We start from the raw sequence: 144,179 nt of genomic DNA on the forward strand, positions 1-144,179 counted from the left end.
CAGGGCAAGTCCGCTATTTCTTTTCTGAAAATAATTGGTTCTTTATGTTAAAAGGCAGAGGATATAACCCTTAAAAAATGTTGATTCTGGGGTTCTTTAACTTTCTCAATAAATGCAAGTTGACTAGGCAGATAAGTTAATGTTTACTTTGGGAAGCTCACAGACTGTGGTACCAGGGAGATATATTTTAGACATATTCAGAATGGCTGTAAAAATTAATGCCTGCAAGATGAATGGGGAAGGAATCTGCTGCGGCACGGGCTTAGCTTTGCTGTCATGCAGTACCACCTGATTCTCTCTCTTAGATCTTGGTTGGTATAACTGACAGAGACTCAATACAGGGCTCCATAGGACACGACTGAATGACTTCACTTTCACTATTCACTTTCATGCATTGGAGAAGGAAATGGCAACCCACTCCAGTGTTCTTGCCCGGAGAATCCCAGGGACGGGGGAGCCTGGTGGGCTGCCGTCTATAGGGTCGCACAGAGTCGGACACAACTGAAGCGACTTAGCAGCAGCAGCAGCAGCACCATAGAGATACAGAATAGCAAACTTTCCAGTTCTGAAAGGCCCAAGGCCTTAAAAGAGATGTTCTGTCTCCATACGTTTTCCACAACTAACTTTGAATGGAGTTTATCACGAAGTGTTAGAAATTATTTTAAAAGATTTTAACTGACTGGTAGAGATTAGAGAGGGTTTCCCTGGTGGCTCAGTAGTAAAGAACCCACCTGCCAATGCAGGAGCTGTGGGTTCTATCCCTGGGTCAGGAGGATTCCCTGGAGAAGGAATGGCAACCCACTCCAGTATTCTTGCCTGGGGAATCCTATGGACAGAGTTCATGGGATTGCAAAAGAGTCAGATACAACTGAATGACTAAAACAAAAATAAACATGGATGATAAAGCAAAGTTTTATTGAAGCCATTTTCTAATCATGAAAATAAATACTGCTTTAGAAAGACATAGAATAAACAATAAATAAGGACATACGAATAAGTTACATGATGTCTATCTGCTGCTGTTGCTGCCAAGTTGCTTCAGTTGTGTCCGACTCTGTGCAACCCCATAGACTGCAGCCCACCAGGCTCCCCCGTCCCTGGGATTCTCCAGGCAAGAACACTGGAGTGGGTTGCCACTGCCTTCTCCGATGATATCTATCATGTAACCAAAATTACTGAAAGTATAAGCTTTTTTTTGACTTGCCCTTATATAGAATATTTCTTTAGACAATTTAAAGATATATTTTTTTATGAGAATAGAAGTTCCCCATCACTTCCACAGTTCTAGAAATCTCTCTTTGTTCCTCCAATCATTCTTTGTTACAATTTGACCCACAGATCAGCATTTTTTTAAAGAAGCCTATAATGCATAATAAAACAGAATTAAGTTGAAAATTACATGTATTAAGCTTATAAAAAATGAAAAAAATGTACATATTTTAAAAATGGGATATGACACTAAGTAGAGTGTATAGTTAAACCTGAAAGCAGGAAGCAGATGTTTGCAAGAAAATAGGAGATGATAAGAAAGGAAAAAGGAAAGAGCCAAGAGAAGGTGAAGATGTGGTAGTGTGCCTGTTTTTGTCATATGGACTCTGCATGATCTTCATTCTGTTTGCCCTCAGGCTTAGTGTTTTTACAGAGAGTCAGAGTCCATAGGAAATAGGAATTAAACAAAATAATGGCCACAGTTTTAAAGTAGATACACAGAAAATTAAGCCTCTCTCATCACTAGGTATGTTTGCATTGTGATTGCCTATTAGCAGCTGTTTGGGGATAAAAGAGATGCAGCAAGACAGACTGGGTTTACGTGTTTCTTGAATTCCGAGATTTTCCCAAATGGCCAGGCTGCCTTTATGTACTTCAAAGTTTTCCCCGACCAAGTCTTAAAACTGCACTATGAGAGTCTGAGTAGACACAGTGACTCAGGGCATGATCTTTGATTCAGAATCAATTCCCAGTTTTGTCAATTTCCCTCTGTGAGCTTGCATGTTTGACTCCCCAACGTTCTACTACTCTGCCTTCCACAGGGAAAATGATATTATCTATCTCCAGGATTTTTATGAGGATTACATGAGATCAGTCTTGTTAACTTAGCATTGTGCCCGAAATTACACTTTAGAAACTCAAGTAGAAACCATAATAATCACTATTATTATTAATATTATGGAGTGCAGGATCAAATTAGGCCCAAAGAGTTTTTATGTACCTTCAGACTCTCTGAATTCCTCAGAGCTCTAAAATAGATAGTCACATTTCTTAGGAACTCAGCAGAGCTCAAACATCTAATTTGCAAAGTCAGTGATAGTTTCACTCATATGATACCCCACTGTGATATATTCAGATATTTGAGACAATTAGCAAGGGAGTGTTGGAATGTACAGCCACCATATTTCTCCCCATGATTAAACTTATTCCCATTCTTTTATAGTCTATATTATATCATCTACAAGGAGAAATGATATAAAACTGTACCATTCATAACTGATTAAAATTCCACAGTTCATGGTTAATAATCACCAGGCTAAGCTAGCATCCTTCATAAGTTATTTTTTTTTAATCTCCCAATAAAATAATATGGACCCAACTGGTTGAAGAATCATGAACATTAAAAAAAAAATTAACAACTGAGTATACTGATACACTTTGTCTACTGAAATAATGAGGGAATTATAATAACATACTTCAGGGTGGCTGGAACTTCCTTACTACAGATGTGCTATTCAACATTCTATAAACTAAAGCTAATGAGCAGAATTTCATGTGAATCTGGATGGGAACTTGGAAAATGGATTTATGAGAAATATGCATTCATCCTTCAAGAGAAGTAGCAAATGCTTTCATCATTTACTTTATCCAGCCATTCAGTCAATAATATTAAGTGTTAAATGCTGGTAGATCCTTAAAAAGTAGAGAAAGAGACTCAACGATTTTTTTGAATAATTTCAAGCTCCAAAAATGCAATTCAAGTATGTATACAATGACTGACTTAACATATTTTAAGTTATGGGATGTCATTTGTGTGCAGAGATGTGAGAAACTCAACAATCATTATATAAAGAGTGTTGTAGGCAATAGATAAAACAAAGAAACAACAAACATGGATATATCCCCACATACTAGAGCAACGCATTTTCTTTCCAAAAGTCTGACAAAATGTTACTTGACGGTCAGTTTACATGACTTTATTAAGCAAAGGATTGTGACACAAATTCTTAAAAATTTTTCATACAACTGCGTATTTTTGCTTAATTTCTAGTACTTTTTTTAACGAAGAATTTACAAATGCATTATCCAAAAAGTAGCTTGCAACTGCTTGAAGGATTACTTAAAGCTTGACAGTTGAGACAGGGGAGCTTTTAAAGTAAATGCTTAAATTCTCTTATGTCAGATTGTTATCCCTATTTACATTTTAGGTTTTTCTAATGAAATTAAATGGAAAATGATTATAGAGGTCAGTGATCTCCTTTGGTCAGGTACAAAGACTGAAAAAATATCCCCTGTGTTTCTAATCTGCAAAGAAGGTAAACACATTCTTTTTTGAAATCCACGTTTAGACGTCTATCAATGACTCTGGTACTTAAACATAGAAACATAAATAAAATGCTAATAGCAATGTATGTTAGTTTGTTTTTTTCCCCCCGCCTTTTAATGTTAAGTAATACTATGCACAATAAAACATAATTTCCGTTTTCTTTTCTAAGGGCACAAAATCCCAACCTATTTCTTAAATTCGGTTTGGAACAAGCACAGAACGGTTTGACTTGGCATTTTTTAAAATTCCCGTGTTTGGTGTTTAAACGTATAACGTTTATGTGCAGCGGCGGCATCTTAGCTTCTGCAGCTTACACCCCACATGATTTTTAGCTTTTCTGAAAGCTATGTCGTATATATACACATTGAATACATAGCCAATCATGTTCAGAGGAAAAGCGAACAACTATTAGACTTTCCTGGTTCCCGGGAGGACAGCACTCTAAGATCAGACTCTTAAAGTTACTTGGGCTCTGACTGGGGACGAGGGGAGGGAAGGTGAGGTACCACAGCAGTTCTGGGTATGCAAAACTGCTTCCTGGCTTTCTTGCCTGGACGCCAACTTGGCGAAGATCTGCTGCTGGCAAACACAGATCAGTCAGGATAAAGTCACCACAGACTCAACCAAGCAAAGCATAAATGGCTCTTTTCAGCACGAGTCTGTGAGGAAGGATGTTCCTGAGCCCAGCAACTCCATTTCCTTCCTCCAAGATTCCCAACTCGCCTTTTCTAAACCCTTTCTGACTTACAAGGCAGGTGGCTGATCACCTAAGCACCGCCCCCCCCCCCCCCCCCCCCGCCTTTCCTTCACTTATCTCCTTCATCTCCTAGCCAAAGTTCAACTTTTTCTTGGGTTCGGAAAGAAGGAGGCAGACTAGCAGGCTGGGAAGTTAGGGCAGGCGCGCTCCCACCACACCACCAGATTCGAGCGGCGCTGGTGCGACGGAAAAAGGCGGGCAGGGGAACAGTCGGGAGGTGGCAACGAGGGCACAGGGCACGCCTCGCAGGGGAACGGGGGCGGAGCCACGTGCCAGTCCCAGGGTTCCCAGCTCCAGCATCGGAGGGCTCGCGCGCCCCAGCCCGCCCGCCGCGCCGCCCGCCCGCGAGGATACCGGTCCTAGGACTCTGCGCTTCGCTCAGCCGGCGAGCGCGCGGCACGAAAGCGCGTCGACATCCATGCCCCGGCCGCGGGAGCAGGAGGCGCTCGCAGCTCCAGGCGTGTAATGCGAGGCTGAGCGCGTGGCGGCCCGCGTCGTGCCCTGCGGAGCCAGGCGCGGGAGGTGAGGGGCGCACTTCAGCTCAGCTCGCAGCGCGCGGGGCGGGGCGCGGCTGCTGGTGGGGCCCGGCCGCTTGCGGGGAGCCGCGGAGGAGCAGGCGCTCTGCGAACCCGAGGCAGGTCACGGTTAAAGCTTTGCCATCAATTCCGAGGCCAGAAAGTCCGTCCTAAGCTAACACGCTAACTCTGCAGCCTCCCTCACGACCCCAAGCCACCGAAGGCGGCGACACCTGATCCAGCACACAAACACGGGTCCCTTCTGTCCCCGGATACAATTACGCGGCGGAGACACACTCAAACTCACGCGCAGCAGCCAAGAGCCGAGGTAAGCGGAGGGACCACGCGGTTCCAGCGGGTGGAAGGGGGGAGGGTAGGCAAGAGGAGAGGGGCGTTGTTTGATCCCGGAGGTGAGTGCTGGGCGAATAACTGCGATCCTGGGGTGGGGGTTAGGGATCCGAAAGTGCAGTTGCGGTTGGGCTGAGGGAGTTAAGGGTTGGGGGTGGGTGGGAAGGAAGACCGTGAGCTGGGGCGGAGGGGTGTGAAGCAGATCTTTCCAAGCTGCCCCAGTCGCGCCTGTGCGCCCTTCCCTCCCATATGGCTCTCGATTGAGGGTCCTCTCGCGTTCGCGCGTGCAGCCTGAGAGGGCATAAGGCGGCGCGGATCTGGCCAAGGACTTTGCACTTGACCCTGGAGGGATGGGCACCGCGGAACCCCAAGGCCATAGCCCGCTGCCAGCCAGGGATGGGGGCCCCGGGAGGTGCTTCTTCGGAAACTCTCTAACTCTCCTCCACTTCGTCCTCTCCTTGAGGGGGAACTAGACCTGGGTGAGTTGAGGAAGGGCGTGGCTGGGGGCACCGACACAGGGACCTTTCAGTGCCCGCAAGCCCGTGCAACCCTGGGGAATGCACAGTAGTGGCAGGGTCTCCGCGCGGATGCGGGGACCATATGGCGTGCCCTTGCTCTAGGGAAGCATGTGCGGATGAGAGAGGAGTCGAGAGAAAGGACGCGCTGCAGAAAGTAGGGCGCCTTCCATGGACCGGAGGAGCGGAGAGGGGGCCTGGGATATGCGGTTCGTAGTTGTACCGGGCAAACCGCGTAGGGGCGCAAGATTAAGCCGTGCGACCCGGCAGAAGGACAGTCACGGGTGGCGAGGGGTTTATTCAGTCTGTATATGTAAATTCACTGCTTTAATAAAGGGTTTATGAAGTTGAGTACCGGAACGTGCCACTCTGCAGCACTTCCTTAAGAAAGGACCACCTCTGTACCTGTACCGCTGGTTCCCATCACCTCAAAGCAACTCTGGGAGCCAGGAGGGAAGAAAGTGAAAGAACTTCTGAAAGTCTGCAGACTAACTCAGTCGACTGGATTGTGTTAACTAGTCATCCTCAAGGGGAAGAGGGCGTATGACAAGAGTGAGGAGTGGGAAGCATTTTCAACTAGGCATGACCCAAGAGTCACCTCTATTATGAATCGGTGATAGAGGCAGCCTTTTGTTTCAGGTGGCTTCTATCCAGAAAAGGTAGAAAAAACGCTACTCTAAACCTTCAGGCTGTCATCTTGTATAATGAGTTTTTCAAGATTAATGACATGAAGATGTGCTAGTTTGGCTAGATGCAAGAGTGCTGTTGTTTCTATATCTGATAATTTCGTGTTCAAAGAAAAATGCCTCCACTCAGAATTGGTGTAATTGGTGTGCTTTATTTCCACTTATTCCCAGAAAAAAAAAAAGCCACTTGAAGAAAGGAGGGAAAGTGCTTTTTAAATGGTATTTTAATAGTATTAGAAGTAATCGCATTTTATTCCCTGGAGATTTTTAAATTAATTGTAGAGTCATGCACATCAATATTGTATAGTGAGGGAATCGGCACTTTGCATTCATTGAATCCGATCATAAATCAGTCTATGTTTTTTTCTGTCTCAGAGAAACAGTGGACTAGTTTTCTCCTATAGAAACTTATCTCCAGGCAGTTTGAGGTTTGCTTTTGGAATGTCTCTGTTCAACTATTCTAGATAATTCCAGAAAAAAACACTGGAGTATTATTTGTTTTGCCTGCCACCCACAAGGTAAAATTGTGTTTTGTGGTTTACTGCTAGAGGAGTGTTTAAAAACTACAATAAAGCATAATGCCCTGACATTTAGTAATAGCCTGATAGTATATTAGTAGCTTGGGTGTAATTGAGTGAAAACTGTACTTGTGACTTTCTCTTGATGATACTGCTATAGATAATACTACTATAGAGATCAAACTCTTATATCTAAACTTTCCAGAGCGCTATGCTTATGGTGTTAATGCCTGGAGCACATATTAGAATAAGTAAACCAATGCAGTAAATAAAAATACTTATAACAGACTTTATCTTTTGTAAAGTCTTTTGTTGTATGTAAAGAGTTTGATAGTTCACATTTGATTTAAATTACTTAAAACATTTCATGGTATCTTATAAATAACCATCAGCTTAATTACTATGTAAATAGAGATGGCCAAGGAACAAAATAACCACACTCTCAATTCTTAGACTCCTTTTCAAGGTTATTATGTACCTGTTTATCAGATAATATTGACTTGATGCTGTTTAATTCACATTAAGTTTCCAGAGTACACCAAGAGTAAGACACTTTGGATTGTTTTTGCAATATATAATGAAACCGCATTTATTTGACACTATCTGGGTTGTTGCTTATTTCAGTCAATTCAGTTTAGTCGCTCAGTCGTGTCCGACTCTTTGCGACCCCATGAATTGCAGCATGCCAGGCCTCCCTGTCCATCACCAACTCCCAGAGTTCACTCAGACTTACGTCCATCGAGTCGGTGATGCCATCCAGCCATCTCATCCTCTGTCGTCCCCTTCTCCTCCTGCCCCCAATCCCTCCTAGCATCAGAGTCTTTTCCAATGAGTCAACTCTTCGCATGAGGTGGCCAAAGTACTGGAGTTTCAGCTTTAGCATCAGTCCTTCCAAAGAACACCCAGGACTGATCTCCTTTAGAATGGACTGGTTGGATCTCCTTTACATAAGCACATTTTCTAAATAGCTGACCCCTCACACCATTCATTACTGAAACTTTAAAAATTTAGCTATTAAAGCAAGCAATGTCTAAATGTTTCCCTCTTAGTTGGTCCCCAGGATGTAAGCTAAATTTTTTTGTTGGATTGTCTTTATGAACATGAATTCATAAAGAATTGAATAGTGTTATATTTCTTGAGGTGTATAGAGCTGGTTTTGTTTATGGTAAATGGTCTCAGCCTGCCCAGTTGAAATACTAGAATGGAGACATAAGTACTATTCTCTTTCTCTCTCTCTTTTTTTTTTTTTTTTGTGGTTTTTCTGGGTCCTCTTTCTGTTATCAGCTATCACTTTCTACTGCTGTCAGACTGTAAGCGGGTCCTGCTGCTGTATCTGTTGTCTTTTTTTGGCTTCTGAAATGATGTGGGCTATTGCTCTAGTATAAAGCCTGTGTAATTTGTGACAGATACATGCTGTTCTCACATGCTGGGCTATATAGTGAGCTCAGTTGCTGAGGTTCCTAGATGTGTAGCTTCTATATAAGTGGTTTTAAAGTGTTTTTTTAAATAGAAAATTTGTATATGAGATCTTTAGAAGGGTGTCTTAATTTCAGACATTCAGTCTTCTGGAAGATCTTTGCTTTTCTGAGAAATCAAAGCAACCCTTTAATAAAAGAGTTTACTTTCCTGATGGTAGCCCCAGGTTATCTTTGTGTAAGGATACATATATGATGATATTTTACATTCTACTTCCTGCCACTGAAATTGACTAGCTGTTCACAATGTTGACAATATTTCTCTTCTCTGAAAGCCATGAATAGTGTGATTTGGTAATCCTGGTTCCCATACTTGATGCTAGGTGAATCATTTCAATACTGTTTTGCATACCCATATACAGAGGGGCTACATAATCAAATGAATTTGAATAAAGTTGTTTTAGTTAGTCTTGAAAACAGTGGTAATCATATCTTCCTAAAGTATTTTACAAACATCCTTCTTTTTTCAATAAATACTTATTACTTTCAATAAATGCTTATTAAAATACATACTATGCATTGGGCACTGTGGTCTTGTACACTGGGGATATGCAGACATAAAGACCACGGGAGGACTCTGGGTTTAAGAGGATTAGATAGACAGAAAACAAGTTAGTTTCAATATAGTTTTAATATAGTACTGTTTGTTCTGAGAGTGCTGTGATAGACATACTCAGAGCGCCCTAAATAGGCATTTGGACGTGGCCAGTTCTACATGGGGACAGACACTAGAGAGGCTTCATAGGGAAGGTAACAGCAGAGATTAACCAGACACGGTAATCAGAAGGTAACCAGTTAAGGGCATGATCATGGAAGACTGTTTGTCATCCTAAGATGCATAGACCATTTTCTCTTCAGTGTTGTTTTAAACTAAAGAGTGATGAGAAGACAGCTCTCGCAGCTGTCTAGCAGGATTGATCTGAGTTGGGAGACAGGAATAACAAGTCAGAAGGCATTGAGGTGATCTTGTTAAGAGAAGTTGAGGACCTTACACCAATATGGTGGCAGTGAGATGAAGAAAGGGGCTTGGTCACACAGATGTTAAGGTGGTAGAATCTCTTGGATTAGATGGTTAGCTGGTGGGTGGTATGGGAGGACAGGATAGGGACTTTAACGGAGAAGCAGGTTCGAGGACCAAGGATGGTAGAGTTCAGTTTTGGAAATGTAGAATAAGAAGTGCTTATAGAAAATCCAGCTGGAAATGAGTGTCCAATGGATCATTGCACAGAAGTTCTGAGCTGGAGGTCTGGGCTGCATTTGTTGTTGTTCAGTCATTCAGCCATGTCTGACTCTTTGCGAACCCATGGACTGCAGCACACCAGGCTTCCCTGTCCTTCTCCATCTCCTGGAGTTTGCTCAAACTCATGTCCATTGACTCAGTGATGCCATGCAACCATCTCGTCCTCTGTCGTCCCCTTCTCCTCCAGCCTTCAATCTTTCCCAGCATCAGGGTCTTTTCTAATAAGTCAGCTCTTCATATCAGGTGGCCAAAGTATTGGAGCTTCAGCTTCAGCATAAGTCCTTCTAGTGAATATTCAGGATTGATTTCCTTTAGGATTGACTGGTTTGATCTCCTTGCAGTCCAAGGGACTCTCAAGAGTCTTCTGGCTGGATAGGTAGGTACGTAAATGGGTGGATGAGTGGGTGGACTTCTTTAGCCATTTTCAACATACAGGTTGTTGCCAAAAAAAGGAAGTGAGTGGATCTTCTAGGGCAGGTTCAGAGAGTAAGAGGGAATTAGAGGCCTGGGGAGATCCTAAAATTTAAGAGTTGGTAGAAATACAGGGAGTAGTAAAGAAAGAGAAGGTAAAATGCAAGTTGGGAGGACAATTACTGGAGAGTTGTTTTTAGCAACTGAAGGAAGGAAGAATTTCAAGATATGAGAAGCTGAATACTAAGATGGGGGGTATTAGACAGTCCTGGTTCTGCCCCTGACTATCTCTGTGACCTTGAATTCAGAGCTTAGTTCCCTTTCCTCATTTACATAATGAAGATCAAAGTGTGACTTCCCAGGGCTACTGTGAGGATCAAATGAGGTAAATAAAGCTCAGTGACTGGAAGGTTACTGGTTTGTGTTCAATAAGTGCTAGCTGATTTTATGGAAACTTCAGTCACTTCGGACTCTTTGTGATCCCATGGACTGTGGCCCGCCAGGTTCCTTTGTCCATGAAATTTTCCTGGCAAGAATACTGGAGTGGGCTGCCGTTCCCTTCTCTAGGGAATCTTCCCGACCCGGGAATCGCACCCAGGTCTCCCGCGTTGCAGGCGGGTTGTTTACCGTCTAAGCCAGCAGGGAAGCCCTTTGTGGAAGCAGAACTTGGATTCTGTAGATACTGTTGCTTATAGCAGTCCTCCTTTTCAGGGTTTAGGGAGGTTAAGAGGGGCTTCCCTGGTGGCTCAGATGGTAAAAAATCTGCCTGCAGTGCCGGAAACCAGGGTTCAGTCCCTGGGTTGGGAGATCCACTGGAGAAGGGCATGGCAACCCAGTCCAGTATTCTTGCCTGGAGAGTCCCATGGACAGAGGAGCCTGGGGGGCCACAGTCCTGGCCTCACAGAGTCAGACACAGCTGAGTGAATACTCTTTCACTTTAAGATGGAAACTTTATTATATTTATAGCCTTTGAGGAAGAAGCCAGTACAATAGCGGCAATTGAAAATTTTGAAGGGAGAAGAGAGAACTTCGGAACCTGTTCCTGAAGGGGCATGGGTGGGATTGGGTCAGGAGCTCTGGAGAGGATTTAGTGTCCTCAGGGAAGGGCATGCTCCCACCAGCCTGGAGGGTCCAGAGCAACTTGGCTGCTTTTTAAAAGCCTCTGGTAATCAAATCATAAACATTTTTAACATTTTATTTAAAGTTTCTTGATATTTAAGTGAGTTCTAATTTCTCAGGTAATCCAATAAGGCCAAAGATTATTCATTTTAAAAGACTCTGAAAACAAAAACAAACAAAAAAGATAGGTGATATTAAAGCAACAAAATATAATTTAATGTTTGATTCAGATGGCACTTCCATGTCAAATGGTGTCTTAAAATCAACATTGTGGAAAGCAGGTATTAACCTGTGTAGTAGAGGAGGGACTGATTCATAGATTTCTTAAAAAATTGAGCTGACCATAGTAATATTTTAAAATATCTCCTTTTTTCCTTAGGATTTTCTCTATTTGGTTGAAATAGTGCTCTATATTAGAAACATCTGAAATTAGGTTTCTACTTTAATATGTATATGGATTTTTTTGCCATGCATTTAGTGGGTATTTTGAAAAAATATTTATATATATGAACTGGTTTGGGAGCCAATCAACAATAACATAGTACATACTGTTTACCAAGTGGTAGTTAGGCATATTGGTGGTTAATTAATTAATTATTATTCTTTTTTAGTTCAAATTAAGAAGTCTGTTTCAAAACATACTTATCAACATTTACTCCTTATCATTTTTTTATATAGCATGAAGAATAGTACATAGTTTTGGGACACCCAATAAATGTTTTTTGAGTAAAATGAAATTAAATATTCAGTATTTTTAAGATGAACTGAAGTCCATTATGTATGTAGTTTTTAACCTGTGATGACCTTCTTTCCCTGAAGTTCTTTACCTACATTTTTGTTATCAGGACCTCTGTGTTTTGGAGTTGAGTTTTGGTCTGTTGTGCTAACTCCCTCTCAGTGTATGGTCCCACTCTTGCAAACCATAGTGGCCTATGTAGGTGATTTTCAAAGACTTCTGAAAGTTCCATATTGTATATTCACAAACTCAGCTTTGGACTCTATATTGTCCTGTTCAGGACTCCCTTACAGAGATGACAGATGCCACAGTGAAATTGACTTAGACATGAGGTCAGCATTTAGGGGTTCAGAGCCCAGATGAAAACGAAACTTTTGGGTTTGTCAATGGCAGGGTGTATAGGACAGCCAGGTAAGTTCTCAGTCTCTGGCTATAAGTAGTAAAACATTTGGATTAGGTAGAAAAAACATGTAGTTAGGAACGTTTCAGAGATACTGTGTATTTTGCTAATAACTCTCTTCTGTTTGTCTGAATTTTTAATAATGGAAACAATCCTATATTGGAGGTATAATTTCCCTTGACTTGATTGAGATAACAGAAATGTACCTAGAGGTATTGCCTTTCACTAAATAAATTTATATTGTAACTGCTTTGGTAAGTATTTGCCTCATTTGAGAATATTATGAATACAGACATATGTGTAAAATCACTTCACACTTTTCAGTTAGGTTTTAAAGAAATTTAATACTTGAAACATTTTCAAGACACCAAGTTATACTTTTTTAGCTGTATATTGGCCATAACTTGCTTTAATAATAACCATGGGGCTGATTTTACTCCATGTGAGATATTGTAGCTTAAACAAAATGTTCTCATGGATTAAGAAAAATTTTAAGCAATAGAATCATGTGCAGATATGCCTTGATTTTTATAATATGTTCCTGAAAAGTTATATAAAATTTCGTTTTTATAAATTGAATCATATTTGTAGAATTTAAAAGTTTCAAAACACTTCAAAGTAAGGCAGAATTTAAACTTTAAAATATAGGTGATGGGTATACAGATTTTTTTATATTAATCTTTATACCTTTCCATATGTTTGAAATAGTTGACAGTCCAGAAAAATATGGACAATGATTTTAAAGCATATCATATTTAAAATGTACCCATTTAAAACAATCTCAGATTCCGTGATGGTTCAGTGGTAAAGAATCTGCCTGCCAATGAGGGAGATGCAGGATTTATGGGTTTGATCCCTGGGTCGGGAAGATCCCCTGAAATAGGAAATACAATCCACTCCAGTGTTCTTGCTGTGAAAATCCCATGGAGAGAGGAGCCTGGTAGGTTACAGCCTGTGGGGTCGCAAAGAGTCGGATACAACCGAGCGACTAACACACACACACACACACCAAGCAATATCAAAGTACATCTGTCTCTAAAAAAAAAAAATCTCATTCTGATTAATCTGTTTTGCAAACTCAGACTTTCCTAATGGACTTAAGCAAACACACACAACAGCAACAAACTGCAAGGACACCTCTGTACCACACAGTAAATAATATAGTCACATCCAGCATCTTAAACTTGTAAGATAAAGGCTTAATCTGATTCTCAATCGTAACCACATTGTAATATCCCTTGTTCAGAAGAGAATGCATAGACAGGGATTTTTTTTTTTAAACTAGCACTAGAGTGAGCCCTTCAGTGATGTTGCCTTCCTACATTGAGACAGCTGCCCTGAGACTGGGTGGATGGCGTAGATCCCTAGCTGTGGCTGCTGCTTCTGAAGGCCATGTGCTTTTCATAGCCTTTGCATTTGTGCTGTGAACCTGTGGTTCATTTGTACTGTCATCCAATTGGGAGAGCTGGACTTAGAAGAAAACTAGTCAGACAGGTTTGCCTGTCTATTTAGAAAGGGGCGGGGGGAGCTGGAGGTGGCAGCAAAATTTGTGCGTAAAGTCAAGGGTGAAGCTATTTTAAGGAATATTAATGCTAATCACTGTTTTTTCCTGGTTTTGAAAACACTTCAGTGGCATTTTTGAGAATATATTAATACCTTAATGGAGCTAGAGTGATCAGAAGACAAACTGGAAGGAGAAGTAGATAAGAAACAGGGAATTAGAGCAAGATGGAGAGTGGGAAAGGAGACTATATGGGAGGGGAAGGAAAGAAAGAAAAAAAGCAGAAGAGAATGAGTGCTTCAGTGGCCTATGTGGGCTTTGTGTGGACCTGGAGCACCGTAGCAGGAGACTATAGTATTGATCTGAGCATGAGTTTAATAAAAACCAGTGCCTGTGATCCTCCACATTCAGAAGAAGGAACACTACTGGCTCAGGGCTGAGGTGTACCAGGAACATTGGTGGCCAAATGTAGCCACCATCTCGGACACTACCTTTATGTTGCAAATACTCAGTTCCTTTGAGCAGCAGTAAAATCTTAAGCATTGCCTGTCCAGTAGTGTTAGTCACACAGTCATGTCCGACTCTTTGCGACCCCATGGACTGTAGCCCACCAGGCTCATCTGTCCATGGAATTTTCCAGGCAACAATACTGGAGTGGATTGCCATTCCCTTCTCCGGGGTATCCCTACACAGGGATTGAACCTGGGTCTCTGGCATTGCAGGCAGGTTCTTTACCACTGTGCCGTGTGGGGAAGCCTGTCCAGTAGGTCATCACACCTTTCAAACCATGGAGACACAGCACTCTGGGGTCACCAGGACAGGTGTAATGTTTGGACCCGGGCTCCTGGCCCTTCGTTTTCACCTGGCAGTGCTGGCTCTCAGAGCTCCCTGTTATCGGGCTCCCCTCTGACCCCCCTCTCTACTTCCTCCTGTCCCCCCGGCATGGTTCTGTTCACTGGGTTCCCTTTGTCTCTCTAGGTGTTTGCTTCAGGATATCCCCTATCTGAACAGCTCTGCTTTTTTCCCTCTGGGCTTGCAAACTGTCATCCTTCATGGTTTCGATACTCTAGTCCCAACTCAGACTATTGTGTCCTAGTTTCTATTACTTTCCTTTGCCTTTCATTTCTGTATTTGGCTGTGATAGTTAAACACTTGGTTATGTTAATTCTCCCTCTGAGAAGAGTATGTGCAGTTCGAGGGTGGACTTTCACTCTGGGTTTCCCCATAAGGCCTTGGACAAACATACTAATCAGAGATAAGATATTTAAACATGGTTGAATGATACCTTCTGTGACTCAGAACAGGAAAGGAGGTAAATCCCCTAAAACGCTGTGTGTATATTAATACTTTTTTCCTGTTTTTTTTTTTTTTTTAAAAAAAAACACATCATTCAAACTAGAAACATTCTCTTTCTTTGTAAATGAATCGTTCTGCATAGACTGCTGTATCATTTAGTTATGACAGCAAAAAAAAAAAAAAGGTTTGGTCTGTAGAAAGATCATATTATAGGTCTTTGAATTCTTTATTATAAAATATGTAATGATTTGGTATATTGTTTAAAAATTTTTAAAAATAGTTTTATTGAGATATGGTTCATACATCATCCAATTCACCCACTTAAAGTATACAGTTGGATGGTTTTTTATATATATATATATTTTTATTTTTTATTTTATTATAAATTTATTTATTTTAATTGGAGGCTAATTGCCCTACAATATTGTATTGGTTTTGCCATAATCAACATGAATCCGCCACGAGTGTGCGCGTGTTCCCCATCCTGAACCCCCCTCCCACCTCCCTTCCCGTACCATCCCTCTGGGTCATCCCAGTGCACCAGCCCCAAGCATCCTGTATCATGCATCGAAGCTGGACTGGCGATTTGTTTCATATATGATATTATACATGTTTTAATGCCATTCTCCCAAATCATCCCACCCTTGCCCTCTCCCACAGAGTCCAAAAGATTGTTCTATACATCATGGAGATTTTTCTTTTAAAATTTACCCAGAGCTTCTAATGGATGGAAGTACATTCACAGCTAATTTTAGGAAAGACTAATAAGAGCAAATGACACAGATAATTAAGTGCATTTAGTTTTTAATTTGTATTTATATTTGAATATGGACTTCCCTGGTGGCTCAGATGGTAAAGAATCTTCCTGTAATGCAGGAGACCCAGATTCGATCCTTGGGTCAGGAAGATCCTCTGGAGGTGGAAATGGCAACCTATTCCAGTCTTCTTTCCTGGGAAATCCCATAGACAGAGGAGCCTGGTGGGTTATGGCCCATGGGTCACAGAGTTAGACATGACCGAGTCAGACATGTCTGATGTCAAGAAACAGTAGTTGGAGAAAATGATTACACATATTAGGAAGCTCTGACTTGAAGCAATCAAATCATCCTCTCTCCCTGACCCCCTGGTAAGACCTTCAGTTAACCAGAAGCACAGGATGAGTTCTTTTCCCTCATACCAAAGTTTTCTGGTTCATAGTGTCTCCTCTTCCATGTCATTATGGGCAGGGCTGTAGGAGTAGCAATAGGAATAAGACTAGATCTTAAGAAATCTCAGTAACAACAAAAAAGGAAATTGACCGGTTAAGTAAGACTGTTAATAAGAACTGATGCCTGACTCTGTTATTTGCCAGTTTTAAATAATTCATGTGAGCTTTAAGAAGTAATTTTGTTTTGATCAGTTAGACTTTATCTGAACATATGGGCTTCCTTTGTGGTTTAGCTGGTAAAGAATCTGCCTGCAATGTGGGAGACCTGGGTTCAATCCCTGGGTTGGGAAGATTCCCTGGAGAAGGGGAAGGCTACCCACTCCAGTGTTCTGGCCTGGAGAATTCCATGGATTGTGGTTGCAAAGAGTTGGAGACTGAGTGACTTTCACTTTCACTGAGCATATGCCTGAGAATAGAATGTACTTTTTGTTCAAATTTCTAAATAATGAAAGCCATTCAGAAACAAGGTCCTCTGGCTGTCCTGCATCTTCTTTTTGCTGTCCCACTCTTTCTTTCAGTCCACTTACATCGTCTTCCTTTGTGAAGATGATGTCCCTGCCTTTGTGGTGAGCTCAGAAGAGTGATCCTAGTGATCGGCTTACACATTGTCAGGTAAGGATGTGGATAGAGGTGTGTGTGGAGAGGGGAGGGCGGTGGAGTCTGCCCATTTCTAGAGTAGGATCTGGTCATTTTACTCAAATCATCCTGTGTAGCAGTTGCCCAGCCTCTGTATAAGCCCAGATGCTTTATGCTTTCTCATCAGTATTTTTACCAGTAAAGATCACTCAGCTTGCCATTTTTATACTAAGCAAATGCAGCCCTATTCCTATATCCCTACTCTGCTCACAAGGGCATGGAAGGGGAGAGACATTTTGAACCAGACATATTGAATTCCAGGAGGTTTGTGAGATGAGCGTCTGTAACAGAGAAGAATTGATCCAACCATTCATTCACAAGCAGCCTATTATGTGTTAGATGTCTTCTGCCTCAGAGCCAAAATATACAGTGGGTTTTAAAAATCTAGTATAACATTGAAAGGCTTTTTGAATATTGCTAATTTGCTTCGTGTACCCCAGAATTTTATTAAAAAAGCCTATTATCTGACATGTGGCAGTGGCAACTTTAGAGAGTCTTTTTATGGTACAGGTAAGAGATACTGAATTAGGACCCAGGAAACCTGAGTGTTAGTTCCGACTCTGCCAATGAGTAACTAGGAACTAGCCAAGTGATGCTTGGCAACCACTGCCTGAAACCTTGTTCCTTTCTCTACAAATGAAAGGGTTTAGACTCAGTTATCTTTAGTTTTGAAATTAGGACTTTGATTTATTTTATAAAATATGAAATACATATTTAAAAAACATATTTGGCATCATTTCATAACAAATGTATTAAGTACCAATGTTTAAGCATATTTATATTATGTTTTCAAGACTGTTAACAATGGCAGTGATATACAAAAGCCTTCTCTGGCCTTGCTTCATTCTGTTGAACATCAGGTTTAATCCTAGATGCTTAGAAGCCACAAAACTACATTTTCACTTGTTAACAAGGGAGTCTCAGAGAATGCATTCTGTCTTTCTGTAGAACCTACCAAAATCTTCCTCTTCTGGGGACTAATACAACTTTGCAGTTTTATCTGATACTCCATAACAAACTTCTCTTTCTGACTTCACTAGCATTTTATGAGACTACAGTTGGGAAATGTGTTATTTGCTCATTCTCCAGGACTTTCAAGGAATTAAATAGGGAAATATCCAGAGTTATTTTAAATTTGTTTTTGGTTATATTTGTTCAGACATTTTTTATTTGAAAACATGTTAAAAATATCACAAAAGGATTTATCTTTTGACTCTTAATAATGTTAATGTAGATAATGTTTACAATTTAAACTAGTGATATAAAGGAAGGATATTATTAATAAGTAGGAGAAAAAAAATCTCATGATCTTTTGTGAACCTAGTACATTTCTGAAACTTTAAGATTCTCTAGGTGATGGTGTATTGAAAAGCTCTCTTCCCCCACGTATGATTTTGTCCCATTGTGGCAGGATATGAAAACTTGATCTGAATTTCCTCCGCATTGACTGTGGTATTCTGCTAATTAAAATCCCAATGAATGAGAGCTAATAAAAGCCCTAATGAAACATTTTAAAACATGAATAAAATGTCAGTTTTTTTTAAGAAAGCAAATGCCTACCGGAACTTAAAGCCTCACACAGAACCAGTTGTATGATGTATGAAACTTTTCTCATTTGTTTAAGGATGAGATCAGCATCAGAACAAAGAGTTTCCTTATTGTTGGCTGAATGTTGAGCGCATGGTACAGGAACATGGAGATACCTGTGCCAGCCTAGCAGCGAAAGAAACCCACGCTGCATCTGTGTGTGTGTGTAAAATCGCAAACTTTTCCCTCTATTAATGATTCTCAAAATGATCTTTGGACCAGTAGAAACATCACCTGAAAATTTGTTAGGTGTGCGTCCCAGATCTCTGGGAACAAACAGTGGACAGGCCTGTAAGTCTGTCCATTTACAGCAAGCTTGTCAAATGATTCTGCTGCTTGCTGAAGTGTGAGATCCGCTGATCTGTGATAATAAATGTAATCATTTCCAGTTTTCTCATGTAATGAAAAATTTCTAGTCATTTTAGGGACAAAAGAAAAATCCAATATGAATTTCAAAATGTTTTCCTGCTTAATACTTCCTGGCTAGTTTTTATAACCTAAATTCATGATACTGTATTTTATATACTAACTGGTTATTTAGGAATATTCAAGTATTCTTGGTTCTGCCAGCACACACATATAAATACACATACACACACACACAAGCCCCTCAGTTTATTAAAAGACACCACCAGAAAGTGGGTTGGTGGGAATGTAAATTGATACAGCCGCTATGGAGAACAGTATGGAAATTCCTTAAAAAAACTAGGAATAAATCGACCATATGACACACCAATCCCTCTACTAGGCTTATACCCTAATTGAAACCATAATTGAAAAAGACACATGTACCCCAATGTTCATTGCAGCACTATTTACAATAGCTAGGACATGGAAGCAACCTAGATGTCCATTGACAGATGAATGGATAAAGAAGTTGTGGAACATATACACAATGGAATATTACTCAGCTATAAACAGGGGTGCATTTGAGTCAGTTCTGATGAGGTAGATAAATCTAGAGCCTATTATACAGAGTGAAGTAAGTCAGAAAGAGAAAAGTATCTTATATTAATGCGTATATATGGAATCTGGAAAGATGATGCTGATGAACCTATTTGCAAGGCACCGATGGCAATGCAGACATAGAGCACACGCCTGTGGCCACAATAGGTGAAGGAGAGGGTGGGACGAATTGACAGAGTATCACTGAAACATATGTACTACCATATTTAAAATAGATAGCTAGTGGGAATTTGCTATATGACACAGGGAGCTCAAAGCTGGTGCTCTGTGACAGTCTAGAGGGGTGGGATGGGGTGTGAGATTGGAGGGAGGTTCAGGAGGGAGGGGACATGTGTATATCCATGATTGATTCCTCCTGATACATGGCAGAAACCTACACAATATTATAAAGCAATTATTTTCCAATTAAAAGTTAATTAAAAAAAAGAAAGTGGGTTGGATTAGTTTACTTTTGTGTATTTTACTGTGATTTTGTGTAAATGTAACCCAGTGGCTTTCAGTAGCATAATCCCCTGGGGAGCATTAAAAAGAAAACAAAAAATGCTAAGACCTAGGTAGGCCCTAGGTCTACATCAGAAATTCTAACTGATGTAGGATGGGGGTGGCAGGTTTTCGGGTGTCTCTGGTTTTCCTGGGCTCCCCTGTGACTATAATGTGCGTTCACAGTTGAGAGACCCTGGAGGGTTGCCCTGTGCTGGAAGATTGGCTCCCTGCCACACATATCAGTTCCTTAAAAAAAAATGTATATTAGGTTGCTGCTGCTGCTGCTGCTGCATCGCTTCAGTCGTGTCCGACTCTGTGCGACCCCAGAGACGGCAGCCTACCAGGCTCTCCCTTCCCTGGGATTCTCGAGGCAAGAACACTGGAGTGGGTTGCCATTTCCTTCTCCAGTGCTTGAAAGTGAAGTCACTCAGTCGTGTCTGACTCTTTGCCACCCCATGGACTGCAGCCTACCAGGCTCCTCTGGTCCTTTAATTGTTTTAAGCAAATTGTCTTTTGTGTGTGATTAACAAATAATTTGCTTTCCAGTACGTTATTGGTGGTGTTGACTCCCTGACCGCTTTATTGATCGTGTTTTATGACTCTCCATTCTGCCTCTTGGCTTCACTCTGCATCCTCGCTTTGCTCACAGTGTACTGCGCATACCTGTAGCATCTTGTGTCACCAGAGAGCTTGTCAGAGATAAATCATCTGGGGCCCCACACCAGACGTGCTGAATCATAATTGCATTTTAACAGTATCCCTGTGAAATTTGTCTTCACAGTAAAGATTCTCTAGAACATAAGGTTTAAACTCAGGGTAAATTGCATTTTTCTTTGTTTTTTCCTCAGCATCCATTGATCTGGCCTTAACTATTTTTATCATTTCAATCTCATTAAACCTATTCTTAACCTATTCTTAAATTAAACCTATTAAGAATTAAACCTATTCTTAAAGCTTATTTTTCAATAAGCTTTAGACTATAAGTGGTTTTCCAGACCATCTAATTTAATATCCTCACTGGCAGGTGAAGAAAATTAGGTGCAGAGAAATTAAATGACATGGCCTAAATTACCAAGACTATGGATTTGGGCATCCATAGTTGCTTGCCGTCGGAGAAGGCAATGGCACCCCACTCCAGTACTCTTGCCTGGAAAATCCCATGGACAGAGGAGTCTGGTGGGCTGCAGTCCATGGGATTGCTAGAGTCGGACACGACTGAGCGACTTCACTTTCACTTTTCACTTTCATGCATTGGAGAAGGAAATGGCAACCCACTCCAGTGTTCTTGCCTGGAGAATCCCAAGGACAGGGGAGCCTGGTGGGCTGCCGTCTATGGGATCGCACAGAATGGGACACGACTGAAGCGACTTAGCAGCAGCAGCAGCAGCAGTTGCTTGCCGTGTGTGTGTGTATGTGTTTTCCTTTAATTGTAGGGACATCATGATAGGGTCACTTACAACAATTTTACTATCATAATATAAACAACTTGAAATATGAACTACCTGAAAAGACAATCAGGTTACTCAAATATGACACATATTCAAAACACCAAAATTTTAAATACACGTTGACATTTATTTAAATTATATATCTAAAGTGACATTGAAACACTTTACTAATAAACTAATATTTCAGATTATAATTTGTGTAATTTAGTGGTGATGGGAAAGTAGAATATGTGGTATTAAACTTAATGAAAATCGAAAGGTAATGCATGTCCTTATAAATTACTAAAACTGTGTCCATGCGTTCCTGAGATATTGCAGGCACTTTATCACAAGACATTTAAAATATTTGGGGAGTGTTTATTTGTTTATTCTGGGTTCTTCAGGAACAGGGGATGGGCCTTTTTCTTTTTCACATCCACAGGAGAGTTGAGCTTTATCAGATCTTTAGATTTCAGATCGACACATCCACTGCATCACTTGTGTATCTCTTATTGCAGATAAGAATTAAGTGTGAGATCCTTGTCTCTCAATCTGATGGTTGAATTCATCAAAAACCCCAGCTGCTTCTTACAAGTGCAGATTTGGGGATTTCCCCCAGACTTCATAATAGCCTGTGTGTTGAAAAGACTGGAATCTGCATTTTTAGTTAGCACTGTAGGTGTTTCATTTGGATGCACACATTTGAGAATCATTTCATTAGGGGATTACATTTTGTTTAATATAGTTAAATTTAATTGCCACCATTGAGCATTGAATACATATATTGTACTAGGTACTGACTGCCATGTCTGTTGGTATCCGTATTATCCTGTTTTTCTTTTCTCTCTATTTTCTTGTTTTTTTAATATTAGTTTCTCACCTGATGATTTCAGACAAGGATCCCAGGTGCCTCTGGGCCAGCTATCACTGATAAGCGAACAGCATTGGGCTTCTCATTACAGCTTCACCACCTGTACTCTAGATGTCTGGAAAGAGATAACTGCAGGTGCTGGCAGTGTAGAAAAGTGGTAAGTGCAGCTAGCTTGGAGCACTGTAACAGCAACGAGAACCATAAAGGACCACAAAAACATTCCTTATAACTTCTCCTTCAAGAGGAGGTTTTTCCTGTACCCCTTGTGGTGCTCATCAGAGTCCCAAGGGCAGAATTCATTTGTTTGAATGGTATTTCTAATGTTTTATTTCCTTGAGTAGTTTGCATTTCTGTAGTTGAGCTGTGCATATCCAGACAAATCAGTTCAGTTCAGTCGCTCAATCTTGCCCGACTCTTTGCGACGCCATGAACCGCAGCATGCCAGGCCTCCCTGTCCATCACCAACTCCCGAGTCCACCCAAACCCATGTCCATCAAGTCGGTGATGCCATCCAACCATTTTATCCTCTGTTGTCCCCTTGTTCTCCTGCCTTCAATCTTTCCCAACATCAGGGTCTTTTCAAATGAGTCAGCTCTTCACATCAGGTGACCAAAATATTGGAGTCTCAGCTTCAACCTCAGTCCTTCCAATAAACACCCAGGACTGATATCCTTTAGGATGGACTGGTTGGATCTCCTTGCAGTCCAAGGAAATCTCAAGTCTTCTCCAATACCACAGTTCAAAAGCATCAATTCTTCTGCGCTCAGCTTTCTTTATAGTCCAACTCTCACATCCATACATTACTACTGGAAAAACTATAGCCTTGACTAGACGAACCTTTGTTGACAAAGTAATGTCTCTGCTTTTAAATATGGTATCTAGGTTGGTCATAACTTTCCTTCCAAGGAGTAATCGTCTTTTAGTTTCATGGCTGCAGTCACCATCTGCAATGATTTTGGAGCCCAGAAAAATAAAGTCAGCCACTGTTTCCACTGTTTCCACATCTATTTGCCATAAAGTGATGGGACCGGATGCCATGATCTTCGTTTTCTGAATGTTGAGCCTTAAGCCAGCTTTTTTACTCTCCTCTTTCACGTTCATCAAGAGGCTCTTTAGTTCGTCTTTGCTTTCTCTGCCATAAGGGTGGTATCTGCATATCTGAGATTACTGATATTTCTCCCGGCAATCTTGATTCCAGCTTGTGCTTCTTCCAGTCCAGTGTTTCTCGTGATGTACTCTGCATATAAGTTAAATAAGCAGGGTGACGTTATACAGTCTTGACGTACTCCTTTTCCTATTTGGAACCAGTCTGTAATATATGGTCATAATTGGCTTCAGAGCACAAGATATTGTTTACATATGAGAGTGAAATGTTTAAACCTGGGCTCTTTAACAACTCTATAGCAATAAAGCTGAGTATTCCCCCAGTTTGTCCACAGTCACAATATGTTTTTTCAGCTTCGCTTTCTTCCTGTCTTCGAATGGTGGGGTGAAAGTGGATTAAAAATGGATATGAAGCTCTGCAATATACTAGGTAATTTCTTGTCTCAGTCTTATTCTCCTCATCTGTAAATGGGAACAACTATTTTTGTCCTTATCTCAGTATAAAATGAGATAACGCTCATAAAGCCTGTGATGTAGAGAAGGTACATAGTACACAGTGCAACTCTCTTTACGAGCTGCTGTTTACTGAGAGTTTTATGTTAAGGTGTAGATTTCAAGCTGTGGCATGACCAGCTCCTTCTGGTTTGCCCAGGACATTCCCAGTTTTAGCGCTGAAAGCCCTGCATCCTGGAAATGCCCTCGGTTCTGGGGTGGTTGGTCACCCTACTGCTGGAAACAGTCTGCGAATGACAATTTCAGAAAAGTATCAGGAGTTTGCTCGTGGGTGATGGTTACAGTGGCAGAGCAGACAGGGCTGATACTCTGGGGGCACAGTGCTAAGTGTCTTTGTTCTGACACGTTTCCTGGTTTGTGCTTCTGTCCTGTGGTCCAGGATGTTAATCATTACCAAGTCCTCATTCCATTGGGCAGAAAGACCAAAAGTGAAAGCTCTAAGGGTGTAAATGAGAAATTGCACATACACCCTGCTTCTATCCCATCCTGTGTACTAGAACTAACTTTTGTGACTAAACTAGCTCCTAGAGAGGCTGGGAAATGGCTTTAGTCTTTTTTGGCTGAGCCAAGATAAAGTAGAGGATTCCATTACTAGAAAAAAGAAGAAAAATATATGCCACGACTGTCTCTTATATGTCTGTTTATGGCATCCAGTTTCCTTTCATATTGATTATTTAATAAATGGTCATTTGCTTGGCCATTTACAGCATTGCTGTGAATGTATAGGAAGTTAACAAACAACATGAAAAAAGACCCCTAGAATTAAGGAACGGAGAAGGTAATGGCACCCTACTCCAGTACTCTTGCCTGGAAAATCCCATGGATGGAGGAGCCTGGTGGGCTGCAGTCCATGGGGTCGCTAAGAGTTGGACACGACTGAGCGACTTCCCTTTCACTTTTCACTTTCATGCATTGGAGAAGGAAATGGCAACCCACTCCAGTGTTCTTGCTTGGAGAATCCCAGGGACGGTGGTGCCTGGTGGGCTGCCGTCTATGGGGTCGCACAGAGTTGGACACGACTGAAGCAACGTAGCAGCAGCAGTAGCAGCAGAGTTAAGGAAAAGCTGTAATGAAATCTATTCTTTGACTTGATAACTTTTTCCAATTGCAGTACCCATTAGCCCAGAAATTCTCTCCATAATTGAAGTGGGTAGCTAACTACAGTGCCTCGGGCAAAGCTTTTGATTTAGAATTTTGTTCAGAAATAAGGCAATAAATATAATTACAAGTTCATTCATTTCAGATTAAAGGACAAAAAAGAGTGCATTGCTGGAGGTGTATGTGGTCCAACTATGTGTCCTGGTTCAGAATCACAGTCACAGTCCTTCATTTAATAAATCTTGATTGAGCGCCATGTGGCCATAGGAATAAAACAGTTATCAACCTCTACTACAATTTCTACCCTTTTGGAACTAAAATTATGCTACAGGAAAATAGATTTTTAAAATAAATGTTCATTTATTTAAAAGCCCTATTAATGATCCCCAATTAATTTTTACTTTGCTGGATTTATTTTTCTTATTTTTGTTTTACTGGATGGCATTTTCCAAGGCTTAACTTGTAGAAGGTGCTTAGAAAAGAATGAATTTACTCGACAGTATTTCATGTAGTACCAAGGTCAACCTGTGGTGGCAGTCATGATTGATACATTTTCTCTTCTTATTGCCATCCACATAATCCTCAATGCCAAGGAAACTTAAAAGCACGAAGAAATTCTGGTATGCAGCTTGCTAGACTATATGATCTGCGTTGAGGACTAAATCACTCTGTTTTTCTAAATAGCTCAGTTCACTGCGTACAGACATGATCGTAAATTTCCCCTTAGCCCTTGTTTTTCCGTTATCATGAAAACATTTTTATTAATTCTAGTTTAGAATGTTAGACTATGAATTGTTGAGCTGCTGGGATGGTAGGCTGTCAAAACCTGAGTTCTAATTTTGTTTTGTGTTTTTCATATTTTTTTCCTGTATAGTTCATCCTCAAGTATGTTTAGTTCAGAGTTATTAATGATCTAACTTCAAATAGAAAAAAACCCAGAAATGATTCCTTCAAGTGGTGGTCAAAAGTGAGGCACCCTCCTTTTTTCTCTTTAAATAATTAGATGGAAATAGAAAGGTTGCTGGAGGTCTAGCATGGTGTTATGCTCTGATATTTGAGAAAATGGGAGCAATATGGATTCATAAAGTCTATTGTTTATCTTTTAAAATCTTAGTGGCATGATGGGATGTTCTTGTGTTAAGTTTCTGCCTTTGTTAACCATTGTTGCTTAGGAGCAGGAACAAAAGAGCTATTAATAATTAATTTTTTCTGGTGCTCTTAAGGGGTTTACAAACATGGGGTCTTGCAGGGATCACTTTTGCAAATGAGTATTTTGTAGAGGCAACATATAGGAGAATTCCATGGGCAGAGGAGCCTGATGGGCTACAGTCCATGGGGTCACAAAGAGTTGGACACAACTGAGCAACTAACACACACACATACGCACACACAAATAGGTACACCCAGATATTCTTGTTTTGCCCAAATTAATTCATAATTAAATGTTGAATGGTTTTCATATGGTGAGGGGTGGGCACACTTATTAAGACTAGCATTGTTTCTTATCTTGAATACAGCCCTGGAAATAATTTTTTATATACAAAATTTTATATAAAGAAGGAAGGGTGGACTGATAGGCAACAAGAAATTTGTTTTGTTGTGTTCAGTCACTAAGTCGTGTCCAACTCTTTGTGACCCCATGGACTGCAGCACACCAGACTCCTCTTCACTCTCTCCAAGAGTTTGCTTAAACTCATGTCCATCGGGGTTTCCCTCATGGCTCAGATGGTAAAGAATTTGCCTGCAGTGCGGGAGACCTGGGTTGCATCCCTGGGTTGGGGATTGAGAATTTGTTTAAAGACTTTGAATTTGGGATTTTTGTCAGTATTCTGGCGGTGCGGTATAGTCAAGTAATAGTTGCATCTCAGAAGCCAAGAGAGAATTTGGTGCAGGTAGCGGCTCAGTAGTATCTCAAGTGAAAGAAAAGCCCAGTCAGGTAAGTACTGGGCAAGAAAGGTATTTCAGTGAATATTAGGAGATATTTTGGCTTCCCTGGTGGTGCAGTGATAAAGAATCCGCCTGCCAATCCAGGAGACACGGGAGATGAGGTTTCTATCCCTGGTTTGGGAGGATTCCCTGGAGGAGGAAATGGCAACCCACTCCAGTATTCTTGTTTGAAAAATTTCAGACAGAGAAGCCTGGCAGACTACAGTCCATGGAGTCGCAAAGAATTGGACACAGCTGAGCAACTGAGTACACATATAGGAAATATTTAGTGCTCTTGACAATGAGTGTTCAGGCAGAGTTGTGGTGGAGTCAGTGGCAGACTGTAATCATTTGGGAAATAAGTGGGGTCCAATAAATAGAGACTGATGTTTTAAGACACTTGACTCCAAGGGGAAAATGAGAGTAAGACATGCTCAAGTGGCATGTATGTTGAATGAGTGTGTTATAAATATTATGTATTTTTGGCAGAAACCTTCGGAAGTCCGGAAATATATAACTAGGAAAGTAAGAGAAAAGCACTCAATCTGATAATCCAAACTTACTACTGATAAGGGTTTTGATATTTACTTGGTTGCTACTATAATCATTTTGAAAGTGAAAGTAAAAGTGGTTGTTGCTCAGTTGTGTCTGATTCTTTCTGATCCCGTGGACCTCATTGGCCACTGAGCTCCTCTGTCCATGGAATTCTCCAGACAAGAATACTGGAGTAGGTTACCATTCTCTTCCCTAGGGGATCTTCCCAACCTAGGAATCAAACCCAGGTCTCCTGCACTGCAGGCAGATCCTTTACCTTCTGAGTCACCAGGGAAGCCCTATAATCATTTTATGTATACATATATATGTGTATGTGTGTATGCGCTCAGTCGTGTCCAACTCCTTGTGACCCCATGGACTGCAGCATGCCTGGTTCCTCTGTCCATGGTACTTTCTAGGCAAGAATACTCAAGTGGGTTCCCATTTCCTATTCCGGGGGATCTTCCCAACCCAGGGATAGAACCTCTGTCTCTTGCATCTCCTGCATTGGCAGACAGATTCTTTACCACTGTAACACCTGGAAAGTCCATATATACATATATCAGATCAGTCGCTCAGTCATGTCCGACTCTTTGCGACCCCATGAGTTGCAGCACGCCAGGCCTCCCTGTCCATCACCAACTCCCAGAGTTCACTGAGACTCACGTCCATCACGTCAGTGATGCCATCCAGCCATCTCATCCTCTGTCGTCCCCTTCTCCTCCTGCCCCCAATCCCTCCCAGCATCAGAGTCTTTTCCAGTGAGTCAACTCTTCGCATGAGGTGGCCAAAGTACTGGAGTTTCAGCTTTAGCATCATTCCTTCCAAAGAAATCCCAGGGCTGATCTCCTTCAGAATGGACTGGTTGGATCTCCTTGCAGTCCAAGGGACTCTTAAGAATCTTCTCCAACACCACAGTTCAAAAGCACCAATTCTTCGGCGCTCAGCCTTCTTCACAGTCCAACTCTCACATCCATACATGACCACAGGAAAAACCATAGCCTTGACTAGACGAACCTTTGTGGGCAAAGTAATGTCTCTGCTTTTGAATATGCTATCTAGGTTGGTCATAACTTTCCTTCCAGGGAGTAAGCATCTTTTAATTTCATGGCTGCAGTCACCATCTGCAGTGATTTTGGAGCCCAGAAAAATAAAGTCTGACACTGTTTCCACTGTTTCCCCATCTATTTCCCATGAAGTGGTGGGACCGGATGCCATGATCTTCGTTTTCTGAATGTTGAGCTTTAAGCCAACTTTTTCACTCTCCACTTTCACTTTCATCAAGAGGCTTTTGAGTTCCATAAGGGTGGTGTCATCTGCATATCTGAGGTTATTGGTATTCTGCCATAAGGGTGGTGTCATCTGCATATCTGAGGTTATTGATATTTCTCCCAGCAATCTTTATTCCAGCTTGTGTTTCTTCCAGTCCAGCGTTTCTCATGATGTACTCTGCATATAAGTTAAATATATATACATAACATTCTGTTTCTTGCTTTCTTATGTTATAAGCATTTTCTCAAATTAAAAATGTTTTTAAAAGCATGGTTTTTGATGGTGCTAGAGTTTTCCATAGTAAAATATGCTATACTTTTTCAAATTAATTGATTTTTAACTGAAGGATACTTGCTTTACAAAATTGTGATGGTTTCTGCCATAAATCAACATGAATCAGCCATAGATATGCATATGTCTCCTCCCTCTTGAACCTCCCTCCTACCTCCCACCCCATACCATCCCTCTATAAAATGCACTATACTTTGATCAATCCTTTACTGCTGGCTTCTTAGTGGTTTCTGGCTGTTAGCTGTCAGAAGTGAATGCAGAGAATATCTTTGTATATACATGTTGGCAATTCTGATTTCGGATCATTTCATAAATGTAAAATAATGTGCCAGTTGTTTTTCAGAACATTTGTGCCTATTTAAATTTTTACATGGTGCTAGTATTACAGGACTGGAAAAGGTCAGTTTTCATTCCAACCCCAAAGAAAGGCAGTGCCAAAGAATGCTCAAACTACTGCACAATTGCACTCATTTCACATGCTAGTAAAGTAATGCTCAACATTCTCCAAGCCAGTCTTCAATAGTACGTGAACCCTGAACTTCCAGATGTTCAAGCTGGTTTTGGAAAAGGCAGAGGAACCAGAGATTAAATTGCTTACATTTGTTGGATCGTCGAAAAAGCAAGAGAGCTCCAGAAAAATATCTCAGTTTAGTTGCTCAGTCGTGTCCGACTCTTTGCGACCCCATGAATCACAGCACGCCAGGCCTCCCTGTCCATCACCAAATTCCAGAGTTCACTCAAACTCACGTCCATCGAGTCGGTGATGCCATCCAGCTATCTCATACTTGGTCGTCCCCTTCTCCTCCTGCCCCCTCCCAGCCTCAGGGTCTTTTCCAATGAGTCAACTCTTTGCATGAGGTGGCCAAAGTATTGGAGTTTCAGCTTCAGCATCAGTCCTTCCAATGAACACCCAGGACTGATCTCCTTTAGAATGGACTGGTGGGATCTCCTTGCAGTCCAAGGGACTCTCAAGAGTCTTCTCCAACACCACAGTTCAAAAGCATCAATTCTTCATCACTCAGCTTTATAGTCCAGCTCTCACATTCATACATGACCACTGGAAAACCAGAGCATTGACGAGACAGACCTTTGTTGGCAAATTAATGTCTCTGCTTTCCAATATGCTGTCTAGATTGGTAGTTATTGATATTTTACTTCTGCTTTATTGACTATGCCAAAGCTTTTGACTATGTGGATCACAATAAACTGTGGAAAATTCTGAAAGAGATGGGAATACCAGATCACCTGACCTGCCTCTTGGGAAATCTGTATGCAGGTCAGGAAGCAACAGTTAGAACTGGACATGGAATAACTGACTGGTTCCAAATAGGAAAAGGAGTTCATCAAGGCTGTATATTGTCACCCTGTTTATTTAACTTATATGCAGAGTATATCATGAAAAATGCTGGGCTGGAAAAAGCACAAGCTGGAATCAAGATTGCCGGCAGAAATATCAGTAACCTCAGATATGCAGATGACACCACCCTTATGGCAGAAAGTGAAGAGGGACTAAAGAGCCTCTTGATGAAAATGAAAGAGGAGAGTGAAAAAGTTGGCTTAAAACTCAACATTCAGAAAACAAAGATCATGGCATCTGTTCTCATCACTTCATGGGAAATAGATGGAGAAACAGTGGAAACAGTGGCAGACTTTATTTTTGGGGGGCTCCAAAATCACTACAGATGGTGACTGCAGCCATGAAATTAAAAGATGCTTACTCCTTGGAAGGAAGTTATGACCAACCTAGACAGCATATTAAAAAGCAGAGACATTACTTTGCCAACAAAGGTACGTCTCGTCAACGCTCTGGTTTTCCCAGTGGTCATGTATGGATGTGAGAGTTGGACTATAAAGCTAAGTGCCGAAGAATTGATGCTTTTGAATTGTGGTGTTGGAGAAGACTCTTGAGAGTCCCTTGGACTGCAAGGAGATCCAATCAGTCCATCCTATCGGAAATCAGTCCTGAATATTCATTGGAAGGACTGGTGCTGAAGCTGAAACTCCAATACATTGGCCACCTCATGCGAAGAAGTGACTCATTTGAAAAGACCCTGATGCTGGGAAAGATTGAAGGCAGGAGGAGAAGGGGACAACAGAGGATGAGATGGTTGGATGGCATCACCGACTCAATGGACATGAGTTTGAGTAGACTCTGGAAGTTGGCTATGGACAGGGAGGCCTGGCATGCTGCAGTCCACGGGGTTGCAAAGAGTAGGACACAACTGAGCGTCTGAACTGAACTGAGTAGTAAAGGATCTGCCTGACAATGCAGGAGACATGGGTTCAGTCCTGGGTTGAGAAGATCCCCTGCAGAAGGATTGGCAACCCACTCCAGTATTCTTTCCTGGGAAATTCCATGGACAGAGGAGCCTGGCATGCTACAGTTCATAAGGTCACAAAGAATTGGACACGACTGAAGCGACTGAGCATGAAACACATTTGTGCCACCTTCATTAAACTGCTTTGTACCTTTGCAGAGACTGAGCCTTATCATTAAAAATGACATCCTTGCTAATTTCATGAAGGAAAAAGTCTCATTTTTTTCAGTCATTCAGCAAGTTTTGAGCTCCTTAAGACTAACTGGGAGGTTGAGTCCAGACTGCACGTGGCAGGGTGGCGTGTCTAATGCCTGAGGCTGCCTCTGGGGTCCACGGGTGAGGAGCCCTCTGCCACCACCACACGCCAGCGTCAGGAGGGCTTTACTCTTAGTCATCAGTTCTAACTCCTCTTTAGGCAGATGATCCAGTTTTCCTGGAGAGCTGGACTTCATCTTTACTGTGGGGGGTAAATGCAACAGCCCCTGCTTTTCCCTGGGAGCGCATCCCCTTCATCTCATGCTCCTGGAGTGTCCTCTGAAGCTCTCAGCCATCTGGAAGCAATTTTCATCTCTACTGCAGCTTCCTCTGTGTGTTTTGGGCCGCGATTTCTTTCATTCTTTTGTATCCCTCAATAAGCATTTGTCAGATTACTGACACAGTGTCCAAACTCCATTCCACTGTTGACTGGTGTCTTGCCCACACCTCACTTCTTCATGTCGGTTCTCAGAGATTTGTGTTATTTGTTCCCTTTAATAGACTTTACTGTAATTCCAAAGGAGCTTTAGGAAGAAAGGACTAGAGACCCCTGTGTTCAGTTAGCCATCCTGGACTGGAAACTTCTGCTCCAGATATTCTAAACATTCCAAAAATAGTTAATGATTATGTAATAAAATCTAATAATAGTGATTTTTTTTTCTTTGCTTTATACTCAAAATTCTCTTTTTCCTTCCAGAGATCATTTAAGGCTCAACACTCTTAATGACTTTATTAGAAAAAAAATTTCTTTTGACAATCATCAGTCTGATTTACTTTAGGGAAAGTCTAAGGTAAAATTTTTAGTGATTTTCTTTCTCCAACATTATATAATATTATATATATATTATATATATAATAATATATATAATATCCATTTTATAATACTTCACATTGAGTGAGTTCTTTCCTAATTTACTTGTGGTACTTCCTTCATCTCATGTTATATTCAAGAAATTCTTACAGGCTACCATTGATTTGAATTAAGATTCTTGGACAAGTTCCATAGTGTGTTGTTTTTTTTTTTTAATTGAAGTATAGTTGATATACAACGTTGTATTAATTTCTGCTGTACAGAAAGATTCAGTATATATATATATATATATATATATATGCATACACACACACATTCTTTTTCATATTCTTTTCCACTGTGGTTTATCTCAGGATATTAAATATAATTTCCTGTGCTATACAGTAGAACCTTTTTATCATTCAGTATATAATAGCTTACATCTGCTAACCCCAGCCTCCCACTCCATCCCTCTCCCACTGCCCCTCCCCTTGGGGACCACAGATCTGTTCTCTATGTCTGTGAGTCTGTTTCTGCTTTGTAGGTAGGTTCCTTGGTATCATAGTTTAAATTCTACATACAAATGAAATCATATGGTATTTGTCTTTCTGATTTACTTCATTTAGTATGATAATGTCTAGTTATATCCATGTTGCTGCAAATGTCATTATTTTGTGTTTCTCTTATGGCTGAGTACTATTGCATTGTGTATATATGTACTACATATATATATATATATATATATATATATATATATATAGTTTTTTTTTTTTTTTAACAGCTCGGTTACAGCTCAGAATGTTATTTGGTCAGCAAAAGATGGTACACCCCTGAGGCATGAGGGTGGACTGACCCTGAAGGAGAGGCCCAGATAGTGTTTTAATTACAAAATTTTTACCTTTCTGTCCCAAGTCATCACTGTTTCATTTTCAAAAGTAAAATCTCCCTTCTAGCCTGTTGTAACAAATAAACATGGATATAATTCGGTCAAATTCCAGACAAAACCATCCACTGGAATTTTGAGATGAATTTATTCAGTCTATTTATCATATGGAAAGGATTGACTTTTTTAGAATATTGTATTCCATTAAAATAATGTGGTATTGCTGTACACTTAGTATTCTTTTCATGTATATCTTCAGGGAAAGACTTGCCTTACTTAGAATAGCCAACACATATGTTTTTTAGTTAATTTTAAAGGTACTTTATGTACTTTGTTGTTACTGTGAATGCGATCTTTCTTATCACCTTATTTAAAAATAACACTCATTTTTATTAAGAGAAGAGTAATGTGACCAATGTAGAAAAAGTTAAGTTAAAATCTCTTATAATTCGTACTCTCCAGAAAAAAAACCTGCCCTTTGGTGTGTACCATTCCTGTGTATAATATTTATACGTATGTGTCTTATATAAAATGACACTTCACATGGTGGGCTTCCCCGATGGTCAGCACTAAATAATTTGCCTGCAATGCAAGAGACTCGGGTTTGATCCTGAGTCAGGAAGATCCCCTGGAGGAGGAATGGCAACCCACTCCAGCATTCTTGCCTAGAAAATCCCATGGAGAGAGGAGCCTGGTGGGCTACAGTCCATGGGGTTGCAGAGTAGGACACGGCTGAGCAACTGAGCATGAGCACATTACATCGTAATGCTTAGTAACCTAACTTTTCAGTTCACTTCAGTCACTCAGTCGTGTCCATCTCTTTTCGTCCCCATGGACTGCAGCACACCAGGCCTCCCTGTCCATCACCAACTCCCAGAGTTTACTCAAACTCATGTCCATTGAGTCAGTGATGCCATCCAACCATCTCATCCTCTGTCATCTCCTTCTCCTCCTGCCCCCAATCTCTCCCAGCATCAGGGTCTTTTCTAATGAGTCAGCTCTTCACATCAGGTGGCCAAAGTATTGGAGTTTCAGCTTCAACATCAGTCCTTCCAATGAACACCCAGGACTGATCTCCTTTAGGATGGACTGGTTGGATCTCCTTGCAGTCCAAGGGATTCTCAAGAGTCTTCTCCAACACCACAGTTCAAAAGCATCAATTCTTTAGCACTCAGCTTTCTTTATAGTCCAACTCTCACATCCATACATGACCACTGGAAAAACCATAGCCTTGACTAGATGGACCTTTGTTGACAAAGTAATGTGTCTGTTTTTAATATGCTGTCTAGGTTGGTCATAACTTTCCTTTCAAGGAGTAAGCGTCTTTTAATTTCATGGCTGCAATCACCATCTTCAGTGATTTTGGAGCTCAGAAAAATAAAGTCAGCCACTGTTTCCACTGTTTCCCCATCTACTTGCTGTGAATTGATGGGACCAAATGCTATAATCTTAGTTTTCTGAATGTTGAGCTTTAAGCCAACTTTTTCACTCTCCTCTTCCCCTTTCATCAAGAGGCTCTTTAGTTCTTCTTCGCTTTCTGCCATAAGGGTGGTGCCATCTGCATATCTGAGGTTATTGATATTTCTCCTGGCAATCTTGATTCCAGCTTGTGCTTCCTCCAGCCCAGCATTTCTCATGATTTTTAATCAATAGTAAAACCTAATTTTTAATTAATTAAAACCTAATCTTTAATAGTAAAATCCTAGTTTTTAGTGAGTAGTAAATCTTGAATGTGTTTTCATGCCATTAAATATTCTTTTACAAGATTATTTTAGGGGTTATTGTATGAATGAATCACAGTTTATTTTAACCAGTTTCCAACTGTTGGGGCTTTAAGGTATCTCCAAATGTCTGCGGTTAGTAACAGTCTTCTGCCTTAAACAATGGCTTCATGAAAATGCTTATAGAGGTTAAATGTCTATTATGCATGTTGCAGGTTGTTTTTCTATGGTATAATTTTCCATTTAATTATGTTTGTATCACATTTGATGCTTCCACATCCCTTTTTAAAAATTGTCTGGTTTATTTTCATTTTTTCAGGTTGCTTTAAGTTGTTCCCTAAAGTAATAAACTTTACTTTTTAGAGCAGTTTTAGATTCACAGCAGGAAGTACACAGAGTCCCCGTATCCTCCCCCCACACTGGTGCACACCTTCCTCCACTATCAACGTCTTGCACCACAGTGGTCCGTTGTTAATGATCAGTGAACCAGAGTGACACATCAGCATCTCTTCAAGTCCATACTTTACAGCAGTGGTCCCCAACCTTTTTGGCACCAAGGACTGGTTTCATGGAAGACATTTTTTTCAAGGACTGAGGGTGGGGAGAAATGGTTCAGGTGGTTGTGTGAACGATGGGGAGCAGCAGGTGAGGCTTCACCGGCTCACCAGTCCGTCACTCACCTCCTGGTGTGGCCCCATCCCTAACAGGCCTTGGGCTGGCACCAGTCCTCGCCCAGGGGTTGGGGAGCCCTGCTTTACGGGGCTCATTCTTGCTGTTTGGATAGTCTCTGGGTTGGGGTAAATGTATAATGACATTTATACACCATTGTAGAGTCTTACAGAATAATTTCACTGCCCTAAAGATCCTGAGTGCTCCACCTGTTCATCCTTCCTTCTCTTGCAACCATTGTCAATGACCAGTATCTTGACTGTCTCCACAGATTAGCCTTTTACAGAAGGTTATACAATTGGAATCATACCATATGTAGCCTTTTCAAATAGGTTTATTTCATTTAGTAAATATACATTTTAATTTCCTCCTTCTCTTTTCATGGCTTGATAGTTCATTTCTTTTTAGTGCTGAATAATATTCCACCATAGCGATGTACCACAGTTTTTTAATTTATTCAACTGACTTTAGGTGGTGTGCTTGGTTACTCCCAAGTTTTGGCAATTATAAATAAAGCTGTTAACCCTGTTAAATCTGTACATGAATTTAAACATTCATGTGCAGATTTTTGTGCAGGCATCTGTTTTCATCTTTTTTCAATAAATGCCAAGGAGCACAAATTCTGGGTCACATGGTAAGAGTATGTTTATAGAAACCATCGATTTGTCTTCCAAAGTGTCTGTATGATTTTGCACCTCCGCCAGCAATGTATGCAAGTTCCTGTTGCTCCATACCCTCTCCAGCATTTGGTGTTGTCAGTGTTCTGGATATTGACCACTTTAGTAGATGTGTAGTGGTATCATTATTTTTTTTTTTATTTCAGTATAGTTGCTTTTTTAAATATAATTTTAGTTATTTATTTTTGGCAGTGCTGGGTGTTCGTTGCTGCATGGACTTTGCTCTAGTTGTGGTGAGCGGCGCTGCTCTCTGGCTGTGGTGTGTGGGCTTCTTATCGGGATCGCTGCTCTTGTTGGGGAGCACGGGCTGTTAGGGTTTCAGTCATTGTGGCTCCTGGGCTCCGGAGCACGGGCTCAATAGTTGTGACACATCATAGTTGTCCTGATCTTCTCGGACCAGGGTTGACCCCACGTCTCCTGCATTGGCAGGCAGATTCTTTACTACTGAGTCACCAAGGAAGTCCTGATTATTGCTTTAGTTTGGATTGCCCTCATGACATGTGATGTGGAGTATCTTCTCATCTGTTTACTTCATACCTTTATTTTCTTTGGTGAGACGTCCATTAAGATCTTTAGCCCCTTTTAAATCAGGTTGTTTATTTTTTTTTTATTGAGATTTGAGTTCCTTCCTTACCTATCTTGGTAGCAATCCTTTTATATATATATATATATTTTGCAAATGTTTCCTCCAGTCTGTTGCTTATCTTTTCATTCTCTTGACATTATCTCTCTCAGAGAAGAAGATTTTAATATTAATGAAGTCCAACTATTCAATTGATGCATTGTGGTATTTCTGGACTGGCAAGGATCATACCATTTATTGGTAGTTGTGTTAGTCATTCTGTTATCCATAACGGTGATATTTATGAGATTAAAGTGCTGTTGTAATCCTTCATAATTACCTTTGTATTTTAATAGTAAATAACGCACTTGTGCAAATGATGCTTCTTTGTTGGTAATCAGTTCTTTTTCCTGAAGACATATGATGACCTAGTAGACATTATTTTTAGAAGATATTTTATCATATGAATATTGGCATTTCTGAATAGTTTTATACTTATGTACCTTTTCTTACCTCATTTTGTTATACGACAGCCACTGGTGGCTGAGATGGTCAAGTATCTGCCTGCAATGCAGGAGACCTAGGTTCAATTTCTGGGACAGAAAGATCCCCTGGAGAAGGGAATGGCTACCCACTTGAGTATTCTTGCCTGGAAAATCCCATGGACAGAGGAGCCTGCTGGGCTACAATCCATGAGGCTGCAGAATCGGATATGACTAAGTGACTAACACACATACACATGCAGTACAATACTAGTTTAGAAGTTCCTCAGTCACACTAATCACATTGGAATTGCTCACTGCTGCTGCTGCTGCTGCTAAGTCGCTTCAGTTGTGTCCAATTCTGTGCGACCCCATAGATGGCAGCCCACTAGGCTTCGTTGTCCCTGGGATTCTCCAGGCAAGAACACTGGAGTGGGTTGGCATTTCCTTCTCCAATGCATGAAAGTGAAAAGTGAAAGTGAAGTCGCTCAGTCGTGTCCGACTCCTAGCGACCCCATGGACTGCAGCCTACTAGGCTCCTCCATCCATGGGATTTTCCAGGCAAGAGTACTGGAGTGGGGTGCCATTGCCTTCTCCGGGAATTGCTCACTAGAGGCTCCCATATTGGATGGTAAGGAGATAGACCATTTTCATCATCACAGGTCGTTCTGTTGGACAGTGTGGTTCTAGAACATAAGCAGTTGTGATTAAACAGTCATTTTGTGTGATTTCTTTTTACTTTGCAGTAGTTACTAAAATATTAAAAGAAAAAATTAAGAAATGCAGTGAAAGCATTTGTTTCCCTACTGTTATCTTTTGTTTCTTAGTGATTTATGTTCAAGTAACAGTTATAACTACAGCTGAAAGAGTTGAGTATGCTCACCATCTGCTCAGCTAAATGCGAAATACAATTGGTAGAGCAGTTGTCTAACATTGGTTCATCATGATGTTGGTCTTCTTGGACATGCCAGTAGTAATAGGCTCTATTAGTCACAGCAGTGGGCAGTTCAGCCGAAATAACTTTTCTGCATAGATCTCATTCTTATAACTTGTCTATTTAAAATTCCTAATTTTTATTCTCTTTTGGCAAGGGCAGAAGGCTGGGCTTCACTGGTGGCTCAGAAGGTAAAGAATCTTCCTGCAATACAGGAGAACCGGGTTTGATCCCTGGGTTGGGAAAAGAAGCTGGAGAAGGAAATGGCAACCCACTCCAGTATTCTTGCCTGGCAAGGACCATGGACAGAGGAGCCTGACAGCCTACAGTCCATGGGTCACAAGAGTTGGACATGACTTAGCAACTAAACCCCCACAACCATTGGTAGAAGGCTACCCCAGAGAGACACATTTGGGGAGACAACACAGGAGAATAAAGGCCTGGAAGGTTTGCTCCAAGGTTGGCTATTTAATTTTCTTCTTTCACTGACATTATAATTATAGATTAAACTTCATTGCTATAGAAACAGTGTTTGCTCCAAATTATTTTTTTAAAGGCTCACATTAACTCAGGCAACATTTAACATAGGCTTTCATATGTTTATAACACATATTACTTCAGTTTACTGTTATAGTAATGATAACTTAATGATATAGTATCATTTGGAATTGGTTTGAAAAACATCTGGAAATATATTTTATAGTTTAATCTTTGTATTGGAAAAATCTATCGTTTGCCTGCTATTAACGTCTTTTTTTTAGGTTTCTTGCAGTGTTTGAATGTTGAGAAGGTATAGTTTTTTAAACTGTGTTTAGATGGCAGGAATTTGTACAAACAGGATGGTTAATATATGATGGGTAAACACAAATATTGGTTTGGTGATTGCATGGAAATCTATTTTGAGTTGTTCTTTGAAGTAGAAAAGTCCAGTTCTCATGGGTAGTTATTTTTTAGGTCTTTCCCTATTTGGAGGCTAATTTAGAATCTAAATGTAAATTATATTGGGAAGATAGGGTGAGTTTCCATATTCAGTGGCCCACATAGGTATTTCTAAAAAAATGGTAGAAGGTGATTCTAACTATTGTATATACTTAAGTAAAGCAGAAGAGTAGAAGAAACATGCGCCATTCTGTGCACTTGGCCTTTGCACCTGAGTTACAAGTACAACACAGGGAGTATAGTCAAGGACACAGTCACTCATCAGCCATCTCTTTCACAAGTATTTACTGAGATTCAGTTAACCCTCTTGAACTTTTGTATTAAAGGTTTCTCTTTTAGATAATGCCCTGAAATGAGTCAGCAAATTGATATAAATTACATAAACAAAGTTGGCCAGGATACTTAAGGGTATTTAGATAAAGGAGAAAGTCACATTAAAAGTCATTTTTTTCTCTTGTGGAAAAACTTATTTTCTATAGAATTACTACTTGAAAGGATGATTTTCTGATACATAATCTTTCTTCGGTATGCTTTTGTTGTAACTGGGGAATGTTGCTGCTGTGATAAAATGATTTTAAAAGAGACATACATGCTGATATACGCCAAAATAAGAAGTCTTGGCTCTTCTTCCTGGGATTAACATTGATGTTCAATTAAAAGATATACAAAGGTTCCATAGATGGCTTATAGCTCTTATTCAATGAAGAGAGTTTTTTTTTTCAAATTCAATCTTAGAGGTTTCATTTCAAATTAGAAAAAAAAAAAATGAGCTCTCTATTGTTGTTCCAAAGCTGATACATTTTAAATCTATTTCAGTTTATGGCAGTCTTACTGTCAATTCTATATTTTAAGAGACACCTTTCAGAAATGAGGAGACAGAACATATACTGGGATAATTTTTTAAAGCCATCCTTAGGCAAAGTACTGGATCATCAGATCCTGTGAGAAAGCATCTTTGTGATGGTTTTGGATGGTGAGGATTGCTGTCTGTTTTAAGCAGTTTTCTGGTTGTCATTTCAGCTATGAAGTCTTACACTCCGTATTTCATGCTCCTGTGGAGTGCTGTTGGGATAGCCAAGGCTGCCAAAATCATCATCGTGCCGCCAATTATGTTCGAAAGCCATATGTACATTTTCAAGACACTAGCCTCGGCCTTACACGAGAGAGGCCACCACACAGTGTTCCTCCTCTCTGAAGGCAGAGACATCGCACCATCTAATCACTACAGCCTCCAGCGCTACCCAGGGATCTTCAACAGTACCACCTCGGATGCTTTCCTGCAGTCCAAAATGCGGAATATTTTCTCTGGGAGATTGACAGCAATCGAACTGCTTGACATACTGGATCACTATACCAAGAACTGTGACATGATAGTTGGCAACCACGCCCTGATTCAGAGTCTAAAAAAGGAGAACTTTGACCTGCTGCTGGTGGACCCTAATGACATGTGTGGATTTTTGATAGCTCATCTCTTGGGGGTTAAATATGCTGTATTTTCAACCGGCCTTTGGTATCCTGCTGAAGTGGGCGCTCCTGCACCCTTGGCTTACGTCCCAGAGTTTAACTCACTCCTCACAGACCACATGAACCTGCTGCAAAGGATGAAAAACACCGGCATTTACCTCATTTCCAGAATAGGGATCAGCTTTCTGGTTCTTCCCAAATATGAAAGGATCATGCAGAAATACAACCTGCTGCCGGAGAAGTCCATGTATGACTTGGTCTACGGGTCCAGCTTGTGGATGCTGTGTACAGACGTAGCCCTGGAGTTCCCGAGACCCACCCTGCCTAATGTTGTTTATGTAGGAGGAATCCTAACCAAACCGGCCAGCCCACTACCAGAAGTAAGGTTTGCTGAACTCCTTGGTAATCTTTTCTTAATATAAATGTCGATTTGCCAGTTTGGATTTTTAGAAGACAGAGGATTGGGTATTGTTGGATAATAGATGCTATTCTAAAAAGTGGTTAAGAAACAACCTGCCAAGGCCCTTTTATTTGTGGGTATCCCACTCCTCTGGAACGCATTCCTGCTTTGAATGAGCATTTCCATAACACCAGGAGACCACTGTGCCATATGGTCTGTAGACTCTCTGAGAAGTAGATTTTTGATTAAGTTATAACTCTGAGAGGAATGGAGTTAGAGAGTTCATTTTAATGAGTGTAAGTGATTTCACTTTTAAGTAAACACAGAGTTCCTTCTGATCTCCCCCAGAAAGCACAAACACAAGTCTCTACGTCCAGGTTAGGTCCTGGGAACTCAAATAAGAGCAATGTTAGTAGTGGCTCTTCTTTCAGCAGTCATGACCGCTAAACAGTGTATGTCCAGCAATGAAAATGAGGTAGTAACTTCCATCAGACTAGGATGCTGATTTTAAGTTAGTAAAACTATTTAAAGAAATCATGTCTCACTGTGATTTCATGTCAGGATGGAATTAATTACCTTTTAACAAAACCTGTTTACTCTCTGAGTCAAACCTGATTTCTTCTTTCTGGCTGAGCTGTCAGCAAATACACTTGTGTTCTATACTTCATCCTAGTTTGGCCTTTTTTTTTTTTTTCAATTAGGTATCTCAAAACCTGTAGGAGCCATATTGCATAGCTGTTGTTGTGGGGGAATTCCCAGCCTCAGGTTGACTCTGGATTTAAACTCAACCTCTGATGGCATTTATCAGAAGTGTAGGGCCTGTTCTGTGGTTTTCTCTACCGCAACTGTTTCTACTCTTAAAATTCTTGAAGCAGCCACTCACAACAACAGTCAAAGTGTTCGTTTCCAACTCTGGTCACTACATTAAAGAAATCTGCCAGAGTCTTGAGGAAGAGTCAGTCTAGATTTTCTCCTATAGGTGTCACATAAGCTCAATCTCTGGCAGAATTTTCTCTTGGGGAAATAAGGTGATTGGGATATAGCCTGTAGATTTCTCTCATGCCTGCATTAGAAGCACATTTAATAAATAACACTTTGATATATTTTATGGAACATGAAGAGATAGAACTTGCCAGATCTTTGACCTATTAACCCTAGATTGCTGCTTTTGAAGACAGTGAGAGAGAGCAGTTGTTCTTTCTGACACCAGCTGTAAAGGATAAAGGTTAATCTCAGGCTGTCTCAGCCATTATCAAGCCCACTTGGAAAATTTAATTAGTCTCTCTCAGAGTCACTGTGTGATGTATTACCCCTTTCCTGAAAGTATCTAAAATCAAACTTCAGAAATAGCTTATAAAAGTCCCAGAACCAAGTTTATCTCTACCTGAACTGAGCCATTCCTAATGTCGGGCATATCAGCCCTGCTCCCTTCAAGTCTTCATCTTTTCCCAACCAGAGCACTGCCATTTTGCCTGTTCCTTTGAATTTTTGTTTGAAAACTGTCTCCCCTCTTGATACGGAAGAAGGAATCATTTTTCCTGTTTTGTAGCAGCTTGAACTGTGAGTACAGAACACTATTGTATGCTTAGTAAAATAGCGTGGGTCTTTATGGCTTCATTACAGTAGTCCCTCCTTATCTGTAGCTCAGTTATCCTTGATCAACCATGATATGAAAATATTAATTGGAAAATTCCATAAATCAACAATGTGTAAGTTTTAAATTGTACATTGTTTTGAGTAGTGAAGTATGATATCTTATATGGTCCAGCTCAGTCCTGCTCCATGCTGCCCTGAATCCCCATCCACGTGGTCTGCTTATGACCTCCAGCCAACGGCATCATCATGGCTCTGTGATCCAGCATCACCTGAAGCAGATGATCCTCCTGCTGTCGCCTAACTCTGTATTGTAACGCCTGTGTCATTGACCTTACTCTGTCTGATCATGTCTTATCTCATGTCATCACACGAAGGGAGAGTAGAGCCCAATAAGATATTGAGAGAAACCACATTCACATAATGTCTATTGCAGTGTATTGTGATCTATTTTATTTTTAGTTATTATTGTTGATACCCTAATGTGCCTGATTTGTAAATTAAGCTTCATCACAGGTATGTATGTGTAGGAAAGAGCATGGTATATATAGGGTTCAGTATTATTTAAGATTTTGAGCATCCCCCGGGGGTCTTGGAACATATGTCACGTGGATAAACGGGGTTACTGTATACTTTGTTTTACTTTTAAAGCATCTTTTGCGTGGTTTTTGGAACTTCCTATAATGTTATTATCCAGTATGTTTTCTGACTTGCCATGATTTCTAGTTTGGCACCAGTTTGACCCAATGTGTGGGCTTCCCTGTTCTTTTTTTCCTCTCTGGGCATTTTGTAATTATTCTTTTGAATATGTGCTCCTTATCTACAATTATTGCTTTGGCTCTGACAGGTGTCACACTCAGAAATATACACATCTGGCATGAGTATGTGTTAGGTATGTGAACCTAGATAAGTATATTGTGTGTGTGTGTGCTCAGTCATGTCTGACTTTTTGCATCCTGTTGGACTATGGCCGACCAGACTCCTCTATTGCTGGGATTCTCCAGGCAAGAATATTGGAATGGGTTGCCATTTCCTCCTCCAGGAGATCTTTCCAACCCAGGGGTCGAACCCACATCTCTTGTGTCTCCTGCATTCAGGCAGGTTCTTTACCCACTGAACCATCAGGGATAAGTATATTATTATCATTGAAAATCTGTGAGGTTATAAAGTGTGAAGGGCCGTTTTCACTTCAGTGTTCCATTTACAAAGTTCTTCAATAGGGAGAATTTTGAAGAATGGTGGGTCTTATTTGTTCATATTTTCCCTACCCTTCTGAGGTTTTATATGCTTTGGAACACATGCATTTCTATTGAGATTTTTCTAGTAGATTTGTTTGATACAATAAACTGTACCTCAGCATTCTAAAAGTTAATGAGTTTCTCAAATGCCTGTATTATTTACAGGTCACAGTTGTGACAGTAAGATAATAGAGCCCACAAGTGGCCTCTTAGAACACATGATTCACTAATAACACCTTAATTGTTAACTGCCTTGGTGTCTTACGCTGGCAGTGGCTTAAGTTTTCCAGATGTCTACAAATGATTTGGCAGTGAGACTTCTTTTCATAGCCTGGGATAAAAAGGTAGAGAAAATGTCTAAAAGACATGTTTTCAGAAGCTTTCACAATGTTTGAGCCTAAAGAAACTCTAGAGAGCGTCCAGTTCAGCTCCACTTTTCCACCTCAAAATACCGGAAGTGACCCATTCACTTGTCACATATGAGATTAAAAGGATTTGAGTGTCTCATCCAGGCCACACAGTTTGTGGCACAGCCAGGTGAAACATGGATTGTGTTCCTATGAATTAGATATTTTGTCAAGATGCCTGCACTCTCGTTACTCATTTTACTCATTTACACATTTATAGCATATTCAAGGAACTTCCCTGTAGCTTATACCAGTAAGAATCTGCTTGCAATGCAGGAGACCTGGGTTCAATCTGTGGGTCGGGAAGTTCCTCTGGAGAAGGGAATGGCAACCCCCTCCAGTATTCTTGCCTGGAGAAGCCCATGGACAGAGGAGCCTGGTGGGCTACAGCCCTCGGGCTCGCAGAGAGTTGGACACGACTGAGCAACTAAGCACAGCATATTCAAAACTATGCAGAGACAATTTCACTAATCTTTATTTGATAGCTCAAAGATTGTGAGGACTTAATATGATAGTCAAGTCACATCATTTGTACCCCTCCTTGGAGGAAGAAATGGCAACCCACTCCAGTATTCTTGCCTAGGAAAACCAATGGACAGAGAAGCCTGGCAGGCTACAGTCCGTGGATTGCAGAGTCGCACCTGACTGAGAGACTAACACTTGTGCTTCAGAGATTTAATGATAGAAATCAGCCAGAATCCAAATCCTTTTGATCACAAAATGTTGTCTTGGTGTAGAGTGAAGAAATGGTCTACACTGATAATCAAATGATTTCTAAATGCATGTGCCTGACTCATCATACTATTTACTACCGACTGCCTACAATAGGAGTAATGACTTTTAGAGGAAGAGGTTTAGATTGGACTGTATCCATATTGTGGCTTATCTGTATCATTACAGTGTGGTAGAGAACATAGGAACAATTTTTTTTTAAAGGTTTACTTCCACCAGGAAGGAAGTCTGTAAATAGTCCCCCATTTGACTAGATCCTTCAAGTATTAAATGTGGATGAAATAAATAATAACATCTAATAGGGGGTGACTATAGCTTTTAGTAGTTTGACTAGGAAGTAATAATAATAATACTCCCAAAGAATAGTACATTTACTTAGGGAGTCTTTTGATTATTAAAATTCACATGTTTGAGGTGATAAATTTTAGATGATTTCCCATTGGCAGAAAGTGGTCTAGCCCTGCTACGCTGCTGATCTCTGCCACTTTTCAGCTTCTACAGCCCTGAACTATCATTGCACCTAACAGATTGTATCTTAATTATTGGTTTTTCACATGGTTTTCTCCCCTACTAGGGTGTGGATGCCTTAAAGGGTAGACAACAAGGTGGATAACCTTTGTACCCTGAGTGCCTGGAAAATGGTAGTCATTCAATAACTGTTTAAAATTAAAAGCATCAAATAGAAATCGTTGCCAAAAAATAGGTGATTCAGTGAGTATAACAATATTGTTAATATTATAACCATAATTTGTTTATTCCAAATTTATGTTCAGATGCCATTGCAGCCATTAAGTAACCTGACATTCCAAGTTCTTGTAGTGAATTAGGATAGCTACTTAATGATATGATATTGAGAAAAGGCGATCATCTCACTGCTCATTACCCAGTTGGTGAGCTAAATGGTCCCTAGTGTGTTCCAGATATGAAATAGGACCAGCAGTGCTCAGGCACTATTGCTGTGTTAAGATGGCTTGGGAGGGTATGACCCTCATCTGGTTGGACTGCTGCTGCTGCTGCTGTTGCTAAGTCGCTTCAGTTGTGTCCGACTCTGTGCGACCCCATAGACGGCAGCCCACCAGGCTTCCCCATCCCTGGGATTCTTCAGGCAAGAACACTGGAGTGGGTTGCCATTTCCTTCTCCAATGCATGAAAGTGAAAAGTGAAAGTGAAGTCACTTAGTCGTGTCCGACTCTAGCGACCCCATGGACTTCAGCCCACCAGGCTCCTCCGTCCATGGGATTTTCCAAGCAAAAGTACTGGAGTGGGGTGCCATTGCCTTCTCCAGGGGCTTTATTGCCAGGCTAGGGGTGTGAAAGGCATTTTCATTGCAACATTTGTACAGACATTTCTTTATTTTTTTTAATTAATTTTATTTTATTTTTAAACTTTACATAATTGTATTAGTTTTGCCAAACATCAAAATGAATCCACCACAGGTATACATGTGTTCCCCATCCTGAACCCTCCTCCCCCCTCCCTCCCCATACCATCCCTCTGGGCCGTCCCAGTGCACTAGCCCCAAGCATCCAGTATCGTGCATTGAACCTGGACTGGCAACTCGTTTCATATATGATATTTTACATGTTTCAATGCCATTCTCCCAAATCCTCCCACCCTCTCCCTCTCCCACAGAGTCCATAAGACTGTTCTATACATCAGTGTCTCTTTTGCTGTCTCGTACACAGGGTTATTGTTACCATCTTTCTAAATTCCATATATATGCATTAGTGAAAAGGGAACCCTCTTACACTGTTGGTGGGAATGCAAACTAGTACAGCCACTATGGAGAACAGTGTGGAGATTCCTTAAAAAACTGGAAATAGACCTGCCTTATGATCCAGCAATCCCACTGCTGTGCATACACACTGAGGAAACCAGAAGGGAAAGAGACACGTGTACCCCAATGTTCATCGCAGCACTGTTTATAATAGCCAGGACATGGAAGCAACCTAGGTGTCCATCAGCAGATGAATGGATAAGAAAGCTGTGGTCCATATACACAATGGAGTATTACTCAGCCATTAAAAAGAATACATTTGAATCAGTTCTGATGAGGTGGATGAAACTGGAGCCTATTATACAGAATGAAGTAAGCCAGAAAGAAAAACACCAATACAGACATTTCTTTAAATTAGAGAAACAGTCCTGGGGAGAGATACAGATAAGATAAAAAGATGAACAGAGATAAGAAAGAGCCAGAGCCCAAGGACAGGGTCATGAGATCCTCACTGTTGTTCATTTTGTCATTTGCCAGAACTCCCTCACAGAGAAAGGTTTGGTAGGGGGGAGCGGGGCGGGGGAAGAGACACTGTGCAAGAGATTCATTAGATTAACCCACTTGTGAACCGATCAGGCTATGAGAAGAAGAATAAAACTGAGGAGCAAAACAGTGGCTTTTTACATGTAGTTTTCATTGAGTCATCTAGAAGCCTTTCCTTATTATTACATATGGAAGTGGAAAGCTGACTTCCCCTAGAGTGAATGAATGTCTAGGCTGAGTTATGGGACCACAGTTATTGGGGCTAACAGACTGATCCAGGGTTGCAGCAAATATGGGAAATTATGGTGATGGACAGGGAAGCCTGGCATGCTGAAGTCCATGGGCCACAAAGAGTCAGACACGACTGAGCGACTGAACTGAACTGAAGGCTATTTAAATAGTTGCTTATAAATTATTTCTTGAAATATAAAGCTAGAGATAGGATTATAACTATTGTATTATATTGATTAAATTGTCTCCTTTTAAGTAAGTATAATTTAATCTATATGTTTTATAGTTGGTTCTTAATTTTGGATACCATCACCTACAAATAATTTTTTAGGGTGTCTTTATTCATGTGCTGTATTGGTAGCTATGCAGGGATCAGAAGATTGAGAACTATAACATTTGCAAGAGATGAATGATTTAATTTCAACTACTAATTCTTAGCTGAAAGATTCACCACAACATGATAGTTGGGCATAAATAATAGATTCCCTGTGGGAATTTATAGGCTTCCTAGATGGCTCAGTGGTAAAGAATTTACCTGCCAAATACTGGAGATGCAGAAAACACAGGTTCAGTCCCTGGGTTGGGAAGATCCCCTGGAGGAGAAAATGGCAACCCGCTCTAGTATCCTTGCCTGGAAAAATCCCATGAACAGAGGAGCCTGGTGGATTATATAGTCCATAGGTTCGCAAAAGAGTCAGACAGGACTGAGTGAAAGAGCCATGGTAATTCATTAATGTAAAATGTTGCAGATATTTCTTGCAGAAGTTTTGTAGGTGGATCATATATTTTGTCTTTATTTTGTAGTGAGAAACCAGATTACCTAAGTGAATCTATCCAGGAAGGAAATTGGGCAGTGTTGCAACTATCAACAAGTTACTGTTTAGTTCACTGATAGGGAGGTTTTCTAAGCAGCACTGTAGTTTTGAATAGCTTATCAGTTGCTTCTGTAAGCATTATAGGCTTGGAAGAGTTTTCTGATACTTTTAGAGAGTATATAATTTAAAGTGCAGTCTGACATAATTTTTAAACACCGTTCTTCCTCTGCTATTGAGTATTTAAGCTTTAAGATGCCCAGCAGAGTTGTTCATTTAGATGTTAGACAGTGGCAATGTCAAGGAAAATGTATTTTAACTGATCATATTTACAAATAGTAATTCTCACAATTAAATAGTTGTTCCAGTTTTTTTAGAAAAATATTTTTCACAAATACTCTCACTCCAAGCCAAACAGTTCTAGTTTGGAAATGCAAATCGCTACTGTCCATGAGTTTGTCAATTTTGTCAGTTTGTCCATGAGTTTGAGTGCAGATTTTGACATAAAGGACCGAGTGAGCCTGAGCTTCTGAGGAAGTGGTGGCTCTGGAGACAAGCCACCAATTTATTTTATAGTTTTGTTTACGGAATTTTTTTCTACCAAAATGTCCAGGGGCTGTGGCAAAGTAGCCAGATGGAAAAACATGGGCTTTTTCAGCCGAATGGCCCTGGGCTTTAATCTTGGCCTTAATAAGACTTGGAGAGGGAGGGTGTCAGCCTCCTTAAAGTGAGGATGGCAGTGCTTACTTCAGAGGGTTTTGGGGGATGAGAGCCGTGGCAATGCCTGGTGGAGATAGTTCTTGTTCTTATTATTGTTCCGATAACTCTCGTTACTGAAGATGAGCTCTGGTTACTAAGTCACTCACCTGCTGTCTTCTACCTGGCAAACAGAAGAATGGTTTCAGAGGGGGAGGAAGTGTCTGTGGCATCACCCCTACTCATTTCAGGGGTTGGTCCTTGGTCCTTCTCCTTCCACCTTGGGGATGCTTATTTTTCTTTCCTTCATCCTCTTTCTCACTGAAGTAGAGGGAAAACAGCAAGTGAACTATGTGGGGATTAGACATCTGAGCCTTAAGAAATGAGCAGAAGCTGACAGGTATGTCCTGTTCAGGGAGTGCCCTCCTGGTGCTTCCAGATGCTGGTTTCTTTAAGCTCAGTGATGTTATCTGTGGATTTTCAGTCCTTTAAATGGAGGAGCAGTGACTCCAGCCCTGTTCTGCGGGCTCCATCCTTGTTCCTTTTCCTCCTCTGTGCTTCTCATTCCTGTCAGACGTAAGGAGACGCTCCAAACAAAGAAATACCTGCCTCCTAGCCAAAGATTCTACCCAGATTCTCCTCCACACTCTGACCCTGGTGCACTAGATTATTAGATAACCCTGTACTGGTGGCTCAGATGGTAAAGAATCTGCCTGCAATTCAGGAGACCCAGGTATGATCCCTGGTTTGGGAAGATCCCCTGGAGAAGGGAATGGCTACCCACTCCTGTATTCTTGCCCGGGAAATTCCATGGAGGAACCTTGCAGGCTACAGTCCATGGGGTCACAAAAAGTCAGACATGACCTTCAAAAAAAAAAAAAAATGTTTGAAATTTTCTTCTAAGATCTGAGGTGCAGACTCTGCAGTCAACTTCAGTGTTTATCCTTACTTCTGCCTAGATCTCTTTAAGCTGCGCAAGTTGTTGCTTCTGTCTGATTCTTTCACTCTCCACAGTATAGTTCATATCAGAATCCCATTACATTCTTGTTAAAACATGTATTGGAGGGCTAAGTAGGAGGCCTGAGATGGGCCTCACTCATTTGTAACAAGTTCCTAGGTCATGATGAGGCTGCTGTTGCTGGTCTAAGGACTAACCACAGTAGGGGAACCACTGACCTAGATTCAGACGATCTGCACGAATTATACATTTTAATTACAGCCTGTAATATATTTTATCTGAGAATAATTTTTTCCTCATCATTATAGGGTTTTTTCTCTTCTAGAAAATTACTTTCAGTATAAATTGTACCACCATAAATGTATATATGTATGTAGATTTCAAGGACTAGGAGAGCCATGGGTTCCATTGTATATCTGGAGAACTCATTACAGTATAATTTTGTTTTGTGAAATTATGATGATGCTGTTGATGTATCAGCCCTTTCTGTAGGAAGCAGGTCTAAATAGAACATCCATGTGCAGCCATGTTAATAATAGGTAAGGTCTTCAGAACTAATATCCTTTAACTCTACTCCCTATTTTCCTTCATCTCCACCACTTTTTTTTTAATAACACTCTAAAAATATTTATCTCAGGTTAATATACAGCATTGGATCAAAGCAGGCTGTGATTTTAAAGTCATATTACATAAATGCCCTTTTCTAAAATTCTAAGAAGTCATGTGCTAGCTTTTATGTCCAATCCTTTGTCCAAAATCTAGTAACAAGCAGAGTGTTAGCATTCTGTAAATGCTCACTATCCATCAAACATTTTTTGTATTTATAAGATGTCAATATATCTCTTATAAATAAAACAAAGTGAGAGTTTGGTTTTTAGAGTCAGTCTTTGTATTAGCTTGCTTATTCAGAAAATGCAGCTGACCATTGACAACACAGGGGTTGGGATGTTGACCCTCTGTGCCCTCAAAATCCACGTGTAATTTATAGTAATACCTGTGTACACAGTTCATCTTTATTCAAAGTTCCTCATTTGTGGATTCAACTGACCATGGATCATGTACTATGGTACTATTTAGTATTGAAAAAAATCAGTGTATAAGTGGATCCATGTAGTTCAAACCTGTGTTGTTCAAGACAAACCTGTATTTTTTACACTGTGACAACCACTTTTATGTTTTTACTTTGAAGGCATCTCTCCTATAAACTCAGCAAACCCTGAGCATGCACATAAGCCAAAACTGGTCCCTGCCTGATAAACCCAGTATTGTCCTGGGCCGAGAGTGGCTTTATAATGGGTATTTTTGTAGCAGGAAAACAGGACAGATAGCCAAAGAGAGATAGGCATTGAAGTAGTGGGGTGGACTTTTTCAGGTACTTCTTAACCCAGAATATATTCTTATTCCCCTGAAATCAGAGTCTAGAAAACTGCTCCTCACACCGTGCGGATGAAGCGTCATTTCACCAAGCACAGGGAAAGGTGTGGCAAGGGCTCTCACAGTGCCTGTACTCAGTGGTAGGAACCGGGCACCCAGGGAGAAATGATAAAACTGTACAGACCAGGACCCTGCGTGTTGGTGCTGGAAGGTCTGTTCTTTAGACCCTGATAATGAAGCAGTTGCAGCCCAAGAGACCTTCTGCACAATTAAAACCCAGCTGTGCTGCCAGCCGCACACTGCCTGGACCAGCCCGGGATACACATTCCTCCACCGTTGTCTTTCGGCTTTCTGTCAAGGTATATTTTTGTAAAGCAGCATTTATCGCTGTTGTAGGAATCATGGTTAGTGGGAGAGTCAAGATTTCTGATTCTATCAATATAAATGCAGTTAGTTAATTAGGCTTTTAACAGAGCATTTGTTTTAGAAAGTGCTGTGAGAGAGAGAGAGAGAGAGAGGCATGAGACAGAGAAAGCATGTCTGCTTTTTCCCTTAAAATGTTTGTCCACCTGAAAGAGCAGAGTGCCTATTAAAATGGTCATTTTCTTGATTATTTCATATGGATGACTTTTTGTCAGAGTGGCGTTTGGAAGAGTTATGGTGTTCAAACACAAGAGGGGGAAAACTTAATGTCATGAATATTTTCCCTCTATGTGCTTCTCTCTTTTTCCCCCTAGATGTATGATACAGTAAGAATAAACCTGACAAAGTAAGCTGACCTGATTTTATACTTCTTTGAATATAGTAACTACTTAATAATTGTCTGTTGCTTTGAATTGCTTTATGCTCAATTAGATCTAGAGATAAGTCCTTTTGATAGTATCTGAAAAGATTTCAGCTGCATAGATCTCTAAGAAAATCACTAGGTTCTGAAAAACTGAAGACCTTTCAGAAAGAGTAGTGGAAGAAACTCTCTGAGAACAGGGTTCCCAGTTTAGTCATCATTTATATCCCACCCGCTTTCATACCTAGTTCTGCAGTGCTTTGCAAAGCATAGGCCCTTATACATATATTTTGAATTAATATAATTTCAAGTTGTAAAAGCTGGTGCATTTGCCCAGGTTATTTAGCAAAACTGGGATAAAATGTTTTTAAATGGTAAATTCCCAGAGCTTTTATCAGTAAAAAGCAGCTCACATGGCTTGATAAATATTATTAAAATCCTGAGGCTAATACTTAATTTCCTTGCCTAGAATTGTTAGCCCAGTGTGAGGAACAGTTAAACCAACTTAAGGTTTTCTTTTTTAGTGGAAAGTCCATTGAGAACTTCTCCTTGTGTGTGGCAGGGCAAACGTTTTGCAAAACACAAAGGGATGGCCACTCATAGAAAGGATAGATAGCTCTCTAGTTATATATTCAGGGCATGTTTTTTGAGTGCCCAGTATGTGCCTGGCACCAGGTTATCAATGTTAAGTGCAAATCATACTTTCTTCATTTGTGCTTGTTGTTCAGTCGCTAAGTCGTGTCCACCTCTTTGCAGCCCCATGGACTGCTGAAACACGCCAGGCTTCTCGGTCCTTCACTGTCTCCCTGAGTTGGCTCAAACTCATACCCATTGAATGAGTGATGCCATCCAACCATCTCGTCCTCTGTCACCCCCTTCTCCTCCTGCCCTCCATTTTTCCCAGCATCAGAGTCTTTTCCAATGAGATGGCCCCTTGCATCAGGTGGCCAACATGTTGAAGCTTCATTTTAAGCCTCAGTCCTCCCAATGAATATTTCAGGGTTGATTTCCTTTAGGATTGACTGGTTTGATCTTGCTAGCCAAGAGACTCTCAAGAGTCTTCTCCAACACCACAGTTCAAAGGCATCTAGTCTCTGGCGCTCAGCCTTCTTTACGGTCCAGTTCTCATGTCTGTACATGACTATGGGAAAACTATAGCTTTGACTATATGGATTTTTGTCGGCAAAGTGATGTCTCTGCTTTTTAATACACTGTCTAGGTTTGTCGTACTTTTCTTCCAAGGAGCAAGCGTCTTTTAATTTCATGCCTGCAGTCACTGTCCATAGTGGTTTTGGAGGCCAAAAAAAATAAAATCTGCCACTGTTTCCATTTTATTCCCCATCTATTTGGCATGAAGTGATGGTACTGAATACCATGAATGTAGTTTTTTGAATGTTGAGTTTTAAGCCAACTTTTTCCACTCTCCTCTTTTACCTTCATCAAGCGCTGCTTATAATCTAAGGGGAGAAATGACTAGAAAAGAGGTAGATGGATAATAAGATGCACAATTTTGATGCTGAACTACCAGCAAGGAAACCAGTGGGGCGCAATGATAAGAGAACAGGAGTCTTCTCGGTGACTGGGTAGGATCTCAGGAGAAGGTGAAGCCACAGGGTGGAAAGCTTTCCCAGCAGGGGACCCACCTGTCCCCAGGTAGGGGGATGCTTGCACTTTGAAAGATCAGTGAAGCTGAAGCGCTGAAGGCCTGAGGCTTGGGCAGGTGGTTCAGCTGGGTTTGGAGAGGTGAGCAAAGAGCCTGTCACTACAAGGGGTATAGATTTCACTGAATAGTCAAAGTTTTAGTCGCTCAGTTGTTTCTGACTCTTTGTGACCCCATGAACTGTAGCCCACCAGGGTCCTCCGTCCATGGCATGCTCCAGGCAAGAATACTGGAGTGGGTTGCCATGCTCTCCTCCAGGGGATCTTCTCAACCTAGGGATCAAACCTGGGTCTCCTGCATTGGCAGGCGGATTCTTTACCATCTGAGCCAGTGGATTTCACCAAATGAGTTAAAACCTGATGGGGTTTGCATTTAGAAAGACTCCCTCTGGTTGCTTTGTGAAGATAGTATTACAGAAGAGAAAGCGAGAAGCTGGGAGGACCAGTTGAGTGCATGTTGCTGTAGCTCAGGAAGGAGATGGGTTGATGAATGTGGATGTGGTGAGAGAGAGATGATTCCAAATGCACTGGGAGGTAGAATTAACTAAGGTCCAATCTGGGGAGTGGGGACACTTTCAAACAGCCAGGTTTCCTGCTTAAATAACCAGTAGGGGGCATTTGCTGGATGGAAAGACTAGGGAAATGAACAGATTTTTGAGGGAAAACACATTGTTCGGTTTGGGACATACTGAATTTGAGAAACCTGTGGATCTCTGAAGATGGATTTGAAAAGAAAGGCCAGACTTGCTATTCAAATGTGAGGATGATCTTCAAGAAGACTGTACCGAAGTGGTGGGAAAAAATGAGGTTATGAACAGAGAGGTGTAGAAAGAGAAGAGGACTTAGGTTTGAGTGCCTGGGCCTCGACCATGTAGAGGTTGGTTAAAGGCAGAGGAACCTCCAGGAACTCTGAGAAGTGTCAGCACCTGAGATGTGAAGCATAACCAGGAAAAAGGCATGTTTTAGGATCCAAGGAATGGGTGTTTCTGGAAGTGAAGTCCCTAAGTTATCATTGCTACCAAATCAGGTGTTCCCATGTGTTAGTTGGAGGCATGTACACGTGGTCGTATATATCACTGGACAGCTTTAGTTGTTGCTAAGTAGTTAATTGCTTAATCAATATAAAAGAACCTATGATCTCTTTGGGGCTTCCCCAGTGGCTCAGTAGTAAAGAATCCGCCTGCCAATGCAGGAGATGTGGGTTCAGTCCCTGGGTCGGAAAGATCCTCTGGAGAAGGAAATGGCAACCCACTCCAGTATCCTTGCCTGGGAAATGCCATGGACAGAGGAGTCTGGAGGGTTACAGTCCATGGGGTCGCAAAGAGTCAGACAAAACTTAGTGACTAAACAACAACAATAACAAATAGATAATAGCAGCAAATCTTTACTGCTATTTTTAACAATCAGCCTCGCATCTGCTACTTCAGCCCACTGGTACAGTTGAAAGGGCACTCCTCGGAATCAGACAAATATATACAGTTGACCCTTGAACAACAGGAGTTTGAACTGGGTGGCTCCTCTTATGGCCTGATGTGGAGGAATCAGAATTACAGAGAGCTAACTATAAATTATACTGGTCTTATCGACAGCGGGGATGTTTGGCACCCCTAGCCTCTGGCTCAGAGGTCAGCTGAATATTCAGCATCCAGCTAGGCCCTGGGGAGATCACGTTCTCATTGTGGGCTCCCCTTCCTTTATCACCAAGCTGTGGGTGGGTGAGTGGGTGAGGGCTAAACTGGTCTTTAAAGTCTTCTTCCACCTCAGTGATGGTGGGAAATAGAACATTTTCAGCACCATACATACATTAAAATCCAGACTTATATTCTCAACTTAAAAATTTTTATTTTTGATGCAATTAATGTTGACAGAATCAAAGTCAAGCAGACCTCTCTGTAGGTGTATTTTAAGTCGTAGTTCATTAAAGTGGAGGCTTGCACAGAATGGACGAGGCATAGCTACAGAAGAGGATTGAATTTACAGTTTACATATGGTGAACCTTTGATTTTTTGGTAAATCATAAAGAATAGTTATTAAGAGAAATAATTTTTGTGTTTTTCAACACTGATTAAATTTTTAAAATTAAAAAACTGATAAAATTCAAATCATCATTTGGTTTTATTTTGTATAATACACAAGGTGCATTTTTCCCTTGGGAATATAATTGAATTACCACTTTTATTGAAGAATACTTTCCCAAACTAGAATCTTAAGGAGAATTTTAGAACTCCTCAAACCATGCACATAATTTTTTTCCTTGCTTCAAAGATTATATCTTTTAGCTTTTTCATGATAATTTGTGAATGCATTTTGTAAAATATTCTTCTCAAAGGCAAAAACTGAAATGATAGGAAAATGCTGAAGGCCTTTGCAACTTGATTTCATTTTGGTAAAGTTCATACTTAGTTGAATATTATGTAGAGTAGTAAAATGAGGGAATTTGGCCATTTTGCTGCCAAAACTTAGACGCATGAAAACTTGGGTTAGTTATATGTAGACATACATATAAGATTAATAATCAGTCATCTGAGGCACAAAGCACAAACTTATTTTCTGTTAAAAATGCCTCACCAAATAAGTTTTTATTTCTTTTACAACCTATTTCAGTTGATTTTTTTTAAAGTAACTTACTTCACGACTGAAACTTCAAATGAAGCTTATTTAATGGATCTTTACAGATTAAAAGGGTGGAAATTTATGCTGAAATGCAGTTTGGATCACTTTTCTCTTATAGAAAAGTCTCCATTGTTGTAAACTCTTTTAGAAAAGTGTTAGCTGTTATGAGGACTAAAGTTGGGTAAAGATAAAAAATGAAGTTATTTATCTATTAGTTTATTATGTGCAACTCATTTTTAGTTGAATGCTGAAAAGTTCATTTTTTTTTCAAAAAATATATGGGCTTCCTATGATAATTTTTGAATATAGATAGTTTATCCCTCTAGGCTTGCTTAGGAATAAAATATTTTTTAAACTATGAAGATTTAATGGAAATCATATATAGTATGTTATTTATGGATTAAATCAAGCCAGCTACCTAGCCTAGGCTTGTTTTTTTTTTCTAGTCCAAATAGCTTTTTAACAGAGATGAAAAATATTACATAGCTATTTATGCACATCTTGTACATAATCAGTGCCTTTATTGATAACTTTACTTCTTTAAGCTGAATAAGGCCTCAAAAGTTTTATATTCAGTATTTGAGTACTTTTGTTTTTCTCTTTAAAAATCAGTATTAGGCACTACTGGTTACTACCAGCTGAAGCCTCACACAGCTGTGCGTTTAGCATTTAATCACGCTAAGAATTGCTAATTAGAACATCACACTGGACAAAGCGAACCCAGTGGAGTTGAGACAATACCATTTTTGTTTGAGAAACATAAATAAATGATCTTTACGCAGTAGTTTCATTAATAAGCATTTGTGCCGAGTGTGGAAAGTAGGTGATCTTTAGCAAAATGTTTTAACCCACTGGGAATGCTGTATCAATATCACCCTTTCTCAGTAGGATATGGCCAGCCTTAGTCAGGACTGTCAAGCTTACATATGGCTTTTCGATTCCTCTTTCAGTTCTTCACTTTGCTTACTCTGTTCCCTTTCAGCAGCAGCCCCAACCTGACACCCACCCCACACTAAAGACACAGACCTTCTCCTGTGCTCCCCTTTGCCCTTTTGCCTTAATTTGAATCTCACTGCAGCCCCTTCGGTCAGCCTTACTCAGGCTCAGGTTGCCCAGTGCTCCCAAATCCCCTTCTCCGTTTCTTTGTAAAAGCCACCTTGTTTGCAGACCTTAGGTGCAGTTAGTTAGCTGTAGTGTAGAGGGAGAAGGCAATGGCACCCCACTCCAGTACTCTGGCCTGGAAAATCCCATGGATGGAGGAGCCTGGTGGGCTGCAGTCCATGGGATCACTAAGAGTCGAACACGACTGAGCGACTTCACTTTCACTTTTCACTTTTATGCATTGGAGAAGGAAATGGCAACCCACTCCAGTGTTCTTGCCTGGAGAATCCCAGGGATGGGGGAGCCTGGTGGGCTGCTGTCTATGGGGTCGCACAGAGTAGGACACGACTGAAGCGACTTAACGGCAGCAGCAGCAGAGGAGGACTAATTTATTCAGTGCTGTGTTAATGGCTGATAGCAATTTAACGTATTACCTTTCTAGGAGTAGTGAATATTTTATATTGAAATCAAAGGTCTAGTGGCAGTAAGGCATACGTCAGAAGAATCAATATCAGCGGCATAATTAGTTTGGTTAGGAAAAGGGGAAGATAATGGTTCCAGAAAAATGAGAGAGTACACTCTGGGTGTCCCTAATACCAGTTCTTATTACCCACTCCCATGAATGCTTATACTCTCAAAGGGTCTAACTTACCCTGGCAGTGCAGCAACTTTAGCTTTTTATGGCATCAGATCTCACAGTCCTTATGAATTAAGAGGTAATAGGAATGTTGTGGGGTCTGATATGGTGCTTGTATAATGGGTGCTTAACACTCTTGTAGATTCCACAGATTAAATAAGCCAGACAAATAATATGTGGAGAAGCTAAGATGTGCAGAAAATATTTAAATGCATTGAAAATGTCTATATGGCACAGATTTTGTGGAAAACACTTCCTGGTTTACAGTTATGCATTTGGGAAAGTACTGAAGTAGTGATTTTCTGAAGTTCAACAAATACCAGCTTCTTAGTTTTTTGTGGTTGTTTGCTTTGAGCTGGTGTAGACTAGTGCTACTCCAGTAATTCACATTATTAAACCTATGTCCTTGTAGTAACAGAAGACTTCTGGGATTCAAGAGACTAAAGTGTCCCATGTCTGCCACTTACTAACTTTGTCATCTTGGGGCTTGTCACCCAAACTTACCAGTTGCACTTATCTTGTTTGTAAAAGGAGGGGGATAATAATGTTTTTGTCTGTATCAAAAAATGTTCATTGAAGCTCTGTTGAAATGGTATTTGTTTTCTACAAATGACAGAGTACTATATAAAAGATAATTGAGATATTACGTAGGAACTATACATTATGAATTAAAAAAAGCATATATTAAGATGAGCTGCATTTTTCAGAGGACATTTATTGGAGACCCAAAGATCAGAGTTTTAGTGTCATATCTCCTACCAACTTCAGTAACAAACAGGCTTTTTTCTGGCAGTATTGCTTATCTGGATGAGAACCAGGAGCTAAAATCTCAGCCAAAAAGACATTTGGGAAGCCACAATAAATGCCAAAATGTCCAGGAACTAAAATTCATGTATTCGACTCACAGTAGATGCCCTTAGACTTTCTTCCTTCACAATGAATTCATTCTAATTATATACCTTTGAAACAGCTTAGTTATTTTATTTCTAAGACTCTGGAAGATTAAAAAGGCAAGTAAGTTTTTCATGTTGGCATGCCAAAAATCATGAAAAGTAACAATTAAATAATCTGATAGAAAAAGGATACCCTTCCAGAATAACTAGAAGAAGAATATAAATAACTCCAAGAGCATAGCCCCCTTGGGCTATTTAGTGTTGCAGACCCAGGACATCACTCTGTTATAGTGACGCAAAAACATAATTGAGCTCATATGTTATAGAAGTCGCTGTATATGCAAAGAATAAGTGTCCCTAGCACCTTTTATGAGTCCATCCATCAACAATATGCTTTAGCTATCATGTAAATGAAAATACTCAGAAAGATGCAAATTCACAACAGGCTTCAGATAGTTTGTATTTTAATTTAGGTTAAGGGATCCAGAACTACTTCATCAAGATAGGCCCAGTGTATTCATTTGCAAGGGCTTCCCAGGTGGCAGTAGTGGTAAAGAACCTGCCTGCCAAAGTAGGAGATGAAGAGAGTGGGTTGGATCCCTGTCTTGGGAAGATCCCCTGGAGGAGGGCATGGCAACCCACTCCAGTATTCTTGCCTGGAGAATCCAATGAACAGAGGAACCTGGCAGGGTACAGTCCAGCGGGGTCTCACAGAGTCAGACACAACTAAAGCAACTTAGCATGCACATTCATTGGCAAAATGAAGAGCCTGGGCTAAACTAATCATTAAAATTACAGGCTAAAATATATAGCTTCATATATCTCTTCTATCAGAATAATATTATGCATTTTAAAATAGCCACATTTCTTGAAATCAATTTTTCCACAGAATATATCTGTTAAAAGACATAGGATGACATGCAGTACTTGCTTTATTTATGTAAAAACCACTAAAAAAGCATTTATCTTTAAGGTCTTAGCACTTAGAAATTAAGTTATAAATATTCATTTATTTAACAAATATACATGAAGCAGTTTCTTAAATCCAGAGACCTTGTCAGCACCTGGGAATAGAAGATTTAGCAAAGGGAGCTTGTATCCTCAGGGCACTTAAGTGCCATGAGAAGACAGATACTAAACTTCTAATCACCTTAAATGACATTTGGAAGTGCTTTGATAGAAAACATGGGTAGGGACCCAAAGAGTGTGGCATTAGAACCTAAGGAAAGGCAGATAGTGTCCATTAAGAGCTTTTTAATTGGAAGTGCCAAGGATAGTCCACTGACTTTTAATAAGACCCTCAGGGAATCTGGAACTAAGGCTTTTTCTAAGGAGTAGCAAATCTGGGGGCATTCATTTCTCCTTCCCTCCTTCCCTCCCTCCCTCCTTCCTTCTGTCCCTCTTTTCCTTCCTCTGCCATTCTTTCCATAGTGATTTATTGAAGGTCACCGTGTGTGAGGCACATTTTAAAACTCATCTCATTTGGCAGGGAGCAAGGACCTCCTCCTAACACCACTGTGGCTGACATTTTAGGTCACTCTGATCTTTGGTTCACGCTGAGTGTTCTCTGCTGATTGGAAAGTTACTCCCTCCCACTAGCTGCTTGTTTGCCATTTTTCAGTTTCACTAAGCTTTACAGGTTGGCTGCCACCAGCATAGCCATGCTCGAGTCCACCTGCCATTCTTCGACATCTCTCATTGCAGAAGATCTTCCTAAACTCCCATCCCAAGCTCACCCAGGATTTCTAGGGCTCATAGACTTGCCTAACCTGATGGGCATCTCAGCTGAGAACACTCTTCATCCCTATAAAAGAAAAAGCCCAGTGCTTCATACCTGTGCCCTTGGTTTGCTCACTCACTCACTGAGCAATATTTGCTGAGCTTCTTCCTTGTGCAGGGTACTCCATTAGATGCTAAGGGTTCAGAGTGAAACAACACAGTCCCTAAATCTCCAAAGGGTCTTACATGTAATCTCTCAGTTTTATTTCCCGTTGGGATTTCCATGCTGGGTTCCACTTGTGAAAGAAAGCCCTAAGTGGAAGTGAAGGACAGCAGTCTCTAGCTCTCTGCCACCTTCCGTATCAGATCAGATCAGATCAGTCGCTCAGTTGTGTCCGACTCTTTGCGACCCCATGAATCGCAGCACGCCGAGCCTCCCTGTCCATCACCAACTCCTGGAGTTCACTGAGACTCATGTCCACTGAGTCAGTGATGCCATCCAGCCATCTCATCCTCTGTCATCCCCTTCTCCTCTTGCCTCCAGTCCCTGCCAGCATCAGAGTCTTTTCCAATGAGTCAATTCTTCGCATGAGGTGGCCAAAGTACTGGAGTTTCAGCTTTAGCATCATTCCTTCCAAAGAAATCCCAGGGCTGATCTCCTTCAGAATGGACTGGTTGGATCTCCTTGCAGTCCAAGGGACTCTCAAGAGTCTTCTCCAACACCACAGTTCAAAAGCATCAATTCTTCAGTGCTCAGCCTTCTTCACAGTCCAACTCTCACATCCATACATGACCACAGGAAAAACCATAGCCTTGACTAGACGAACCTTTGTGGGCAAAGTAATGTCTCTGCTTTTGAATATGCTATCTAGGTTGGTCGTAACTTTCCTTCCAAGGAGTAAGCGTCTTTCATCATTCATCAGTTCTGTCTGCAGATATTTATTGAATTAGATGTTATTCTAAATGCTGTAGGCAAGTAGTGTGTGAACCATGGCCTGCGTTAAAGGAAACTGGAGGAAGCTGATCCCCAAACCTGACCTTCTGGGCATTCTGATGTCCTGGCTTTCTTGTTGAATGAGGACTTTCAGATCCCTGTCATGCCAAGGTGTATGGCCAGAAAGTAGTGCCAGGAAAGGCTGCCTGCCTCCTGTTAATATGGACTGAAGAATGTAGTCTTTACCATCTCTTTGCTTTGCCTTTTTTATTTTATTTTACTTTTTCTTTCTTTCTTAATTTTTTTTTTTTTTTACTTTACAATATTGTATTGGTTTTGCCATACTTCAACATGAATTTTATTGTCCCTTGACTTTCCCCATAAGATCCAAGTACCCTTCCTTTTGGAAACCATCTTGATAGAACCTGATGTAAGGAGTCCACCAGTACTGGAATGGACACAGTCTTTAAGGCTAGGCAAATCTATGTTTTAATCACGGATTCCCTATTGCTAGCCTTAGCTTATTGGGCAGGTTATTTCATTTCTCTGAACCTCAGCTTTTTTATCCATGACATAGGAAGAATAATCCCATTGTGAAAATAAGCATGATAAGTTGTGAGTACCTGGCACATGTAGACTTGTTTTTCCCCGGTTGCCTAGCATTGTCTTCAGAGCTGGAAGGAAGGAAGGGGCTCACAGGGAAGCACTGAGCTGAAGGGAGGTCAGAGGAGCTTCACTGGGTGCGTGAAACACATTGTTGACTGTGCTTTCTTGTGGCATTTGCTGCACTTTGGTTTTCACTGTTTTGATCTCATAGATTGATAATTTTCATGGAAAGAGATATTAGAAAATTTCCTAAGAGTTTTCCTTAGAAGAGAAACTTTCCTCAGGTGTCTACATCTGTAACATTCTTCAGGATGAATACATTTATAGTTATTTACTCTAGTAGCTGCTAGCTGCCATCCAAAATAAATTAGAAAATAGTTTTCAAAATAATTTTAAAGTTAAAGTAATTATGTATTATATAAATATATTTATCTATACAATATCTTAGAGTCATATATTTTTTATTATATTTAATTCACAGATATATTTTAGAAAATATCACCAAAAGAACAGGATATTCTTACCTTAAAAATGAAGCCCTGATGTTTTCTGGCACTTTAATCATTGTTGTCAATCTTAGAGTAATTTCTGTGGAGAAATTTTGGTAAATGTTTGACTGTCACTGTGTTCAAACATGACAGGCAAAATTCTAAATTTAAAAGCTAAGTTAATAGCCTTTGAGAGAGCTAAGGATGAAGTTTGAACTAAAAATTTGCAATGAATAATTGTCAAGTGATAATCAGTTACTAAAAAAGGAGCCACAAAACCCCACTGTTACAGGGATTATATTTATGGGTAATAATGTTTCTTTAAAATACAGCACCATTTTTAGTTTATTCCTTCCCTTTCTTCTGACCATGTAAGAAATCTTTCCCTCTTTGTTCAATCTCACTTTATTTCTCTTGCTATAAACAAACTTGGATTTAGATTATATTAAATTTTGGTCTGGTGACTGTTCTCCATGACCCAGTCATGGATTCCAATTCATATGAGTGATGAGAAAGCTATGTCTTCTCTAAAATATTCAGTATAGAAAATTTTCATAATATAATGTTAGTTAAAAAGAAGAAAAAAATAATATTTGGTGTGTACAAACCTCAGTGGATATTGTTGTGGCTGTTTAGTCACTAAGTTGTGTCTGACTCTTTGTGACCCTGTCGACTGTAGCCTGCAAGGCTCCTCTGTCCATGGGATTCTCTAGGCAAGAATACTGCAGTGGGTTGCCATTTCCTTCTCTGGAGGATCATCCCAACCCAAGTATAGGACCCAAGTCTACTCACTGGCAAGCAGATTCTTTACCACTGAGCCCCCAGGGAAGCCCCCAGTGGAGGTTAGTTACAGCTTTATTCACGTGTTCCGTCCCTAAGTCGTGTCCGACTCTTTGTGACCTTATGGGCTGCAGCACTCGAGGCTTCTCTGTCCTTCACTGTCTCCCAGAGTTTGCTCACACTCATGCCCATTGAGTCCATGCTGCCACCCAACCTTCTCACTGTGTGTTGCCCCCTTCTCCTGCCCTCAGTCTTTCCCAGCATCAAGGTCTTTCCTAATGAGTCAGCTCTTCACATCAGGTGGCCAGATTATTGGATCTTCAGCTTCAGTATCAGTCCTTCCAATGAATATTCAGGGTTGATTTCCTTTAGGACTGACTGGTTTGATCTCCTTGCTGGCCATTTATATGTTTGGTGTTACAATGAGAGGAAGACCTCAAGTGTTTTGACAGTATTTACTGATTTATAAAATGAGAGATTAATCACTGTAGTAAATTCATAGAAAATGAGAGAGGAGGATGGAGAAAAAAAATTATTGCCTTTTTTAAAGACAGTTTCATGATACAGGATGCTCGTGGCTGGTGCACTGGGATGACCCAGAGGGATGGTATGGGGAGGGAGGAGGGAGGGGGTTCAGGATGGGGAACACGTGTACACCCATGGCGGATTCATGTTGATGTATGGCAAAACCAATACAATATTGTAAAGTAATTAGCCTCCAATTAAAATAAATAAATTTATATAAAAAAAAGAAAACAGCAAAAAAGAAAAAAAAAAAAGCAGTTTTAGGTTCACAGCAAAATTGAGAATTTGCATAAGCCCCTTGCTCTTTCATTATCAGCATCCCTCACCAGAGTAGCGCATCTGTATCAACTGATGAACCTGTGTCACCTCGACACGTCATAGTCACACACAGTCCACAGTTCACATTGGGGTTTAGTCTTGGTGCTGCACGTTCTGTGGGTGTTGACAAATGTATAATGAAGTGTGTTCATCACTGTAGTGTTACACGGAATCGTTTCACTGCCCTAAATCCTATGCTTTCCACCTAGTCTCCCCACCAAGTCCTAGTGACCACTGATCATTTTTTACTGTCTCTATCATTTTGCCTTTTCCAGAATGGCAAATAGTTGGAATCATGTAGTATGTAGTCTTTTCAAATTGGCTTCTTTCACTTGAGAATATTTACTTAATATTCTTTTATGTCTTTTCATGACTTGACAGCTAATTTCTTTTTTAATGCTGAGTAATATTCCCTTGTCTGGATGTATCACCATTTGTTTATCCACTTACCTACTGAAAGACAGCTTGTTTAATTCCAAGTTTGGGAATTATGATTAAGCTTCTATAAATGCTTATATGCATATTTTTGTGTGGTTATAAGTTTTCATCTCTTTTAGGTAAATACCAAGGAGTTGAGTTGCTGGTTTCAGTTGTAGGAATATTTTAAGTTTTATAAGAAACTGCCAAACTGTCTTTCGAAGTGGCTGTACCATTTTGCATTCTCACCAGCAATGAATTTGAGTTCCTTTTGTCCCACATCCTTGTCAGGATTTGGTATTATCAGTGTCTGGCTTTTGGTAAGGGCTTCCCTGGTGGCTCAGATGGTAAAGAATCTGCTTGCAATGTGACAGACCTGTGTTTGATCCCTGGGCTGGGAAGATCCCCTGGAGGAGGCTTGTGATAAGCATGTAGTGGTATCTCATAGTTTAATTTGTAGTTCCTCGATAGTGTAATGTGGAGTGTCTTTTCATACACTTCTTTGCTATCTGTATATCTTCTTTAGCAGGGTATCTGTTCAGGTCTTTGTCGCGTTTTAAAATCACATTGTTCATTGTATTACTGAGTTTTAAGAATTCTTTGCATATTTTGGAGAACAGTTCTTTATCAGATGTGTCTTTTCCTTTTTCTCTTAGGCTGCAGCTTGTCTTCTCATTCTCTTGAAATTGTTTTCCATAGAGCTGTAAGGTTTTAATTTTAAATGAAGTCCAGCTTATCAGTTCTGTCTTTCATGGTTCATATTTTTGTTATTGTATCTAAAAAGTCATCAATATACCAAAAGATCGTCTAGGTTTTCTAGGTTTTCTCCTATATTATCATCTAGGAGTGTTTTTTATTATTATTATTTCTTTGCTTTACATTTATGCTTGTGATCCATTTTTTAATTAATTCTTGCCAATGGTGTATCTAGATTCATCTTGTTGGATGTGGATATACAGCTGCTCCAGCACCGTTTGTTAAAGAGAAAGTCTTTGCTCCATTGTAGTGGCTTTGCTCCTCTGTCAAAGAACAGTTTGTGCGTCTATTTTTGGGTTGTCTTTTCTGTCACACTGACCTATTGGCCTATTCTTTCGCCAATACCATACTGTCTTGATTACTATAGCTTTTAAAGTAAGTCTTGGGAACTTACTTTAGTAAGCTCCCAGTAACTGGGAAGCCAGGTTTCCAATTTTGTTCCTCTTCTTAATATTATTACTATGTTGGCTATTCTGGGTCTTTTATCAGAACAAGGACTAGGTGGCACCAGTGGTAAAGAATCCATCTGCAAAGCAGGAGACTTGGATTCGATCTCTGGGTTGGGAAGATGCCCTAGAGAAGGAAATGGCAGCCCACTCCAGTACTGCCTGGAAAAACCCCATGGACAGAGGAGCCTGCCAGGCTACACTCCATGGAGTTGCGAAGAGTCAGACACAACTGAGCAACTAAACAGCAGCAACAGCAGCATAAGCTTTAGGATCAGTTTGCTGCTGCCCACAAGAGAACTTGCTGGAATTTTGATTGGAGTTCACTGAATCTAGATTAAGTTGGGAATAGCTAACATTTTGAAAATATTGAGTCTATCTGTCTGTGAACATGTAGTATTGCTCTATTTCTTTAGTTTTTTGATTTCATTCATCAGAGGTGAGCACTTTTTTCTCATTTAGATCTTGTATATATTTTGTTAAATTTATACCAAAGAACTTTTTGGAGATGCTAATTTAAAAATATTGTGTTTTTAATTTCAAATTCCACTTGTTCATTGCTGGGAAAGTGATTGACTTTTGTGTATTACCTTTGTATCCTGAAACCTTGATATAGTTACTTATTAGTTCCAGGGAGTTTTTATTTTATTGTTGTTACTGACTCTTTTGGATTTTCTAATCATGATGTCATCTATGAACAAAGACAGTTTTATTTCTTCCTTCCCAATCAATATGATTATTTCCTTTTCTTATCTTAGCACATTGCATTCCCATACAATGTGAAAAGAGATGAGGGGAGACATCCTTGCCTTGTTCCTGATCTTAGTTGGAAAGCTTCTTGTTTGTTTCAATTAAGTATGATATTAACTGTATGGAGTTTTATAGCTATTCTTTTTCAGGTTGAGAAGGTACTTCTCTATTTCTCTATTTACTTCTCTATTTCTAATTTTATCATGAATGGCTGTTCAGTTCAGTTCAGTTCAGTCGCTCAGTCGTGTCCGACTCTTTGCGACCCCATGAATTGCAGCATACCAGGCCTCCCTGTCCATCACCAACTCCCGGAGTTCACTAAACTCACGTCCATTGAGTCAGTGATGCCATCCAGCCATCTCATCCTCTGTTGTCCCCTTCTCCTCCTGCCCCCAATCCCTCCCAGCATCAGGGTCTTTTCCAAAGAGTCAACTCTTCGCATGAGGTGGCCAAACTACTGGAGTTTCAGCTTTAGCATCAGTCCTTCCAAAGAACACCCAGGGCTGATCTCCTTTAGAATGAACCGGGCCATTTTATCAAATGTCTTTTAATGCATATATTGATATCCTCATTGTGATTTTTTTTTAATTTTAGCCTGTTGATGTTATGGATTATTTTATTTCCTAATCTTGAACTAGCCTTGCATACCTGGAATCTTATTAGATTTTCGGAACCTAAAATAGATGCAGTTAAACTTGAAAAAATTATAGGGTCTCAATTTCTCCATTGCCTAAATCAATCTTTCCATCTTCATTTGCATTTGACAGTAAGAGGAAAAATTCATAGTCATTTTCCATCCGTCTGTACACTGAAAGATATTACAACATGACTAGTAGTTTAAAAAGTGAATTTGAAATGTTATCAGATTGTATTTAATAGTTTTTCAGTGTATGGTAATTTCTATTAAAGGGAAATAAACATCAGTAAGAGTAGGAAATGGACTCATTATGTCTTATGAGGTAGGCTATATGAGGGTTACTGGTACCTTTACGCTGAGTAGTAGTCAATTGTTAACATGACCCCATGGATTTAAGTAGAATTGTGAGATCAGGTACACCAATGGCTGGCAGAATATTCATGAACCTTTTCAAAACTTACTTTAACTTTGTTGGAATTTTTTAGGCCATTTGTATCTTCGAGATACTGGGACTTTGAGCCAGCATGTATTTCATCTGTGTATAGGGGAAACTGTCTACCTTAAGTTAGGTTTTGCAGTTAAATAGGGCAATAGAGTAAGTAAAGCACATTATTTAATGCCACAGTAAGGAAAATATTCTCTTGTATTTTTAGTTAGAATTGCATCGATGTGTTCTTTTCAATATGAGATTCTTTAATTAAACCTATTCTTTTTACCAACTTATTAGACTATGAATATTTTGCTTCCTGAATCCACCCTTCTATTTTCAGTTGAATGAACAGCTGTAATGACTCACCCAGTATGGACAGCTGAATAAACTAGCACTCAAGTCAGTAAATAAAGCATCGTTTTATTTATTTCTCTTTTCTTTTTCTCAAAGCTACTTTACTTTGCAAGCAACAGAATCTAAGCTTGCTGTTTGACTTTCTGTTGGTGTAAGAGAAAAATGTATTTATTTAAAGAAAAACAAAAACTTATGCTGTTTTAAAGTTCCGCAAAAAAATAACTTATAGAAAAAATTAATAAAATGAAATCCTCTAAAGTCACTGTTTTTCCCCTTGCATTTAGAGAAATTATTTTTAATGAAAAATATAGTGCTTTTCTTTTGTATATTACATGTGTGCCTCTGAGATGAGATGTGATCTCTGATAAGCATCATGCTTTAATCAGAATAAAATTAGAAACAACTAGCCTTTTAAAGGGTTATTTTTCCTCCAAAATGGAAAATCAATTTGAGGCGGGGGTGCTTAAAAGGAAAACAAAGAAGCTTGGGTTTCATTCTTTCTCTTTTCATGGTATTTTGGTTTGTAAAACTTTGGCTTAAGGTCCAAGGCAAAAACTGTGAAATGGCAGGACCCCGTACTTAAGATGCACAGTCACATTCTCTCTGACTTTTTGGTTTAAACATTAAGTTGTAAAAACAGTTCTGGATGCAAGATGATGGCAGTGGCATTGAAAGCAGCTTCTAGGCCATTAGGCACTTGTGTTCCGGGGGATGGAAGCAAATACTATAAATGTTAAGTTTAAATTTTAATAGTTACACAGTATTGGTGAGTGATAAAGCACCTGAGTAAGGTAGGTGACACCTAACTACAGCTGGTACAATTAGATGGGAAAATTCTTGGGGGCAAAAGAAAGTCCTGAGCCACATCATAACAGGTAGAAGTAGTTTTATGGTATTCCATTCGGTACTGATAAAAAGGTACTTGTAGGGCTTAGAAAAAAATGCTATCAGATTTTCCTGAGTGAGGTTAATATTTCTTGACCTTTGAATAGCTTCTTTGTGACATTATTGTAGAATAATGCACCATTTCAGAAACAGATCAATCATTCAAATTTATTTCCTTCTGACAGCTCAGAATTTGGCCTACACACAGTAGGGCCTCAGTGAGTCTCCGTTGGATGTATGAATGCATTTGTAACTTTTATGTTAGTTGTTTAGATGAAAACAACTAGTTGTTGAGACTTAACACATAATACATATGGGCTTTCCTGGTGCCTCAGATGGTAAAGAATCTGCCTGCAATGTAGGAGACTCAGGTTCAATCTCTGCATCAGGAAGATCCCCTGGAGAAGGGAATGGCAACCCACTCCAGTATTCTTGCTGGGAATTCTATGGACAGAGGAGCCTGGTGGGCTACAGTCCATGAGGTCACAAAGAGTTGGAAATGTTGAGCAACTAATACATATTTACATTTTAATATTGCTAATGTGGTAATTAGCTCATTAAAATCATGTTCAGCTTCTACTGTAACTAAGTGTTTATAAAACACCCACTATATACAAGGCTCTGGAGAAGAAAGAGGCAACCCCCTCCAGTATTCTTGCCTGGGAAATCCCATAGACAGAGGAGCCTGGTGGGCTACAGATCATGGCATCACAAAGAGTCAGACTTGACTGAGCAGCTGAGCAGAATACACAAGGCTCAGAGATACAGGCTTCCTAACCATCTTTAAGAATTGAAGTGAAAAAGGAGACTTTGTGGGAGGAATTCAGACTGTATAGAGGAAATAAACTTAATGAGCAATTAAATTTAATGAGCAGTTAAATGAACAAGTCTGTGAATTGGTCAAAATTATTAGGAAAACCATTGCAGAATTTCTTGAATGGGAATAAACATCAAGAATTTCACTACCAAGTTTGCTTGAAAATAATACCGGTCAACGTCACTTGGTGTGGGCTCACTATGAAGAGGCAGGGTGCTGAGTGACTTACAGGCACCATTTCATTTCATCTTCATGCTTATTACAGGACAGAACTGTGGGAGACACATGAAAACAAACAGATAGCCCAGGTCATGCAGAGCATAACGTTCTTACTTACGATTACAGTTTTGTCAGTTCCGTGTCACTGTTTGCCAATTGGGGAAGTTTTCTACCATCAAAAATCTAAAATATAATGAATTTAGCTATTCTTCCAAAGTCCTTTGCCTATTCTATGCCGGGGCATTTAGAACAGAACATTTCTTGGTTTGATTCGCTTTATTTATCTTCATTATATAAGACAGGATATGAAAAGGAAGGGTATGCACTTCCTGTGGTGAGGAAGCAGCATGGTGTCATGAACATGAATGCTTAGTAGCATCACTTACACATATCTTCAGGCACGCAGATAACCTGTTTTGTATTCTTTAAACTTTTCAGTCAAATCAAATCCAAGGTGATACTTAGGTTGTATGTAACAGTTTTGGGGCAATGTCTTCTTTTAATCTTTCCATTATGACACTAGAATGAGATTTGACTTATGTGTACTTTGAGTCCAATTTTGTCATGAAGTTCAGTTCACTTCAGTCCCTAAGTTGTGTCCGACTTTTTGCAACCCTGTGGACTGCAGCACGCCAGGCTTCCGTGTCCATCACCAACTTCCAGAGTTTACTCAGACTCATGTCCATTGAGTTGTGATGCCATCCAACCATCTCACCCTCTGTCATCTCCTTCTTCTCCCTCCTTCAGTCTTTCCCAGCATCAGGGTCTTTTCCAATGAGTCCATTCTTCGCATTAGGTGGCCAAAGTATTAGAGCTTCAGCATCAGTCCTTCCAATGAATATTCAGGACTCATTTAGTTTAGGATGGACTGGTTGGATCTCCTTGCAGACCAAGGGACTCTCAAGAGTCTTCTTCAACAACCGCAATTCAAAAGCATCAATTCTTCAGCACTCAGCTTTCTTTATAGTCCAACTTTCACACCCATACATGGCTACTGGAAAAACCATAGCTTTGAGTAGAAGGACATTTGCCGGCAAAGTGATCTCTCTGCTTTTTAATATGCTGTCTAGGTTGGTCATAGCTTTTCTTCCAAGGAGCAAGTGTCTTTTAATTTCATGGCTGCAGTTACCATCTGCAGTGATTTTGGAGGCCAAGAAAGTAAAGTCTGTCACAGTTTCCATGGTTTCCCCATCTATTTGCCATGCAGTGATGGGACCAGATGCCATGATCTAAGTTTTTTGAATGTTGAGTTTTAAACCAGCTCTTTCACTCTCCTCTTTCACTTGCATCAAGAGGCTTTTTAGTTCCTCTTTGCTTTCTGCCATAAGGGTGGTGTCATCTGCATATCTGAGGTTATTGGTATTTCTCCAGGCAATCTTGATTCCAGCTTGTGCTTCATCAGGCCCAGCATTTCACATGATGTACTCTGAATATAAGTTAAATAAGCAGGGTGACAATATACAGCCTTGATGTACTCCTTTTCCTATTTGGAGCCAGTCTGTTGTTCCCTGTCTGGTTTTTTAACTGTTGCTTCTTGACCTGCATACAGTTTTCTCAGGAGGCAGGTAAAGTGGTCTGATATTCCCATCTCTTTAATAATTTTCCACAGTTGGTTGTGATCCACACAGTCAAAGGCTTTGACATAGTCAATAAAGTAGAAGTAGATGTTTTTCTGGAACTCTCTTGCTTTTTCTATGATCCAGCAGATGTTGGCGATTTGATCTCTGGTTCCTCTGGCTTTTCTAAATCCAGCTTGAACATCTGCAAGTTCTTGGTTTACAAATGTTGGAGCCTCACTTGTAGAATTTTGAGCATTACTTTGCTAGCATGTGAGATGAGTGCAGTTGTGTGGTAGTTTGAACATTCTTTGGAATTGCCTTTCTTATGAAGAAGAAGCAGTTGGCACATTTTAAAAAGCTTCATTGTGCTTCAGGTGGATTAATACATATGCGCTAAAGCCAAAAAAAGTTAAAGAAAAAAAATAATTAAAAGTGAAAAATAAGAAACACAGTGTTTACCAGTAGCAAAATGAAAGTTGTTTTTTTTTTTTTTTTTTTTCATTTCCTGTTTTTCACTGCCTTCCAGTGTACCGCAAAAGGGAAGATAAAATGCAGTTTTGGAGGACGTAGTACAGCATTGTATCTTTTCATTGAGCAAGTAAAAAAAAATTCATTGTGGATTCCCTGGATTAATAGCTTTGATTTACGTAACATTATTCTTCTGAGGAATTTAAAATAGTCTTTGTATTGTCTCATAGAATAAATGGCCATGCTACGATTTTATAATAGAGAACATTGGAACTTAAGGCTGGGACTCAGTTCCCACTTGCTTCTGATTTCCTGCCATTGGTTTATGTCTTTCTTCAGTTTCTTTAGTTGTAAAATAGCTTAGTAGGACAATATGAGTTTTAGCTGTTTAGAGTTTATGATGCTGGCATGGTTTGATTTTCAGGTGCAACTCCTGGTCCCTGTGGTACTGGAGACTGATAATATAGTACAGGTAGAGCATTCTAGTTTTAAAGCAACCCAATGATCCAGAAATTAGCATTCTATAGTAATTTGTACTGCAGTATTTCTCAGACCTACGCCGGAGTCATGAGTTTGTGCACCTGGGTGATGCTGGGAAAGCATATGCAGTCAGCCAGAAGCATGGACATTTGTTTGAAGACTCCTATTTTGCATCCTTTTTCATAATTACATTACTTAAGAATTATATTTTAATTATACTTAAAATTTAATGCAAAAGCAGAAAACAAATAAATAGACCCAGTGGAAGTTTATTTTTGTGTCGCAAAAAGGAACCTCTAGGTTGGCAACTGTGAGAAGTCAGCAGTTCTGACGGCAGCCCTCGTTCTGCCGTCCTGGAGTGCAGCTCTGGTCCTCGTGGTCCAGACGGCTGCCGTATGCCAGCCATTGGCAGACCCATTACTTCCACATACATCTCATTGTCCAGAACATTGGCTACTCACCTGTTAATGCTCAGCTTTAGCTAAGGCTGAAAAGTGTCCTCTTTACTTGGGCTACAATATGTCCAGCTAAAAGCTGGGAATTGTTACTAAGGAAGTCGAGAAAATAGATATTGCTAGGCAACTAGCAGTCTCTCCTACACTTTTATACCTTCATTTGTTTTACTTTTTTAAAAGAACTTTAATATTATTTGTGATTAAAATTAGCATTCCAGGATGTTTTTATTTTATGGCTTTTTGATGTGGGTATTCCTTCCTACACCTGGGTGTTTCCTCACTTTGAGAAGTACAGATTTATATGTGAGTATTTAAATTCAGTACATACCAACTTAAAGTGATACATGGACTGTTAATTAAAAGCAGCAGTGTTTTGGACCAATGGGTCTTGAGTTTGGTTGTTTTTGTTGTTTTTAACCTCACTGGGTTGGCATGCAGAGATCTTTCCCAGGCTGAGCTGGAGATTGCATTTGCCCTGAGGCCCTGATGTGTTTAGGGACCACTGGTTCCTCTTCTCCAAGGTGCTGAATTCTTCACTGTGACCCAGCTATGTGGTCATGTTAGTTACCTCTGGAGTTGTATTATTTCCAAATGACTGGCAGTTGGCCAACCTTGGAATCCTTTTTCTTATCACCTTATCTACATCTTCTCCTGGAGCAGACTGCAATATTACAAATGACAATTGTTGGTAATATCCCCACATTCACATTTCTCTTATGTATGAGCAACTTTTTTCTTAAGGATATGCTTTGAAGCTGTCTGTATACAGCTACTACTTATAATTAAAGTTAATTCACCCTTTTTTCCTTAAGTTTGTTGTAATTTTTTAATTAATTAATTTATTTTAATTGGAGGCTAATTACTTTACAATATTTTTGTGGTTTTTGCCATACATTGACATGAATCAGCCATGGGTGTACAATTAATGTATGTATATTCTCATTTTTTGTCATACTTAGTGTAATACTATGACTGTGATTTCCAGTTCCATGAAAATAGTTTCTTTCTTGGTGTTTTGGTTTGGTTTGTTTTGTGACTTTTGGTTGTTGGTTTTTCATCTATTTTGAGGGTTATTCAGTTCGTCAGAATCAACTGTCAGGTAACAGGAATCCAGGATAAACTTATCATAATATGATTTGATTGATCCTGGAAGAACCTGATCTCTGCTTTACTCAGCATTTCTTCTGTACTTTTGTTCTCAGTTTGCCTAGCCTTAGACCTAGATGAGATAGTTGAGATCTCTGTCAACAAACTTCCTTGAAGCTGTTATTTTGGAGAAAAAAGTTGTTTACCCCTTTTCTAATTTTTTATTCTAGTAGATAATCATCATACAAGTTTTCTTTTGGAGTCACATAGTGAACTAAATCATGTATATCAGGAAAACCTGTGAACAATTTGCCTTAAAAGATTTGGCAAGTCTTTATTCTTTCCATTTTTTCTCATTTGAGAATGCTAGAAGAACCTATGTCTAAGAGAAGTATTACTTAACCCCTTTTCTTTAGTTATGTTTTTCTTTTATAAGATAAAAGTATCACATCTTTTAATTTTATTAAAAATTTGAAACAGTTCCAAAATTATAAATAAGAACTGGATGATTTTCCATATATATGTCATTTCTGCTCTCTTGCTGAAATGCTGTTATGGTTTTCCTTTATGTCCCCTCTCTTACAAACATATATTTCAGATTCATAAACTCTTTAAGATACTTACTTTTAAAATATACAGAGAGATGATTTTTTTTTTTTTAAAACAGATACAGCAAGTCCGTCAGTCACTGATGCCCCAGAATAGGAGTACAGAAGGTAAATTTGTTGTCCCAAAATTCCCACTGGAAAATGATATCCATCACAGCGAGGTTCTTTCAGTATCTCCCAACTGTCTTATAGATTAATAATTGATCCATAATATCTTTGAAGTATTGACATCAACTTCAATTATCCTAAATTACCGCCTATAACAATAGCATTTTGTGAAAATCAGTAGATTTCAGAAAAAGATTTCTAAACGAACCTTAAGAATAAACCCATTTATAAGCCGATGGATGTTTGCATGGGTTTGATTTAGCAAAACAGTAATGAAAATATAATGTAATTCATCAGATAGATATATGTTCAATGAATGTTTATTGAGTTTAGATGAGTTATGAGAAATACACTATTTTGGGTACTTTAATATTTAAGGAATTTATAGTCTGCTAAAGGATATGACATATATATATACATATAATTTTATAACAAGTTCAGATGTGGATGGTACCATACCAGAGATATAAAGCACTATTGAAGAACAGAAATAAAGAATAAATTCTTAAACTTGTCAAGATCCAAGATTGATGTAGAAGGTGACATTGTTCTGACCCTTAAAGATATGCTGAATTTGGATAAATGAAAATACCCTGATGCAGCAAAAACAGAAAACCCAGTTACCAGTGTGGGCAGAGTGGAAGAAGCTAAGAGAATGTGGAATGATCTGATGTGGTTCAGTGTTAGAAGTGAGAAACAGATTGGCCTTGCATTGTCAATGACAATTTTAAGATTTTTCTTAATGGGTAAAGTTAAGAGAAAGTGAGAACTTGAGCCCTGAATGGAGAGTACTTGTATAATACTTTGAAAATACACTGGTTCAGGTTGGGCAGAAAACTTTTGAGAGGGCCCAGGAATTAGGATAAAAAGAAAATTGGTACGGTGAGAAAGGGAATTTGGAGTTGCTTGTTCAGAGATTTCCGCTGCAGGCTTCTCTAGAAGCCCAGTATTAACTGTATCAGTGGAAGGAATTCATGACATTGGTGAATTAGACAAACAGATGAATCCAAGTTTTTGTTCCACAGAATTGACCTGGGGGTGTGCTTCTGTCAGAGCAGTGCCTGGAGGGAGGCTGCTAGGCAGAGCAACCCCACTGAACATTCTCTTGATTTTCCTTCTATGGTATAGCCTTTGCCAGGCCCAGCCAGGATTTTCATCTTATTCTGATCTTCCTGTTCTCTATCCAAGCAAAGGGTGAGATTTATTTTGTAAATTTGGAGAAGGCAATGGCAACCCACTCCAGCACTCTTGCCTGGAAAATCTCATGGACGGAGGAGCCTGGTGGGCTGCAGTCTGTGCGGTCGCAAAGAGTCAGACACGACTGAATGACTTCACTTTCACTTTTAACTTTCATGCACTGGAGAAGGAAATGGCAACCCACTCCAGTGTTCTTGCCTGGAGAATCCCAGGGACGGTGGAGCCTGGTGGGTTGCCATCTATGGGGTCGCACAGAGTCAGACATGACTGAAGCAACTTAGCAGCAGCAGCAGCATAGTACATGGAAGTACATGGAAGATTACACAATCTAGCAGGCACTGTTTCCATGCTCTGCATGCTTTTGCCCCAGGTAGAAATGCTTTCCCTGGGATGACTCACCTCCTCATCCAAGGATCAACACACTGTTGCCCAGACCCTTCAGGGTCATTGGCTTTGTTGCATAGGGGGAGATGTACTTCCTGATGAGTTACAGAAATAGATTATCTACAGGGGAGAGAGATGGAGGGAAAGAGGTGGGTCAGTTTTTAGTTTTCTATTCTATATAGTCTCTTAGCCCAACCTGACAGCAAAAGTAAACCAAAAACTTCTCCTGGCCATGTGTACCATTTATGGTCAGCAAGGAAAGACACAGGAGTTAATGGAAACATCCACTAGATGCTACTTGCAGCTTATTGCATACGTTGGTTTTTGTCTAGCTTCTTATTTATTTCTTTAAGCATTTGGAGAGCTTACTCCAGGGCACTCTGATCCTGTCGTTGACCTGGTAGGATCTAATTGAATGATTTATGCTGAAACTGAAATGAACTAGGCTGGTTTTAGCTAGTTTTTGCATTTACTGTTCTTTTATTAGGTTTATAATCTGGAAACGAATATCAGTATAAAATAGAAAAAGGTAGATTTTTTTTTCATTTACTTAGGAAGGGATTCTTTAGTTTCCAAGGAATTTTTTTTGACATAGTATTTTGTTGAACTATCAATGTATTTCCAATTGGTTTTGAAACTGTTCAGTTGCTCAGTGGTGTCTGACTCTTTGCGTTCCCATGGACTGCAGCACACCGGGCTTCCCTGTCCATCACCAACTCCCAGAGTTTACTCAAACTCATGTCCATTGAGTCGGTGATGTCATCTAGCCATCTCATTCTCTGTCATCTTCTTCTCCTCCTGCCCTTAATCTTTCCCAGCATCAGGGTCTTTTCTAATGAGTTAGTTCTTCGTATCAGGTGGCAAAGTATTAGAGTTTCAGCTTCAGCATCAGTCCTTCCAGTGAATATTCAGGACTGATTTCCTTTAGGACGGACTGGTTGGATCTCCTTGCAGTCCAAGGGACTCTCAAGAGTTGGAAAACCAACACCACAGTTCAAAAGCATCAATTCTTTGGTGCTCAGCTTTCTTTATATTCCAACTCTCACATCCATACATGACTACTAGAAAAACCATAGCTTTGACTACACAGACCTTCGTTGGCAAAGTAATGTCTCTGCTTTTTAATATGCTGTCTAGGTTGGTCATAGCTTTTCTTCCATGGAGCAAGTGTCTTTTAATTTCATGGCTGCAGTCACCATCTGCAGTGATTCTGGAGCTCAAAAAAAGAAAGTCAGCCAGTTTCCACTGTTTCCCTATCTATTTGCCATGAAATGATGGGACCAGATGCCATGATCTTAGTCTTCTGAATGTTGATTTTTAAGCCAACATTTTCACTCTCCTATTCCACTTTCATCAAGAGGCTCTTTATTTCTTCTTCACTTTCTGCAATAAGGATGGTAGAATCTGCAGATCTGCATATCTGAGGTTATTGATATTTCTCCTGGCAATATTGATTCCAGCTTGTGCTTCATCCAGCCCAGTGTTTCTCATGATGTACACTGCATGTAAGTTAAATAAGCAGGTGACAATATACAGCCTTGACATAACTTCTTTCCCTATTTGGAAACAGTCTGTTGTTCCATGTCCAGTTCTAACTGTAGCTTCCTGAACTGCATACAGATTTCTCAAGAGGCAGGTCAGGTGGTCTGATATCCCCATCTCGTTAAGAATTTTCCACAGTTGGTTGTGATCCACACAGTCAAAGGCTTTGGGATAGTCAATAAAACAGAGGTAGATATTTTTATGGAACTTGCTTGTTCCATAACAGTCTGGAAATTTGATGTTGGCAATTTGATCTCTGATTCCTCTGATTTTTCTAAATCCAGCTTGAACATCTGGAAGTTCACGGTTCACATACTGTTGAAGCCTGGCTTGGAGAACTTTGAGCATTACTTTGCTAGTGTGTGAGATGAGTGCAATTGTGCAGTAGTTTGAGCATTCTTCGGAGAAGGCAATGGCACCCCACTCCACCACTCTTGCCTGGAAAATCCCATGGATGGAAGAGCCTGGTAGGCTGCAATCCATGGGGTGGCGAAGAGTCGGACACGACTGAGCGACTTCACTTTCACTTTCACTTTGAGCATTCTTTGGTGTTGCCTTTCTTTGGAATTGGAATGAAAACCAACCTTTTCCAGTCCTGTGGCCACTGCTGAGTTTTCCAAATTTGCTGGCATATTGAGTGTAGCACTTTGACAACATATTCTTTTAGGATTTGCAATAGCTCAGCTGGAATTCCATCACCTCCACTAGCTTTGTTTATAGTGAAGCTTCCTAAGGCCCACTTGGCCTCTCATTCCAGGATGTCTGGCTCTAGGTGAGTGATCACACCATAGTGATTATCTGGGTTGTGAAGATATTTTCTGTACAGTTCTGTGTATTTTTGCCACCTCTTCTTGTTATTTTCTGCTTCTGTTAGGTGCATACCATTTCTGTCCTTTATTGTGCCCATCTTTGCATGAAGTGTTCCCTGGGTATGTCAGATTTTCTTGAAGACATCTCTCATCTTTCCCATTCTACTGAAATTGTTAGCATACAGCTTTTCATTGCTTGTTGCCACCCTCTTCCATTGGAAAGTCAACTCTAAAGTGAAGAGAAAACTGACATAATTTACAGAAATTTAACATAAAAGAATGTTTTGAAATTATTTCTTGAGTCTCCATTTCCTCCGCATGGAGGGAAGACATGGGGCAAAGGCCGTATTCATGTAATGATGAACACTATCGTGTAACGATAGTGAATGAAGTCCATGAATCTGCCCTGGACTGTGATGTTCTGGGCAGAGAACCATATCTTGCTCTTTTGTATTCTTGGCCCCTGTTACTTGGAGCATAGAAAGTGATCAGTAAGCGTTTAACTGTTATCGAATTATTGATGACATGAATATGCCTGCGGATTAGTTAAGGGCACTCCACCCAGTCCTTTGTCAATATCAATACACATCAAAAGGGAATGTGGCTGTAAGAATTATTTTGGAAAAATACAAGGTAAATATATTTTTTTCAGTTGAACTATGGATGAGTACCACAAGTCCATGGCTCAGAATCAGGTTCTTTTATTATTATTGGGCCTCACCTTTATTCATTATTTCTTTTTCTTAGAAATAATTTTAGGTGGGTTGATAATCACAGAGTAGGTATTCAGTGATGGACAGTTAATTTCTATTCTCCCAGTCTTTTCTAATAAAAAAAAAAATGCTATGCAAGGAACTTCATGTGGATCTCTTAGCCCTGTTTTTAGAATCTCCCTGTGACTCTTGAGAAGCTAACCAAATGAAGATCTGTTGAGACATTCCAGTTATTGGAGGTGTATGGACAGCCTTGCTGCTGCTGCTGCTAAGTCGCTTCAGTCGTATCCGACTCTGTGCGACCCCATAGACGGCAGCCCACCAGGCTCTCCGTCCCTGGGATTCTCCAGGCAAGAACACAAGAGTGGGTTGCCATTTCCTTCTCCAATGCATGAAAGTGAAAAGTGAAAGTGAAGTCGCTCAGTTGTGTCTGACTCCTAGCGACCCCATGGACTGCAGCCTACCAGGCCCCTCCATCCATGGGATTTTCCAGGCAGGAGTACTGGAGTGGCTTGCCATTGCCTTCTCCAAGGACAGCCTTAGTGACAGTTAAACAACCATTCATTTGGCCCCCAGAACCTGTAGATGAGGAATTCAGGAAGGACATAGTGGGAAGGGCTTTCCAGTGCTTCCATTTTCTGCGGCCTTGGCTGGGCACCTTGAAAACTAGAAGCTGGCATCATTGTAGGTACAGACAGTCACATGTTTGGTTATTGGTACTGGTGAGTGGCTGAGACCCTACCTGTTGCTGTTAGTTAGAACATGTACTTGCGGCCTCTCCATGTGATGGGGATTTATTATAGAATGGTGATTGGGTATCATGATTGCATGTTGCAAGAGAGAAGCAGGTGGCATCTGTATGCTTTTTTTGACCTTCTACTATATCAGGTGATCAGGAGAGTCACAAGCTTGCCCACGTTCAAGGGGTGTGGATACAGCCCCATTGTGATGGGGAGTATTGAGGTTCAGAAAGCACGTGGGCTTCCACGTTAGCACAATGGTAAAGAATCTGCCTGCCAATGCAGGAGACCCAAGAGACGTGGGTTCGATCCCTGGGTTTGGGAGATCCCCTGGAATAGGAAATGGCAACCCACTCCAGCATACTTGGCTGAGAAATCCCATGGATAAAGGAGAGACTGACAGCTTACAGTCCATAGGGTCGCAAAGAGTTGGACAGGACTAAAGCAATCTAGCACGCATGCACGTGTTGATCAGGTACTGTTTAAATTTAAGTTTAAATTTAAAAATAAAAATGACTAGATTATCTAAAATTTTTGTTTTGTATTTCCCAGTGAGACAGTTACAGTTTGTTAATACTTTGGAGAGCAATTAGGATTTATAATAAAATTTGATTGTAAAAGGAATAAAATTATCCCATCCTTCTCTTGCACAAGTAAATAATGAATACTCAGCTTCTAGGGAACTTTTTCCCGTTTCTTTTTGCTGTGTGCTGTTTCACTTTTCTCTTGCCTTGAGTATTAATCAGTTTTGTCTTAATTCAGGTATATAGCAAAGACATACTCATCAGTGAACCACTGTGTGCATTTCTTTACGGTCCTAAGCTATATTTTGTGATAGCACAGGGAATTATACAGATATTGCATTCAGGAATTTATCAGTGGACAATCATTCTAAAACAAATAAAAATAGGGACTTCTTTTCTCAAGCTTCCTTATTTTGTTTTATGTCATCTGCTTTTAGTGCAGGTGCTAGTTTTGCTCAACAGGAAGTCACTGTGTTTTTTCTTTCCTTATCAGCGCTGAATTCAGTGAGTTAAAGGAAAGCCCAGTTGCTTCTCAGCTTGAAGAGGGTCTGGAGAGCCTAGCAGGGACGTCCAGAGAATTAAAGCCAGCAGATTAAGGAGGACTCATTCTGGAGTTGGAGTAATGGTTACTCCAAGTCTTTGACTTGCTTTGGGATCCTCCCTGAAGGAACCAGATTGACTATAGGGCCCAACTGCCTTCTTGTGGGGCTCCCCGGGTGGGGTGCTGTGGATTCTCTGCCTCCTGCTGACTGAACTAGGGGACCACATTCTGACTCGTGCTCTGAGCAGAACTCTAACTTATTTATTCTGTCTGTATTCGAGACCCAGACTCTCTTTTGCTCACTTCTCTTTAAAGAGGCTGCTTGTCACCACTTGTCCATAAAGCTGATATGTTTCCCCTGAGGTCATCAAGTGCTCTCCAAGGCTGTATCTGCAGCCCTGTTTTCTTCCCCCACTTTTCTATTTCCTCCTGCTCTCTAGATAGCTCCACATGTATATGACACAGACATCTCAGATTCATTATGTTAAAATAAAAACTATTCTTCTTCTCCCTCACCGCCAGATCTTATAGGTCTCTTATAGATCTTATAGGTTTCTTTTCTCCCCTTATAGGTTTCTTCTTTTGGTGGATTATAAAGTTATTCCAAGCCAGAAACTTGAAAATCATGCTAACCCCACATTCTCCCAACCCCTCACTAAGTCTTCCCTTCTAATAAACACCCACCTGCACCCACTCATTCCTCTTCTCAGCCTTAGACCCTCACCTTGTTCCCTTCCAGTCTCCTCACCAAGTCTCCCATCTCCTCTGAAATGTCCTGGGATAATCTTCTCCTATATGAATCTCACTTTACAATAACCATTTCCCTCCTCTGCCTTCACACTAGGGGCTTCCCTGATGACTCAGTTGGGAAATCTGCCTGCAATGCAGGAGACGCCGGTTTGATTCGTGGGTTGGCAAGATCTACTGGAGAAGGAATAGCCTGCCCACCCCAGTATTCCTGGCCTTCACACTAGACATGAATTTTGCCTCCTTCCTTGAGTCTTTGTGGCATCAATCAGTTCAGTTTAGTCACTCAGTCGTGTCCGAATCTTTGCAACACCATGGTCTGCAGTGCACCAGGCCTCCCTGTCCATCACGAACTTCCAGAGTTTACCCAAACTCATGTCCGTTGAGTTGGTGATGCCATCCAATCATCACATCCTCTATCATCCCCTTCTCCTCCCGCCATCAATCTTTCCCAGCATCAGGGTCTTTTCCAATGAGTCAGTTCTTCACATCAGGTAGCCAAAGGAATGGAGTTTCAGCTTCAGCATCAGTCCTTCCAATGAATATTCGGGACTGATTTCCTTTAGGATGGACTGGTTGGATCTCCTTGCTCTCCAAGGGATTCTCAAGAGTCCTCTTCAACACCACATTTCAAAAGCATGATTCTTCGGTCTCAGATTTCTTTATAGTCCCAACTCTCACATCCATACATGACTTTTTCACTCTCCTCTTTTACTTTCATCAAGAGGATCTTTAGTTTTTCTTTACTTTCTGCCATAAGGGTGGTGTCATCTGCATATCTGAGGTTATTGATATATCTCCTGGCAGTCTTGATTCCAGCTTGTGCTTCATCCAGCCCAGCGTTTCTCATGATGAACTCTGCATGTAAGTTAAATAAGCAGGGTGACAATATACAGCCTTGATGTACTCCTTTCCCAATTTGGAGCCAGTCTGTTGTTCCGTGTCTAGTTCTAACTGTTGCTTCCTGACCTGCATACAGATTCTCAAGAAGCAGGTTAGGTGATCTGACATTCCCATCTCTTGAAGAATTTTCCACAGTTTTTTGTGATCCACACAGACAAGGGCTTTGGCGTAGTCAATAAAGCAGAAGTAGATATTTTTCTGGAACTCTCTTGCTTTATCGATGATCCAGCAGATATTGGCAGTTTGATCTCTGGTTCCTCTGCCTTTTCTAAATCCAGCTTGAACATTTGGAAGTTCACGGTTCACATACTGTTGAAGCCTGGCTTGGGAAATTTTAAGCATTATTTTGCTAGTGTGTGAGATGAGTGCAATTATACTGTAGTTTGAGCATTCTTTGGGATTGCCTTTCTTTGGGATTGGAATGAAAACTGTGGCCAGTCCTGTGGCCACTGCTGAGTTTTTCAAATTTGCTGGCATATTGAGTGCAGCACGTTCACAGCATCATCTTTTAGGATTTGAAATAGCTCAACTGGAATTCCATCACCTCCACTAGCTTTATTTGTAGTGATGCTTTGTAAGACCCACTTGACCTCGCATTCCAGGATGTCTGGCTCTAGGTGAGTGATCACACCATAGTGATTATCTGGGTTTGAAGATCTTTGATCTTTTTTGTATAGTTCTTCTGTGTATTTTTGCCACCTCTTCTTAGTATCTTCTGCTTCTGCTAGGTCCATACCATTTCTGTCCTTTATTGTGCGGATCTTGGCATGAAATATTCCCTTGGTATCTCTAATTTTCTTGAAGAGATCTCTAGTCTTTCCCATTCTATTGTTTTCCTCTATTTCTTTGCATTGATCACTTAGGAAGGCTTTCTTATCTCTCCTTGCTATTGTTTGAAACTCTGCACTCAAATGGGTATATCTTTCTTTTTCTCCTTTGCCTTTCATTTCTCTTCTTTTCACGCCTATTTGTTAGGCCTCCTCAGAGAACCATTTGCCTTTTTGCATTTCTTTTTCTTGAAGATGGTCATGATCCCTCCCTGCCTCCTGTACAATTTCATGAACCTCCGTCCATAGTTCATCAGGCACTCTGTCTATCGGATCTAATCCCTTGAATCTACTTGTCACTTCCACTGTATAACCATAAGGGATTTGATTTAGGTCATATCTGAATAGTCTAGTGGTTTTCCCTACTTTCTTCAATTTAAGTCTGATTTTGGCAATAACGAGTTCATGATCTTTGTGGCATAGCATTATGATTATCACAAAGAAAGTTTCACTTTGTCTTTCCAAGAGAAGAAGGCAGACAGGTACACTGGCTGGCAAGCCCACCTTTATTTTCTCTAGGCAGGACATGTGGTTAGACTTGATTTTAAAATACCCAACATTCTGTTAGCTCAAATTCTAGGGGAGGGACAGTATTAACGAACTAAAAAAAATAAAGCTATTTATTGTTTATCCTTTGAAGGCTGTAGGTTACTACTGGCTTTCTTGATTTATTCAAAGACTTAAGTAGTGAGCACCTACTATGTCTCACCGCCCTGGAAGACAGACAGTCCTGTGCGTAAACTCACGCACTACAGGGCGTGCACTGTGTGTCCTGGGAGACAGCATATCTCACAGAAGAGATGACACAGACTTACTCCAGTCATGTCTGACTCTTTGTGACCCCATGGGCTACAGCCCGCAGGCTCCTCTGTCTGTGGGATTCTCCAGGCTGGAATACTGGAGTGGGTTGCCATGCCCTCCTCCAGGGGATCTTCCCGACCCAGGGATCAAACCCACGTCTCCTATGCCTCCTGCATTGGCAGGTGGATTCTTTACCACTAGTGCCGCCTGGGAAGCCCATCCTTTGTCATGACTTTGACAAGTACCTGTGGGCTTAGGAGGAAGTGGCAAGCACCCCGTGGCAGGCTATATCTGAGGAGTGAAGAGTAGATGAGGTGTGGAAGCCTGATGGAGGTGAGGGTAGAAAGTTAGGTTATGGCCATGTGGTTAAGAATGTAAACTGTCTAGAGAGGAATTTTTGGTCATAAATTTATTCTTTGCTATGTCTCAAATATCTGGAAGAATGCCAGGTATGGGACACAGCAGGTCCTCAATAATATTTACTGAATCCATGAATAGACTCTGAAACCCTCCTCACTTGCTGGGACACTATTTAATAAACAAGTATTTGATAGCCTTGCACCCCACCCCTTTTTTTTTCAGCAGAAATGTGAATATTTAGTTGACAGCAGATTGTTTTGGAAAGAATGTTCCAGGATCACAGATCTGAACACAACACTCACATGTGCAAGGAAAAGTATCTCCTCTTCCTGTGTCTTTATCCCCCTCCCCACATCCCCATCCTCCTTATCTGTTGCAGATCGGCTTGCTCAGATCTCTCTTATTCGCCCCAAACCTCTGCATTCTTAATTTCCTTTGGTAACATAAGAAAGATGTAGATGTCATTTTTGGGGACTGATTTTTTTTTTTTTCGGGTGAGATTTTCATCTTTTAACATTCAGTAAAAAGTATGTGCAGTACTTTCCATAATGCCCGAGTCCCTTGCCATAATCGCATCCTGGGGACATCCTGACTGTGTGCGGTTTCTTGAAGGTCTTAAGAACTTTGAAAACTGAACTCTTTTCACAGTCAAATCAGGGTTTCAAATTTTGCTTACTTCTTTTCATTGTAACTGTAATGGCAAAAATTTAAAAGCCTTATGAGAAAGAAGAAAGATACTGCAGAATCTCAGTGGAAATGAATACACCCTTCTAGGTGCCTATTTCATTCTCCTGGATGTTCACTGTGTTAATGAAGGCATCTTCTGAGACTTTTTTTTTTTTAAATGAACCATCACCTTGACATTGGTCTCTGACACTGGTCATTCTTCAGGTTAGTTGTGACATAACCCCTTTGCATCATCTTAGAAATCATTTGAATATTCTGAAAAACTGAGAACTAAATATAAAACATTTTTGTGTTATTTCTTGTTTATGTATTTGTTTTAATCGGCTTTATTCTGAAGAATAAAAAACATGACGAAGAGAGTAATATCATTGAGAGAAAATATGTTCGTGCAAATGGCCTTTTTTCTTCCTTTTCTCAGTGTAGCTAATCATTTCAGTCCTTCATCTGTATATTGTTTTTCAGACTTCCTGCTCTGGGAAAATGACACTGTAATTTTTATGTGACAAAACACTTTTATGTATTTGATCTCATTTAATCTTTACAATGTCTTTATGAAGTATTATCAGAATTTCTAGAGAAGAGAGAGCTGGGTCTCAGAGAAACGAGCACTTGATGGAGATTACACGGCAACCATGGAATTGGAGGTTTAAACCAAATGCTTTCCCAATTAACTCAGTGACAGCCATGATTGGTGCATTTCCATTTTGAATGGTACCTTCTGTACTCTCAGTGGTATTTTTTGGTCATTTTTTGTTTACTATGTCTTGGTTAACTACCTTAGCAGTAGTCAAAGATCATGTTTGATGTCCCATGGTGTTTCTAAAACATTTTATATCAGAAATGGTCAGTATTATCTTATCTGTACTGGATTTTGCAGAATGAATATTTCAATTCTGTGCAGCCCACCTGACCAAATCGGAACATTCTTTGTATCAGGCTCTTTAAAATGGGAAAAGAGAGCTATTGATACTGGTGTTGGAAACAAGAAGAGCGGTCCCAACACCCACCCCCCTCTTCTCCCGCCACCATCTCTGTGTGGGATTCTCTCACAGTCCAAGCATTCTTTGCCTCAGAACGCATGGGGCTGACAAAGGGTGCAGTGTTTCTGGTGTCTCCACTGCGCTGGCCCCCTCTCAAGGCTCCTATTTTGTGGGGAGAAGGGAGTAGGTTTGGGTCATAGGCTGCCGTCAGGACAGATCTGGTCCTCACCTCGGCAGCCCCATCTGTCCCCAGGCTCGAAACTGTGAAAGACTTCTCTGGGGAGGAGGGGGCTCTCTCCACATCGCGCGTCCTACAGTGAAGCCAAGACAGGATAGAGGTGGGCCTGCACCATCCACCTTTTCACTGGGTAGTCTTCTGTTGATTCTGAAGTGACTATCTTTTAAAGATCTACTTTTACATTTCTGAAACTGGGGTGTGTTTTACATACAAACAATTAAGAGGTAGTTTCTCTTTATTTTTGGATAGGAGGCCTGACTGTATAAAAAAAGGAGTCACTCAATGACTGCCTTCTCTAGAAGTCTCAGAATCTGCTTTCTGCTCCTTCTTTGAGTGTTCCATTGGTCCACTGTCTTCATTTCTCGACATTCACCATGTCAGGACATTATGTAGAGTTACTGGATTTTTTACACTTTGGGAGCATTTGTTGCCTCAGTGTAACACTGATACTTCTCTTGTACACCCATCTGCGATCTCACAGGGCCAGGCTGTGTATGCGGCCGTCCTGACCCGCGCTCCACCCAGGGAAGTGGGGAGGGGGAGGACAATATTCTTTGTGTTGCCTTATTCTTCTGACAACCAAATCAAGGCACGTGGTGTATAATTACTCTAGGGAAAGGAATCTGGCCATACCTGAAAACACATCATGCGTAGCACTAATGGTCTTTATAAAAAAAAAAAAGCAAATATGTAAATATATAGCACTTGAATATGATAAATATATTATCCATATTTCCCTATTATGTTACCCTTTTCCACAAAGAGTTTAAGACACCTTCCCCATTTAATGCTACAGGAAGATAACATGATTATTCTTATTGTAAGGTTGTCTTTTCAAAAGCTAATATATTGTATAATTATAGGAAAATATAAGTATGTATCTAAATTGGTTAAATTACATAGAAATGTAATTATTCCTGGTAATATAGCTGGAGAAGGAAATGGCAACCCACTCCAGTATTCTTGCCTAGAGCATCCCATGGACAGAGGAGCCTGGCAGGCTACAGTCTGCAGGGGGTCGGGATAGTTGGACACGACTTAGTGACTAAACCACCACATGGTACTATAGCGAGACCTGTGACTGTTGTTGCTTTTTTCTGCTCAGTATTTGACCTAGTACTGTGAGGATTTTGCTTTTACTTACATTGTGGAAATGACAGAGTGCTTCCCCTGGACAATAAGCAGGAAAAACCATAGAGATAGGCTGTGGGTTCGGGCCTGTGATGATGGCCGAGAGTCTGGGATACTCTGCAGAGCCCTGACATCCGTGCTCTGCTCTTGCCCTGCCATCTAGTGGAGCAGCATAGATTCAGCGCTGGTCGTGCATTTGCCAAGGCGCTTCAGTCACGCCCAACTTCCTGTGACTCAGTGGACCTTAGCCCACCAGGCTCCTCCGTCCATGCATTCTCCAGGCAAGAATACTGGAGTGGGTTGCCACTTCTTCTTCCAGGGGATCTTCCTGACCCAAGGATTAAACCTGAGTCTCCTACATCTCCTGCGTTGGCAGCGGGATTCTTGACCGCTAGTGCCACCTGGGAAGCCGCCGCTGCTGCTGCTGCTAAGTCGCTTCAGTCGTCTATGTGCAACCCCAGAGACGGCAGCCCACCAGGCTCCCCCATCCCTGGGATTCTCCAGGCAAGAACACTGGAGTGGGTTGCCATTTCCTTCTCCAATGCATAAAAGTGAAAAGTGAAAGTGAAGTCACTCAGTTGTGTCCGACTCTTAGCGACCCCATGGATTGCAGCCTAACAGGCTCCTCCATCCATGGGATTTTCCAAGCAAGAGTACTGGAGTGGGGTGCCATTGCCTTCTCTGCACAAGCCATGAGGCATGGCCAAAAAAATAAAAAAAAAAAAGAATTTAGAAATTGACTGAGAGGGTGACATTTTAAATAAACGAGACTAAGATGAAATACCTAGAAGTGTTGAAAAGGCTGGATATTTAGTTTAAATGGATCCCAGTCTCATTCTTTCCTCAAAAAAAGAAAAAAATGTCCAGATGAGGAAAGGCTAAAAATTAAAGAAACAATATAAAATGAAGTAGAACTATTTAAAAGATAATCTTAAAGTGGGAAATGTTTGCTAAGTAATTTGAGAATAAACTCAGAGACCACTTAGGAAAAGGCATTTATCCTTCTGGCCAAAAAAAAAAAAAAAAAATAGTTGACAGAAAATTATAAAGCAACAATACTTAAAGGGAAATGCCACATTCAGTTCTGAAGTTAAAGTGAATCAGGTTGATACTGCATTGACAGCATCTGATAGAGTTCTATACAGACTGCTGGAGAACGAGAGAGGAAAACCATTTGAATTTGTGTTTCCCTGATCATCCGTCTGGGGCTAAATAGCTTCTGTGTTATGCTGTCTGCTTTTCTTCTGTGAAATAGGTGTTTTCTCAAGTTGTTTGGTGTGGGGGTGTTCCTCATTATTTGTTGTAAGTATTTTTTAAAATTTTTCATTCTGTTTTGAAGTATAGCCAGTTAACAAAGTTGTGATAGCTTCAGGTGTACAGCAGAGGGGCTCAGCCGTATGTATACACATGTCATTTGCCCCCAGACTCCCTCCTACCCCGGCTGCCGCATAACACTGGCAGAGTTCCCTGTACCGCACAGTGGGTTCTTGTGGGTTACCCATTTCCTCATTATTTTGTTCTATGTATTAATTCTTTATTTTGTGTGTTACAAATACTCTGCATCAACTTATGGTTCTGTTGCTTTTTATTGAGAAAACGTCTTCCATTCTGTAGATGTTTATTGTTCTGTGGTCGTATCTGTCAGTCTTTTCTTTATGACTTCTGGGGTATGTGACTGGCTCAGGAAGGTCTTCCCCACCCAAATGCAATAAAATTATCTTTGGGGTTTTTCCAAGTACTTCATCTGTTTTAATTTAGTTTAACTGTTTAATCCTTCTCTGATTTGTGCTAGCGGAAGGATCTAGCTCACTCTTTTTTCTGAACCCTTGGCTGGAGGCCTCATTTCTGTGCTGATAAAGATGCTGACTTCCTATCCGCAAGGCGGTCCATCTTGTCTGCCACCTCATGGCTCTCTCTGCTCCTAATACTGAAGACATGCATTGTGATGCTCCTAGATTCTACAGTGCATTTTAATACCTTGAAGCGTAAACTCTTGTTTTTTCAAAAGTTTTTTGGCCTTTCTTATACATTTTCTTTTCTAGATAAATTGTAGGCTCAGATTTTTAAGTCCTGTAACAGTCCTTTTGGAATGTAGGCTGAGGATGCATTCAACTAAATTTTATAAAAAATCAGCATCTTAATAACATTGATGTTTCCTTCCCAGCCCATGTTACATCTCTCCATTTGAATAGATTTTCCTTTTAGTTCTTCAGTAAAGTTGTCTTGTTTTCTTTCTGTGGATCTTGTATATTTTATTAATAAGTTCACTCTAACTCTTAAATGTGTATTATCTTTGTTGATATCTTGAGGTTTTTTTTGCAGTCCAATTTTTTAAGTTAGTGTTTGCCACAGGGCAGGGGGATTCTAAAGTATCTATAATTTTAATAATGGTAAGTTTCTGGAATTGGGAGAATTTTTTTTACATTAATTACATTTATTATGAAGGGTGGAGAGCGCTTTGTGAAGAACTGTTATTAAAACAATTTACACTTTATAACCAATGGGATCTTAAATTCTAGAAGATACAGTACGTGTGCATAGAATTGAGATGCTGCCTGGCCTCCTAGCTCTTTGGCAACCTAAGCACACCTTTCAGTGAAGTTTCAGTTCCAGAGTCTTCATCATGAGTTAAGCAAATTCTAGACCCCCTCGGCATCTAGCTCCTGCATCTACTCATGTTACCTGAGGGTCGCTGAACCAGTCAAACCCCAAACCCAGCCGCTTCTGTGTACTTGTAGGACATCAGGCACACCAAACCTTTTCTGAATGTACGCGACAGATTGGAGATCTTGGGGAGGGGTTCCATCCCCTCGTGGCCAGGTGGCTCCTGACCCTCCCTCTCTCTACCCCAGTCTCTCACTCTCCTCTTCTGCCTCCAGATCAGGACAGAGAGTTGGGAAATCACCTTGGGCCTCAGTCCCCACATTAAGCCAAGTGCAGTGCATATACGTGCTAAATCGCTTCAGTTGGGTCCGACTCTTTGCAATCCCATGGACTGTAGTCGGCCAGGCTCCTCTGTCCATGGGATTCTCCAAGCAAGAATACTGGAGTAGGTTGCCACGCCCTCCTCCAGGGGATCCTCCTGACCCAGGGATTGAACCTGTGTCTCTTATGTTTCCTGTTTTGACAAGAGTGTTCTGTACCACTAATGCCACCTGGAAATCGCAAGCCAAATGTGGTATTACCTTCTAAAAATGCTGAGTATTTCCCCTGGAGGGAGTGAACCATAATGAATAAAAGTTTTTCTAGTCCGTTACATACCAATAAAGACAATATACTTGAATATATTCTGCTTATGGCTAATGACTATGATAGGAAAAGCTGGAAAAATAGGTTTATGATTTCACTGTGTATCAAGCAAAGCAGAGAACAACTGAAGAAGTATCTGTAATTCTATATGTATCCATAGAGTCAGCTGAAATATAAAGATGTTCTAAGTTCTTGCGAGACAAAAATTAAATAATGTTATTCCCATCAGTTTAGTTGCTCAGTTGTGTCCATCTTTTTGCAACCCCATGGACTGCAGCATGCCTGGCTTCCCTGTCCGTCACGAACTCCTGGAGATTGTTCAAACTCATGTCCATTGAGTCGGTAATGTCATCCAACCATCCCATCCTCTGTTGTCCCCTTCTTTTCCTGCCTTCAATCTTTCCCAGCATCAGGGTCTTTTCCAAAGAGTCAGTTCTTCGCATCAGGTGGCCAAAGTATTGGAATTTCAGCTTCAGCATCAGTCCTTCCAATGAATATTCAGGACTGATTTCCTTTAGGATTGACAGGTTGGATCTCCTTGCAGTCCAAGGAACTCTCAAGAGTCTTCTCCAACACCACAGTTCAAAAGCATCAATTCTTCCACACTCAGCTTTCTTTATAGTCCAACACTCACATCCATACATGACTGCTGGAAAAACCTAGATGGACTAGACGGACCTTTGTTGGCAAATTAATGTCTCTTTTTAACATGCTCTCTAGGTTGGTCATAGCTTTTCTTTAAAGGAGCAAGTGTCTTTTAATTTCATGGCTGCAGTCACCATCTGCAGTGATTTTGGAGCCCCCCAAAATAAAGTCTGTCACTGTTTCCATTGTTTCACCATCTATTTGCCACGAAGTGATGAGACTGGATGCCATGATCTTAGTTTTCTGAATGTTGAGTTTTAAGCCAACTTTTTCACTCTCCTCTTCCACTTTCATCAAGAGGTTCTTTAATTCCTCTTTGCTTTCTGCCATAAGGATGGTGTCATCTGTGTATCAGAAGTTCTTGATATTTCTCCTGGAAATCTTGATTTCAGCTTGTGCTTCATCCAGTTTGGCATTTCACATGATGTACTCCGCATATAAGTTAAATAAGCAGAGTGACAATATACAGCCTTGACGTACTCCTTTCTAGTTCTAACTGTTACTTCTTTACCTGCATACAGGTTTCTCAGGAGACAGGTAAGGTGTTCTGGTAGTCCCACCTCTTTAAGAATTTTCCACAGTTTGTTGTGATCCGCCAATTTGTTGTTTGATCTACAGTCAAAGGCTTTGGTGTAGTCAATATGTAGATATTTTTCTGTAACTCTCTTGCTTTTTCTATGATCTAACAGATATTGACAATTTGATCTCTGGTTCCTCTGGCTTTTCTAAATCCAGTGTGAATATCTGGAAGTTCACGGTTCATGTACTGTTGAAGCCTGGCTTGGAGAATTTTGAACATTATTTTGCTAGTGTGTGAGATGAGTGAATTCCATGGACAGAGGAGCCTGGTGGGTACAGTACATGGGGTCACAAAGAGTTGGACACGACTGAGTGACTAACACTTCACCTAATCATTCTTTGGCATTGCCTTTCTTTGGGATTGGAATGAAAACTGACCTTTTGCAGTCCTGTGGCCACTGCTGAGTTTTCCAAATTTGCTGGAATATTGAGTGCAGCGCTTTCATAGCATCATCTTTTAGGATTTGAAATAGCTCAACTGGAGTTCCTTCACTTCCACTATCTTTGTTCATAGTTATCACACCATTGTGTGATATCTGGGTCATGAAGATCTTTTTTGTATAGCTCTTCTGTGTATTCTTGCCACCTCTTCTTAATACCTCCTGTTTCTGTTGGGTCCATACCATTTCTGTCCTTTATTGAACCCATCTTTGCATGAAGTGTTCCCTGGGTATCTCTAATTTTCTTGAAGAGATCTCTAGTCTTCCCCATTCTATTGTTTTCCTCTATTTTTATGCATTGTTTTTCCTATAAGGTTTAGTATTTTTGAATGTAAACATTTTGTAAATAGCAGTGGCCCTGAAATTTTTCACTTTAGAGAATTGGATGCTGCTGCTGCTGCTAAGTCACTTCAGTTGTGTCCCACTCTGTGCGACCCCATAGACGGCAGCTCACCAGGCTCCCCTGTCCCTGGGATTCTCCAGGCAAGAACACTGGAGTGGGTTGCCATTTCCTTCTCCAATGCATGAAAGTGAAAAGTGAAAGTGAAGTCGTTCAGTCGTGTCCGACTCTTAGCAACCCCATGGACTGCAGCCTACCAGGCTCTCCGTCCATGGGATTTTCCAGGCAAGAGTACTGGAGTGGGGTGCCATTGCCTTCTCTGAGAGAATTGGATAGTTGGTGATAAATTATTTGAAGACAAACCATAGGGAGAAACCACCACATATATTCAGATCATTCTACTGTGCTATGTTTATATCTGTTCTAAGTACACCTAGCTTAAGACTGTATATAAAATGAAAATTCTGAATCAGTTTGTTGTGTTTCTCACTTTGAATCTTCAAATTTCACTGTTAAGTTTTTAGCACATGTGATATTCTTGATAAATGTGGTAGCAAATATGTTAAAAGCGTTAATCTACAGTTGATATATTCTATTTCTTTTATATATTCATTAGTAAGTAGAGTTTCCTGGAAAATGAGGTATTTTGATAAGATTTTCTTCCATCCCAAATAATGATAGCCTATTTTACTCACTCAGTAGCTGGAAGGATGTACTTCCTTTCCATCTTCATTCTTGGTCATATAATGACACTATTTACTAATTCATTTGGGGCATAAAATGTAGTCCCCTCTTCCCTGCTAAGAAAAAGTGTAATAGAGCCAGTTAACACAGATCTCATTAAGTGAGAGGTGAGAAAGACAGCAGAGAAAATCAAGACATAAAGAGGCCTAATATTCCATATAATACTTCGTATTGAGCTGCATGGTGATGCCATTGTGATGGTACTCCATACTGTACTTCTTACCTCTCGGCTGCAGCTCAGTTATGCCAGAAAGTGGTGTGCCATGAAAAAGCACAGACAACACAGTCGTCTCAATAACTTCTTCATCCTGAACCAGAGACCTCCCAGGTCTGCAAGCCGTAACTGAGACAGCTCACTCTGCCTGATGTGATGACAACGTGGGACTGTCCCCTGTTTCCATGACTGTAATAGGGCATAGGTATTGCCAGTGGACAGTATATTTGTTTTCCTTACAGTAGAATTATGTGTTCTTCAAAGCACTGTGGCTTTATGAATTTTCACATGGGAAACTGAAGCTCAGTGCCTTTGACGAAAGACTTAGTCAGAGGGATGAGTTACCATGAAAACAAGCTGGTGCTTACAGAATGAAACGCTGCCAGGTTCGTGTTCCTTGAAACAAACTGCTTTCATCTTTAGCACAAGTCAGTGATACTGGCAGAAGGGTGTTAATGTGTCTTCCTATGAAATGAGTAATTCCTGCAGTTTGACAGTTTCTTTAGTTAGTATCAGATTTGCTATGGCCCTGTATCTATTAGCTGTAGATGGACATGTTTGAGAATTTAGTGTTTTTCCACACAATGAGGGAAAGCTTCTGCTCGGAGGTTTCCAGAACCCTGGGATGCCTCTCTATACAGTACATATGATTTCTGTTCTGTGTGAGTAGAAGTTGAAGAAATAGTTAGAGAAACAGTAAAACTTGTTAGGCCTATGGTTCTGTGCCCCTATCAGCTAATTCCTTCTCTTTCTCAGTCATATAATACAGTACGCTTCTCAGAAATGCTTAGACCAAGATAAAATCAGCCTCAGTTCAGATCAGTTCAGTTCAGTTGCTCAGTTGTGTCCGACTCTTTGCGACCCCATGGACTGCACCACGCCAGGTTTCCCTATCTGTCACCAGCTCCTGGAGCTTGCTCAAACTCATGTACATCGAGTCGGTGTTGCCATCCACCCATCTCATCCTCTGTCATCCCCTTCTTCTCCTGCCTTCAATCTTACCCAAGTTTTCCAATGAGTCAGCTGTTTGCATCAGGTGGCCCAGAGTATTGGAGCTTCTCCCTGGGTGGGTGTTGCGGTAGTAGTTTTTATTTTTGTCATATGTCTAATCTTTCAGGCATATCCTCATACAGATTTATCTCTAGCCATGTTTTAAATATAAGTTTCAATTTTTTTTTACTTCTGTCTGAGATCTTAGGCCATTAATTACTGATATTTTGTTGTTGTTTATTAATCTTACCAAATTAACTATCTGTTCTCCTTATTTTAGTTAGCATCAGCAGGTGAAATATTTGAAAGAAAAGCATTTAAAGGGAAATATTATATCCTCTTCAGGTTCTGATTGTTTAAGAAAATTATCTGAGTGCTTTTTAAAAACAGAGCTGTGATGACACTGGTTATAAACTATATTACTCCTTCATAAAATTAACTGCCATGTTTTGAATTGCAGGATCTCCAAAGGTGGGTAAATGGTGCTAATGAGCATGGCTTTGTCCTGGTGTCTTTTGGAGCTGGCGTGAAGTATCTGTCAGAAGACATTGCTACCAAACTGGCCGGAGCTCTGGGGAGATTGCCCCAAAAAGTGATTTGGAGGTAAAGTAATAATATAGATTGTTTCTTCACCACTGATTTTGTGTATCCTCTTGCTTAGTCCGCAGGTGTAAATAACCACAACACACTGATACCCTGGCAACATTAGCAGGATGCCCTGACTTTTCATTTTGTTTCTTAATGTGTTGAAATGTAGGGATTAATTTATATAATACTCTTTAATATATAAATTAACATATTAATTTATATTATTAATATATAATATTAAATATAAATTAATTTATATAATTATAATTTATATAAATTATAAAATAATTTATATTTATAATATAAATATAATAATTACATAATACCCTTTAATATATATTAAATGTTAATATATAAAATTTGCATAATTTATATAATGCTTTCATTTTGTTTCTTAATATGTTAAAATCTAGGGATTAATTTATACAATACTCTGTGATGGAGAGCGGAGAAGGCAATGGCACCCCACTCCAGCACTTTTGCCTAGAAAATCCCATGGATGGAGGAGCCTGGTGGGCTGCAGTCTATGGGGTCGCTAAGAGTCAGACAAGACTGAGCGACTTCACTTTCACTTTTCACTTTCATGCATTGGAGAAGGAAATGGCAACCCACTCCAGTGTTCTTGCCTGGAGAATCCCAGGGACGGGGGAGCCTGGTGGGCTGCCGTCTATGGGGTTGCACAGAGTTGGACACGACTGAAGCAACTTAGCAGCAGCAGCAGCAGTGATGGAGAGAGACATCTAGTCTATAGCATAAAAAGAAGATACAGTGCATAGTGATGTGTCCTTGTTGATGTGCATTTTTATGTTACTCTCACTTTTGTTGTTGTTCAGTTGCTCAGTCATGTCCAACTCTCTGCGACCCCATGGACCCTTCTGTTATTTATGATCATTTAAAAATGTATAGTTGCGTGCATTTCTGTGTGTGTGGGTTAGTTGCTCAGTTGTGTCCAACTCTTTGCACCCCCATGGACTGCAGTCCACAAGGCTCCCTGTCCATAGGATTGTCCAGACAAGAATAGTGGAGTGGGTTGCCATTCTTTTCTTCAAAGGATCTTCCTGACCCAGGGATGGAACCCAGGTCTCCTGCATTGCAGGCAGATACTGTCTGAGCCACCAGAGAAGCCATTTCTATATATTGCTTCAAATTAGTGTTGGAATGAGATTAAAAACTGATAGATGAATGATTAAATAGAAAAAATGTTTCATGGAAGCTTTGGGCTCCCACTTTGTTTATAAATGCTTTTGATTCCTTTCATCCCAGACACCAGGCCTTTAAAAAGACAGTGACTTGCCAGTTAGTGCTGGTCAAAACAGACCCCCCTTCTTTTGGGAGGCATGGCCAACGTGTCTGTCTCTCAAATTTTTTTTTTAATTATTTACCTATTTTTATTTTTGGTTTCACTGGGTCTTCATTGCTGTTCTCCGGCATTCTCTAGTTGCAGCAAGCAGCGGCAACTCTTTGTTGCGATGTTCGGGCTTCTCATTGTGGGGGCTTCTGTTTTTGGGGAGCACCCATGGGTTCTAGGGCACACGGGATTCAGTAGTTGTGGCACTTGGGCTCAGTACATGTGGCTCCCGGGCTCGAGAGAAGAGGCTCAGCAGTTGTGGCGAACGGGCTTAGTTGTGCCATGGCATGTAGAGTCTTCCTGGACCAGGGATTGAACCCATGTCCCCAACACTGGCAAGAGGATTCTTAATCTGCTGTACCACTGGGGCAGTCCGGTCTCTGGAATTTCTAACCCAGTGTCTAAACTTGGCCCTGAGCACTTATTTAGTACGTATTTATTTAGTACCTGCCCCCACCATTGAGTGTTAGGGATATGGAGGTGAACAAGGTCAGCCCCACAGTGTCGAGCCTTTACAAGTATGCTGTAAGGAATATGGTTTTCTGCCTTGTACAGACTGTGGGAGAATTAGTTCCCACTTCTGGTGCAGCTCGGTTGGGAAAGAATCTGCCTGCAATGTGGGAGACCCGGGTTCAATCCCTGGGTCAGGAAGATCCCCTGGAGAAGGGCATGGCAACCCACTCCACTATTCTTGCTTGGAGAATCCCATGGACAGAGGCTACAATCAATGGGGTTAGAAAGAGTTGATACGACTGAGGGGCTAACACTTTTCCTTTTCTCTCAGCTAAGCTATGAAGTGGATGTTGGATTTCCTGTGTGAGGCTTAACCCAGAAAGTGCCCCTTCTGTTAATTGTCTGGGCTGGTTTGTATCAGCCTATTTCAGGCTCTTGCCTTTCTCTCAATTGATGAGCACTTTATGGTTTGTGTTTCAAAGACCCAGGCGGGAAACAGCCTGCATCTTTACCCCACAGTACCATCCCTGGGGCTCAGTCGGAGAGGAGTACTTCCTGCTTTCTCCTAGTTCTCGAGCCTTTCCTCGGGTTCTGGGTGTCCAGATGGGAAGTGGGGACTGCCCACTGGTGGTCCTCCCTGCCTTCCTCTCTCACCTTCTGGATGCTGGTAGAAAGTTGACTTTCTAGCAGAGGTTCATGTGATTGCTATTTTCCTCAGCTCTGTGAGAAGCGCTGAAGGAACATGGATCTCAATATAATCCAGAATGTTTCATATTTGTCCCTCAATCAGTGAAAATGTGAAAAAGTAACTAAAATTTTTGTTGTTATTGAAGCATGGCTTCTCTCTTAAGAATATCAACAAAAGATCATGTAACGTTTATTTTAAACCTGAAAGTTTAACCAGACAGTTCATACCAAGAGTCAACTTTGATTCTTTGAAAGATTCATTGTCTGGTGTACATTTCAGATTTTCTGGAACCAAACCAAAGAATCTGGGAAACAACACCAGGCTCATAGAATGGTTACCACAAAATGACCTGCTTGGTAAGTCAATGACCCATGGGTGTATTTGGCTTTTTTATTTTAATTGTGTAAATGTGAATTTTACACTTGAGTGGCTTATATAGTATATGTGTGGTTTATAATAGAATCATTATATTATCTTGAGTGCTAAGTCCTAGATTTCAGATCAAGTCAGATCTTCAGTTATTGGCAAATCATTTTAAAGCATAATCATTTAGGCCTAAAATGGTTAGACCAGTCACAAATTTTGATTTTCTGAAAAATATACATAAAACTGCATAAACTAGTAGGAGTAAAGCTATACCTAGTTAGACTGATCAGCTAAAAGTAGTCAAATTAAAAACAGTGAAAATTTAGATTTGTATTATACTTTTACTATAGCTGTATCTAAGAAACCAGAGAAAGTTGAAGTTACTCATTTGTTTGAAACCACAGTCAAGCAGAAAGCCAAAAAACAGTCAATTTGTTTCAACTTTATTTGAATTGTCTGACTAAATTTACCCCTAAATCACTGGGAAATTTTTAATACTTTATTTCTTTCAATTTATTTATTTATTGGGGTTCTGATTCTCAACTCAAAATTAAAATGCAAATTATATGCATATCAAGATTTGAATATAAACAATTTAATTCTCTTTGATGAGCAGACATAGTAAAATGTAAGTTGCTTTATTCATTAAATCTCTAGGAAAACATAATGCCATGTTATCCTTTAAGATATTACTTCCTAAGGAAGTTATAAAAATGTTATTGATTTTGGCATTATCAACTCATTTATTTGTTCAATAGTACTAATCTTAACAGATTATGTGAAAGTAGGTGAAAGTTATATTCTTAAAAATAGACTTTTGGAGAGTATCTTTTAGAAGCTAAATGGACCCTCTAAAACCATGCAAATTGAATTTTGTAACTATTACAAATAGTTGTGAAAAGAAGAGAAGTGAAAAGCAAAAGAGAAAAGGAAAAATATAAGCATCTGAATGCAGAGTTCCAAAGAATAGCAAGAAGAGATAAGAAAGCCTTCCTCAGCGATCAATGCAAAGAAATAGAGGAAAACAACAGAATGGGAAAGACTACAGATCTCTTCAAGAAAATTAGAGATACCAAGGGAACATTTCATGCAAAGATGGGCTCGATAAAGGACAGAAATGATATGGACCTAACAGAAGCAGAAGATATTAAGAAGAGGTGGCAGGAATACATAGAAGAACTGTACAAAAAAGATCTTCATGACCCAGATAATCACGATGGTGTGATCATTCACCTAGAGCCAGACATGCTGGAATGTGAAGTCAAGTGGGCCTTAGAAAGCATCACTACAAACAAAGCTAGTGGAGGTGATGGAATTCCAGTTGAGCTATTTCAAATCCTGAAAGATGATCCTGTGAAAGTGCTGCACTCAATATGCCAGGAAATTTGGAAAACTCAGCAGTGGCCACAGCACTGGAAAAGGTCAGTTTTCATTCCAATCCCAAAGAAAGGCAATGCCAAAGAATGCTCAAACTACCACACAATTGCACTCATTTCACACGCTAGTAAAGTAATGCTCAAAATTCTCCAAGCCAGGCTTCAGCAATACGTGAACTGTGAACTTCCAGATGTTCAAGCTGGTTTTAGAAAAGGCAGAGGAACCAGAGATCAAATTGCCAACATCCACTGGATCATTGAAAAAGCAAGAGAGTTCCAGAAAAACATCTATTTCTGCTTCATTGACTATGCCAAAGCCTTTGACTATATGGATCACAATAAACTGGAAAATTCTGAAAGAGATGGGAATACCAGATCACCTGACCTCCCTCTTGAAAAACCTATATGCAGGTCAGAAAGTAACAGTTAGAACTGGACATGGAACAACAGACTGGTTCCAAATAGGAAAAGGAATACGTCAAGGCTGTATATTGTCACCCTGCTTGTTTAACTTATATGCAGAGTACATCACGAGAAATGTTGGGCTGAAAGAAGCACAAGCTGGAATCAAGATTGCCAGGAGAAATATCAATAACCTCAGATATGGAGATGACACCACCCTTATGGCAGAAAGTGAAGAGGAACTAAAAAGCCTCTTGATGAAAGTGAAAGTGGAGAGTGAAAAAGTTGGCTTAAAGCTCAACATTCAGAAAACGAAGATCATGGCATCTGGTCCCATCACTTCATGGGAAATAGATGGGGAAACAGTGGAAACAGTTTCAGACTTTATTTTGGGGGCTCCAAAATCACTGCAGATGGTGACATGAAATTAAAAGACGCTTACTCCTTGGAAGAAAAATTATGAGCAAACTGGATAGCATATTGAAAAGCAGAGACATTACTTTGCCAACAAAGGTCCGTCTAATCAAGGCTATGGTTTTTCCAGTGGTCATGTATGGATGTGAGTTGGACTATGAAGAAAGCTGAGCACCAAAGAATTGATGCTTTTGAACTGTGGTGTTGGAGAAGACTCTTGAGAGTCCCTTGGACTGCAAGGAGATCCAACCAGTTCATTCTAAAGGAGATCAGTCCTGGGTGTTCTTTGGAAGGAATGATGCTAAAGCTGAAACTCCAGTACTTTGGCCACGTCATGCGAAGTGTTGACTCATTGGAAAAGACTCTGATGCTGGGAGGGATTGGGGGCAGGAGGAGAATGGGACGACAGAGGATGAGATGGCTGGATGGCATCACCGACTCGATGGACGTGAGTCTGAGTGAACTCTGGGAGTTGGTGATGGATAGAGAGGCCTGGCGTGCTCTGATTCATGGGGTCGCAAAGAGTTGGACATGACTGAGTGAGTGAACTAAACTGAACTGAACTATAAAACAGTAAATATAAATAATTCCTTTTCATCTAGTTTTTTATAAACATTATTCTATAAATTATAAAATTATAAAAATTATGGAAAAAAAGGCAATTACCTTTTTTGATATTTGCATTTTTTCGTTTCTTATCTTTACTGTTATGATGTCAGATGCCGTAGAAAGTAGGAAGGAAGCAGGAAATTTAAATATCTCCGCATCTTGACTCTCAGCCATCTCACTGCAACAGCAGACACTGCTATCTGGGATCATCGGAATTGGTTTCATGCCATTTTTTTCTCATAGGCTATACAGCAGGGTGTAGCTGCTCCCAGAGGGCCTCCCAATTTCACAGCTCCTCCAGGTTCCTCAGAATCTCAGCTCTCCGCCTTTATTGAGATTAGCATCCTTTTCAACTCCAGCCATGACCTCTGTGGATCCTCTATTGGTTTCTGACTTTGTTCAGAAGATTCCTCCAGGAACAGAAGCAGGAACCAAATCAGTGTCCCCTCCTCTCTCAGTGCACTCCCCTTGCTCTCCACACACCAATCCTCTTTACTTTTTCACAGCTGGCCTTGCTGGTGGTCAGGTTTCACTCGAAGAAAAAGAGTTCTGCTGAAAAGAAAGTTTGAAATCCACTGCGAGGGCAGATTCCTTAGTTGGGCTGAGTTGAGAGGCCCCTTGTGGGTCAGGGCAAGAGACACAGTGACCAGCCTGCTAGATGTTGGGGGTGGAGAGTCCTGGGGCCCCACTGAGACCTAGGTTCATACGTGACGTGTGTTTATTTTAAATGCTCGAGGGGGAGGAGCTAAGATGGCAGAGGAATAGGACGGGAAGACCACTTTCTCCCCCACAAAGTCATCAAAAGAACATTTAAACGCCGAGTAAATTCCACAAAACAACTTCTGAATGCCAGCAGAGGACATCAGGCACCCAGAAAAGCAAGCCATTGTCTTCGAAAGGAGGTAGGAAAAAATATAAAAGACAAAATGAGACAAAAGATGGAGGGATGGAGCTCCGTCTCGGGAAGGGAGTCTTAAAAAGAGAGAAGTTTCCAAACGCCAGGAAACACTCTCACTGCTGAGTCTGTGCCAAGCCTTGGAAGCACAGAGGGCAACATAACAGGGAGGAAAAATAAATAAACAATTAAAACCCACAGATTAGGAGCCCAGTGATAACTCCCCCAGCAGAGAAGCAGCGCAGATGCCTGCGCCCCCCAGCAAGCGGAGGCTGGGCAGGGAGGCGCTGCACCGGCTGCATCTCTTAGAGAAAGGATCTGGCCTGAATGCCCCGAGCGCTATCTGAGCGAACTAATTTGGGCTAGCAAACCAGACTGTGGGATAACTACCACGCGAAAAGCCAGCCCTAACCTAAGATACCGTCAGACCCACGCACGGAACAAAGGACTGAACAGAGATAGCCGGCTGCAGACCATCCCCCTCCGGTGACAGGCAGCCAGAGCCGGAATGCAGCAATCGCAGCCCCAGAGAGACATTATCTACAAAACTGTAAGCAGGCTTCTTTGCTAACTAAGACTTCTTGGGGTTCTGGACAGTCAACATCCGCCTGAGAAGGTGCGCTGGTGGTACACCCAGAAAACCCAGCGGTGGGGAGGCAATAAGTCGCAGCAGCCGCGCTTGCCAAACACCTCATCACCTGAGCTGCTCGGACCTGGGAAGGGCACAAAATGCAGGCCCAACTGAGTCTGCGCCTCTTAGGACTACCTGAGTGCTTGAACCTGAGCGGCTTAGACCTGGGAGGTGCAAGCAGCCCAGGGCCAGCCACGGTTGGTTCCCTGCGGAGCAACCTAGAGCCTGAGCAGTGTGGGCAGGGAGGCTACACGTGCCGTGAGCGGGGGCAGGCCCAGTGTGGCTGAGGCACTGCGAGCACACGCCTGTGTTATTTGTTTGCAGCGTCCCTCCCTCCCTACAGCGCTACTGAACAAGTGAGCCTAAAAAAAAAAAAAAAAAAGTGTCCACCACTGCCCCCTTTGTATCAGGGCGGAAATCAGACACTGAAGAGACCAGCAAACAGAAGAAGCTATAACAGAGGGAACCGCCTTGGAAGCGACAGGCAATAGATTAAAACCCTGTTGCTAGTACCGACTACATAGGAAGGGGCCTATAGATCTTGAGAAATATAAGCCAGACCAAGGAACTAGCCAAAAATGAACTGACCCCACAATACCCACAACACCACCAGAGAAAGTCCTAGATATATTTTTACTATTTTTACAATCATTCATTCTTTTTTTTTATTTAAAAAAAAATTTTAAGTCCTCTATTACTCCTTTAATTTTCACTCTTATAACCTACTATTACTTTGAAAAAAAAAAAGACCCTATTTTTTTTAAAAGCAAAATTCATATATATATTTTTTATAATTTTTGTGACCTTGTTTTTTTTTTTTTCTTTTTCTCTTTCTTTTTTTTTTCTTCTTTTCTTTAACATTGTATTTTTGAAACTCCAAACTCTACTCTAGATTTTTAATTTTAGCTTTTTGGCATTTGTTATCAGTTTTGTACCTATATTTTTTTTTATAATTTTTGTGATTTTTTTTTTCTCTCTTTCTTTCTCTTCTTCTTTTCTTTAACATTGTATTTCTGAAATTCCAAACTCTAGATTTTTAACTTTTGCTTTTTGGTATTTGTTATCAATTTTGTACCTATATTTTCTTTATAAATTTTGTGACTTTGTTTTTGTTTGTTTGTTTGTTTTTTCTCTTTCTTTTTTTTCTTCTTTTCTTTAACATTGTATTTTTGAAATTCCAAACTCTAGATTTTTAACTTTTGTTTTTTGGTATTTGTTATCAATTTTGTACCTATATTTTCTTTATAATTTTTGTGACTTTGTTTTTGTTTGTTTGTTTTTTCTCTTTCTTTTTCTTCTTCTTTTCTTTAACATTGTATTTTTGAAATTCCAAACTCTACTCTAGATTTTTAATTTTTGCTTTTAGGTATTTGTTACCAATTTTGTACCTTTAAGAACCCAATCTTCAGTACCCATTTTTTACTTGGGAGCGAGATTACTGGCTTGACTGCTCTCACCCACTTTGGACTCTCCTTTTCCTCCACCAGGTCGCCTGTGTCTCTTCCCTAACCCCTCTCTACTCTACCCAACTCTGTGAATTTCTGTGTGTTTCAGACAGTGAAGAACACTTAGGGAACTGATTACTGGCTGGATCTGTCTCCTTTTCATTCCCCCCTTTTATCCTCCTGGCCACCTCTGTCTCCTTCCTCCTTCTTCTCTTCTCTATATAACTCCCTGAACATCTCTGAGCAGTCCAGTTGTGGAGTGCACATAAGGAAGTGATTACTGGCTAGCCCACTCTCTCCTCTATTGATTCCACCTCATCTCATTCGGGTCACCTCTAAATCCCTCCTCCCTCTTCTCTTCTCCATGTAACGCTGTGAACCTCTCTGGGGGACCCTCATGGTGGAGAAATTTTTCATCTTTAACCTAGATGTTTTATCAATGGTGCTGTATAGAAGGAGAAGTTTTGAGACTACTGTAAAAATAAGACCTATAACTGGAAGCAGGAGGCTTAAGTCCAAACCCTGACTCCAGGGAACTCCTGACTCCAGGGAACATTAATTGACAGGTGCTCATCAAACGCCTCCATACCTACACTGAAACCAAGCACCACACAAGGGCCAACAAGTTCCAGGGCAAGACATACCAAGCAAATTCTCCAGCAACACAGGAACAGCCCTGAGCTCCAATACACAGGCTGCCCAAAGTTACTCCAAAACCATAGACATCTCATAACTCATTACTGGACACTTCATTGCACTCCAGAGCGAAGAAATCCAGCTCCACCCACCAGAACACCGACACAAGCTTCCCTAACCAAGAAACCTTGACAAGCCACCTGTACAAACCCACACACAGCAAGGAAACACCACAATAAAGAGAACTCCACAAACTGCCAGAATACAGAAAGGACACCCCAAACTCAGCAATTTAAACAAGATAAAGAGACAGAGGAATACCCAGCAGGTAAAGGAAGAGGATAAATGCCCACCAAACCAAACAAAAGAGGAAGAGATAGGGAATCTACCTGATAAAGAATTCCGAATAATGATAGTTAAATTGATCCAAAATCTTGAAATCAAAATGGAATCACAGATAAATAGCCTGGAGACAAGGATTGAGAAGATACAAGAAAGGTTTAACAAAGACCTAGAAGAAATAAAAAAGAGTCAATATATAATGAATAATGCAATAAATGAGATCAAAAACACTCTGGAGGCAACAAATAGTAGAATAACAGAGGCAGAAGATAGGATTAGTGAATTAGAAGATAGAATGGTAGACATAAATGAGTCAGAGAGGAAAAAAGAAAAATGAATTAAAAGAAATGAGGACAATCTCAGAGACCTCCAGGACAATATTAAACGCTACAACATTCCAATCATAGGAGTCCCAGAAGAAGAAGACAAAAAGAAAGACCATGAGAAAATACTTGAGGAGATAATAGTTGAAAATTTCCCTAAAATGGGGAAGGAAATAATCACTCAAGTCCAAGAAACCCAGAGAGTCCCAAACAGGATAAATCCAAGGCAAAACACCCCAAGACACACATTAATCAAATTAACAAAGATCAAGCACAAAGAACAAATTTTAAAAGCAGCAAGGGAAGAACAACAAATAACACACAAGGGGATTCCCATAGGATAACAGCTGATCTTTCAATAGAAACTCTTCAAGCCAGGAGGGAATGGCAAGACATACTTAAAGTGATGAAAGAAAATAACCTACAGCCCAGATTATTGTACCCAGAAAGGATCTCATTCAAATATGAAGGAGAAATCAAAAGCTTTACAGACAAGCAAAAGCTGAGAGAATTCAGCACCACCAAACCAGCTCTCCAACAAATACTAAAGGATATTCTCTAGACAGGAAACACAAAAAGGGTGTATAAATTCGAACCTAAAACAATAAAGTAAATGGCAGCAGGATCATACTTATCAATAATTACCTTAAACATAAATGGGTTGAATGCCCCAACCAAAAGACAAAGACTGGCTGAATGGGTACAAAAATAAGACCCCCACATATGTTGTCTACAAGAGACCCACCTCAAAACAGGGGACACATACAGACTGAAAGTGAAGGGCTGGAAAAAGATTTTCCATGCAAATAGGGACCAAAAGAAAGCAGGAGTAGCAGTACTCATATCAGATAAAATAGACTTTAAAACAAAGGCTGTGAAAAGAAGGTCACTACATAATGATGAAAGGATCAATCCAAGAAGAAGATATAACAATTATAAATATATATGCACCCAACATAGGAGCACCGCAATATGTAAGACAAATGCTAACAAGTATGAAAGGAGAAATTAACAATAACACAATAATAGTGGGAGACTTTAATACCCCACACACACCTATGGATAGATCAACTAAACAGAAAATTAACAAGGAAACACAAACTTTAAACAATACAAAAGAACAGTTAGACCTAATTGATATCTATAGGACATTTCATCCCCAAAAAATGAATTTCACCATTTTCTCAAGCGCACACAGAACCTTCTCAGGATAGATCACATCCTGGGCCATAAATCTAGCCTTGGTAAATTCAAAAAAATTGAAATCATTCCAAGCATCTTTTCTGACCACAATGCAGTAAGATTAGATCTCAATTACAGGAGAAAAACTATTAAAAATTGCAACATATGGAGGCTGAACAACACGCTGCTGAATAACCAATCACAGAAGAAATCAAAAAAGAAATCAAAATTTGCATAGACGAATGAAAATGAAAACACAACAACCCAAAACCTGTGGGACACTTTAAAAGCAGTCTTAAGGGGAAAGTTCATAGCAATACAGGCATACCTAAAGAAACAAGAAAAAAGTCAAATAAATAACCTAACTCTACACCTAAAGTAACTAGAAAAGGAAGAAATGAAGAACCCCAGGGGTAGTAGAAGGAAAGAAATCTTAAAAATTAGGGCAGAAATAAATGCAAAAGAAACAGAAGAGACCATAACAAAAATCAACAAAGCCAAAAGCTGGTTCTTTGAAAGGATAAATAAAATTGACAAACCATTAGCCAGACTCATCAAAAAACAATGGGAGAAAAATCAAATCAATAAAATTAGAAATGAAAATGGAGAGATCACAACAAACAACACAGAAATACAAAGGATCATGAGACTACTATCAGAAATTATATGCCAATAAAATGGACAATGTGGAAGAAATGGACAAATTCTTAGAAAAGTACAACTTTCCAAAACTCGACCAGGAAGAAATAGAAAATCTTAACAGACCCATCACAAGCACGGAAATTGAAACTGTAATCAAAAATCTTCCAGCAAACAAAAGCCCAGGTCCAGATGGCTTCATAGCTGAATTCTACCAAAAATTTAGAGAGGAGCCAACACCTATCCTGCTCAAACTCTTCCAGAAAATTGCAGAGGAAGGGAAACTTCCAAACTCATTCTATGAGGCCACCATCACCCTAATACCAAAACCTGACAAAGATGCCACAAAAAAAGGAAACTACAGGCCAATATCACTGATGAACATAGATGCAAAAATCCTTAACAAAATTCTAGCAATCGGAATCCAACAACACATTAAAAAGATCATACACCATGAACAAGTGGGCTTTATCCAAGGGATGCAAGGATTCTTCAATATCCGCAAATCAATCAATGTAATATACCACATTAACAAATTGAAAAATAAAAACCATATGATTATCTCAATAGATGCAGAGAAAGCCTTTGACAAAATTCAACATCCATTTATGATAAAAACTCTCCAGAAAGCAGGAATAGAAGGAACATACCTCAACATAATAAAAGCTATATATGACAAACCCACAGCAAACATTATCCTCAATGGTGAAAAATTGAAAGCATTTCCTCTAAAGTCAGGAACAAGACAAGGGTGCCCACTTTCACCATTACTATTCAACATAGTTTTGGAAGTTTTGGCCACAGCAATCAGAGCAGAAAAAGAAATAAAAGGAATCCAAATTGGAAAAGAAGAAGTAAAACTCTCACTATTTGCAGATGACATGATCCTCTACATAGAAAACCCTAAAGACTCCACCAGAAAATTACTAGAACTAATCAACGAATATAGTAAAGTTGCAGGATATAAAATCAACACACAGAAATCCCTTGCATTCCTATACACTAATAATGAGAAAACAGAAAGAGAAATTAAGGAAACAATTCCATTCACCATTGCAACGGAAAGAATAAAATACTTAGGAATATATCTACCTAAAGAAACTAAAGACCTATATATAGAAAACTATAAAACACTGGTGAAAGAAATCAAAGAGGACACTAACAGATGGAGAAATATACCATGTTCATGGATTGGAAGAATCAATATAGTGAAAATGAGTATACTACCCAAAGCAATTTATAGATTCAATGCAATCCCTATCAAGCTACCAACAGTATTCTTCACAGAGCTAGAACAAATAATTTCACAATTTGTATGGAAATACAAAAGAACCTCGAATAGCCAAAGCAATCTTGAGAAAGAAGAATGGAACTGGAGGAATCAACCTACCTGACTTCAGGCTCTACTACAAAGCCACAGTCATCAAGACAGTATGGTACTGGCACAAAGACAGAAATATAGATCAATGGAACAAAATAGAAAGCCCAGAGATAAATCCATGCACATATGGACACCTTATCTTTGACAAAGGAGCCAAGAATATATACAATGGATTAAAGACAATCTCTTTAACAAGTGGTGAGGGGAAAACTGGTCAACCACTTGTAAAAAATGAAACTAGAACACTTTCTAACACCATACACAAAAATTAACTCAAAATGGATTAAAGATCTAAATGTAAGACCAGAAAATATAAAACTCCTAGAGAAGAACATAGGCAAAACACTCTTCGACATACATCACAGCAGGATCCTCTATGACCCACCTCCCAGAATATTGGAAATAAAAGCAAAAATAAACAAATGGGACCTAATTAAACTTAAAAGCTTCTGCACAACAAAGGAAATTATAAGCAAGGTGAAAAGACAGCCTTCAGAATGGGAGAAAATAATAGCAAATGAAGCAACTGACAACTAATCTCAAAAATATACAAGCAACTCCTACAGCTCAATTCCAGAAAAATAAATGACCCAATCAAAAAATGGGCCAAAGAACTAAATAGACAGTTCTCCAAAGAAGACATATAGATGGCTAACAAACACATGAAAAGATGCTCAACATCACTCATTATCAGAGAAATGCAAATCAAAACCACTATGAGGTACCATTTCACGCCAGTCAGAATGGCTGCAATCCAAAAGTCTGCAAGCAATAAATGCTGGAGAGGGTGAGGAGAAAAGGGAACCCTCTTACACTGTTGGTGGGAATGCAAACTAGTACAGCCACTATGGAGAAGAGTGTGGAGATTCCTTAAAAAACTGGAAATAGAACTGCCTTATGATCCAGCAATCCCACTGCTGGGCATACACACTGAGGAAACCAGAAGGGAAAGAGACACGTGTACCCCAATGTTCATCGCAGCACTGTTTATAATAGCTAGGACATGGAAGCAACCTAAATGTCCATCAGCAGATGAATGGATAAGAAAGCAGTGGTACGTATATACAATGGAGTATTACTCAGCCATTAAAAAGAATGCATTTGAATCAGTTCTAATGAGGTGGATGAAACTGGAGCCTATTACACAGAGTGAAGTAAGCCAGAAAGAAAAACACCAATACAGTATACTAACGCATATATATGGAATTTAGAAAGATGGTAACAATAACCCTGTATACGAGACAGCAAAAGAGACACTGATGTATAGAACAGTCTTTTGGACTCTGTGGGAGAGGAAGAGGGTGGGATAATTTGAGAGAATGGCATTGAAATATGTATAATATCATATATGAAACGAGTCACCAGTCCAGGTTCAATGCAGGATACAGGATGCTTCGGTCTGGTGCACTGGGATGACCCAGAGGGATGGTATGGGGAGGGAGGAGGGAGGAGGGTTCAGAATGGGGAACACATGTATACCTGTGGTGGATTCATTTCGATATTTGGCAAAACCAATACAATATTGTAAAGTTAAAAAATAAAATTAAAAAAACTCGTGTTTTTGCAAGCTGTAATTTCTGGCCATCTAACACCCATCTCAAGTGCCATGTTTTTTTGTCTTACGTTTTTTATGCAAGTCTCTCTGCTCACAAGGAGATCTGGAGTTTGAAATACCTCACTAACTTTGATAAATTATCTCTTTTATCTCCAAGACAACCAGATGTTACATGATGTCCTATCTCTTAGAACTAATTTTTGTATTTACCTGTCCCTGCTTGTTTTTATTCCTAAAATGTAGAATTGGACCCTAAGATTGAGAAGTGCAGATGGTACAGACATGACTTGAATGTTGTGAATTCTGAGCACTGTGCAATGTTCCTCCTTGAATCAGCACAGAAACGTTTCTTGGACATCTGGAGTCCAGCCTCACATTTTTACCTTTTTTTACAGAGTGTGTTTGACTTTAATATAGATAAATGTTTAAGTAGCCAGAAGTGGGTGTCTGTGTTTAGTAGAATGTGGTTATACTCTGGTATTTTTGGTCATTCCTTGCTTTCATTCACCTCTTATTAATTACTGGCTATTTGAATGCAGTTGGTATTTGTGTTTTGGGAGAAGATATTTTAATATACTTAAAACTATAAATGTTAACTACTGAAAATGGCTTTTAATTGATATATACACATCTGATAATTATGCTTATAATAAACATTGTAATTGGCGCAGAGTAGGAATCAGTGAAACTGTGTCTTTAAAAATCTTATATCTGAAATGCATGTTTATTATAATGTCAACTCTTAAGAAATTTCTGGAAAACATCTTCCTAGAATAGTAGACAATATTCTAAGTGGTTTTCTTTTTTAATCCTTCTTTAGGGCATTCCAATATTAAAGCCTTCCTGAGCCATGGTGGTTTGAATAGTATTTTTGAAACTATGTATCATGGTGTGCCTGTGGTGGGAATCCCACTCTTTGGAGACCATTATGATACTATGATCCGGGTACAGGCAAAAGGCATGGGGATACTGCTGGAATGGAAGACAGTGACTGAAGGAGAGCTGTATGAAGCGCTAGTGAAAGTTATCAATAACCCCAGGTAAGGTTTCAACTGCTATTAAAGCAGGCGAACTGTGTTTAGCACAGCATATTGTCAATAGCTGATAATTGCCAGTAGGTCGTCAATAAACTAAATATAGACATATCCTTTAGATTCCTGTGTGTAATGCCTTGTGCATGCTTCTGTCACTTGAAAAATAAAAATCGCAATCATTTGGCCAGCCATGTATGACCTTGAATAATATTCCACCACTGTTTGCCAAACTGGGGAAGAAACCACCATGGGAACCTTTGGGTCCCTAGAGTTTGTCAATTTTTGTGTCCTTTACATCACTTTAATGCTCACAAAACTTTATATCACCATTTTCCTTATTTCTGTTATAGAGAGGAGGCACTTAAAACTCAGAGAGCTTAAGTAATACACCCCTAGTTATACAGCTTTGGAGCAGGGACTTGAACCAAGATGGTCTGATTTCAAAACAGGTGTTCTTGATACTGCCGGGCGCTGGGTTTCCCTAGCACTGGGCATCAATGAAATGCCAAGATATATTTACTCAGGTGAATGACTTGGTCAGAATCTTTTATCTTGTTTCTTAAATTCTTGATGTGTCTTGAGTTAACCCAGTTCACAACTGAGCCTCCAACGGTCGGGAGCTGGCCTGCATAGTTTTGAAACAAAGTAGGTTTTCCCATTTTTATGCAACATTTAATTGATCCTGCATTTCAAGTGGCATTAATGTCTGGAAATGTGTGAGCTTTTCCTAGTATGAGCTTTTCCTCTTAATACCCAGGATATATAGCATAACACTGGATTGAGAAATATTGCCATATTCTAAGAACACACAATAAAGAAAAACTCTTTCATATAAAATAATGTTTCTTTTATGTAAAAGACTGGATTCAAGTGCCCTGGGGTTCTTTATGCTGCCATATGTGGGCTCAGAGGCAGCCTTTATGCACTGACCCCTTAGAGGATCTAGGGTCTTGGTTGTAATTCTTGGCACTTGGAGCAATATGTTCGATCATCCAAGGTGTCAGAGTAGGGGACCCCTTCGTCTGTGTTCTATGGCTTTCCTTTTAAAACTGTGCTCAGATGCTCAGTCGTGTCCAACTCTTTGCAACCCCATGGACTTAGCCCACCCAGCTCCTCTGTCCATGGTATTCTTCAGGCAAGAATACTGGAGTGGATTGCCATTTCCTTCTTCAGGGGATCTTCCCGACCCAGGGATGGAACCCATGTGTCTTGTGTCTACCTGCTTTAGCAGGCATATTCCTTACCACTAGCACCATCTGGGAAGTCCTTTAAAAGTATCAGTTCAGTTCAATCGCTCAGTCGTGTCCAACTATTTGTGACGTCATGGACTGCAGCACACCAGGCTTCCCTGCCAATCACCAACTCCCGCAGCCTGCTCAAACTCATGTTCATCGAGTTGGTGATGCCATCCAACCATCTCATCCTCTGCATCCCCTTCTCCTCCTGCCTTCAGTTTTGCCCAGCATCAGGGTCTTTTTCCAATGAGTCAGTTCTTTGCATCAGGTGGCCAAAGTATTGGAGTACATCAAGGCTTTAAAAGTATCAGATCAGATCAGTCGCTCAGTCGTGTCCGACTCTTTGCGACCCCATGAATCGCAGCACGCCAGGCCTCCCTGTCTGTCACCAACTCCCGGAGTTCACTCAGACTCCTGTCCATCAAGTCAGTGATGCCATCCAGCCATAAGTATAGTGTTTTTCAAAATGTGATGTTCTTGTGGAAAATGACATGTGTGCCTTGCCTCCACTCTGTAGCTACCGTCAGAGGGCTCAGAAGCTTTCAGAAATCCACAAGGATCAACCTGGTCACCCCGTCAACCGGACTGTCTATTGGATCGATTACATTCTCCGTCACGATGGAGCCCATCACCTACGTGCCGCAGTCCATCAGATCTCTTTCTGTCAGTATTTTCTACTGGATATTGTCTTCGTGCTTTTGCTTGGTGCTGCCTTGTTTTACTTCCTCTTGTCATGGGTGACAAAATTTATCTGCAGAAGAATCAGAAGTCTGTGGTCAAGCAATAAGCACAGCACAGTGAATGGACATTACCATAATGGAATCCTCAATGGCAAGTATAAAAGAAATGGCCACATTAAACACGAAAAGAAGGTGAAATGAGCCAACAGCCCACCTGGTAGTAACAAATCTATCCAGTCATTGAATTTTTATTGCTACAAGTTAGTCTAACAACTACTAAATTAAAAACATCAGTAAACAATTCTAACACTCCCTTTTCTGATCTTATTAATGAAATTCTGTGGAATTAAGATGGCTGTAAAAAGCACAAACCTAAAATGCAAAAATGTATTTTATTCAAATACTGATACAGCAGGTAGTTTTGGCACTGGACCTTTTAGAAGCCTTAATTATTTAAATCAATTAAGTGACTGTGTCAGACTTTAGTTTTAAGTCTTGATATATGTGTGTCCTAGACGAGGAATGGTTTATTTTCTCTTAGAAAGGTTTGTCTGTGTGTGTATGTGTGTATGTCTACGTGTGTGTATGTTTCCTAAATGAGAGACTTTTAGCCAGCTGCTTGTTATATTTGTTGACGGTACAACACATCTAAAAATGAAATATAAAGTTAGGATCCAAATGTTTCTCTTCTAGAACTTAATATATGGGAACTCAGAAACAGTACCACAAAAGAACACTTTTTTTCCTTAAAAGTGAATGCAGAGGAAGAAAATGCAAAAGATAAATGGCACCTGTTTTTGTACTTTGGGGTTTTTAAATTTGTTTTCTTTTTTTTTTTAACAACTGGATTCTTCTGAGGGGGGGTGGAACGTACAATTAAGTAAATGTATGAATTAGTTGTCATAGTTTATTTTTATTTCCCCCCCTACCAATAATTTGCCTCTGGGAGAATTTTATAGTTTTTTTCTATTTCATTTTAAGGAATAACATTATCTTAGCTATATAATTCAGACAAAGCAACAAAGCTCTAATTTTTGTTCAAAGTACTGAAGACTACTGCTTATATAGCATCTTTAAACAGGGCTGTTGTTTGATGACTTTTCTGTAATGTAATTTTTGAATGTTCAGATGTGATATTTCCAAAGTTTTAACTAAAAAACCACCTTCTTCATCCCCTTTTGGTGTCTGGGCCACACAATCTCTTATATAGGTGCCAACACTTAATTCTTTTCATTGGATCTTTTGCTTTTCTCCATATTGGTACCTGCTTTGTCTGAGAGGTTTGAGATCTGGTTACCAAATCAAACTTTCCATGACATACAGAAATGACAGAGAAATTGTACCACTTGTTTGTGAAAATGAGTTCCCACTTCCTCGTCACTCCCTTCACCTCACTTCAGTCTGCTCTGACTCTTCGATCCGTTGTGGCTGACGTGGGACAGTGACAGTATTCATTTGAGAATGGGGTGCAAGTCACAGACATCATAAAATCAGGACCTCCCCACTGAACCATATACTCACTGGCACCTAGGAGTTCATTCCATGTCATTCTGTTTACTTAGCATTTGCACTACACATGTTGAGTGTATGCTTTATTTATTTGTAGTTCGAAATCTTATGTCTGACAGCTGAAAGTAGAAAACTACAGCATTTTTACCTAACGACTTTCACTAACATGGGAAGAGTTGTGAAAATTCTAGAATGCTGTAAATCCTTGTCATACACTATGACATACGACTTCATCACACTCCCACCAGGAGCCACTCTCCTGTACTTAGAAATAATGTCACAAGTAGTTTTCTAATGTACAATGCAGGCAAATATATTGCTCTCTGAATACTTGAAGAAATGGTATTACATATATAAGCCTATTAGTTCTACCTTTTCACAATCTTGTAATATTGCTGTTAAAGGGAAAGAAGACGCAGGCAATGAGTGGTGGGATGGCAACAGGAATTAGAGTGTATGACTGAGCTGATTTTGCTTTTTTGGAATTGGATGAAGTTGACAGTAGGCATTCACTGGATGATTAAGCATAAGTTAATCTCCACTGTGATAAGAACTTAAACAATAAACATGATTTAAAAATAGAGAAATGTTGTTGGAATAAAATTTTTATTCAGATTTTATTTCACAATATTATGTATATCCATTATAAACGTGTTTCTGAGACAGGTCTCCCATCTTTTATATGTGTATATGAGTGTGAAAACAGTGTGTTACATGTGAGAATGTTTTTTTTTTTATTATTATTAAACAGAGGGGTTTACCTTACAAATACATCAACATGGATCATAAAATTGTCCCATAATTAAGAATGTTAAGTGTAGGTATTTACTGATCATTGTTGTTGTTGTTGTTGTTGTTGTTTTAGTAAGCTTATTGTTAGCCAGTTTTGGTAAATAGAGTGATTTTAAATTTTCCACACTTGGGCTAGATTCTCTAATAAAGTAAAGTTTTCATGAAGGTATTTATTCATTTATTTTTTTAAAAAAAACTTCTGCAAGTGTTTCTATAACTGGTCATCATCTTGTCAAATGCAAATAAGAATTAAGACATTAATCATTCTTTCTCTAGAGCCATAAGTTTCAATATCTCCCCACATAGATGTAGAAAGAGAGCTTGGATGTCCAGGATTGGAGGGAAGCAATGTTTGGGTTAAAGCAGTGGTATATGATTAAGCTTGAAGAAAGCTGGAGATTCTTTCTTGAGGATGTAGACACTTTGTATTACAATCTGGGGACATTCTCAGATTCCTGAGTACAAAGTTGGTATTTTCTGGTAAAGATTCCACTGATGTTTATCAACTTAGATTTGAGTGTATTGTTCTTAAAAGAGTCACCTCTGAACCTCTCCTGCCCAACCACATATTTACCACCGCCCCCTCTCCATATTGTGATATGCAACACCTTTCTCCAGCTGTACTGGAATCCACCACACTGGATCCTCTTGAGGACTCCAATTAACAAACAAACCAACCAACAAACAAAAACCCTCTTCCTGTGATCTGGTACCCATCCCTGCTGCCCTGCCCTGCTAGGAACCATAGTGGTAAGGTGCTGCTGAGACAAGACGGACCTCTTGGTTTTTTCCCACCCATATCCTTTGTCTGCCAAAGCTACGAGAATATTTATGCCCAGATGACCTGCTTTCAGGGCCCTACTCCCAGCTTTGCCTGTTATTAGATACACATGCCTGCCTGCTCAGTCGCTAAGTTGTGTCCACCCCGTGGACTGTAGCTCACCAGGCTCTTCTGTCCGTGGAGTTTCTGAGGCAAGAATACTGGACTAGGTTGACATTCCTTCCTCCAGAGGATCTTCTGACCCACAGGTTAAACCTGCCTCTCTTGCATCTTGTCTCCTGCATGGACAGGCAGATTTTTTACCACCCAGCCACCTGGGAAGCCCAATAATTAAGTATATTAGACATTATAATTAAACATTGTGGAACATAAAACTTGCAATGAAATTAACATGAAAAAAGTTCAGCTGCTTGTTGTAAAAATTTTGTGGACCATTGTTATTTATAAACGGTAAGTACTTCCTCTGAAATACACAACTGTAGTGAATTGAAAGAATATTTATCCACCAGAACTTAGGAGCTGCCATGAAGGGGTAGGGGTAGAAATTGTTTTATATTCTGTGGTTGCTACCTTGTTCCAGACAATAAGATGGATACCAGGGGAATTTACGGATGATAAGGACAGTCTCCTTCAAGGAGCTTGTGGTCTGTTGGGAGACATGGTAACTATAAATACTGGCAGCTATAGTCAATATCGGAGAAGGCAATGGCACCCCACTCTAGTACTCTTGCCTGGAAAATCCCATGGACGGAGGAGCCTGGTAGGCTGCAGTCCATGGGGTCGCTAAGAGTCGGACACGACTGAGCGACTTCACTTTCAATTTTCACTTTCATGCACTGGAGAAGGAAATGGCAACCCACTCCAGTGTTCTTGCCTGGAGAATCCCAGGGATGGGGGAGCCTGGCGGGCTGCCATCTATGGGGTCACACAGAGTCGGACATGACTGAAGTGACTTAGCATAGCATATAGTCAATATATGTGCAGGGTTCTGTGGGGACACTCAGAGGGCAAGAGTATGTGTCAAAAAAGCTTTTGTGTGCACCAGAGAGTTCACTCACTGTTGCTTGTCTTATAATACAATGTGTCCATGAATTGCCTCATCGGGAATTTCCTCATGAGTTTATTTAGTTTTTGAATCATGTGTTGGACTCAAGCTGTAATTGTCTGAGAGTCCTGACTTTGAAAGCTTACCCCAAGGTCTACTAATTTTAACTTTTTAATTTCTTATTTGTATGATAATGGTTACCTCATGGGCTTATATTGAATACATATCACACACACACACACACACACACACACACACGCTCTGTTCTGCCCACTATGCTAAATGTTTAAAACACTGTGTGTTGAAAGCATTTAGCATAATGGCCAGCACAGAATGGGCCCTCAAATCCACAGTGTTAGTCATGGGTATACTGAATAGCCCTGGAGAAGGACATGGCAACCCACTCCAGTGTTCTTGCCTGGACAATTCCATGGACAGAGGAGCCTGGTGGGCTACAGTCCACGCGGTCGCAAAGAGTTGGATATGACTGAGCAACTAACAAATACACACACACACACACACACATACTAAATAGATGAACTTCTTTCATATTAGTGTGCCTTCAGTTTTTGAAGGTTATTGTTTAAGAAAAGATGTTTTATTCATTCACCCACCAACTATTTATTAGGGCTTCTGTTCACCTGCTGGTATTTCGGATGTGCATTTGGCCGTCACAGTTATATCGTATCCTCTCTCTTCATAGCTCAACTCTGCACCAGATTCCAAAGTGCCACTGAAATGGAATGACTCCACTTTGACAAGGTTTTAACACAAGGAAACCAAATTGAAGTGACAAAACAACTTCAAGTCATCTGTTTTATTATTGAAAGTGTTATTTTTCATTCTAGTTTCTAATTCAGCTGGTTTGTAAATATAAAATCACATTCAGTTCAGTTCACTTCAGTTGCTCAGTCGTATCCGACTCTTTGCGACCCCATGAATCGCAGCACGCCAGGCCTCCCTGTCCATCACCAACTCCTGGAGTTCACTCAGACTCACGTCCATCGAGTCAGTGATGCCATCCAGCCATCTCATCCTCTGTCGTCCCCTTCTACTCATGTCCCCAATCCCTCCCAGCATCAGAGTCTTTTCCAATGAGTCAACTCTTCGCATGAGGTGGCCAAAGTACAGGAGTTTCAGCTTTAGCATCATTCCTTCCAAAGAAATCCCAGGGCTGATCTCCTTCAGAATGGACTGGTTGGATCTCCTTGCAGTCCAAGGGACTCTCAAGAGTCTTCTCCAACACCACAGTTCAAAAGCATTAATTTTTCAGCGCTCAGCTTTCTTCACAGTCCAACTCTCACATCCATACATGACCACTGGAAACACCATAGCCTTGACTAGACGGACCTTTGTTGGCAAAGTAATGTCTCTGCTTTTGAATATGCTATCTAGGTTGGTCATGACTTTCCTTCCAAGGAGTAAGTGTCTTTTAATTTCATGGCTACAATCACCATCTGCAGTGATTTTGGAGCCCAAAAAGATAAAGTCTGACACTGTTTCCACTGTTTTCCCATCTATTTGCTATGAAGTGATGGGACCAGATGCCATGATCTTCATTTTCTGAATGTTCAGTTTTAAGCCAACATTTTTACTCTCCTCTTTCACCTTCATCAAGAGTCTTTTTAGTTCTTCTTCACTTTCTGCCATAAGGGTGGTGTCATCTCCATATCTGAGGTTATCGATATTTCTCCCGGCATCTTGATTCCAGCCTATGATTCTTCCAGCCCAGCATTTCTCATGATATACTCTGCATGTAAGTTAAATAAGCAGGGTGACAATATACAGCCTTGACGTACTCCTTTTCCTATTTGGAACCAGTCTTTTGTTCCATGTTCAGTTCTAACTGTTGCTTCCTGACGTGCATACAAATTTCTCAATTTGTATGCATTTTGTATGCAGGTCAGTGGTCTGGTATTCCCATCTCTTTCAGAATTTCCCACAGTTTATTGTGATTCACACAGTCAAAGGCTTTGGCATAGTCAATAAAGCAGAAATAGATGTTTTTCTGGAACTCTCTTGCTTTTTCCATGATCCAGCGGATGTTGGCAATTTGATCTCTGGTTCCTCTGCCTTTTCTAAAACCAGTTTGAACATCTGGAAGTTTACCATTCACATATTGCTGAAGCCTGGCTTGGAGAATTTTGAGCATTACTTTACTAGCGTGTGAGATGAGTGCAATTGTGCAGTAGTTTGAGCATTCTTTGGCATTGCCTTTCTTTGGGATTGGAATGAAAACTGACCTTTTCCAGCCCTGTGGCCACTGCTGAGTTTTCCAAATTTGCTGGCATATTGAGTGCAGCACTTTCACAGGATCATCTTTCAGGATTTGAAATAGCTCAACTGGAATTCCATCACCTCCACTAACTTTGTTCGTAGTGATGCTTTCTAAGGCCCACTTGACTTCACATTCCAGGATGTCTGGCTCTAGGTCAGTGATCACACCATCGTGATTATCTGGGTCGTGAAGATCTTTTTTGTACAGTTCTTCTGTGTATTCTTGCCACCTCTTCTTAGTATCTTCTGCTTATGTTAGGTCTATACCATTTCTGTCCTTTATCGAGCCCATCTTGGCACAAAATATTCCTTTGATATCTCTAATTTTCTTGATGAGATCTCTAATCTTTCCCATTCTGTTGTTTTCCTCTATTTCTTTGCATTGATCACTGAGGAAGGCTTTCTTACCTCTTCTTGCTATTCTTTGGAACTCTGCATTCAGATGCTTATATCTTTCCTTTTCTCCTTTGCTTTTCACTTCTCTTCTTTTCACAGCTATTTGTAAGGCCTCCCCAGACAGACATTTTGCTTTTTTGCATTTCTTTTCCATGGGGATGGTCTTGATTCCTATCTCCTGTACAGTGTCACGAACCTCAGTCCATAGTTCATCAGGTACTCTATCTATCAGATCTAGTCCCTTAAATCTATTTCTCACTTCCACTGTATAATCATAAGGGATTTGATTTAGGTCATACCTGAATGGTCTAGTGGTTTTCCCTACTTTCAGTTTCAGTCTGAATTTGGCAATAAGGAGTTCATGATCTGAGCCACAGTCAGCTCCTGGTCTTGTTTTTGTTGACTGTATAGAGATTCTCCATCTTTAGCTGCAAAGAATATAATCAATCTGATTTCGGTATTGACCATCTGGTGATGTCCATGTGTAGAGTCTTCTCTTGTGTTGTTGGAAGAGGGTGTTTGTTATGACCAGTGCATTTTCTTGGCAAAACTCTATTATAGTCTTTGCCCTGCCTCATTCCATATTCCAAGGCCAAATTTGCCTGTTACTCCAGGTGTTTCTTGACTTCCTACTTTTGCATTCCAGTCCCCTATAATGAAAAGGACATCTTTTTTTGTTGTTAGTTCTAAAAGGTCTTGTAGGTCTTCATAGAACCATTCAACTTCAGCTTCAGCGTTACTGGTTGGGGCATAGACTTGGATTACTGTGATATTGAATGGTTTGCCTTGGAAACAAACAGAGATCATTCTGTTGTTTTTGAGATTGCATCCAAGTACTGCATTTTGAACTCTTTTGTTGACCATGATGGCTACTCTGTTTCTTCTGAGGGATTCACATTAGAGAATGCTTATTTGAAATTGATATGATCAAAAATCAAATAATGAAATCAATTAATAAAATCACATTAGAGAATGCTTATTTGCAATTGATATTATAAAAAACAATTTGAAACAAAGCTTTTAAATCTTATATGACAAAGTTTAAGAATTATATGAATTTTATTAAAGAGCTTCTTTCTTACTTCTAAGAGAGCATGATTTTTAGCCAGCTTTTTTTCCCAACAGAAGGGCTCACATATTTATTACTAAGCCAAAGCACTTATGTGTGTGCATGTGTGTTAGTCGCTCAGTTGTGTCCAACTCTTTGCAGCCCCATGGACTGTAGCCCACTAGGCTCCTCTGTCCACGGAATTCTCCAGGCAAGAACACTGGAGTGGGTTGCTGTTTTCCTCCTCCAGGGGATCTTCTGGACCCAGGGATCGAACCTGTGTCTCCCGGTCTCCTGCATTGCATGCAGATTCTTTACCGACTGAGCCACCAAGAGAGCCCCCAATTATAGTGTAAATCTACTCTAAGAAGTCTAGCACCAACATTAAATATCTCAGGTGTTACAAAGAATTTTCATGTATTAATAAAATCTGAAGTCCTCACAGAATTTTATGCAACTAAAAATATTTTATTGCTATGTTAGTTTCTATCTACAATTAGTTATTACTCTTTCAGTAACATATTTTGTGCAGTAGGTGATCATTTTTTATTACAAAGGCAGAATTACCTTGAATTCAATATAATATTTACACTTTTAAAAGGTAATTTCTACCAAACCATATTAGTCCTAATATTAAGATCAATTTTCCATCCAGGGCAGAAGCAAAACACAATGTAACAGAAAATAGTTACTTATTGAGATCCTAGATAAAAGCAATTTTGCTATTGAAAGATATATTACTCTTAGCACAGTGCTGCATTAGAATGTAAATTACTAATATGTTAGAAAGGAAGAAATTTATGTATTTATGCTAATTTTGCTTTAGTTACCCTCATTGGACTGTGACTGAGTATTCCTTTTAGCAGAAAATGGTGACTTTGGATATAAACATATTAGGTAAATTGAATGTAACATCCAAATTCACATTAATGATGATATGTGGTGTTATATTTCTGATTGATGTCTATACATTTTTTTCTCAAATCGAAAGAGCCGATAGTTAGAGACCAGGCATTAAGAAAAGCCCAAGGCTATGATATAAAAATCATCAATTCTGCTTCCAATTCTGATTCTGCCCTCTGGACATAATAAGTTTACCTTATGAATAAGAAGGCAGAGAAGGCAATGGCACCCCACTCCAGTACTCTTGCCTGGAAAATCAGGGACGGGGGAGCCTGGTGAGCTGCTGTCTATGGGGTTGCACAGAGTCGGACACGACTGAAGTGACTTAGCAGCAGCAGCAGCATGAATAAGAAGGTGATTCTAGATACTTAAATATGCCACTGTGAACAACTGGTTAAAGCTTGGTCAATAGAAAAAAAGCAAATACAAATGCCTATATACATGGAAAAATACATAAGACTCTGTGCGTATGTGTAGTTAACATTTAAATTATACTAAACAATTCTTTAGATTATATAAAAATGAACTCAAACCAATAATTCTTCATCTGTTTTTTTTTAAATAAAGGCAGTATTTTTTTCTTTTTTTTTCCTTTTTTTTAATTGTTAAAATTTACAGTATTGTATTAGTTTTGCCAAATATCAAAATGAATCCGCCACAGGTATATCTGTGTTCCCCATCCTGAACTCTCCTCCCTCCTCCCTCCCCATACCCTCCCTCTGGGCCGTCCCAGTGCACCAGCCCCAAGCATCCAGTATCGTGCATCGAACCTAGACTGGCGACTCGTTTCATACATGATATTATACATGGTTCAATGCCATTCTCCCAATTCTCCCCACCCTCTCCCTCTCCCACAGAGTCCATAAGACTGATCTATACATCAGTGTCTCTTTTGCTGTCTCGTACACAGGGTTATTGTTACCATCTTTCTAAATTCCATATATATGCATTAGTATACTGTATTGGTGTTTTTCTTTCTGGCTTACTTCACTCTGTATAATAGGTTCCAGTTTCATCCACCTCATTAGAACTGATTCATATATAAATAAAGAATAAAAAGAACTATTCTTTTTAGTGGCTGAGTAATACTCCATTGTGTATATGTACCATAGCTTTCTTATCCATTCATCTGCTGATGAACATCTAGGTTGCTTCCATGTCCTGGCTATTATAAACAGTACTGTGATGAACATTGGTGTACACATGTCTCTTTCCCTTCTGGTTTCCTCAGTGTGTATGCCCAGCAGTGGGATTGCTGGATCATAAGGCAGTTCTATTTCCAGTTTTTTAAGGAATCTCCACACTGATCTCCATAGTGGCTATACTAGTTTGCATTCCCACCAACAGTGTAAAAGGGTTCCTTTTTCTCCATACCCTCTCCAGCATTTATTGCTTGTAGACTTTTGGATCGCAGCCATTCTGACTGGTGTGAAATGGTACCTCATAGTGGTTTTGTTTAAAATACTGCCTTTAAGGCAAAGTATTTTAAAAAACAAAAACGTCTTTGAAACTGAATGATAGTCAAAAGAAGTAGGGCATTTTAGCATCTAAGTCAGATGTACCTCTGTAAAACTTATGGCTAAAATATTGCAAAAAATAGGATGAAATAGCTATAAAATAAAATCAAGCTACTGCTCTGAATATAGTCTTCTTTCTGGAACTTCCGTCTTTGTATTTATTCTAGAATAAAAATATTTTGAGATTTAAAAGTTTAAACTAGATCCTAGTTATAACATTTTCTCTTACAATGAATTCAACGGACAGACAATTTTTCATTTGGGATCTCGAGGAGATGAGGATGAGAAAGAAGTTTACTCATGTACCTCTGAATCCATTTCGTAGATCCAGGAGAATGGATAAGTTAACTTTGCCATTTGTGAAAGCTTTGAGTGGAGTGTGTTGGTTTCCAGTTACAGATTTCATACTACAGATTATACAATCTGCCTTCTTCCCTTTCCTGCTTCCCATCTGCTTGCTTCCAAGCTTTCAGTTTCCTCTCTTGGGTTGTCTGCTGTTCAATGTTTTCTAAATTGCCTTAGCAGTTCCCAGTTTATGGTGCATAGATTGTGCTTATGTGTATAATAACGTGTTTTTCAACAGAGTATGGATATCCAATTGGAAGTTCAAGCACTCCTCATTACTGAAGGCCAAATTGAGAAAATGTTCAACTGTGTTAAAAAATATTTTGCATGCACTAGCTGAATGTCCTTTAGGATGTAGTTTCCATCAAAAATGATGAATGTACAGATGGTGCTTTGTCTTTGGTTTTGGAGGAATTGGGAGGAATCCTGCTCTGAGCAGGGGACAGCCAGGGGGCCCTGTGAACTTGTTTGGGGCATAGATTAGTGATCTTTTAAACTGTCAAGCCATGTATTCCCTTTTTTACCTCCTACTTGGTAATCAAAATTGTGCAAAACCAGTTGTACAAATCAAAATTTGTACAACTAGTTTGTATAAATAGAGACCTGATCTTTCCCCAGCGAGAGCCTGCCTCATTTCATTATTGGAACTTCTAAAAGGGTCTTCTGCACCAGGATGCATTTTATCTCTGATTCTCTAACTCTCACCTATTTAGCATCAGTCATGTCCCCGATATTAACAGAAGATGCTGGAACTGCAGCCAGCTGTCAGGTTAGAGACAGAGAAAGGCCCAGGCCTGATAGGAGGCAGACATTCAAGAACTTAGCCTAGGATGGCAGCCTGTTCATCTTCCCTGGAGCAATAGAAAGGTGTGAGAGTGAAGCAAGGGTGACCTGGGAAGGAGGCAGCATTTTCAGATCCAAATCCACCTCAGAATGGCTCTCATGCTTTGGGTGAATGGTTCCTCCAACCATGCAATTTGTATTTTGGAATGCTAGCCTATTTTTCAGAGAAGGCAATGGCACCCCACTCCAGTACTCTTGCCTGGATAATCCCATGGACAGAGAAGCCTGGTAGGCTGCAGTCCATGAGGTCGCTAAGAGTTGGACACGACTAAGCGACTTCACTTTCACTTTTCACTTTCATGCATTGGAGAAGGAAATGCCAACCCACTCCAGTGTCCTTGCCTGGAGAATCCCAGGGACGGGAGAGCCTGGTGGGCTGCCGTCTATGGGGTCACACAGAGTCGGACACGACTGAAGCAACTTAGCAGCAGCAGCAGCAGCCTATCTTTTTGTTTGTTTTTTCCTTTGCAAAAATGAAACTGGGAAGGGGCAAAATCAAGCAAAGATCTTTAAAGTCTTGAATATAGGACCCAGGGAAGTCAAGGGGATTTGGTCAACAATGCAGGACTTTGCAGTATCCAGGCATCTACAGCCGTGTGGGTCCTATTATTTCATAGATGTGTCCACGTGCAGCACACCTGATCCTTGAGAGCGGGGTGACCGCACTGGGAGTCAGCTCCTGTGTGTCCATGCCGAGATGGAGCAGTGCAAAGCATCTCTCTGCTGGTTATTATTTTCTCAAACAAGGGAAACGACCACAATTTAATGATTTATTATTTTCCAGTTTTGAAAGCGGGCTTCTCAGGTGGTGCACACAGTGGTAAAGAATCCATCTGTCAATACAGGAGATGCAAGAGCTGTGGGCAGAGCTCTGGAGGAGGAAAGGGCAGCCCATTCCAATATCCTTGCCTGGAGGATCTTGTGGACAGAGAAGCCTGGTGGGCCACAATCCATGTGGTTGCAGAGGTTTGAACACAATTGTGCAACTGAGCATACACCCACACAATTAAAAGTAAATAGGTTAAGTTCAGCATTTGATTACATGGAATTTTGTTTCATGGCCAAGTATGTTGTATGAATCTCCCAGCTTCAAATGTAAGCTCTAACATGTCTTTAAAAGAATTAATACCTCAAAAAGTCGCCTTTTTTCACATCAGAATTTCCTCCATTTAATTGATCAAATACCTCTTTTCCATAGCTATCTGTATTTCCTTCTGCTGTTGCTCATATCACTGGTTAAGAAACTACCCTTAGATATTTACTGCATTTTTAAATTCCTTACACCACAGAGTCTGTGAAAACTAAATAGAAAAGAAGCAGATGAGGGAAGCCGTCTAATTTTAAAAGGTGTTTTAGATTTGGTAGTATTTCATATGTAGTAACATATTGCCTTAACATTTTATTCTATAAAATGAATAGTAGCCTTCTAGTTTTGTTTTTACCTCATCACTTTATACTACTCAGCTGTAAGTTCTAGTCTTAAAAGTGTTCTAAAATCCTTTAAGCAAGTACAGAGGGAGACATTACTATGCTTTTCCTTTACCTCCAGAAGATATAAGCCCTCTACTCATGCAATTAGATTGACTGATTCGTTACATTATCACTGCGTTTGGCATGGGATGCCATGTTTATTTGTTAATTCCAAGGTTTTCGTATAATCTTTGATTTGGATCTGACTGTAAACTAAAAATCTTAAGTTGCAGGTTGCTTAGTTTTGGGCTGTAATACGCAACACTGTTCAAGGCTACCTGTCCCTGGGCCTTCATCTATGTCCCAGCCCTTGAAGCCCCTTTACCAGTCAGTCCAAATTCTCTTATTGGTTCAACACAGGAGAACAACTTGTTACCAGCATTAAATAGCTCCAATTGCATTTGTTCTGGTGTTTCTTCTCCTAGTAGACTCTCTATTTCATTGTAAGTCAAAAATACATTGGCTTCATGGTCAGTGCCATAGAAAAAGATTTGAAGATCTACGGAGATGAAAGATTTCATATATTCCAGCCCAGATTTTTGGTGTTAACTCAAACATCTGCCACCCATCAGAACAGTGCTTTGTCCTCTTTGGGCTTGTGTTTCTGTTTCTCAGATTTATCTGTCATTTTTACCCCTCACCTGGGTTTTTGCTGTACATCTCTTTAACAAGTCAATTGTTCCTTATATTCCTTTTAACACCAGCTTATCGCTTCTCTTCATTCTGCTGAAATATCTGTTCATTTACCTGAATGCTTCCCTTCTGATATCTGTGTTCTCATACTGTTTTATAATTAAACCATAAACCTCAATGTTTTTATAGTTTTCTATTTGCCTCATTCATTAATATAAGCATCTTAATGAAATATTCTGCTTCATGTATACTAGAACATTTGATGTGTCTATTAGATCTTTGTTAAAGCTGTTATGAAAAACATCCATCTGACTACACTGTAATTATCTTGGTATCCAAAATCCTTGACTTATTGGCTTATATTCACCTTCTACCTCCTATTTTTCTAACACTTCTTAATGTTACATCACAGGTAGCCTACTTTTTTTGCTATCAATTCTGACCATATGGACATCTCTAATGCTAAGTTGGGTGTAATCTATAACATTAACTTTAATTTACACATAGTCAAAGGTTGTATCTTCATCTACAACACCACAAAAAAAAAAAACATTCCTTCATCAGTATTCTTATTATCCTCTCCATCTCACTGCTCTAAGTACTGCCTTTATTAAAACACAATCAAACATTGTTTTCTGTGTTTCTAAAGTGCCAGGCACTGTATGTGCCCCTGGGAACAGAAGGATGAAGAAGCCACAGTCCCGGACTTGAAGGAGACAAAGCCCACAAGCAAGCAGCTTCAGTCAGCAGTGGAATGTATATTGTAATGTACACTCGGAAAATGTGCTGTTGAGGCATAGAGAAGGAGGAGGGAATGTTCCACCTAGGCTTGCTTTAGTGGAATTACAAAAAATGAATAGACATTCAAGAGGCAGAGAAGTAAGTAGAGATAATCTTTGGACGGCATGATTCTATGGTGGATCATGAGTTATGGAGGAGTGTGGCACAAAAAGAAGCTTTGTTCTAACAGAACAAAGTTTGTTTGTTCTAACAGAAGGATATGTGGTGAAGAAGGGATGCGTGTGTATGTGTGTGTGTGTGTGTGTGTGTGCGCACACTCAGTGGTGTCCGACTCTGTGTGACCCCATGGACTGTAGCCTGCCAGGCTCCTCTGTCTATGGGATTCTCCAGGCAAGAATACTGGAGTGGGTAGCCATTCCCTTCTCCAGGGGATCTTCCCACCCCAGGGATCGAACCTCTGTCTCTTGCATTGGCGGGTGGATTTTTTTTTTACCACTGACACACCTGGGATGTTCTGAAGAAGGGAGGACCAATACACTGAGGAAAGTGATTTTCTGACAACACTCTTCCCTTTGGATCTTCAGTGAATCACTCTCAAATATAGTCTGCATTGCATTAGCTAGGCAGCAACTTCCCCCAGAAGCCTGTGTCTGTGCCTGAGTGCTGAATACCGGGTTTTATGGCACAGTTTCACCACTGTTGTTGTCAAGCTTCTTGTATTAGACACTTGACATAAGGTCATTCTGTTTCCCAGGTGGTGCTAGTGGTAAAGAACCCCTTGCCAATGCAGGAGACTTGGGTTCAATTCCTGGGTTGGGAAGATCCCCTGAAAGAGGCCATGGCAACCCACTGCTGGAGGATCCCATGGACAGAGGAGCCTGTTGGGCTATAGTCCATTCGGTTGCACAGAGTCAGACACAACTGAAGCAACTCAGCATGCAAGCATGCAAAGGCCATTCTGTTAGGCTAAACTGTAGAAGACCAAACTCGAACACTCTTAAGTTTACCTGTGTACTTAGGCAATCTGCAAAATAGTTCTAATAAGTCCAGCTTCTTAACTAGTTTGAAGGAAAAGAAATGGGAATTTTTTCATCTTAAAATAGGAAAGAATATGTTCTGGTAATGAAAGGCTTCAGCAAAAGTGACAGTTTATAAATTGTGTTTTACTTGACTTGGTAAAGAAAAATAAATACCTGGGAATATTGACTGACAGAGTGCTTGAGAATGACAGTAACAGAGTAAGCAGTATGATTATCTAGGAAATTCATGGGTTCAATATGATTGTGGAGATTATGACATAGTGTCCATGAGAACAAAAGAGAAACTGCTATAGCTACAACAGTAAAATACAAGAAATATAACAACTGAATGTTATATAATACAATTTTTAGAGCTTTTAAATCTAGCCATGCGTATTATCCAAATAGCACTTGGATTTTTTCCTACAGTTTTGGGCTTTGTTTGAGCAATTACTACTGTTTTTATCAGTCTCCATTTCAGAAAAGCTTGTATTCTAAACACCAAACTCAGGTCCCAGAATCAGATCAGCTGTGGCTTCTAAAGCTTCCTAAAAGTGTGGAATAGAAGGATGGCTAAACCCCACTCCAGGACGGTTGAAGGAACCACATGTGGCAGATGAAGCAATCGTGGCATCTGACTCAATTCAATAGTTAGGTCTCTTCTCAGATTCAATAACTTTTCTCTACCAGTGGATGAAGATAGTTAAACTATAAGATTAATAAAGGTTTCAGAAACATTTTAAGAAGCATCTGCATGTATCTTCAGGAGAAGGCAATGGCACCCCACTCCAGTACTCTTGCCTGGAGAATCCCATGGATGGAGGAGCCTGGTAGGCTGCAGTCCATGGGGTCGCTAAGAGTCGGGCACGACTGAGCGACTTCACTTTCACTTTTCACTTTCATGCATTGGAGAAGGAAATGGAAACCCACTCCAGTGTTCTTGCCTGGAGAATCCCAGGGACGGGGGAGCCTGATGGGCTGCCGTATGGGGTCGCACAGAGTCGGACACTACTGAAGTGACTTAGCAGCAGCAGCAGCATGTATCTTCTAGTTCTTCTTGTTTGCATGCTCTGTTGCTTCAGTCATGTTGGATTCTTTGAGGCCCTGTGGCCTGTAGTCTGCCAGGCTCCTCTATCCATGGGAATTCTCTAGGCAAGAATACTGGAGTGGGTTTCCATGCCCTCCTTCAGAAGATCTTCCTGACCCAGGGATTGAACCCACATCTCTAGTGTCTCCTGCACTGGCAGGCAGGTGGATTCTTTACCACTAGGGCCAGCTGGGAAGCCCAGTTCTTCTTATTCAGGTTTGATTAGCTTGTTTTAACTCAACAAGCCTTATTCAGCCTTGCAGCTGGCAAAAAGCGACACTCCTCCTCAGGGAGGAAGGGGAACTAAACTTTTTGCTTGATCTTGACTCATTTTTGGAAAGAAAATGTGAAAAAGAGCCTGGGGAAGCCAGCAGTCTTAAGTTTTCTTTCTATAGAGGCTGATAGTGGAACAATCTTTTAGTAGATTTAACTCCAAGAATAAGTATTGATATTTTGAATTGTGTTTAGTTCTATATTGAGTCCAGGGATGCATTTATATAAAGGTTAAAAAAATAGGATTTGGCAGTCTGATATATTGCCAAAACTGAGTATAAGATAATAGAACTTCCTGAATAACAGCAAGTGGATGGGAAAACTGAGATTGGCTTCATGCCTGTGCATGAGAAGTAATTTAAATGTCAACTCACAGAGAACCTTAGTTACATCCTTGACTGCTTTTCCCACTAGAAGTTTCGTTCAAGTGCTTTTGACTCAGAGGAAACCAAAAGTTCCTTCTTTCCACATCATGTCAACTATTTCTCCTGAAAGTAAAAAATACTAACTTCTGTATGCAAATCATTAATTTTAGCCAAACAAAAAGTATGACTGATTTTATTTTACACTCATTTTAAAGAATGTGAGTAAAATCATTCCTAGAGGATGTTCTATCTTGGGTCATTGCTTTATGCTTAGGATGACAGCTACTTGGCCAAGATTTATTGAAGGTAATGCATTAATACGGGCTTCCCTGGTGGCTCAGTGGTAAAGAATCCACCTGCCAAGCAGGAGACATGGGTTTGATCCCTGAGGCGGGAAGATCTCCTGGAGAAGGAAATGGCAACCCTCTCCAGTATTCTTGCCTAGGAAATTCCATGGACAGAGGAGTCTGGAAAATGGTCCTTGGAGTTGTGAAAGAGTCAGACATGGCTTAGCCACTAAACAACAACAACAACAACAACAACATGCTTAATATAAGTTTCTGTTTAAGAAGGTTGGATTAGTAGTATTTAACGCTCTAACAAAAGAATATCATATTTGCTTGCTGTTGTCAAAGCAACTGATCATTTCTTCCCTTCCCCTTCAGTCATCACCTCCAGCCAAATGTGGGCTTTTTATCATGGAAATCAAATGTCCTTGCTGAGCAGTGAAAGACACCAGGATTCTTGGCCTCCAGAGGAGAGGAATTCAATCTGGGGCCAGTTACAAGTCTCGATTGTTCAGAGCTTTTGTGTAATAAAGTTTTATTAAAGTATAAAAGAGATAGACAAAGCTTCTGACATAGACATCAGAAGGGGGCAGACAGAGTGCCCTCCTGCTAGTCTTTAGCCTGATGTTTTATGTCTGTTAGAAAGCTATTAATCAGATAAGAGAGACACCTCAAGGCTGAGGGAGTTTCACCAGGCCCCTCTCCCACAATATGCATTTTTGAGATAGGATAGCATGAGCTGTGTCATCTGGAGCCATAAAACAATTGATATGAATACTGGTTTGTTGAGCTATTATCAGCCCAAATTTTGAAAAAAGAAAAAAAGTTGGTCTTCAGTGGAACCATTTTGAAGAAAGGCAAAGTCCAAAGGAAATACATAGCTTCATTAACATAGCTTAAAGTTTAAAAAAAAAAAAAACTTTTCCAGAAGAAAAATGCATTGGTGAGCTCGAGGTTTGAGAAAAGTTAAGTTCAGGTGGAACCAGGTGTTGTCATGGCAACACAGAATTTTAAGAGAAACCTCTTTTTAATTTTGTATGGAAAAGGAAGAAAAGTCTGACACATGTAGTTTGTTTCCTTCTGCAGCTTAAGGAAGAGATTAAAAATGTCTGACTTGCAAGCCTGTTTCCTCTGTTTGGAGACCCCTGCCCTTCCTGCCTATTACCCGCTCAGAAACTCTCCACTTCTGAAATATTCTACTCCAGCACCTCACTCTCTGACTTAGCTTTCTGTTATTCCAGTACCCATTTTACTATATTTTATTGGTATCCAGTTCCATTTTTTTTCTCTCTCAATTTAAAAGGTTCTTTCTGGAGTATTTTCTTTGGCAATAAGTCTGGGACTTTGATCCCTAACTTAAAATTCCTGTTGTCTATACTGACAGACTTTTGCCTTTACCTTCCTGCTGCATCCATGTAGCAAAGTCCAATCCTGTATCAACCCAACCACCTGTGTTCCCTCTCCCTATACCTGGACTGGTAAGCAATATGGGCAAAAATCAAATAGCCAAATAGGTTGATGCTACTGAAAAAGCATGCTCTTCATTTTAGTTGGACATCAGTGATAGCTACTCATCATGCTATTTGTTCCGTTTCAACTCCCTGGGTCTTTATAGTTATTTCAAACTTTCATCATTTTCCCTTCAAGTCTTTTAGCTTTCTAATGTACCCCCATTGGTTCTGGTGGATGGTCGTGCTTTTACTTTACTAAAAAAAAATGGTGTTCATAATCCACTGTTCCTTCGCATCCTGCCATTTCTCCTAACTCATTGTACCCATGTCTTCCTTTTTTTTTTCTTTCTATAGTTTCAGTGAAAAATATAACAACCTAACAAAACAAATAATAACAAAATTCACACACATTTTCTCTTAGTGTCTTTAATTTCATCATCTAGACTTCACTTAGGAATTCTTTGGTTTCATCATGGCATCAATATACGCAAGTGAAAACATCTAGGATTGAACATACAGATCTGGAACTCAGGAAAGAAAGCATGGCTGGAGAGAGAGACATAGGATTAAGCAGCAAACAACACCTGAATTAAATTGTGGCAGAAGAAAAGTCCCTAGTACGTGGAATGCACTAAATATCAGCTGTTTCTTGTTCCTATTTCCCTAATCACTTGTTCTTCCTTGCTGCTGCTGCTGCTAAGTCGCTTCAGTCATGTCCTACTCTGTGCGACCCCATAGATGGCAGCCCACCAGGCTCCACCATCCCTGGGATTCTCCAGGCAAGAACACTGGAGTGGGTTGCCATTTCCTTCTCCAATGCATGAAAGTGAAAAGTGAAAGTGAAGTCGCTCAGTCGTGCCCGACTCTTAGCGACCCCATGGACTGCAGCCTACCAGGCTCCTCCATCCATGGGATTTTCCAGGCAAGAGTACTGGAGTGGGTTGCCATTGCTCTTCCTTATTGCCTCTCTTATTTACAATTATCTACATTGTCATTAAATAAATCACCCAAGCCATGAACTCTGGATCATTTTGGACTTCTTCCTCATTTACTACTTCCTTCCCGTAAAAATGTCTTGCTAATTCTATGTCCCTAGTATATCTTGGTCAGAGAAGGCAGTGGCAACCCACTCCAGTACTCCTGCCTGGAAAATCCCATGGACGGAGGAGCCTGGTAGGCTACAGTCCATGGGGTCGCTAAGAGTCAGACATGACTGACGCGACTTAGCAGCAGCAGTATATCTTGGATCTTTACTCTTTCATGACAGTCTTACCTCAGATGGTTATCTCTTCTTTGATTTATTGCCACACCCCCCTCAATTGTTCTTGCTGCTTCTGGATTTCTTTCTCTACGAACTCTCTTCCTTCTACTTAAAGAATGATCTGTCTAAACATGCACATTTGGTCACGCTACTTCTTATTACTCAGTCTTTCAATAGCTCCCTATTTATAATAAGATAAAACCTAGACTGGAACATTAGACCTTTTATTATCTGGTGTTTGACACCATCCCCAAAGTTATCTCTTGCCACTTATTATATCATCTCATCAGTCAATTGGAACTACTGGTTATTTCTCCTACATTATACTTTCTCTGGTAAATATAAGTGTTAGTATTTCTTTCTCTTCATTCCAGTTCTGTCCTCACCCTTTCCTTGACTAACTCTTACCTCTTCAAATCTCAGCTCAGATATTATCTCTTCGATCAAGACTTCAATGTGAGTTATGCCCCTTTCCCTCAATTTCTCTTCTGATTTTCTGAATTCGTAACTGCTCATCGTAATTGTTCACATATCAGTTTCTCCACCACAGACACTGCGTTAGAGACGTTGATACCTGTATTCCCAGCACACAGCACGGACCTCAGACCTGGGAAGCACACATAAAGTGTACACTGAGTGAATGAAAGAGCGTTCTGGTTCTTTTTTCTTTTTTATCCTACTGCTTCCATATCAGAACGTTAGGAAACAGGATGAGAACTTAGGATGGGAGTAGGGCTGCATTTATGTATGATGAGACAAAATAATTGTTATTACCTTGCTACACTGTGACTCAAGTAAGACCCCCTTCCTGGCTGTGTTGTACCACTAATCACAATATTTTCCTTTCCCCTTCTGAGCTTTGAGTTCCTGCATCACAAAAACCACTTCTGTCTTGCTCATGGATGTACAGCTTCTGGCACAGCACAGTTTCTCAACAGAGGTTGTGGGATTAACTAATTAATCAATTCCCTTCAGGAGGAAGTTTAGGGGAAGAGTGGGAGAGGCTCTGCTTCTTTCTTGAGTCCACATCCTTCTTGATCCTGTAAAGAGAGCCTTATTTTGGACACTATCTGTTTTGGTAGTATTTGCCTTTCTTTCTCATTGCCCTGATTGACTTACAGATGTTACAAATTAAGACCTAAACACACTGACTTTCCATGCTTAGTGGAAAACATGAAATAAACATATTGTGTTTACCATGATTTTATACAATGTATATATAATTATATGTTGTAGTATGTGGCATATGAGTTATATCTCAATAAAGATGCTGTTTTTTTTTTAAAATCATGCAAATATATTATTTTAACCCAAGTAGAAAGCTTAAAATAAAATAATAACAATTTCAGCCATGTCAAAAGCAGACAACCTACAGGCATTTTAAGTTCTTTAATCATCATTTCCCCCATGTTGGAAGGCTTTATCTTTTCATGAGTTAATATTAACAGGTTACTCATAAATATCCAGAAAATATAGAATTCATCAGAAGTTTTTATACTTGGACAAATTTCATTCATGGTCTTACTGTGGCTTCATTTTATGCTTTTAAAATTTGGATAATAGTCACTAATCATTTAAATTCACATAATTTTTGCTTTTATTTTATAGAATAAACTATACAGAATAGCACTTCAGGACAAAATGAGGACATTATACTTGTCATCCATAGCCCTAGAGTTATTTTAGAGATAAATATACAGAAATATGGGCTTCCCAGGTGACTTAGTGGTAAAGAATCTGCCTGCCAAGCAGGAGACACAGGAGAGGTGGGATCAATCCCTGGGCTGGGAAGATCCTCTGTTGGAGGAAATGGTCGTCCATTCCAGTATTCTTGCCTGGGAAATTCCATGGACAGAGGAGCCTGGCAGGCTACACAGCACAGGGTCATGAAGGGTTGGACATGACTGAGCACAGCACAGCAGCAGCATACAAAAATATACTGAATGCTTTTGGCAAAAGAAATAGCATATGTACATATAATTAAAATCTTGACATTTCATATCTATAGGATAGATGTTACAAAAACTAAGGCTAGTGGTTTGGAGACAAATTGCTTCTTACTTGTTGAATCTTTTCCAAGTGATAGGCATGGACCCTCAGCTTTACATCAGATAGTAAGACTTACCTGTAAGAGGCCTTATGAATGAAATGGTTATCTTGGGTTTCTCATTCAATAGTTCAGAATCTACTACATCTTTAGGATCTTGTGATGCTGGTTCTGGAACAGCTTTTAAAGAGAGCAAAACAGTCAGGGACCTTGGTCTGAGAAATTTGAGAAAATAATAGTCACATACTTGGTGTAGAATATCCAGGCAAATGAAATATGGGTCTAAATCATCACTCTATAATCATCTCACCGAGTGATTTGGAACAGAATGTTTAATCTCACACTCTTCAGGTGTAAGTACAATGAAAAGCCAATGTGTTCTCACAGGTTAATGTTTCATTTCCTTCTCCCTTCTTGGCTTAGTGCTTGTCTGTGTGTGTGATTCAGGCTCCTCAGCAGGATAATCCACTTCTTTGTTTTTTTCAAAGACACATTTATTGAGCGCCCACTCTGTGCTAGGCACAGGACTCTGTGTGTGGATACCAGGTTGAATAAGACATTGTCTTTTGCACAAAGATTCTACTGTCTAATAATGTTTGACGGCAAGAGGTTTTTCCAAGTGTGATGTTGTAGAAAGTGCCCAGGTTGAGAATTGTAGCATAATTAGTATTCTCAAATGTAGTTTCAACCAGCTCTCTTAACAAAAGCCATGGTGACCGTAACAGACAGAAAAAGAATGACTCCAGGTAGCTCAAGGAATGGCAGGCAGCAGCTGCCATTCAATGATTGTAAGAGAAATTTTGACTAAAAATAAAACATCAGATGGCATAATTTGGAAGATTGCACTCTGCAGTGAGAGTGGAAGATCCCCAGGAGTTTGGGAGGTCCTAGAGAATAGGAGGGCTTCCCAGGCAGCTCTAGTGGTAAAGAACTCACCTGTACTGCAGGAGATAGAAGAGACCTGGGTTCAATCTCTGGGTTGGGAAGATCCTCTGGAGAAGGAAATGGCAACCCACTATAGTATGCTTGCCTGGAGCATCCCATGGACAGAGGAGCCTGGAGGGCTTCAGTCTATGGGGTTACGAAGAGTCAGATAGGACTGAAATGACTTAGCATGACCACACAAAGAATAGGAAAGGAAAACCTGCTGCAACTCACTTTGTGAATGAATGTATATGAGTCCATATCAATGCTCATAACATGAGTTGAAGCCCCAAACTTTTCAAACACAACACCGCTTGAACATTGGACTTGGTGAGCATGATAGCTCCAAAAGCATCTTACAAGCAAAGTGGAAGTTCTCCTACTCAGAGAGAGGAGCAGGGTGTGAAGAAAGCAGGGATTTTCACTTTAGTCCAGCAAAGGCCCGTTGCGGAGTATGACACACAAGGTTAATCTCTGCACCAGGCTTCTAGAGGTGGATCTTCATCAGACTCTCCTGGGCAAAACCAATCCCCTCAACTTAACTCACCTGGGAAAACTCCTTTCCCTGCACCACACCAACCCCAGAACAGCTGAATGTTGCCAGAGGAACCGCAGCGCCTGGTCAGTGACTCACCAGACTCATGGCCCCAATCTTAACAGAGTTGTCAGCGCTGCCCACCCTTCTCTGTACTCTTTCTTAGTAGATTTACTACTTTAATATTCTCTCTTATTAATCCTTCTACAGTCCCTCCACTTCCTTGGGTTTAGAGGATGATTTCACAGCATACTTCTTTCAGGAAATAGAAATCGTCGTGACCTTCCTCATGTACCCTGCACCAAATCTACCAGCCTTCTTTGCCTCCGTATCCGCATTCTTTCTGTCTTAATAATTGTTAAAAAGCATGATGCCTCAGTTCCCATCAGAAGTCAGCTCCTCTCTGCTTGCAGTATGGAGCTCATTCTGATTCTCCAAGATTTTACTGCAGGAATTACTTACCATCTTTCTGTGCATTAATTGCTCTCCATGAATATCCCCAGTGGAATAAAAATACTTCTTGGCATCTCCTATCTAAAAACAAAAAAAGAGAGAGAGAGGAGATCTTAACACTGTGTTTCCCTCTGATTAAGTTATGTCTTCACTTTCCCTTTAAATGCAAAACTTCTCACAGAGTTTCCCCCATTCTTTATATTATCCACTTTTGCTGGACTTCCTCCCTCATCATTCTATTAAACCTTTTTTCCAAGACCTCCAACGAGCTCCATCTCATTAAACTCAAGGATCATTTTTCATCTTTGTCTTATTTCAAATTCAGCCTTTCAGAATATTTGACATAATTTCATCTGCCTTGGAATGATTTACCGTCTTAATTTTTCTGCATCTATTTCCTCTTCTTTAAAGGAGAACATAGAATCTGTGTTTAACCTGTGTCATATGGTTGTCTGGGGGGTTAACAGGAACAGAATTTAGGATGGTAACTAATGTAGTATTTTGCAATAAATGAAAGCTATTAGTGTTTCCTAAGATGTGCTGTGTTCCCTGTCCTGTTTCAATTACTATTTCCAGGCTTGATTTCCAGCTACCCCTCTGCTGTCAGACTTCTAAAATGTTGGCACCCCCCCCCCCCCAGAACTGGAGTCCTGGGCCTCTATTTCTATCAGAACTTCTCCCTATATGAACACACAGAGGATCATGCTTCTGACTGTCATACATATGTTGATGTCCCAAATGTCTATCTTCTGTTCTTAACTGTCCCTATAGTTTCCAACTTAACTGTCTACTTGGCCATCTGCACTTTTAAGTCTAACAGCACTTCAAATGTCCAAACTGGAATTTTTAGCTTCCCCCTGTGATTTCCCATTTTATGTATAGGGCTAATACTTGCCCAGTTACTTAAACACCATGATGACTATAGTTTTCACATACGCCATCAAACAATGAGGTCCTATTGCTTTACCACTGGAACTTTTCCAGAAACCTTTCATTTCTCTCCACCACAATCATGATGACCTCTAGCCTATGGTGTGAAGTTCCTCAAAGGTCTCTCACCTTCCATTCTTGGATTTCTAATATGTAGTTTCTACTCAAAAACCAGAGTCCCTTTAAGAAAACACACATTCTGCCTTGTCACTGCCCTGTTGAAACCCTCAGGCTTCCCAAAGGTCTCACTGGGGCCCACCTGACACTACTGTTCTCACCACGACCTGTACTTTCAACCAGCTAAACTATACTTTCCACTCTCACTGAGCTTCAGCCTTCCTGGGCTCTCTGTGCTTCTCAGTGTTTCTCACTTTCTGCTAAGGATTACACTCCTGTTCCCTCCCTGAAAGGCCCCCCCTCCTTCAGATCTTCATCCCATGCCCTTCCTTATCATGTAGACCTCTGTCCAAATGCCTTCTGCTCAGAAAGCACTTATACAATCATTCTTTCTTACTTTTTCACAAATCATTACCTAAAATTGCCTTATTTATGCATTTGTTTTTTCCTTGTTTATGCTTATTTCTCTCAATAAGAATGCTAACTCTGTAAGAGCACCCTTATGGCGGAAGGTGAAGAGGAACTAAAAAGCCTCTGGATGAAAGCGAAAGAGGAGAGTGAAAAAGTTGGCTTAAAGTTCAACATTCAGAAAACGAAGATCATGGCATCTGGTCCCATCACTTCATGGGAAATAGATGGGGAAACAGTGGAAACAGTGTCAGACTTTATTTTTCTGGGCTCCAAAATCACTGCAGATGGTGATTGCAGCCATGAAATTAAAAGACACTTACTCCTTGGAAGGAAAGTTATGACCAACCTAGATAGCATATTCAAAAGCAGAGACATTACTTTGCCAACAAAGGTCTGTCTAGTCAAGGCTGTGGTTTTTCCTGTGGTCATTTATGGATGTGAGAGTTGGACTGTGAAGAAAGCTGAGTGTCGAAGAATTGATGCTTTTGAACTGTGGTGTTGGAGAAGACTCTTGAGAGTCCCTTGGACTGCAAGGAGATCCAACCAGTCCATTCTGAAGGAGATCAGTCCTGGGTGTTCTTTGGAAGGACTGATGCTAAAGCTGAAACTCCAATACTTTGGCTACCTCATGCAAAGAGTTGACTCATTGGAAAAGACCCTGATGTTGGGAGGGATTAGGGGCAGGAGGAGAAGGGGATGACAGAGGATGAAATGGCTGGATGGCATCACCGACTCGATGGACCTGAGCCTGGGTGAACTCTGGGAGTTGGTGATGGACAGGGAGGCCTGGCGTGCTACAATTCATGGGGTCACCAAGAGTCGGACATGACTGAGAGACTGAACTGAACTGTTTATGCTTATTTCTCTCAATAAGAATGCAAAATCTACAAGAGCATGGATATTCTTCAATGCTAAGTCCTCAGTGATTAGAGCAATGCCTGGCATCTAGTACTTGTTAAATAAATAGTGTTGAACTAGTGAAGGTTCAAGAGGGGATATTTCTAATAAAATGTGGGAACAATCAAGAACAAATCATATAGTCTCTCTGTTGGTATAGGTGTCTTTTCTTTAAATATAAGTAAAGAATACATCTCCTAAAACATAGCAGTTCAGTTCAGTTCAGTCGCTCAGTCCTGTCTGACTCTCTGCGACCCCATGGACTGAGCATGCCAGGCCTCCCTGTCCATCACCAATTCCAGGAGTTTACCCAAACCCATGTCCATTGAGTCAGTGATGCCATCCAACCATATCATCCTCTGTTGGCCCCTTCTCCTCCTGCCCTCAATCTTTCCCAGCATCAGGGTCTTTTCAAATGAGTCAGCTCTTCGCATCAGGTGGTCAAAATATTGGAGTTTCAGCTTCAACATCAGTCCTTCCAATGAATATTCAGAACTGATTTCCTTTAGGATGGACTGGTTGGATCTCCTTGCAGTCCAAGGACTCTCAAGAGTCTTCTCCAACACCACAGTTCAAAAGCATCAATTCTTCTGTGCTCAGCTTTCTTTATAGTCCAAATCTAACATCCATATATGACTACTGGAAACCACCTCCAAACTCTACCCCTGGTCAGCACGGACTTGAGTACCAAAAATATTGGCTTATAAAGAAGATGGGATACTAGACTAAAGTTTCAAAGGAAAGTCTGGTGAATACAGTGACTCAATATCTCAGTCAGTTTATCTTAGGCTCCTGTGACAATTTGGACAATATCTTAATTTTCTCCATTCATGAGTAGATTATAATCTCTGCCTTTTTGCAAGTGTAAATTGTATAAATAAACTACTTCCCATATAAAATGCTTTGCCAATATGTTACTGCCATCAATATTACACATGGTATTTGAATTTTTTTTTTAACTGAAGCAGGGATAGGTATGGAAAAATCCAAAATCTCTCTTTTCATGATTATTACCATGTATCGTTTATGCATTTGTTCATTCCTTCAACAAATACATACAGAATGCCTAATATGTGCCAGGAAATATGTCAGAGGATAAACTATGAGTTACTAAACATATACTATGCTCACCCTTTTATGAATATTGTGCTAAAACAAAATTATCAATATAACCAATGATCAACATACCATAAATATAATAATTTTGAGTAGACATTACATAAGAGAGTCCTATAGTATAAAATTTCTTTTCTTTTTCTTGAAAGGATTGAGTTGGTAATGTATATAATTTTAAATATTCCATCCTGGTGATATTCAATGCATTCTCCATAACATAGAGATTGTCTTGAAGTTGGGAAAACTGCAAAAAACACCATCAATTTCCTAGAAAGAAAATTATAATTCAGTTCAGTTCAGTTCAGTTGCTTAGTTGTGTCCGACTCTTTGCGACCCCATGAATTGCAGCACGCCAGGCCTCCCTGTCCAGCACCAATTCCCGGAGTTCACTCAAACTCACGTCCATTGAGTCAGTGATGCTATCCAGCCATCTCATTCTCTGTCGTCCCTTCTCCTCCTGCCCCCAATCTCTCTCAGCATCAGAGTCTTTTCCAATGAGTCAATTCTTTGCATGAGGTGGCCAAAGTAAAGGAGTTTCAGCTTTAGCATCATTCCTTCCAACGAACTCCCAGGACGGATCTCCTTTAGAATAGACTGGTTGGATCTCCTTGCAGTCCAAGGGACTCTCAAGAGTCTTCTCCAACACCACAGTTCAAAAGCATCAATTCTTCGACACTCAGCTTTCTTCACAGTCCAACTCTCACATCCATACATGACTACTGGAAAAACCATAGCCTTGACTAGACAGACCTTTGTTGGCAAAGTAATGTCTCTGCTTTTGAATATGCTATCTAGGTTGGTCATAACTTTCCTTCCAAGGAGTAAGCGTCTTTTAATTTCATGGCTGCAGTCACCATCTGCAGTGATTTTGGTGTCCAAAAAGGTAAAGTCTGACACTGTTTCCACTGTTTCCCCATCTATTTCCCATGAAGTGATGGGAACAGATGCCATGATCTTAGTTTTCTGAAAGTTGAGCTTTAAGCCAACTTTCTCACTCTCCTCTTTGACTTTTATCAAGAGGCTTTTTAGTTCCTCTTCACTTTCTGCCATAAGGGTGGTGTCCTCTGCCTATCTGAGTTTATTGATATTTCTCCTGGCAATCTTGATTCCAGCTTGTGCTTCTTCCAGCCCAGCGTTTCTCATGATGTACTCTGCATATAAGTTAAATAAGCAGGGTGAAAATATACAGCCTTGACGTATTCCTTTTCCTATTTGAAACCAATCTGTTGTTCCATGTCCAGTTCTAACTGCTGCTTCCTGACCTGCATACAGGTTTCTCAAGAGGCAGGTCAGGTGGTCTGGTATTCCCATCTCTTTCAGAATTTTCCACAGTTTGTTGTGATCCACACAGTCAAAGGCTTTGGCATAGTCAATAAAGCAGAAATAGATGTTTTTCTGGAACTCTCTTGCTGTTTTGATGATCCAGCGGATGTTGGCAATTTGATCTCTGGTTCCTCTGCCTTTCCTAAAACCAGCTTCAACTTCTGGAAGTTCACGGTTCATATATTGCTGAAGCCTGATTTGGAGAATTTTGAGCATTACTTTACTAGCGTGTGAGATGAGTGCAATTGTGTGGTAGTTTGAGCATTCTTTGGCATTGCCTTTCTTTGGGATTGGAATGAAAACTGACCTTTTCCAGTCCTGTGGCCACTGCTGCGTTTTCCAAATTTGCTGGCATATTGAATGCAGCACTTTCACAGCATCATCTTTCAGGACTTGAAATAGCTCAACTGGAATTCCATCACCTCCACTAGCTTTGTTTGTAGTGATGCTTTCTAAGGCCCACTTGACTTCACATTCCAGGATGTCTGGCTCTAATTAGTGAGTGTTTAAAGGAAGATAAACAGTTTCAATTATATTAAATTATGCCATAAAAAAAGAGATGCTGCAAAGCACATCTAAGGAAAGCATTTAACCACCCAAAGGTGGTTTTTGATAGTTTAAAAAGAAAAAATTCTATTTTTAAAATAACAGTCATTATTTAAATTATATTATTATCCATTTTTCCTTCTTCATTTCTTTAGGTTTAAAAGTCTGCCCATCAAGTGAACCTTACCTTTTTCACCATAAACGAAGAGTAGAGATGATTAGACTGGATTTTTCAAATAAATTGTGCATGTGTCATGGAAGTTTGCTCTGTGAAGGAATTTACCATAAAATCTTAGGAAGCAAATAATCCCCTATTACTTCTTGTGGAAATAAATACAGTAAATGAAAATATTGATTTTAAAATTATATAAGGCAATTAAACATGTAAAATTAATTGCAAGATTTTCATCTTGGGTACATTATGATGTTCTTAATGATAGGAACAGTTTCAGTTGCAAATAGTCTTATAAGTCTTCACCTTAATGAGGTCTCTCATGGGTGAGAGTGGCCAACCTATGTTATTTTCTAAAGAAAACTGGAGAGAAAATATACATGGACATGTGTATTCATATATATTTATTATGATTACGTTGACATGCATATAACCATCAAGTTGACAACGCCTGTTGGCTGGGTCTCTGAAAAACTTTGAAATGATAAACAGTGACTACTGTATTAATATGTACTTGAATTATTTTTCCTTGCATGTAGAAACACATTATTTAAGTAGTTTCCTGGTTGTGCTGAGAAATAGAACAAATATTTTTGTGACAGTGGCTGGTAAACCAAGAGCTAAATGCTGGGTAGGTACTATTATAATAAACTAGCCTTTGGTGACATCTAGTGGTTAAATGTAGACTTATCTATTCTTTTTTCTCTCACTTTTAGGATATTGATAATTGAATACAATCTTGAGAGGTGAGATTTAGAGATTGGAAAAAAACGGAGAAATTTAGTAAACTAATTTTCCTCAGAAAAGTAACTTAAAACTGGTTAATAGCAAAGAGGAAAGTATAAAAGAATAAAATAAACTTTTACTAGATTTTTTACCTTTTATTGTGAGAAATTTATGTACAGAGTAACATTTAAAACAATTTGTTCATCAACTTATATTATAAATATATATATATATATATTTTTTCTTCAATTATGTTTTCCTGATGTAGATAAGTTCCAATTCTGAGTAGACTTACCACACCTACTTACTCTGGGCAAATTCCAGAAATGTGAATTCTTAAAAGAAATCAGATGGAACCTGTGTATTTATTTTCTATTTTCCTTAATCTACCAGTATTCACCATATTTATTATCATTATATTTTAGGATGATGGGGTGGAGATGTCCTTATAATTGGTGACAACAAATTTTGTTGACCTAGGTTTATAATTTGTATTAT

The 144,179-nt window shown here is 40.1% G+C and overlaps 1 protein-coding gene across 1 annotated transcript; it reads left to right on the forward strand.

The window, feature by feature from the left end:
• The first annotated feature begins 4,524 nt into the window (after positions 1-4,524).
• On the forward strand, positions 4,525-115,911 carry UGT8 (UDP glycosyltransferase 8). Its single transcript, XM_055588028.1, has 7 exons — positions 4,525-4,814; positions 5,003-5,135; positions 40,218-41,041; positions 95,680-95,822; positions 98,576-98,652; positions 111,313-111,532; positions 113,279-115,911. The coding sequence occupies exons 3-7, from the start codon at positions 40,220-40,222 to the stop codon at positions 113,640-113,642; spliced, it is 1,626 nt and encodes a 541-aa protein (XP_055444003.1). The 5' UTR covers positions 4,525-4,814; positions 5,003-5,135; positions 40,218-40,219; the 3' UTR covers positions 113,643-115,911.
• Positions 115,912-144,179: the final 28,268 nt, after the last annotated feature.

This window comes from Bubalus kerabau, chromosome 7, assembly GCF_029407905.1.
Source record: "Bubalus kerabau isolate K-KA32 ecotype Philippines breed swamp buffalo chromosome 7, PCC_UOA_SB_1v2, whole genome shotgun sequence".
In the NCBI taxonomy this organism is placed as follows: Eukaryota; Metazoa; Chordata; class Mammalia; order Artiodactyla; family Bovidae; genus Bubalus; species Bubalus kerabau.

Coding starts and splice junctions, on each gene's coding strand:
- UGT8 (XM_055588028.1), top strand. CDS start 40,220: ATGAAGTCTTACACTCCGTATTTCATGCTCCTGTGGAGTGCTGTTGGG. Junction 41,042..95,679: donor CGGCCAGCCCACTACCAGAA/GTAAGGTTTGCT, acceptor TTTGAATTGCAG/GATCTCCAAAGGTGGGTAAA. Junction 98,653..111,312: donor ACCACAAAATGACCTGCTTG/GTAAGTCAATGA, acceptor ATCCTTCTTTAG/GGCATTCCAATATTAAAGCC.